This window comes from Phragmites australis, chromosome 7 (assembly GCF_958298935.1).
Source record: "Phragmites australis chromosome 7, lpPhrAust1.1, whole genome shotgun sequence".
Classification (NCBI taxonomy): Eukaryota; Viridiplantae; Streptophyta; class Magnoliopsida; order Poales; family Poaceae; genus Phragmites; species Phragmites australis.
Window position 1 is genome coordinate 29,929,450 of NC_084927.1, and position 143,633 is coordinate 30,073,082.

The 143,633-nt window shown below is 44.6% G+C and overlaps 8 protein-coding genes, 1 long non-coding RNA gene, 1 other non-coding gene and 2 pseudogenes across 15 annotated transcripts in view; 4 read left to right on the plus strand and 8 right to left on the minus strand.

Annotated features, from left to right (window-relative positions):
• Positions 1–3,228, minus strand: part of LOC133925567 (vacuolar-processing enzyme beta-isozyme 1-like) — a 5,219-nt pseudogene extending 1,991 nt beyond the window's left edge.
• A 187-nt stretch (positions 3,229–3,415) lies between these two features.
• LOC133924656 (elongation factor G-2, chloroplastic-like) lies at positions 3,416–7,604 on the minus strand. The gene is made up of 4 exons (XM_062370296.1): positions 7,157–7,604; positions 5,099–6,507; positions 4,175–4,687; positions 3,416–3,755 (listed from the first exon to the last, which is right to left on the minus strand). Exons 1-4 carry the CDS (start codon positions 7,386–7,388, stop codon positions 3,585–3,587), a joined length of 2,325 nt encoding a protein of 774 aa, XP_062226280.1. The 5' UTR covers positions 7,389–7,604; the 3' UTR covers positions 3,416–3,584.
• A 2,536-nt stretch (positions 7,605–10,140) lies between these two features.
• On the minus strand, positions 10,141–11,557 carry LOC133923594 (uncharacterized). 3 transcript variants are annotated; one of them, XM_062368876.1, is made up of 2 exons: positions 11,324–11,457; positions 10,141–10,852 (listed from the first exon to the last, which is right to left on the minus strand). In XM_062368876.1, exon 2 carries the CDS (start codon positions 10,745–10,747, stop codon positions 10,406–10,408), a length of 342 nt encoding a protein of 113 aa, XP_062224860.1. In that variant the 5' UTR covers positions 10,748–10,852; positions 11,324–11,457; the 3' UTR covers positions 10,141–10,405. The 3 variants fall into 3 exon arrangements, with proteins under 3 accessions (XP_062224860.1, XP_062224859.1, XP_062224857.1); XM_062368875.1 differs by having other exon boundaries at positions 10,141–10,978; positions 11,324–11,399; XM_062368873.1 differs by having other exon boundaries at positions 10,179–10,807; positions 11,324–11,557.
• A 21,611-nt stretch (positions 11,558–33,168) lies between these two features.
• On the minus strand, positions 33,169–34,079 carry LOC133923595 (vacuolar iron transporter homolog 2-like). Its single transcript, XM_062368877.1, has one exon. It carries the CDS (start codon positions 34,053–34,055, stop codon positions 33,321–33,323), a length of 735 nt encoding a protein of 244 aa, XP_062224861.1. The 5' UTR covers positions 34,056–34,079; the 3' UTR covers positions 33,169–33,320.
• A 7,295-nt stretch (positions 34,080–41,374) lies between these two features.
• Positions 41,375–43,198, plus strand: LOC133923596 (uncharacterized). The gene is made up of 3 exons (XR_009910649.1): positions 41,375–41,826; positions 42,173–42,384; positions 42,943–43,198. It is a non-coding gene; the product is annotated as an uncharacterized LOC133923596 (long non-coding RNA).
• Positions 43,199–49,722: 6,524 nt separating this feature from the next.
• LOC133924657 (autophagy-related protein 13a-like) lies at positions 49,723–57,227 on the minus strand. Its single transcript, XM_062370297.1, has 3 exons — positions 55,696–57,227; positions 51,708–51,841; positions 49,723–50,358 (listed from the first exon to the last, which is right to left on the minus strand). Exons 1-3 carry the CDS (start codon positions 56,839–56,841, stop codon positions 50,082–50,084), a joined length of 1,557 nt encoding a protein of 518 aa, XP_062226281.1. The 5' UTR covers positions 56,842–57,227; the 3' UTR covers positions 49,723–50,081.
• A 10,013-nt stretch (positions 57,228–67,240) lies between these two features.
• On the minus strand, positions 67,241–70,632 carry LOC133924658 (uncharacterized). The gene is made up of 4 exons (XM_062370298.1): positions 69,791–70,632; positions 69,166–69,409; positions 68,057–68,133; positions 67,241–67,543 (listed from the first exon to the last, which is right to left on the minus strand). The coding sequence occupies exons 1-4, from the start codon at positions 70,493–70,495 to the stop codon at positions 67,466–67,468; spliced, it is 1,104 nt and encodes a 367-aa protein (XP_062226282.1). The 5' UTR covers positions 70,496–70,632; the 3' UTR covers positions 67,241–67,465.
• A 10,133-nt stretch (positions 70,633–80,765) lies between these two features.
• LOC133924660 (GATA transcription factor 5-like) lies at positions 80,766–82,779 on the plus strand. Its single transcript, XM_062370299.1, has 3 exons — positions 80,766–81,089; positions 81,273–81,560; positions 81,678–82,779. The coding sequence occupies exons 1-3, from the start codon at positions 80,781–80,783 to the stop codon at positions 82,497–82,499; spliced, it is 1,419 nt and encodes a 472-aa protein (XP_062226283.1). The 5' UTR covers positions 80,766–80,780; the 3' UTR covers positions 82,500–82,779.
• A 12,011-nt stretch (positions 82,780–94,790) lies between these two features.
• Positions 94,791–94,862, plus strand: TRNAP-CGG (transfer RNA proline (anticodon CGG)). Its single transcript has one exon. It is a non-coding gene; the product is annotated as a tRNA-Pro (tRNA).
• Positions 94,863–95,676: 814 nt separating this feature from the next.
• On the minus strand, positions 95,677–99,596 carry LOC133924661 (SH3 domain-containing protein 2-like; annotated as a pseudogene).
• Positions 99,597–117,794: 18,198 nt separating this feature from the next.
• LOC133924662 (COBRA-like protein 7) lies at positions 117,795–124,612 on the plus strand. Of its 4 annotated transcripts, XM_062370300.1 has the most exons (8): positions 117,795–118,377; positions 118,469–118,837; positions 122,404–122,623; positions 122,719–122,804; positions 123,081–123,549; positions 123,649–123,805; positions 123,911–124,188; positions 124,288–124,612. In XM_062370300.1, exons 1-8 carry the CDS (start codon positions 118,165–118,167, stop codon positions 124,560–124,562), a joined length of 2,067 nt encoding a protein of 688 aa, XP_062226284.1. In that variant the 5' UTR covers positions 117,795–118,164; the 3' UTR covers positions 124,563–124,612. The 4 variants fall into 4 exon arrangements, with proteins under 4 accessions (XP_062226284.1, XP_062226285.1, XP_062226287.1 ...); XM_062370303.1 differs by lacking the exons at positions 117,795–118,377; positions 118,469–118,837 and adding an exon at positions 121,828–122,276; XM_062370301.1 differs by lacking the exons at positions 122,404–122,623; positions 122,719–122,804 and having other exon boundaries at positions 117,796–118,377.
• A 9,843-nt stretch (positions 124,613–134,455) lies between these two features.
• Positions 134,456–143,633, minus strand: part of LOC133923597 (aldehyde dehydrogenase family 3 member F1-like) — a 10,396-nt gene continuing 1,218 nt past the window's right edge. The window contains exons 4-9 of the mRNA XM_062368878.1: positions 136,119–136,325; positions 135,791–136,011; positions 135,501–135,661; positions 135,327–135,417; positions 135,094–135,243; positions 134,456–134,944 (exon numbers count right to left, since the gene is read on the minus strand). Coding sequence (XP_062224862.1) covers positions 134,708–134,944; positions 135,094–135,243; positions 135,327–135,417; positions 135,501–135,661; positions 135,791–136,011; positions 136,119–136,325 — 1,067 coding nt within the window. The 3' untranslated portion in view covers positions 134,456–134,707. The remainder of the gene's footprint in view (positions 134,945–135,093; positions 135,244–135,326; positions 135,418–135,500; positions 135,662–135,790; positions 136,012–136,118; positions 136,326–143,633) is intronic.

The following is a 143,633-nucleotide window of genomic DNA, read 5'->3' on the forward strand; positions in this document are numbered from 1 at the left end:
AAATTTCTGTTCCCGATTAAACATGTCTCCCCACTAAAATTATCCACCTGTCTGTATGGACCTTTCTAACAAAGCAAGCAGCTAACAGTGTGTTTGATTTAGGGGACGAGTGAGATGGGAGATGACAATTTTTGTTTTCGTGGTATTTAGTTAAGAGTAGTAGGGATGAGATTATCCTTCCTAACAAATATTTCCTCAATATGTTGGATGAAACCATCTCTTTAAATTGATAGGATGAATCCATTCATCTTTACTAATCATACTCATTAGTAAAATGATTAGTATATTAGTATGTTGTATTACTAATTAGTATATATTACTATAAGATTAGAGTTTGTAAGAGTTAATATGCTAATTAGTGGTAATTAATGATATAATTAGAGTATGATTAGAGTTAATTAGCATATTTTATTGTTAATTAGTAATGACTATGGCAAGAGTAACATTGCGTTAGTGTATTATTAACAATTATTATTTAAAATTAAAAAATATAATTAGTTGATAATTCTCGTTCTATCCGTCTTCACCGCTCCAACCAAATAAAAAATATACTCATTCTATCCGTCCAAACAAATAAAAAAGAGAATCACCTGATCCTTAAAATCATTCCACTTTGCATTCCAACCACACCCTAAGGATCGGATAGCCCGGTCCTTAATTCCTAAATCGCAAACCGTATCTCCACAATCAATTTCAAACTCAAATAGCGACCTGCAGCAACGATCAGATTATAATCTCCCACATATTCCAAGCAGCGCGACTGTCCCAACACAGCCAAGCTACAAAACATGCGCAGGAAAGGGGAAACCAACCAAATGTTTCGATTTTTTTGTCCCAATCTCCAAATGTAAGTCCCTATACCCGATCGCTCCAACTCCGTAAAGATCACCGCACCTAGTGCCGGTAGTTCCCGTAGCCGGAGGAGCACGGCCCACCTCATTCCCACTTCATCCTCTGTCGGGGCTGGTGCAGAAGCTACAGCAACAGTAGGTGTAGAATTGAAAATGACGATTAATGAGAGTAAATATATATTTTATCATTTTTTTTTCGAAACGGATGTCATTCTCTTTTTATCATCAATATACTTAAAAACCAATAGCAGAAGCAAAACTAGAGAGAATCAAAATTCTAAGAAAATATCCAGAAAAACGTATAGCTCTTGTGGATGTATATGAACTCTATTGAAACTCATCTTACAAGTCATTGCTTAAAAAAATAGCAATTTGAGAAAAGAAACCTTCGAAGCAGAGAAAAAATCACCAGAAGAAGAAATTCTTTGAAGAAATTTGAGAAAATAGCAATTTTTATTTTATCGGGTCGGTTATGCCGACAACCACCCATGTGTTGTTGGGCCGCTCATGGCGCCGTGCCCGTCGTGCCCGTCGTACCTATCGTACCCACCAGACCGCAATCATGCCCGAACCGACTTGGCAACGGGTCGTACTGTAGGCCAAAGGGGAAGCACGCGGGTCAGCACGATACGACTAGTTACAATAGTCAAGTCGTTCAGACCGTACCGTAGCTAGACCATACCGAGTCAGACCCACACTAAACCGACTCGAGTGACCCATTTAACCATCTCTGCTCACATGTACCTCAGCCACTGAGCCGCTCGAGCATAACACCTTCGCAACCACAAACGTAATCCACGTGACATGTACCCGTGAACCACTGCCAGCAACCTCAACACCTCTATTAATCTCTTAAGTCCACATAGCTTTCACCATCATAGTCACTATTCATATATTACATAATATTTTATAGATGTATAATCCTCACATCTACACATAATCTTCCACACACTATCTCTAGATTTAACTCAACGATAACTCTGATACTTAAGAAATTAGTCATCAATCGAAGCAATAGATCGATATACCGAGACGATGCATACGATCATAGACAACACCAGATGCACGAAGCATGTTAACGAGGTTCAATCAAAATCTACATCTTGAGATATGACTATAGGCGTTTCTCCCTAGCTAGTAACACAAGTTGCTTTCTGAAGTTCTAGCAGAACCACTGCTGCTCACTATAAGTCTGTCGCTATGCCATCATAATTATAAATAACGGTCCTCCTCTCATATATTATGAGAAAATCTGATTACAATAGTCATCTAAAATTTCACCTGAAATCCTACTCTAACTCCACTATATACCGCTAATATAACTCTTAAATCTTATACGTAACCAACCTCGTACAATTATTTGACACATATCTAACCATAATAGCATGCACAGTAGCAAGCCGGTAGCGTTCTCCTGCTCACCACCTGAGCCCACGGGACCACACTGGTAGCGTTGCGCCATTGACTCCTCTCCTTGCTCCTTTCCTGGCAAGTCGCGTTGGTGTTAACCCACTCCGCGCGGGCACCCTTCGCACCCGATGATTCCACTCGGCAAGGGCAGGGATGGTGTTGCGCCCATCATGTGCACCACTTGGTGCTCCACCACCCAGTCGCCGACTGAAACACATTCATGTGCGACGATGCGCGGCACATTTGCTGTGGTCGTACTAGCGCGCTTCCTTGTTAGATGAGGTAGCCGGCGTGGAAGCCGTTCTGCCCGGTCAAGGCTCCATCTCGTCTCCACACGCCCATAGAACAAAGAGCACGGAAAATAGGGATGCAAATTAATTAACCTATCCATTAAGTCTCTTTAGTTCAATCAATTATACTAATTTTCTAAAATTTTGTTTAATTTGAGAAAAATAATATTATTAGTTGAACTAAGTAGTGTTATTATGTTCACCAATTCGCACCTCTAGTGGTGAATCCCGCGCTTTCGATCCTTGTCGCGGGAGCAGAAGAGTGAAGATCCTATGCTAGGGTTTGAGGAGGAGGGTTGGATGGATCAGGCCTTGCGCTGGCACTGAGCGGAAAACAGTAGAAATCCTTGCATCAGATTCTGAAAAAAAAAACTCCCTTCTTGAATATTGGTATTCTTAAAAACTCTCTGCTGCTCGCCTCAGACATCCGTGACGCATAGTTTATCCCCATTCTTCAACATCTATGAGGCTGAGTCGATCGAAGCAAGAAAGAGCAGCATCTTTATCAATAGCCTTTCAGGTATCTATGATCTCCAACGGAAATTTGGTAGGTTCAGGTAAGAAACCTGCGAGGCTGCGATAGTGTAAGTTGCCGACCCATCACCGCTAGGGTCCGCCAATGGAGAACTAGGATTTCTGACCATGCCCCAGGGTAACTAACCAGCATTTCTGACCATGTCCGACAACGCTGGTATGCAAGAGTTTTTACAGCGCAGCAGTGAGTCGGTGAAAACAGGCTATGGAAATCTTTACGACAGTCACACAGGGGACTTGTTGAGGATGTAAGTGCTACAAGCAAAAGGATGACCCAACAAGAGGGGAGAATGAGGTGCAAGTGCAAATTCTCAACAGGAGCAAGCAAGCAAAACTTAAAGTTACTGTTTTCTCATTGTGAAAACTTGACAAGGCCATTATCAGGTCCAAAATCAATGGCAAATAATGCCCCCCCCCCGGGGGTTCAACACTACAACGCTACATGTCCTATCCACCTGCTCTGCAGTTGCCGTATAAATATATCTACGGGAACTAAAAATTAAGCAGCAGCTTCCTCTGCTTTCGCTGCGGAGAGCTGGTTTTGAATGTGCTGTGGGACCACGTCGAACTTGGCAAGCTGCATTGTGTAGGATGCACGCCCCTTGGTCATTCCACGGAGAGTGCTGACATACTGGAACATCTCCGCAAGTGGCACAAAAGCATCAACCACCTGTGTCCAATAACATTGTCCAATCCACATTTCAAACAACACATTTTTATAAGGTAGAGTTCGTTCTTGCTTAAAGTCTTGTTGTTGGAGAAAAACTAAGGAAAAAAGGACTACTGAATCTCAGATGCTTGCTACAGCTGAAAATGAATGTGAAGTGAGCAGGCATATTTGGTGGTAACAACCTATCAGCTAGAGGTGGTGGTCTAGGTCTTCTTTGTATAGGTAGCTTCAATTCTTCGCTCAAAATTATATACAATCAACTAGATACCCACTATATTGGCTAAAGGTTGCGGGCCTTATCCTCCTAGGAGGCTTTCTCTATATAGGTAGTTATACGTGATGTTATGTAATTGTTTACTTCAACTAGATACTCATTTTTACAGCAAGGCAATAAAAGGAGATGATGTACTATTTCATACCTTCAGTCCACCAGGCTTATCTCCGAAGCTGTTAACTTGTCCTCTTCTAGAGTTCAAATCACCAATAACATCGCCTAGATGCTCTTCAGGGGTTATCACTTCAACGCTCATTATAGGCTCCAGAAGTCTTGGACCAGCTTTCCTCAATCCTTCACGGAAAGCGCCTCTGGCAGCAATTTGGAATGCTAAGACACTTGAATCAACATCGTGGTATGAGCCATCAACCAGCACTGCTCGTAAGTCAACAACTGGGTAGCCGGCAAGGACACCATTGGGTAAGCTTTCTTCCAATCCCTTCATCACTCCTGGTACATATTCTTTTGGCACTGCCCCTCCCTTTATTTCACTCTTGAATTCATATCCACTTCCAGCCTCCAAAGGTTCGAAACGCACAATAATGTCTGCAAACTGCCCAGATCCACCAGACTGCTTTTTATGGACGTATTGTACTTCTGCAACTTTGGAAATACTTTCACGGTAGTTGACTTGAGGAGCTCCAACATTTGCAGCAACCTGTCCAGATCATTAGCATAGATGAGTTGAAGTTAATGGGAAGGAGTACATTTATTTTTTTGCAGGTTCAGTCAGTTATGAGTTAGGCCTTATGACCCAAAAAGACTAGTGTTACAAAATTGATGAGTTCACTATAATATTTGGAGTGACATTAAGAGTAGAATTCAGATATCATAGTACATCTGGTAAAATACAGGGTAACCAAGTGAGCATTTTACTATCATATCGTGAAGCTTCTTTTAGTCACAGAAAAGGGACAGAGCAAGAGAGAAAAGGATATACTTTTCAGGTCTAGATGTAGTGCAGTGCCTAGATAACAACGGTTCATGATCAGTTTAATAAATTTGCATATAAATATGAATAAATTTCTGGGTCATGCACCACATAAATACAGCTAGAAAGCATACTAACCTTAAACTCTCTCTTTAATCTGTCTACAATGATATCAAGGTGTAATTCTCCCATTCCTTCAATAACAGTCTGGTTGGTTTCCTCATCTCTAGAGAAGTGGAATGACGGGTCTTCTTGAGCAAGCTTGATTAATCCATTTGCCATTTTGTCAGCATCAGCTTTGGTCTTTGGTTCAATAGCAACCTTAATGACAGGATCAGGAAATTCCATTCGTTCAAGCACTACAGGCTTATCTGGGTCACTGAGTGTTTCACCGGTAATTGTATCTTTCAGACCAGCAAGTGCTACTATGTCACCAGTCATAGCAACTGTTATATCTTCCTTACTGTTTGCATGCATCTCTAGAAGCCTTCCAATTCTTTCCTTCTTATCTTTATTTGCATTGAGAACATATGAACCAGCAACCAGCTTCCCGGAGTATATGCGTACAAATGTTAGTGACCCCACAAATGGATCAGTCATGATCTTGAAAGCTAACCCAGAAAATGGTTCGTCATCACTTGGATGCCTTTCAAGGATCAGTTCAGGGTCTTCTGGGTCAGTACCCTTCATTGGAGGAATATCAAGTGGGCATGGCAAGTAATCGACAACAGCATCAAGCAATGGTTGGACACCCTTGTTTTTGAAGGCTGAACCACATAAAACTGGGACAAAACTGGCAGATATTGTTCCCTTTCTGATTAATTTTTTAACAGTTTCCTCGTCTGGTTCAGTTCCTTCGAGATAGTTCTCCATAACTTCATCATCCAACTCAATAATAGTTTCCAGCATCTGAACTCGATAGTCTTGAGCCATCTCTTGGAGATCAACAGGTATGTCTTGATATTCAAATTTTGCACCCAGCTCCTCCCCTGTCCATACAATAGCTTTCATTCTGACTAGATCAATAACTCCTTGGAAATTGTCCTCAGACCCAATCGGCAATTGAATGACTAAAGGTTTTGCACCCAAGTTTGCAACTATCATGTCTCTAGTTCTAAAGAAGTTAGCACCAAGGCGATCCATTTTGTTTACAAAACATATTCTCGGAACCCCATACTTATCTGCTTGGCGCCACACAGTTTCAGATTGTGGTTCTACCCCAGCAACACTGTCAAAGAGACATATAGCGCCATCTAATACCCTGAGAGCACGTTCAACCTCAAGAGTGAAGTCAACATGCCCAGGAGTATCAATAATGTTGATTCTATGTTTGTTCCAGAAAGCTGTTGTTGCTGCAGATGTAATGGTTATTCCTCTCTCCTGTTCTTGTTCCATCCAGTCCATTGTAGCCGTTCCCTCATGAACCTCGCCAATTTTGTAGTTCTTTCCAGTGTAATAGAGAATGCGTTCTGTGGTTGTCGTCTTTCCTGCATCTATATGGGCCATAATACCAATATTGCGGTAATCCTTCAAAGGCACTTGGCGATCTGGATATACAACAAAAGCAAGTCAATATTTAATTCATAAAGCCAACAAGCTGAACAAAGTGATATAATTTATTTCGGAAAAAATGGTGGTGGTGGCAATAAGAAAACGTAATCATTACAATCCAAGTGTCTTGCAATTTTCAGAGCTTAATTTGGTCAGTCTCACAAAAGTATATGGCACGAAAAAGTTTATTATTTACATCCCATCAAAATGGCACGCAGAAATCTCTAGTATCAAATGGTATCAACAGGGCAACAGCACAACACATTTACAGAAACAAATTCCAGCAGAGAGTTACGAAGTCCAGCATTGCTTTCACATCAATTACTGCTTTCTGTAGTTCTATCAGTTTTCAAGAAACTACTTTGTTAATCGGAAAAGCACAGCCAACTAATAAGTATAATAAGCACCAGTGTAAGGATAAGCCCGTTAGCAAGCAGCTCTAACGAGCTTCATTTGGCCAAGCAGCAGAACTACTAATGAACAATCCTAATTTCACCATACTGAACTGCAATTCTACAAAGATAGTCGCTTGGCCATTTCCACAAATACAGTCAATACAAACAAAGCCTACACTAGCAAACTACAGCAACGACGCGCCCAAGAAAAAAACTTAAAAAATTCAAAGGGAAATGAACGCTCGCCCACCGTTGCCGGCCATGGCGACGACCGAGAGGCGTGGCCTGCGCAGGCGCGGGCGGAGACCGGCAGCGGGGCCGGCCACCGCGGCGCGCCCCGCGGCGAAGCGGGAGCGGGAGGCGGACGGCGCGAGGAAGGGGCGGTGGCCGAGGAGGAGACGCGAGGCTGACGCGGCGGAGACGACGGCCGGCCGGCGCACTGACGGCGCGGCGGCGGCTCGCACGGGCGCCTCGGCGGCCATGGAGATTACAGAGGTGGCGTCTCTGCGGTTTTTCTCTTGCTGGCTCTTGCCGCGAGCTCTCTCCTCGCCTGCCTGCGCGCCGCGAGGCGTGGCGTGGGTGGAGGTGGTGGGCTTTATGCGCGCGAGCGGCAGCCGCTAATGCCGAGGAGGGGGTCTGCCGTCGTCTGCAGATAATGTGAGGCGTGAGGCTGCGAGGAGGACGCCTCCCCGTCTCACGTTTTGGATTGTCTAATCATCATTTTTCGTTTTCAGGATATCAAAAATTCAAGCCTGGATATCTAAGATTTTATTAGAGGCGAATGATTTGAAGCTATGAAGCAAAAGCTCTTTCTAGAGAAATCTTACGAACCTGGCGAAAGCTCTGTCACATAACGAAAAAAGAAACAATTTTAGGCTCTGTAATTTCCTATCTTGGGAAAAATCATTAATGTAAAAACTCTGACCAGCAGTAAGCCATACAAAAGCGTAGCAGACCAAGATCAAAATCCACCCAGCCACATCCTTCCATGAAGCAGCCCAAACGCGTCAAGCCCAGGTCCACTTTATAATCCATGGCCCGTTTTGAGGCCGAATTGCCTCCTCTCTTTTTTTTAAAACAAACAAACAAACAAAAAGACTACAACTGTTGGCATGCCGCTGCTAGCCCCAGTACGTTTCGTTGTCATCCAAAGCCTACTTGATGTCCAATGGGCCAACAAAAATCCCACTGCAACAATTCCCGTTGTTTCCTGCAACATTCAGCGATTCCTCTTCGAGCAAGCGCTCACCTACGAACTCACAACATCGATAGAAAAAAAACACAACAAGAATACTTCGTTTCCTCTGAAAATCGGTTTTCGCCCCTCAAAATCATCCATACAACCACCTCTCCCTCTAATCGTTTGCCCAAAATCGATAGATCTTGAGAGCCATCACAAGATCCATCGCAACATCAGTGCATAGCTTGTGCAACTTTTGAAATTAATGTGTGCAACAAAATGAAAGGAAAAGACTGAAATGTCACGAAAGAATCAAGAAATATCTTCTTTTCAATGAAATTTGATGAAATCGCGAGTATAGATCTTATCTGTTGCTTGAAAACAGTTCAGAAATTATCCCAAATACATAATTTGAAGGTGATGCATCACTTGCTATTTTTCAATGTTGCAACTATATTTTAACATGTTGAAACTAACATATTCTCCGCAACAAACAAAAACTCATCTTGCAACACACCATAAAGCCTATTGTAACATACAAATCCAATTATTGCAACATCATTGACTTGTAGCACCATGCTCACCAGGACCCATTCTTCTCCCATGTCTCGTTTGCCTCAAGCAGGGAACTGCGAGGAGGAGCGGAGCGAATCCGGGGAGGGAGTCACTGGGTCATCATCCTTTCTCGTGAGTAGATATTAGTTTTGTATATTTTAGTCGTTAGGTCGATCTAAAAAAATAAATTAAAAATTTAGGTCAACCTAATTAAATTAAAAAATAAACTAAATATCAATTCATAATTATTACTCCCTCCGATGGTAAATGTAGGTCGTTTTAGATTTGTGCATAAGGATTAAGAAAGTAGATCAAATGATCTTGTTGCCCTTCATTTATTCTGCATTAAAAAAGATAACTCATTCATTTGTGAGGGTGGTAGTATTTATTAAACAAGGGCAAGACGAGAACAAAAGAGAAACAAATGCATAGAAGTTCGAGAATGACTTATATTTAGAGAATAGTTAAGGAAACTAAAACGACATATATTTATAACTAGAGGGAGTATTAGGTATCCACTTATATTCCTACTCGAGAGCATTTTCATAGATCATAGATCTGCTTTAGGAGGAGAGGAAGAGATGAAGGGGATCGATTTGCTTAGATCATCTTCAATTATATTCCCTTCGTTTCGTTTCCTTTCTGATTCTTTTCTTTATTTTTATTTTTTTTATTTTCTCTCATCTCTAACAGCTTCTTTTCAAGTGGAATTATGAAGGAAAATAAGAGAGAATCTCATTTTAAAGAGAATGATTTTAGGATTCTTTTCATGACAAGAACTGTAAAAGAAAATTATTAGAGCGTTGAAGGGAACGAAAATCTCATCGTGAAAAGATTTTAATCTTTGAAAGAAAATCGATCTTATAACACGGGAGTGGGAGGGAGATAGTATAACTATAACGTGGGAGTGGGCATGGATGACAAGGGATAGTATCGTCCGACGGAAGTGTTCCTCCGGACGCCCGGAGCACTACCGCAATGGCTTCGTGTGATGCGAGACGGGATACGTCAGGCCTGACATTATCTTCAGACCGCCCACCGGATTAGCCACCCAAAACCGGCCGGCATGGCTGGGCTTCGGCGCTTTCATCGTGATTTCATCATTCCTGCCTTCCCAACCCAAGTGGGTAACAAGTTGCATCATCGCTTCCATTAAACTAAAGTCACCACTGGTTTTTGTTGTCTCCTGCTAGTGTGTGCTGGCAGCTGCGCCTTTTCTAAAAGAGGACGTCCAATCGTCAGCTATGAGGTAATCGCCGCTTCCTGATGAGAGTTTCTCTTGTTCTTCCTTTGCAATTTGGCTGGTCACGTCAAAACTAGTTTTTCACTGCAATATTGCTTGTACGACGAGAACGTACCATGTACCAGTAGGCAGTACAGATGGGCACATCACGTTGTGCATATCCAGTGGAAAGTGGAAACTATGCACCCGTTAAAAAATAAAAAAACTAGGCACTCGTTTAATAAAAAAAACTAGGCACCTGTTTGTCCTTCACTGCAATATTTTTGCTTAGCACATGTCAAGCAACTGAAATAAAGCGTAGGCGAACTGAAGAATAACATATCAGAACATATCGACTACATATGATGTGCATTACATATACCTCGTACCGGCCGGGAAATCTACTAGAAAATCCAAATGAGCTTCCTAAAAGAAGGAAATAAACTCAAATGGAAAAATGCTAAGAAGAATCTGATCTAGCTAGGCAAATACATAAATACCCAGCCAAATATGAAAATATACATCTATCATGGTTTCCCGGATCACTTCTGCTGGGACGACAGCATATCCAGCATGTACTTGTCCGTCCGGTCGAGCTCCTCGAGCATGGCAGCCACCTTCCGGTCGGCCTCCGTCACCGTCTCGCTGAGGTGCTCGCTCAGCAGCCTCGCGTAGCCCATCTCCTCCTTCACCTTCATCCACTCCTTGCGCACCTTGGTCAGGTTCTTCTCCAGGTTGCGCTGGTCCTTGTCCTGGCTTCTGCAGCCGTGCGACCTGCGGCTGCACGACGACGCTCCCTGGCCGGCGTCGTAGAAGCCACCGAAGGGGGACGACGACGTTGGCTGCGAGAAGTTGAGCATCCCGTTGCGAGTCCACCGCTGCATGGTGCCTCTGCCTGAAGACCTTATCGTAGATTCGTAGTCGATGATTGTATCCTTGTGCCACTTGCATTAGGTAATGTAAGATGTCAAAAACTCCTGCTATTTCATCTGGTAGACATTTGGATTTAGGACACACGGGTGGATCATGGTTCCATTGTTTCAGAACATTTGAAAGCTTGTCGAGATGATTAACACATTCTGGTTGTATGCTGGTTGTACAAATACTGATAGTATCTGATAAATGGACACTGATTACTTAAGTTTCTCAAATTCCACCGAAAAATAAATTCCACGGAATCAGAATGAGAACAATGTCATATGATAATCTATGCTTTGAAAAGGAAAAATGTCAGACGATCAAACGTTCGAGAGTGAGGCTCAGAAATTGGTAGCAGATCAGAGTTACTGAACTCGTCACTTGTCAGAAATCAGAATACAGTATAAACACTTGTGACATGGGGGGAAAATGCCACGAACAAGAAGAAAACAAGAACCTCTTTTTTTTGACTTTTGAGATAAGAGGAAAACAGGAACTTGAACAGCTCAAAATTATGTGCCGTATGCATCATTGCAGCTTACCTGGTAAACCCGGCCCGCAAGATATGCGACTCTGACGCTCTCTTCTTGGTCTGAAAGATTTGAGCATATGAAATGGGTATTCATAGGACACATCTAGGGGCCGGGCTCAGCTATTTATAATCACGACACTTGACGAAACCTCCTACCTAATTCATCTTGATTGTCTAGCTCTAGCATTTGCCAATGAGGAGAGAAAATTTTCTTGGTCAAGGATGGATCACTAATAGAGCCACTGGGGTTAAAAGGGGGTGACCAAGATGGATGTATCCAGCTCATGTGATGGCAATGTTAGCACTAAATTAATCCCGGGCGCGTGGCTGACACGGGAAGGCTTGAGTAGTCTTACGCGTAGCGAGAATCTCAGGCTCTAAAATTACTCGCGAGTCATGTGGCCGCCGCGAGAATGTGCTCTAGCTGACCAGACAATGTAGGTGTGAACACAAGGAAGGCCAAGGGAATCAGGTAGCCTCAACTGAAATCCTTCTTACATAATTGGTTCTGGTGGAGTCTTATTGTGATGAAATTAGGATGACTGTCGGAGACATAAGTAGAAGTGTATAGATAGAGTGGATTTTTTCTTTTCTTTTCTTTTTTTGGGATAGAGTTGAAATTCTTGATATAGTACTGTTGCAGGGTATATACAAAGGTAACTGCCATGAACAGAGATATTTGTCTAGTATTAATTTTTAATTTCATTCAGTAAGCCGCGTGTTGCATCTCCAGAATTAATCTTCCCTAAAGAATATAACGAAAGATAGCAAAACACAATCCTAGTTGTTGTGTTACCTGGTTGCTTTTTGATGGAGCACGAAAAATAGCCTCACAAAGAATGTACGAGAGCCTCTCTTAACAAGGGAGGCTAAAGCTTGCAGAAGAATACTGAGCTAATAGGAGAGAGAGTCTACGGAATGAGTGAAAAAAGTCACGTCTCCCGCTTGCCCCTTGGAGGCTCATTTCATAGGGAGATGGGGCATGAAAAATTACCATCATGCTTTTAAGATTATGTTACAATTATATATATATGAGTATATTTTTGACCTTTTAATACTTTTACTTTGCGCTACACTAATTTGAAAATTATGGTCACCATAGTATGCAGTCATACATCGTCAGGGTATCCATGGGCTAGGGCGTTTTCCCTAACAGCACCTCCTCATCCGCTGGCTCAAAGGTCCCAAGCGGCAAGCGGATGCACATGGAACTAGCTCCAGCCCCATCTCAGAGTCAGGATATATCGAACAACTTTTCGTCCTTATAGACCCTCCCAGCAGTGGCCGCAAACGGTCGCAACGAGGCTCAATGGGGGTGATACGGTTCGGAGCCCCGTGGCCGGGGCCAGAGGTGGAGTCGACGGCAAAGCCAATAGGCAACATGGCGACGCGACCCCCTTGGTGGTTGCCACGGGCGGTGGCGGCGAGGCTCGATGGATACGGTGTGGTTTGGAGCCCCGTCGCGGTGGTCGGAGGCGAAGTCGATGACGAAGCTGAAGGGCGACGTGGCACAGTGACCCTACTTGGCAGTTGCCATGAGCGGTGGCCACGAGGCTTGACGGAGACGGTGTGGTTTAGAGCCTTGTGGCGGTGGCCAGAGGTGGAGTCGATGGTAGAGCTGAAGGGCAGCGAGGCTAGACGTAGATGGTGTGGTTCTGAGCCCCACGATGGTGGCCGGAGGCGGAGTCGATGGCTCCACTAGAGGTGAGGTCAATGTCGGAGCCGAGGGGAGGGGTACATGGCGCCATGACCCTCTTGGTGGTTGCCGCGTGTGACGACGGTGAGGCTCAACAGAGACGATGTCGTCCAGAGCCTTGTGGCGGTGATCGGAGGCAGAGTCGATGGCTCCAACAGAGGATGGCGGCGAGGCTCAACAGAGACGATGCCGTCCAAAGCCTCGTGGCGGTGACCTGAGGCAGGGTCACAGCGGTGGCAAGGCTCGATGAAGACGGTGTGGTCCGGAGCCCTATGATAGTGGCCAGAGGCGGAGTCGATGGTGGATCTGAGGGGCGATGTGGCGCCGTGACCCCCTTAGCAGTTGCCGCTAGCAGTGGCAGTGAGGCTCGACGGAGATGGTGTTGACATCTACGTCGTAGCTGAAGTTGACGTTAGAGCCAAAGGGCAGTGTGGCGCCGCAAGCAGGCTCTGTGATAGCAAGTCTTTGAAAATTTGAACCATCACAATGGAGATTTCGTGTGGTGGTGAGATATTCTCATCTTTTCTTGGCACAGGTACATGATGATGTAAGGTAATGACAACATGTCTGATGGGGTAATGAGCATGTTCTCCTGGGGTCCTGCGCCAATGGGGTGTCGCCACGTGTCGCCAAGTAGTAACCGGAAAAGTCACAGAACTAGCATCGTGATGACCCTGTTTCCTTCTTGAGGCATATTCCTACGACTGGTAGAGCTTAATAAATAGAGGTTTACCTTGCGAACCATCTACTATTGAGCGAGAGAGAGAAATTCTAATTTGTTGATCATGGCGTCTTCTCTCACTCCAGGTGCGAGTGATCCAATCGGGTCACCTCTGATGCCAACGTCAATTCTGCTAGCCGTAGTGCTACTAGGGGCGAGCGATGCAAAGGGGCTGCACCCATGGCTGGAGCTGGTTCCAGAGTTGGAGCCTATTCCAACCGTCGTGCTCCCACCATCGCTGAAAGGTCCATCGTTGGCTGCCCTATTCCCTTCTTTGGCCCAAGCGGGCTCCCCAGTCGAAGTCATCGATGTTTCCTCAGATGATGAAGGGGAAATCGATTAGGACCTCCTCGAGAAGGAGATCGAGGAGGAGACAAAAGCGGTGAAAAGAAAGGCCACGAAGTCCCCTAGCTCCTCTTCATCTGATGGCTATGGCGGTTCGGGGGCTGGCTTCTACCTCAGCCCTCGTGGTGGGGACACTTGATGCGTAGGTGCCACCATTAGTGACTTTTAGTGTCATTTTTCTTTGTGCTTCCTTCTTCCGAGTTGCTCGAAAAGCTAGGAACTCGGAGAGGCGACCTATGCATGTAAGTGTATTTTGGATATAAAAACCATCGATTTGATGATTTTTATGAATCCTCGGCCATCTCCTTTCGGTCATCTTTTTCTATGCTTGTGACGCTTTTCCCTTGATTGAAATGTTGGTGAGTCTCCGGGTAGGACTTATGTCCAACTGGGGTCCTGGTAGCCCCTAGGTCACCTAATCGGGGTATCGAGTTTTCTCCAAGTAGCTCCGTTAGCCACCTAAGAAGTACCACCTTCCGAGTAGGAGAATCCGGTTTAACCAGGAAAAATATCATCCCAAAGCCTTAGGATGGGGAAGGTTGGCTCTCCGGAGGTGGAGTCAATGTAGGAACCGAGGGGCGACATGATGACGGTGAGGTCCCGGAGCCAATCACACTTTCATGTGCCATTCAAGTTTATCAGGACCTTGACCCTTGCACTGGTCCTTTTTGCTTCTTGTGACTACTTCATGGTAACATAACACATTTTGATAGTGTTAGCAAAATCCTACAATCGCACAAGACCATCTAAGCCAGCTCTTACTGGTTGTCTTAGCGCATAACCTGATTCATCATTGCATAGTGCCCACCATTTTGATTACTAGACCCCAAGCCACCCTCGCGTCATTCGGCTGTGAGCGTGCGGAGGGCACGTCTTATCTGTGCCATCGTTGTGGGCTTTTGCTGAGGCATAAGGCCGTCGAGGCAATTTGTCACGCGACCGAGGCTTGGAGCCTGCAAGGTGCGGAGTAGTGCCATGGCGATGGGCTTATTAATGCCATGGTCATGAGCTTTTGCTGAAGCATGGGGCCGTCGAGGTACTGCGTCATGCGATCGAGGCCTACGACCTTCAAGGTGCGGAGCTAGTGCTATTGTAATAGGCTTATACCATCGTTGTTGGCTTTTGCCAAGGTACGGGGCCATCAGGGCAGTACATCACATGACCGAGGCTTATAGCCTGCGAGGTGCGAAGTAAGTGCCATAGTGATGGGATTACTCATGACATCATTGTGGCTTTTTGCCGAGGCAAAGGGCCGTCAAGGCAGGGCGTCACGTGACCGATGCCTATGGCCTTCGAGGTGAGAAGCTAGTGCCACTGTGATGGGATTACACACGCCATAATCATGGGTTTTTGCCAAGGCATGGGGCCATCATAGCAGTGCATTACGCGACCGAGGCTTATAGCCTACGAGGTGCGGAGCAAGTCCACTGTGATGGGATTACTCATGCCATCATCGTGGGTTTTTGCTAAGGCATGAGACCATCAGGGCAGTGCGTCATGCGACCAAGGCTTATAGCCCGTGAGGTGTGGAGAAAGTACCACTGTGATGAGATTACCAACGTTATCATCATGGGTTTTTGCCGAGGCATGAGGCCATCGGGGCAACGCATCATGCGACCGAGACTTATAGCCTGCGAGATGTGGAGCAAGCGCCACTATGATGGGATTACTCATGCTATCATCGTGGATTTTTTTCGAGGCACGGGGCTGTCTGGGCAGTGTGTCATGCGACCGAGGCTTATAGCCTACGAGGTGCAAAGCAAGTGCCACTATGATGCAATTACTCATGCCATCATCATGGGCTTTTGCCGAGGCACAGGGCCATCGAGGTAGTGCACGCGACCGAGGCATATGGCATTCGAGATGCGGAGCTAGTGCGGATACCACCGATGTAAGCATGCAAAATTAATATTCACGTGCACGTAGAAGCCACTCCCTGGCATCATGAAAGCATATGCATGTGCAATTGTGAGCTCACCTCCTTGTGGCTGACCTCTGCGGTCCGGAGCTAATTTGGTACGCGGGGCAAATTGGGTTGAAGAGGGTGCGCGTGGGCCAGCCCATGTTTAGTGAGGCTGTTTGGAGCATGCGGCAAACGCCAGGTGCTGGCGCCCGCGAAGTCATCTCTGAGCTAGAGCTCTGCGAGGCCGAAGGGTTGGCCCGCAAAGGGTCAAAGCAACCCATGAAGGTTGACTACAGAGGCTCAGGAAGGTTGAAGCGACCCGTCAGCCCGCAAAGCAAAGACAAATGTGCCGATGCTGAAGCAACTAGTGTACGCGGCCTACGGAGCTAACACGTAGGATCGACCCCGGACCACATGACTTGGGAAGCTGGCCTCGGACGGATCCCTGTAAGACCGAAGGGTTGTTAAGTCACACCTTTGGGACAGGGCTGGCATGCGATCCGGTGAGAAGCTGACGGAGCCAGAGCTCGCAAAGCCAAATTAGGTCAGAACCGATGGAACATCTGAGGTTAGAGCCGGAGCCCAAAGCCGATGGAGCGCATAAGGCCAGAGCCAAAGCCTTGAGCCTATGAAGCGCATGAGGCTAGAGCCAGAGCTTAGAGCCGATGTAGAGCCGACAGAACGCAGGTCTATCACAGAGCCAATGGAGCATGTGAGGCCAAAGCCAAAGCCTAGAGCCAGTGCAGAGCTAGTGGAATGTAGGTCTGTCATGGAACCGATGGAGCATGCGAGGCCGAAGCCAGAGCCTGGAGCCGATGGAGCGCTTGAGGCCAAAGCCGAAGCCTAGAGCTAGTACAAGCTCCAAACTCCATCAGTCGGATGCCATGCATGAAGTTGGAGCTCTTTGAGATGTGTGTCAGCTGCAAACATGATTAGCAGGAAGCATGCATGCACATCTTTTTTTACTATTGTATGTTTATCATAGTTCCTAGCTCTACCCACCGTTCAGTATGAATTAAATGACCAGTTCATGCATGCTAGTAAAAGCCACTCTACCAGCACAGGCTATGACTCATCTATCAATGTACATCGATGGGACTTTACTATGGAGATCAATATCCATGTGATCCTACGACATGCATAGTGTTGTCCACTGCGCACCAATAAGATAAGCCTAGAAAACACGAGCACATTGGATTGCCATAACCTCACATGCCTTCCTCTGACAAAAAGATAAGCTTGCCAGTAGAAAGGACATGTGGGCATCACAAAGGTCAAGAGCTACCCTTTAGTACCATCCACGTGCACTCTCTGATGCAGACTATAGACTATAGAGGCTCCGTATATGTACAACAAGTAAATAAATATAATACTATTTCTTACAACAAGTAAACAAATACCCCCAATGACATGTTCTGGCCACGCGAGGACTTTAGTCTTGCATTGTGGCGCCATGCACTGCTGTGGATAGGAAGGTGACATGGTGCCTTGCCACGGCGTGCATAAAGCTGTGCTGCCGAAGGTATGCAGCTGCCGCGAGTCTAACTCGAAGGCTCGTGAGGCCAAAGAGGGGTCCCGCAAAGCTGTCATGGCGAGAAGGCCCGGCATGCCTTTGCTGTCGGAGTCCGAGGAGCCATATGCATCAGAGTAGATGGCTGCATGCCTGCATGCGCTGTCAACACACAAGTACATCCCTAGCAGGGGGCAAGACCACAACTACGTTAAATTTATTAAAAGTGATCAGCACCAGTGTGAGAAGAGAGAGTAGGCAAAAGTACTTTTACTCCCCCAACACACCTTTTGACCGTGCTCACATGGTCCTAGAACATGCGCAGTATGTCTACCAACACTAGGACTGGGCCTAGTAGTAGCTAGCAGCTGGCGTGGACTGATAAGTCTTGGCCCTCTTTTAGCAGTATCTGTGCAGGATAGTAACAAAGTGCATATCTAAACACTTGCACAATATATGAATTTAATGCGAGCAACTTTTACCGACGAGCATCTTAAGCTGAAGAACTATTTAGCTACGTAGGGGTATCACACTTATTTGTAGCTTCATGAACCCCCGTGGTCCAGGGTTGGTGTGGGATTGAATGTGAACCTCGCAAGCGGCACACGGGCCATGCAGCAGCGGTCTAGGTGTGGAACCAAAGCCCATACACGCAGGCATGCAGCGGGGTGGGCGCTTTGACGAAGATGAAAAACAAAACAACAGTAGCGATCTGAACACCAGAGGATTCAGGCGCGTTGAATGACGCGAATGGCAGCCATGGCAAGCCCACCCGCGCTACGATGATTCGAACACCGATGAATCCGCAGACGCGAGGTTCTCCTTAGGGTCGTCTACCTAGGTTGGCGAGGACGAGCAGCACCCCCCTTGCCGCCGTATGTGCAGCGTAGTGCGGATGCAACGTAGTTGCCTTAGGTGGTTGCACGCCGCATCCCATCAGTCTCCTCCCTACTTTTTGACATAGCAATTTGCTCGAAGATCTCCGCGGACGGCGTCATCTGTTGGAGCACGAAAAATAACCCCACATAGAGTGCGGCGAGAGCCCCTCCCAATAGGGGAGGCTTAAGGTTAGAGAAGAACACTAAGCCAAGAGGAGGGAGAGTCTATGGAATGAGTGAAAAAAGTCCCGTCTCCCCTGCCCCTTAGGGGTAGAGAAAATTAACATCTTTTTCTAAGATTATGATACAATCATGTACATATGAGGCTATTTTGACCCGTTGTTACTTTTATTTGTGCTATACTAATTCGGGAATTATTGTCGCCATAGTATGCCATCGTGCATCGTCGGAGTATCCATGGGTTGGAGCTTTTTCCCCAACACTTTCCTTGGTTGTTCCTTTTGGGGTGTTGGTGCTTCATTTCTCGTCGAAACATTGCGCCCTGCAACATCTCTGTATGAAACATCGAAACATTTGGGATAGCTACAGCCCATAGATAAAGGAGTGTCAAATTCATATTTCTTCAGAAATTGAGCAATCAACTGGCTGTACCAAATGATATGACAAGTACAAAAACCGTTCATCATATCGGTTAGATATGCTGTTGTAACATCTGTTTTTCTGCAGAGAAAATTCATCGTTGGATTTAAAGAAACCACGTACTGACTGAAGTTGTAACTTACACTATGCTACTGCGTTACAATACTTGCGCATGCAGATTCTGAACATACATGCATTACTCATAATCTGTGCAGCGCTATGATAATGTACATAGATTGATACCTCAATTGCATAATCTGTTATTCATCAGCTCATACATATGCCTAGCCTAGGTATCATCTGATGACAGTACTGCAGTAAATCTGGTATACTAATTTTCCGCCAAGATATGATGTTTCTGGAAGTATACTTGTCAGTGCGTTCGAGCTCTTAATTCAGATGCTCGTCCGTGGGCCTTGCATAACCTGTCTCCTCCTCCACCATGTTCCATTCTTTCTCCATATTTCTTTGTGATCCTTTCTGTGTTGCTAGTGGCCTCTCGGCTTTTCTTTAATTTCTGTTTGCCACCTTCCTGTTCCTGACAATATGCTTCATACTCAGAGGAAGGTTTCAGAAGCCTAGCTAGCATTCCTTTCCTCGTCCACCGTTCCATGCCAACTAGCTCAGCTGTGATTGTTGGTGTTTTTATCTCGGTACTATCACGAGTCGATCAGAGACCGAGTCCTAACGGAGATTATTACGTTCCACCTACGTTCCCTTATCGAGGGTACAATCAACTGCGATTTAGTTATGGTCTAATCTCATACAATGCTATAAAAACATATTGGGGGAGGGAGGAGTCCGGCGAAAAGATCCATCAATTCACGTGAGTTTTAGCCGCTGTCTCTCACATCTAAAACCCTAATCTATCCTAAGAACGTTGCTTTAGGGTGAAGGCCACCGCCACCACATCAACTACACGTTTTCACCGAGCATCACTTCGCCGGCGTCCACACCGACACTAGCTGCGCCATCTTCACCAACTCGATCCTATAGCTGCACTGCCCCAAGCCATCATCAATCACTTCATGGTGTCATCCGGCTCCGGACACCATGAAGCTGGCCAAGAGTAAAGTAAACCTTTGTACTAATCACTTAACGCATTCTAGAACCGAGCGTATAATAATTACCTCGATCTCCCCTCACTCCTTAGAAGAAAGTAGGCTACTTTTCATTCTTGTTTCTTCGGTATTCATCTAAATAAAAAGATAATGTAATAAGTAAATTTAAAGATAAAGAGATAAAGTTGATTTTTTTTAGAAAAAATTAGTTCTATGAGGAATCCTAAATAATTATGAGATAATCAACTATTTCATTAGACTTAAGAAACTAGCAAGATATATATATTGAAAGTTTATTTCTTAATATTATTTTTTTACTATCTTATTCTAAACATCACTAAAAACAAACCATTAAAAATAACAGTACATCCTAGTACTACTTAGTGGAGCAGTTCGCGTAAAGCGACAGGTGAGGCGTCCCAACGACCTAACCTGCTCGGATCCAAATCCTCTGCATTAAGTCAGGTTTAGTCAGGAAAACACTGTTTATACAGTAGAATGTGCATGTGCTACAATACTGTATATCAATTAAGTATTTTTGCATGTGCTACAATACGCTCTATCAATTAGGTACTTTTTACTGTAGCTACAGTAGTCAACTACTGCACAGAAACTTTTGTACTGTAACATTTTTATTATAGCGGTCAATCCAAAACGTTCACACAAATTGAACGACTGAGATTTCTTATCATACATATTACTGTAATCCTCCCTCATCACTGCATAAGATCCGGATGAAAGCTGCTCGAACCATTCGCCATGACGGGAATAACTAATCATGGGGCCCGTGGCCACCACGCCACAGGCTAATTTTCTGCGCGGGTCAGTACGAATCTTACGCGCAGACCGGGACTAAACTAACAAGAGGCGTGTAGCGGCCACGGGAACGCTCTGCCGGCAATGGCGTGGCGAATGCGACTCTCGCGAGGCGGTCCAGCCAATGGGAAGTTTTATAATGTTGTTTCTAATAGTGTTAGATCAATAGGATAGTAATAAATTGATGGTTAAAATATTTTTTAACGTATAGTTTTATTTTGTTGTTTTATATGCTCTACATGTAAGATTCATTAGGTGTTAGACTTCCTGTTCAGATAATTTCATTTAGATGAAACTAATTTGATATTTTTTTCTTAATTAGCTTGCTACGTCATCAAAAATAAAACTGCCATGGAGAGTAGTCTAAGGATGCGTTTGGTTTGGTTCGCTGGACGAGTCCATCCGAGAGATGATGATCTAATTTTTGAGGTGTTTGGTTCACGGGATAAGCTGGTTGGGGCGGCCACGCTGAGAGAATATTCTCTTAGATGTCGGATGAAGCGAGCCAGGCAAAAATGGGCGGACGGAGCCATCCATGTTCGGCTAAGACGTGCTCGTGTGTGTTAATAATTTTTTAATTAACTCTCTATTTTATTTGGAGTATATTAATGATCCAAAAAATTATAAATATTTTTATAAGCAAACTAGAGCTCATTATCAATCTATTTTAATTGGTTTGATCTAAAAACCTGAGCCAACATTTAATTAAAAACCTGAGCTCATTTTATAACTTCTACCAATTTTTTAATGCTCAAATAAATTTCCAAAAATCTAGAAAAAATCACTAATATGCCTAACAAGCGGAGGCCTTTCCCAGCATTGAGCTGCCTTAGAGAGAGAGACGGGAGATCAGTTGGACTGTAGTTCTGTTATTCTGTAGTGCGGCGAGTATTTGAAACGTGGGGGGAAAGTGCACTAATCGATCTGTTTTGCCTCTGAAATGGTGCACTAGCTATGAATCTTGCAGATGCAGACATCCAACCCTCTTCAGTCTTAGTTGGTGAGGCAGATAAATTGATACTCCCTCCTGTCTTCTAATTCATGTAGTTGGAGTATTTTGAGAGGTGCATGCAAATACTTGATGTTGAGTGAACTAAGTGAGGATTTGGACTCTTTTATCCCTAGTATTAGTGCAGTAAATCACATCTTTTTTCCAAAGCTGCATGCATGCGGTTAATGCCCTCTTCTTTCTGTTGATGTTAGCGCTTTGATTTAGGAGATTGTAAAGAGTATTTTTGTTCAAATTGTTGCATGCATGTCTGCTGAACGTGAGAAAAAAATGCTGGCTACACTCACTGAGCCAAATTAAAGTGTTCCATAGATAGTACTACTCGCATACCACATCAAATTGTTCTATTAGTATATTTCACAACGTGAAAAACAGAGAAATGAGTAGTATATTTCACTATATGAAAAACAGATAATTGAGACACTGCAAAAGTGATGGACCAAATCATATTGTTCTATGCATACTAATAGTATATTTCACTACATGAAAAACAGATAAATAAGATACTACACAAGTGACGGATCATAATATGATCCGTCATTTATGATAAAAGTGACGGGTTATAGTTATGATCCCTCTCTAATGATGACTCATTAGTAATGAGTTATCCTAAGCGAGTAATTAGTTATGGATGAGAACATGACCCGTCATCAATGATAACTCGTCAGTGACGGAACATCTTAGGCCAATCATTGATGACGGGTCAAGTTTTGACTCATCACAATAACAAACTTATTAGTGACAAGTCTCCTATGCTAGTCATTAGTGATGGATCAAGTTATGATCCATTACTAATAACAGTATTCATAAAAAATTAACTCAGTTTCGGCAGTAAGATAGTTGTGACCTATCACTTATATACTCTACACTCCTATACGACGTAACTTAACACACCACTAGCCTACTACCATACTTCAAATTGAAAGTGTATTAAAAAAAGCAAGTCAAAAGTGTTTGATCTTCAATTTGACATGTGCTCAATTTTAAATTAAAAAGTATTTAATGTGTAGCTTTGAAAGTGCTTCAAATTCCTCTAGAAGAAATAAATCCCAAATTAAAAGTGTTAAACCTCTGTTGGATTTGTTTTTCATATCTTGCTTGAAGTGAAATATCTTGAATTCAAAGTGAAATATTTTTTTATTTTATTTTTGTCTTATTTTTTCTCACATCAGTAGCACTAGAATAGAAACCATTTTATATTTATGCTTAAGTTTGATGTAAGTGGTGACGGCTATAGACACAATCGTGGGTTTAAAAACGGTGTAGAAACTTTCGAGATCGAGAACTCAATCTTCCAAACCCTTTTTAGCCTCAAAATATTCAGTGGATCTGATACGATTAGATGTAAATTTTTCTGTAGATATATGTAGAGTAAAAAAAAATATCAAATTTGGAGTCCGTATGTAAAAGTTATACCCGTTTTACCAAATGCACTCTGAATCAACTGGTTTGTGTGTCTATTGTACAAGGAACATTAGTGACGGGTCACAGTTATAACAAAAAAGGTTAAAATGATATTTATCTAGCTCCCTTTAGAACGCACACGATGGTGAGATGGTAAGACTGCTACATGCGTAAGGATAGGTCGTGAGTTTGATTTGCACAGAACGCAAAGTATGAAAACAGTGTGAAAAATTTCAATGGACACGTGGGGAGTGGTGATGACACTGAGTTGGTTGGCTCAGTTGAAAAAAATAATAATTTTTTTTTATTTTTTTCGTGTCCAAAAAGAGTGAAAACCATTCATCAGTTATAAGTGATGGGTCATAACTGTGATCCGTCACTTATGACTTGTAATAAGTGACGGGTTAGAGTTACAACATGTCACTTATGAGATTTATTAGTAATGGGTCAAGTTTTGACCGTAACCAATGATCTAATTGGTGATAGATCCTTACCCATCACTTTTTTTTTCTCAAACACGCATGAGAGATGTGCGTCATTACATTAAGGAGATAGTTTATAAGGGAAACCGGGCCCAAAACCTTAACATGCGCTGCAATACAATCCCTGAAGCCCAGCCCACGCGTGACACAAAAAAGAAAGAAAGAAACCCTGAAGGTATAGAAAGCAGCTACAACCAGGCAACCACACAACAAACAGAGTCCACACCCAGCAACGCTACACCGCACGCAACTATGCCCTGCTAGCACCTCAACTAGGATACCCTGACAACTCAACATGCGGAGCTCTACTCCCATGCCTTACTACAAGACTCGGTCAACAACCTCCATGCCAAACTGCAAGAAAAGATGGGTCCTGGGATGTCAAAGCATAGATACTATCGTGAAGCGCTGAATGGTGAAGGGAGCCTCACCGACCAGGAGAGGTTTAGAGCAACAAAGGATGGTGTGTCCTGCAAAGAGTGCCGCTAGATGCAACACGAAATAACAAGGGATTCTTTGATACGATGCCTTCAGGAAGGTAGCAGCATAGGAGCTGTTGTCGCTCGTCTAGGAAGCTAGACACAGTTTTTACCCGGAGAGATCCCATGGGAAGCTTTGTCCCGATGCCTCCAGGGAGGTTATGACGTCTGCAGTGGCCCACCACTACCGACATTGGCATAAAGCCTGTCAGGGCTTTCGCCCTTAGCTCCCCCCTACCGCGGCACAACCCAAGAAGCCAAAGGATCGATGGGTTGACCCGACCAACCACATGCAAGAGAACAGGCATCAGCACAAGAACACAAAAACATCCACCAAAAAAGACTACTGGGGACGAAGCCCCAACCCACATCAAAGCACAACTTGGCCACTAGGGTAGCATCTACATCGTCTTGAAGTAATAACCGACCACCATGAGGAGCACCGGGGGCCACTAATGGCCAGATCAGGCTAACGACGCGCCCAGGCCAAGAGCTAGTCGGGAGGGGAGGAGGGTAGATCCACAAATGATGGCACAACCCTAGAACCCCCTGGCCACAGATCCCACCCGCACCCTCCCGAGGCAGCCGTGCTAGCCAACTTGTCCAAAGGAGGCCAGCCGACACCACCGGGCAGCAGAAGACCGACGACAACAGAGGTAGGTGTGGCCCATAATGGATCCGCCTGACCAGACTAGTTAAGAAGCCATATGACACACCAAATAGGCAAGCCGTCGCCGGAATCGCCGCCCAAGAGGGAAGCACGCACGGGTACCGCTACCATGACACCGTCGAACCTTCGAGCATGGATCCAACACCACCGGTAGTAGATCCAGCCCAAGGACACCTGAATCTAGCCGCCCGTAGACATGGATGGTCGAAAATCAGCCTTGGAAGAGCAGCCAATGGGGGGAGGGGTGGGGGTAGAGGAGGAAGGAGAGAACGACAGGGGAGAGAGGAGTCGCAACCGCGACACCCCGACTTCAGGGTCATTGCTGGCCGCCGCTGGCGGTGTCCGCCCACTGGAGGCAGTGGCTAGATCTAGCTGGTTTAGGGTGGGAGTTGGGTTGAAGGTGGAGTCGCCTGCTGAGTCGCCAGAGCGGGCGACATGGGGGGATAGTCTCAGTGACATGCTCAGGGTGGACCCGTCACCCATGGTGATTATCACCCGTCACTTATGGCATTTTTTCACGTAGTGTTTTTGCATCAATAACAAAAAGTGGCGACGTTCTTTCTTGGCAAATTAGTTAGCGAGTTGGGTCATAGTCTCGTCTACCAACGATGACTATCAATTGATCATCAAAGGAAGGGCCCTCCTATCTTTCTAGGGTCCCTTTCTTCAAATGTGGAATCTTGAAATTATTTTCTCATCCTACTTTCATTGCCTCCCTCATAACAAGTTGAAGTGTCAAGAAAATTGTATTGGACTTATGTGCGGAGTGCTCTTGGAAGGCTTATTATAGTATATGTGAACAAGGTTACCTCCTTAGCATAATATTGTAAGTATAAAGAACCAAAAGAAAAAAGACAATACCTCTTGAACAATTGGAACAAGATCTATTACTGCTTTTGTGGTCTTCTTATACTGAATAGATTGGATAGCACGAAAAAAATCCCAAATCTAAGGTTTTGAAATCCAGTGATTTTGTCAGTTGGCAAATGAGCCGAATATCAAATTCATCTTGGTTAGTAGATTCACAAAATAATGGATCAAAAGGTTCAAGATGAGGCTGACCATTGTCTTGTTGAATATAGATGAGTTTGTTGACATCTTCACGCGGCCACTTTGCTCGAATAGTAGGCAAGACCTTATCGATCATGAAAGTTCTAATGACTTCCTTCGCAACAGATGTGATAGGCTTCATTTCTATTGCCCCAACTAGTCGGTTAGCACTACTTCTTTTAGCAGGTTCATAAGTAATTAGAAAAAAGCACCCAATCTTTCCATTATAGTGCAATTTCTATTGGCATCAAACCTTGGATAAGCAACAAGCAACATCACATAAAAACATGATTTTAGGGATGTTGTTCTTGATTTTACATGTACGTGTGGGCTCATCTTCATCTGGAAGTGTATAATATCTCTCGGATTTTCTTGTAAGATTGAACCATTTTTCATCAATATAAACAACATCAAATAGCCCCTTGAACATTGAACTATTCAGCATGCTACCTGGATCAAGCATGGATACACACCACTGTATCCTAGTTTTTTTTTATTTGCATCTGTTAAGTATGGTTTTATATTATTCAAATGACACCTATTGAGACCTTCCAGTTTCAGTTTTAGCAACCTGGATTTACTCATATGTAACCGAGCACATACATCTGCCAGTGTTGCTCGATCCTTAAAAGGAATGTCACATAGTGTGGATAAATCTACTTCAACTTGCTTATGACCGGTGTTCAACCTTCTATTAGAAACATCAACCATAATGCCTTGATCAAGATAACTATTACCTTACTTCCACATACGCTGAGCGAATCAAATGTGAACTCTGAGTAGTTCAACAACATCCTTAGTCACATGACGCTTTAGTTTTCCATTGGTGCTTCTTGCTAATAAAACTTGAAATATTTCTTTTCATATTTCATTTGGCACATCTTTTTTTTCTGAAAAAAAGGAGAGCTTTGTTTCGGATGAGGAACAGTGGCTTCCGGCAATGGCAAGAGAGTAGCACAGAATAGAAAAACAAGAGAGTTAGAAGTACCATTAGCATCTTCTACGGGTGGTTCCAAGTTCAAATCAATCCCACCTTCGAAAGTATTGTCATTATCATCTAGAGTGCCAAAAACATGTGTACTCAGGTTGAAAATAATAGTTGCACAGCAAAAAATAATATTGTACTCATATCAAATTAACAAAGAAAATAAGAGAGTTACCACTAGCATCTTCTACTGGTGGGTCAAAGTTCAAATCAATTCCACCTTATCCAAAGTATTGTCATTACAATCTAGAGTGCCAAAAACATGTGTACTCAGGTTGAAAATAATTGCTGCATGGCAAAAAAAAAATGATTGTACTAATCTCAAATTAACAAAGAAAACAAGAGAATTATCACTAGCATTTTCTACCGGTGGGTCGAAGTTCAAACCAATTCCACCTTCCAAAGCATTATCATCATCATCTAGAGTGCCAAGAACATGTAGGTACACACGCAAAAAATTGGTACACGACAAAAAAATTATTGTAGTAATCTTAACTTAACAAAGAAAACAAGAAACATACCGTATTCTTCGGCTGGCTCCATGTTCATATCTACCCCATCAAAAAGAATCATCTTGTGGCTCCATGTTCAAATCCATCTTAGCATGGCTAGCTTGCTATGATGTGTGGCGTACTCGGTACACATGGTGTACTGGCGTATATATACATGGCACTAGCAGCAAAACTCGCATAATAGCTAGCTTAGTGGGAAGATTAGGCGCGGCGCGGCGTGAGTGCAAATGGTTTGCAATTTTGGCACAGCGGCTAGCGACAACAACCACGCTGGAGTAGGATAAAAAGAAACCATGTCCTTCACATACAATACCAAGACACTCGAACCTGGTTCTCTTCCATTCTAAGTAGCACTCTAACCACCTAGGCTGTATCTTTTTATTGACTATAGGTAGCAGTCCAAGATATTTAATATGGGCACAATAGAAAATAAGCACCTTAATTAACATCTCCTTGTGTACTGAGCACAGAGCGATGGGCAACCCTTCCTCCTCCGTCCAGGCCGCTGATGTCATGCTGGAGAGGTGGCAATACGGCACCACATTCCAGGTGCTTGTTCACCTGGACAAGCTTGAAGACTTCAACAATTCCTCTATCGGCTTCGACTCTCGGGGCAACGAGATCCTACAACACTCGCCCACTTTGCACCCCTTCACCTGGTTTAGAGGCAAGCGTGATGGAGAGCCTGGGCCGCAGAGGGCGTACGAACACCCTGCACCTCCTAGTGACGGGCTCGACGACGCCCAAGCGGCCCGAACTGCACGGGAGGCTCGAGAGGGTAGGCACGACCATGGAAAACACAGCGACCGCGCACGTTTAGGCTGCGGCCTTGGGGATGGCCACAAGCACCATCACCGTCACCAACGCCACTGCGATGCTTCGGACAACGAACATCATGGCGGTGGCGACCGATCTGGGCACCCACACGACAATAGGGACGTTGGTGCCCACGGCAGGCCGATTAGGGAGCCATTTGCTCCCCGTGGAGGTGGGAGCAGAAAGGATCCGGGACTACCTTGACATGTTCAAAGGCCCTCTTCCACATGATACAATTGCTGCTCTAATAGCCCAGTTCCACCTTGACAAAGAGGGCACCAAGGAGGTGGACTGGGCCCTGATTGCCCTCGGCGACCAAGAGGCAGCTGGCATAACTACTGAGATGTTCCCAGATGCTGTCAATGTGTCCTAATGCTGGGTTTAGTTCACCAAGTGCTTCAAATCTATGCTTCCTATTGTTTCCCTCCATGGCTACTAATTCTAGCTATCTTCATGTCAATCTCTTCTGTATTTGGAGTCTTTGATGCCCACTGCGTGGGGCCTTCAGTAGCTTGCAAACCTACCTGTGATGCTATGCCTCCAATGTTATGTAATATTAGGTCTGCAATGTTATGCAATGTGCTACCTCCTTTCGGCTCTGTCTGAGTTGGTGTGCTACGAATTCATGCACCACGCCCCAGGGGTGCAGTTGTTAGAGTAACCACCTTTTCTCCATGGTAAGCCCGCAATTAGACATGGTCTGCGGGAATGTAAGGGGCCTCAACAGCAAGGCGAGAAGAGATGCAGTGCACGAGTGCTTGGCCTCAACGCTTTGTCAAATAGCTTGCCTCCAGGAAACAAAGTTGAGTACCATAGACCATGAGCTTGCTTTCTACGTGGGAGGGTTCTGCCTGAAAAACTTTGCGTTCCTACCAGCTTCCGGGACGCGTGGGGGAATTTTGCTCCTATGGAATGATACCTACATTGACATCTCAGACATCGTCTGCAATGATCACTCCATTTCGGCTAAGGTGACCATAAAAGAAACTGAAACTTCCTTCTTCTTAACCACAGTCTATGGCCCATCATGCGACTACGACAAATCGACCTTCCTAGATGAAATCCGAACATCTATGCCGCCGACAGGGGAAAAGTGGCTCATCCTAGGAGACTTCAACCTCATTTACAGAACACGAGATAAAAACAACACAAATCTTGATCAATGTTGTATGAATCAATTTTGTGATAGTATAAATCACTATAGCCTGAAGGAGATCCACCTCCAAAATATAAAGTTCACTTGGAGCAACGAGAGGGTAAATCCAACTCTGGTGAGGCTAGATAAGTCTTCTGTAATGAGGAATGAGACCTTACTTTTGACTCCCACCTTTTACATGCGCTTACTTCATCGCTCTCTGACCACTGTCCTCTTTTACTTTCTAATCAATGCAACCCGCCGCGACCAAAACAGTTCAAGTTCGAGAACTTCTGGCTTCATATGCCGGGTTTCAAGGATGTGGTCCAAGCGGCATGGAGTGAACCAAATCCCCACACAGAACCAGCTCATAGATTGAATCATAGGCTCATCTTGACAGCTAAGAAACTACGTGAGTGGAGCAAAACCTTGGTGTCTGCTACCAAGATGCAAGTCCACAAGGCCCAAGAAATTATCCTCTAGCTTGATATTGCTCAAGAAAGTAGAGCGTTGATTGTGGATGAAAGGGAGCTTAGAGCGAACTTGAAGAATAGGGTCCTTGGCCTCGCCATCCTAGAACGCGCATGGAAACGACAAACTTCGCGCATAACAAACCATAGAGTGGCAGACGTGAATACAAAATACTTCCATCTAAAAATCAATGCAAGGAGGCGAAAGAATTTTATTGCTAGGCTGCAAAGGCAGAATAGCTGGGCGACCTCTCATGAGGAGAAAATGGATCTTGTTCAAGATCACTTCACGACGGTTCTTGGGGCCCCTCACCGGAGGGATTTAGACTTTGACTGGGATTTTCTTAATATCCCCTCGATGAACCTGGCACACCTCGTTGCCCCCTTCACTCAGCAGGAGATTCTCGCAGCTCTCAAACAGATGCCCAAAGACAAGGCCTCAGGGCCCAACGGATACATGATGGCTTTCTTGTTATCGTGTTGGGACATTATAAAGCAAGATCTTATGGTGGTACTCCATGCTTTCCACGTCTAACGCAACAATAGCCTGCATATGCTCAACTCCGCTAATATCGTCCTTGTCCCCAAAAAAGGAGGAGCCGATAGAGTTTGCGACTACAGACCCATTAGTCTCTTTCACGGTGTGGCGAAGCTCATCACCAAAATCTTTGCCCTGCGTTTGCAACCCCATATTAACTCCCTTGTCTAATAGCCAAAGTGCTTTCATCAAAAAGAGAGCCATCCACAACAATTACATGTACATCCGAAACATGACACGCAGATTCCACAAATCTCGGACACTAGAACTCCTCCTCAAGCTTGATATTGCCAAGGCTTTTGACTCTATTCGCTGGGATTACCTGCTTGAACTCCTTCAGCAGTTGGGCTTCCCACACAAATGACAGAACTGGTTAGCCGCGCTTTTCTCAACCTCCTCTTCGAGAGTTCTGCTCAATGGGGCACAAGCGCAAGCATACATCATGGGAGAGGTCTACATCAAGGAGACCCTTTCTCCCTGCTCCTCATTGATCCGCTAAAATGCTTACTTGATCAAGCTACTAAGGACATGATTCTTACGAAGTTGAAGGGCAACCATGCCAAAATGCGTCTATCGCTATATGCTGATGATGCCCACCCACGACTCATGACATTAATGCCATTGTCGATCTTTTGAACCGTTTTGGTAGAGTAACTGATCTTAGCACCAACCTCCAGAAGAGCATGGTGGCTCCCATCAGATGCTGAGATATTGATCTAGACCCCATCTTGGGCCACCTTCCGGTAGCTCGCGTTTCCTTCCCGTTTAATTACCTGGGACTACCGATCACCCTCACACGCACCAAGAAAGTAGATTTCCAACTAGTCCTTGATAAAGCAAGTGGCCGGCTCGCAAATTGTCAAGGTTGGCATCTGAATCTGTCTGGGCGCAAGGCTTTAGTAATATCAGTGCTCACCTCACAGCCAATCTATTACTTGACTTGTGTTGAAGGCCCTAGCAAGCATCCTTGATGAAATAGACTCCAAGAGATGTAGTATCATGTGGAGTGACACGGATAGGATCATGGGAAGCAAATGTAAAACAAATTGGAGATGGGTTTGTAGACCTAAAAAGCTGGGTGAGCTGGGCATTCTGAAATTTAGGGAATTGGCAAGTGCTCTCCGGCTCCGTTGGTTATGGTATGAGTGGACGATGGAAAATAAACCCTGGGTTGGAATGCCTATGCCTTGCACTAACATGGACATACCACTCTTTGAGGCGGCTACCACGATCATCATCGGAAATGGGGAAACAACCACTTTCTTGCACTCGGTGTGGCTACAAGGGGATTCGCCGAGGAGGTTAGCGCCGAACATCTTCGCGATTTCCAAAAGGAAGCAGCTAAAGGTCAGGGAGGCTTTGCACAAAAACACTTGGGTGCGGCACATCAACTTTAACGCCGTTACTTCCGCCCAACATTTCATCAAATTTGTCCTCCTATGGTCACGCCTCCAGCAGGTCTAGTTAAATGAGAATGTCGATGATGCTATCATCTAGAACCTCACATCCCATGGAGAGTACACAGCGGCCTCCGCCTACCAAGTGCAATTCTTAGGATCGACGTCCTCTGATATGGAGCAGCTGATTTGGAAGGCCTGGGCGCCACCGAAGTGCAAGTTCTTCTCGTAGCTTGCATTCCAGAATCGGATTTGGACAGCGGACAGACTCATTAATAGGGGATGGCCGAATCAGAGGATTTGTCCTTTATGCAGAGCCACGATGAGTCGGCGATCCATATTTTCGCTCACTACAAATTCTCCAAGCAGGTTCGGGAGGCCATCTTCAGTTGGCGCACTGGGACTTCCATCGGCACTTCGGCCTGGGATGCTTTCGATATTGTTAACCATTGTGGAGAGCTATCGGTTCCATGCAGGGGTGCCGCATAGGGCTCTTCGATCCCTCATCATTCTGATAATATGGGGGCTATGGAACGAACGCAATGAGAGAGTTTTCCAACACCATGAGAATTCGACGATCGTCTTGGTGGCGAAAATCAAGGAGGAGGCTAGGGCGTGGTGCATTGCGGGAGCCAAGAGCCTTGCGTCTTTTCTTCTGTTGCCTTAATTATCCTGTTTAGTATTTTGTTATGAATTTTCTCCTCCTCTATTAATATAAAATTGGTAGATCTCCTACCAGTTACCTTTTCAAAAATTAACATCTCCTTGTTATATGAGATCATGTCTAAAATGACAGGAATTAGAAGACCAGAGAGTAGGTGCGGACACACCTCATCCGCCTATCAATCCTTAGCTAGGCTAGGAGACGATATACCATTTCTAAAAATAATTAGTTGTATGACTGTATTTGGCTATATAAGCATCTAAAATTCTCTGCTGATTGCTGATCAATCCGAAATAAACTTAAGCAAATTCGAAAGCAGAGCAAGGAAAGTACTCTATTGACATCGATAGTTGGGTCATTCCTGCTGCAGCATATCTTTACCTTTACCTGACCAAAAATGTCTATTTACTTGGGTAATTGGGTTACTGTAATTTTTTAGCTTCGCATTTATGTGTGTGTTTGTTGAACCAAGAAGAAGTTCATTTTGTAAAGTGCGTGTCAAATCGTGCCTGTATCATGGAACACCTGGATTTTTACAAACCACAGCATCACCTGTAGTTTGTGAACCTTCAAAATCAAAACGAATTAACTTAAACAAAAACAACACTGGCAAACGTAGACGAGTAGTATTATAGTAAAACAACAACAATGTTCTTGATTTTCTCATCAGAAACCATTAGCCTGCTGACCTTACATTACAATCAAGTACAACCACTACACAGACCCCCTTATTCCCCTTTCGCTATCCAAGAGATCGCTAGTTTGCTAGCCAAGACATGCAGGATTTCACGTTCTCAAGGTAGGAGCTGTCATCCTCCTATCAGCCATGGGCAAGCCCCTTGTTTTATTTTAGTCCATTTCTCCGATCACGCCGACGAGAGGTGTATGTGAAACACCGTTCCGAACAGCCGGAGCACGCCGTACGTGACGAGCATGGCGAACCACCCGCCCACGAGGACCCTGAGCCCGGATCTCACCACGTTCGCGCCGCCCAGGTACGCGCCCGCAGCACCGAACCCGGCCAGGCCGGCGCTGCTCGCCGCGCACACCGCGGCGACCCTGGCGGCCCACGACGGGATGAACACGCCGGACATCAGCGGTAGAAGGGCGCCGACCGCGAACGCCAGCGCCGACGCGAGCGCGGCCTGCGTCGGGCTCGGCAGGCTCTCCTTGCCGCCGCTGCCGCCGCCGTCGGCGGCATCGCCCTCGCCATCGCGCTTGATCTGCAACACCTCGATGTCGTACTGCGCGTACACGGACACGAACTCGCCGATGGCCATGCTGCAGGCGCCGGCCACGAGCCCCGCCAGGCCGGACACGAGCATGGCCTTGCGGGTCACGTTCACGGCGCCGACGCCTATCATGAGGGAGGCCACGGAGACGAGGCCGTCATTGGCGCCTAGGACCGCGGCGCGGAGCCACTGCGCACGGGCCATGTAGTCGACGCCGCTGTCGCTCGGGTCGGCCTCGGACGTCGTCTGCGTCGGCGCGGGCGCCTCGACGTCAACGACCGCCGATGGCAGAGCGTCATCTCCCGTCGCCTTGCCATTCGGACTGGCAGCCGCCGCGGCGTGGACGTGGGAGCTGAGGTGAGGGTCCATGGATCCAATCAAGGAAGCCGAGGAGTGTGCAGAGGTGAGGGGATTGGAGTGTGCCTGCCACACGCCTCGGGACGGGGTATTTATAGGAGAATCAGCTAGGGTTCTCAGGAATGGAGGGCTCTGATCGCGTTGCGTGTGGCAGGCACGCGCCGCATGCTGACGTGTGAATGAGGCGCATGGAGTACTACTGTTGCAGGCATCCCACAGGCTCCGTTCATGCATGTTCGATCAGACAAGGAAGTTCGAACTGCTCGACGAACTAAATGCATACTAATCAATCAGTACATGCATCAAAAAATCTCTCAAGAAAAAATCCAAAAATTCGCGAGATATAGTTTTCCCGGCTTAAATAAGCATTGATCTTCTACTAAAAAAAGCATTGATCTAGTCAGAATGCATTACTACCCAGTTTATTAGCTTTGCTGATGTAGTGGGGTTAGCACTGATCTAATGGTGGTACAAGTCCACTTCGTTGAGCACAGAAATGTCCGTTTTGGACTTTGGGCATGGCAATCGTCGGAAATTGTATTTATTCTCGGTGGTGCAAAGTGCGAGTGGGAGACATATAGGCCCTATTTGTTTGTTAGGTTGATTATGGATTCTACAAAAAATAGTTATTATATAAAAATTATTTTTCATAATTCACAAGACAAGTTGTACTATAAAATTCTACAATAATTTAATGAAAAATAATTTTCACAGATTCTATAAACTAAACTTGATTAATTCTTATAATTAAAAAAACAAATAGTCTCGTAAAAAGATTCGAGCCCGGCGAGAGATGCTAATCGAGGAACTTGGTGCGGCCACTGGCGTAAAAAAAAAAGTATAGACGGGGCGCGTGGTTACCACGGGTAGTGTGTTAAACGGAAAAGCCATCGTCGTCATCAGCCACGATCGAGTGCGCGACGTATAATGGGCATTATATTACACATGGTTTTGAAGACTTCAAGTACCTAACATATGTATCCGTTTGATGAACGACTTGCGCGCCCCAACTCAAAGACGTCACCAGGACAACAGTTTTGGTAAAATTACTCGATTGAGCGTATAAACATTCAGCACGGGCGCTTAGAACGAATGTCATCCGGCCCGACTGAGGAATTTAGCTAGGCGTGCCGATCCATTTCCGGATCGGAGGATGTCAGCGATAGGGGCATTTCTTAAACTAAAAATATCTAGATACGTTATTGTATGTCTATAACACGTAGAATCTATTTCAGTTACTGACAGTAATATATCAGGAATTTTAAGTTTTTTCAGTGGCGTACCAAAAATTATCCCTTAGCGATAAACTGTTGCGTGCATGCTCGACCCGCCAATACTTACACCAATCGCAATCTGAACGGAAGTAATAGACAAATCCTATGAGGCCCTGGCTTAGATTTTTCAGGTTTGGTTCGTCATGGTTGTACTTCAATTGCACGTCTCTCTGGCTTCTGTGAGCCCAGTCAGTTGCACAGTTGGTTCGGCTAAGAATTGTAGGCGTCACGTCACCCGACTCCATCGGCGGTTAGTCCCGACTCTGATGAGGTACGTGTTGGTGCTACTTTACGTGTATGCATTTAGCTTTTGTTGCCGTGAAAAGATACCACATTAAATATTGTAATATTCGGTAAGCAACATCTAAGATGCTCTGACTGTAACATTGTGTTGTCAGATCTTTGTTGCTATCTATACTCAGAAGGAACCCTATCAAAACACAGATAGTCAGCGATTTGTCTTTGGACGTCAAGATTAAGAATAAATAGTAATATAGATTGAAAAAGAGAACAAGCTTATAAGAACTAAGTACTACGTCAGAACATGTCATTAGTGACGAGTCTCGTACCCGTCACTCTTATCGTGTCACTAATGATGGTTTTAATGACGAGTCAAAGTTAAGACATGTCACTAAGGTGCATCTTCTATGGGCTAAGCACATCTGATGTTCGTCACTAATGACCGAGACCCATTGATAGGTGAAAATCTACCCATCACTGATAACTCGATCATTAATGATGGATACATTTACCACCCATCACTGGGAATCGGTCATCAATGACACGTGATATTTTCACCCGTCACTAATGATTGAGTCACAGTGATGGGATGAAAATCTACTCATCACTAATGACTCAGTCACTAACCATCAGTCACTAATGACCGAGTCATCAGTAACGGGTGCATTTAACACCCACCACTAATGACTCGTTCACCAGTGACACGTGATATTTTCACCCGTCACTGAGACTCAATCATTAGTGACACGTGATATTTTCATCCGTCACTAATGTGCTCATCCCCCGAAGGGATTTATCTGTTTCCTGGCTATATCCTGAAGCAATATTAGGTGTCAGTTGTCTTCTCCTGCAAACAAGATAGTACATTCAAATATCCATATTGAGATCACTCATAACATTCGTGCCATAATCATAATGCATTTCAAAATATCAACATTGCAGGGACTAAAGTCATAAGATATCCACATATACATAATCAAAATGTATAACAACGTAAGTCTACATTAAGAATGGCATTGCAAATTACATAAGTCGAAAGTGTAACCACAAATTACACAAGTCAGGGTGACGCTTCCTTACAATGGAACTCATCTTTCCACGAGACGACTGTTATCATTATGAATGAGATGATATGTCCTTGAATATTGAAGAGTGTAGACTCCTCGATGTTGCCGTCAAGTATGCTAAATTCCTACTAAATAAAAATAGTAATGGAAAAAGTATGCAATTAGCTTAAGCAAAATTATTTTATTATCAGATATTAAATGAATAAAAGCATTTATAAAAAGATTATACACAATTATCTTACAACTGGGGATTTCATATCATTTGTTGCCATAGCTAGCAGCATGTGAAGTGCAATGTAGAAGCCACAAGCATTGCCAGGTGGTTATTGGTGGCACTGGAGAGAAAAAAATTTGTTAGTTCAAAAGAAAAAGATGTAGGAGTAGATTATTTGCAAATATGTTTGCTGGTACTTACCATGAAGGCGGTCTTATGGGTTAGTGTGCAGGGCTCATTTGAATCGTATTTTGGATCACATCGCATATACATGTCAAAAGCCCTGCATGCAAAGAGGGATCATTTAGTCAATATTTGGAGGAAGTTTGAAAAGTTCAATATGTAACCTATGTCATGAAGAACTTATTCATCGAGATTGTTTGATCAAATATAGTCACGTACTCCCCATTCACCTTTACGTCATACTATTAGTCTTAATGAATCGAGGTACTAGACCAAGTTTCACTTGGGGACAATGATCAGTAAGATCCACTAGCCACCCATGTTATGGGGGGGGCATCAAGTAGTCCTTCTTCGAAAAGTGGCTCATTGCCCTAGCCATATATCCCACGACGAATTTCCTTTCTAGTTCCATAACAGAAATTGTTATAATTTAGGAGTCAAGGAATCCGACGGGCTCGTTCTTCCTCGTTTCTTGCACCAAGTGTCTACAAATAAAAAATTAGTTAGGTTGGAGAATTAGTGATAATAATTAATGAACGTCTAGTTTAAATGACTTACAATGTCCAGCATCGCAATAACCCCATATTCATGCAATCGAGGTTGAAGAGGTCGTATAAGTCGTTGAAGCCCACACTGAAGTAGCCGTCACCATTCAAGAAGTGACAATAGAACTCTTCTTCGCTTTACAACCATGTAGGTACTAATTATGCAACTTGACACAAGATTGTCCTGCCTTTCGCAATGGATCTACCATCAGCAAGGGCTTCCCAAGTTGGAATTTTTGGTTACCCTTAGTCCAAGCTGCACCTATCACACGCTTCTCGGTGCTTCAGTCCTTACCAGAGGACTTGGACTTCTTCGGCAGCTGCTTCTTGGACCGTAGCTTGGAGTTTGTCGGAGGGTTGACTCCTATCGCAGGGATCCTGAGGGACCCCTTTTTGAGATTCGGCCGGGGGGATGATTCTGAATATGTTTGCTGGAGAAATAAATGGATATGAATGCAATGGCAGGTGGTGTGGAATGATCTAATACAGAACGCAGTAAATGCACTGGAGGGATTTTTAGACAGGTTCGGGCCACACTGAGCGTAATAACCTACTCCTGTGTGGATGCTATAAATGCCCTGAGAATGTCTCTCAGGAATGTTGCTGGTTACAAGAATGTCTGTCTATCCTAGAGCCTCGGGCTCCTTGTTCTTCAGCTCTGATGCTTGTACGAAGATGTTCTTCAGTTTCTGAACGAGTGTCTGAGAGTTCGAGCGCCCTCTGCTCTGGGTTCTTCTGTTAGCTTCAACTTGTCTTTGTCCGTACCGGCCGGCTGCCTTAAATACCCGCCGGCGGTAGCGTGCCCCAAAAGGGAGGACACAAGTTCCAAGGCACCATAAATGGAAAGGGAGTCATCATGGCCTCTGCGCGAAGTGACGGGGGGTTGAAAACGTGCCCCCCACCCGGTCTTCGGTCGCCATAATGGCGCTGGCAACGGGCGCCGTGGAGAGGGCCCACCGGGCAGCCGCAGAGCGGCCTGGCGTGCCCGTTCTGTCTCGTACGCCTGCCACAGCAGGGCGGCAGACGGGGCGCCTCGGGCCTTGCGAAGCTATCCCGAGGCGAGCCGGATGACACGGGATGGGACCCGTGCATTAAATGTCCCCACGCCCTTCTGCCAGAATGTGACAGGGACTGACACCGAGCGTGGCGGGAGCAGTTGAAGGTGTCAAGCCACGCGCGCTCTTAAATGCGGCATCGGGCCTTTCACAGGCTGACACCTTATCGCTGGACCTCTGTGGGGGCCACTGACGGGATACTCCTTGGGCCGTCGGGGAACCGAGTGCTCGGGGGTCACTGTTCACCTTCCCGAGCACTCTCTCCCAGAAACACCCTCTCTTGGTCCTCGGGGAACTGAGTGCTCGGGGGCCACTGTTCACGACCCCGAGCACTCTCTCCCGAAATTGACTGTTTGGATCCTCGGGGAACCGAGTGCTCGGGGGCCGCTGCTCGCAGCCCCGAGCACTCTCTCCCGGAACTACCTTCCTTGGGTCCTCGGGGCACTCGGGTGCCCGGGAGGCCACTGTCCGCAGCCCCGGGCACACCCTTCCCGGCACTCAGCTCTTCTGGTCGTCGGGGGACTTGGGTGCTCGGGGATCACTGTTCACCTCCGTGAGCACTCTCTCCCCGGTCACTTAGTCTTCGCAAATCATCGGGGAACCCGGGTACTCGGGGACCACTGTTTGTGGCCCCGAGCTCCCTCTCCCGGGACTTAGTCTTTTCGTACCTCGCGGAGATGAACCCCGCGGGAAGCTGCCACGCGGCGGATTGCTGGCCTGGCCTCGGGATTCGAGGACCCCTGGTTCCTGATTCACCGACAGAGTTCTTCTTATTCTTCTCTGGGCTACCCTCAGGTTCCATAGCTGGAGATGGTAGGGTGGGCAAAGGCGACATAGCTGGCTTAACTCGAGGCTAAGGTTAGAGTAGAGAACTTGGACATCTAGGCGGATCGCTCCTAGATGATTCTATGTGCACCAAGATGTGCCTCTCTTCCATTGGACCCTTTGAAGATGAGCTTAACCCAGTTTTTGGATCTTATCATTAGGGGACTGCAAATCTGTGTCCACAACATTGGCATGTACAAAATCCACGAAGACCACGACATAACTAGGACATATCGGGACCATATGTAACACCTGGACCTTTGAATGCACTTGAACCTTTGCAAGCTGAATTTGGTAGCCACCAGGTCTTATGAGTAGCGAGCATGGTGTGGGCCCATCGAGAAGGTCTATAGTATCCAGTTCCATGGATGGAGAGAAGACAGGTTGTTCGACCTCCCTGGAGGCTTGACTACTCCTGCATCCAGCAATGAGGCTATCGTCTATCAGTGCACTAGGAATTACGACTCCCTGTGACGTAAACCTTTGCATGAGGTCTTGATAAACACTCTCCGTGATTGACTGGGTCAATCCTTGCACATTGATTGTACCTGACATCTTCCTCTTCTTGTACATCCTAACATGTTTGAGGAAGCCTAACTTCCATCATTGGGAACTGGAAAAGCCTCGCATGCGACCTAGGTGCTCAAAGTTTTCCACAAACTCTCACCCTACTACAGTGTTGTTCGATTCTATCGCTATGTATTCATTCATATCATCTCAGTTTATCACTACATTTAAATTGTCAAGAGCATTAATGAAAAATTGGGTGCTAGTTAGTTCTATTGGAGGAGAAATAGAGTTAAGGCATGTATGCCCTAAATAAATATATGTATAAGGGGGGTAGAATTTCTTGCAACATCATTCTGGAGTCCAAGGGGATTGATATCATACTAGAAATAGAGTGGTTAACCAAGTACAATGGAATCATTGGATGTGCAACGAAGACAGTACAGTTGACACACAAGGCAATACCAAGGTGGAGTTCCAAGCCACGACAGAGTCAGCTATCAACACCAGTCTCAACAAGGCTAATGCAGTGGAAGATAGCAGAGTCAATGAATTTCCAGATGTCTTCCTAGATGATTTGCTAGGAATGCCACCCGATCATGAAATTGAGTTCGTCATTGAGTTAGTAACTAGAACTACTCCTATATATAAGAGACCATATAGAATGGATGCAATCAGCTGGCTGAACTCAAGGAGCAAATCCAAGAGCTACTAGACAAAGGGTTTATCCGCCCCAGTTCTTCGCCCTACCAAAGAAGGATGGAACACAAAGGATGTGTATAGATTATCAAGCCCTTAATGAAGTAACTATCAAGAATAAATATCCCCTACCCCGCATTGAAGATCTGTTTGACTAGTTGAAAGTAGCATGTGTGTTCTCCAAGATTGACCTTCGGTCTAGATATCATCAGTTGAAGATCTATTCCTCAGATATTCCAAAGGCCGCATTCATTACTCGGTATGGTCTATATGAGTACATAGTAATGTCATTCAGATTGATAAATGCCCTAGTCTACTTTATGTATCTGATGAACATGGTTTTTATAGAGTATTTGGACAAGTTCATCGTTGTATTTATCGATGATATCCTGGTTTTGTCCAAGAATGAGAAAGAGCACGAGGAACACCTAAGGTTGGTACTGCTGTAATACCAAATTTTTTAGAGAGAAAAAAAGAGAGATTTGACCAAAATTTGATTTTTTTTTGATCCGTTGCTCGTATGGACAATCGGAGACCGTGGTTGCATTCATCTCGTCGAGACGAACATATTTTGCTATTCATATGTCCGTTCCGAGCACTTTATGACCCGTAATAAGTCCAATAAAATTAAACCGTTTGTTGTTTTTTTAAAAAAAAAATAAAAAAAAGAAAGAAGATAAGTACCGGCCGATCCATCCAGACGTCAACACCGTTTTCCTTTCTCTCTCTCTCCTCGTTGCTGAGCACGCTGCTTGCCGAGCTCCTCGCGCCGTACGCTGCCGTCCGCCGCGCCGGCCGCTCGCTGCCACTGGTTGCTGCGCGCCGCCGGCCACCGTCGCCTCCGCCTGACCGGCCTGTGCCTCGTCGCTGCGCCGCGCGCCTGCGCCGCCGTCGCGCCGGGCCACCGCGTCGCGCCGTCATGCGTGCCGTCGCGCTCGCTCTGCGCCAGCCGCCGTGAAGAAGCAAGCAAGCAAGCAGGCCGTCGTTGCCTCTGTGCTAGCAGCTGAGAACAAGCAAGCACAGAGAAGCAAGCAAACCAGCGCAGGAGAGAAGCCAGGAAAGAGAAAAGAAAAGAAGAAAAGAAAACAAAACAAAAAGAAAAAGAGAAAAGGAAAAAAAAAGGAAAAATTGGAAATTTCGGAATTTCGTCGGATTCGTCGTCAATCCTTCGAAGGTGATTTCTCAGTAATTCTTAGATGTTTGTGGTTGAACTAAATTAAATTAATCAATTCCTGTCGTATTATTTCATGTGATTAATAGTCTGTTTCGTTTCGATAATCATTATTGATTCGAAGATACGACATCCGAGTCGAAGTATTCTTTTCGTTCATCGAAGCGACTAATTAGTGAGAATTTTGGTTCGACTCTGAATTGGAAATAATGTATCATTCCATGTGATACGGTTTTCTGTTCGATTTTTCGAAATATAGGCGTATACGCGACATTTTCAGGCGTAGGATGGACGCTTCATATTTTATGTGTTTTAAATATGTTTTAGTTCTAATAGTATGCATGTACAGGTGGTACTATTTCCGGACATTCTTGATCGAATTTCCTTCATCGTCGGTAAAGGCAAGTGAATGTATTGTATGACTATGCTTTAACCTAATATTGGGTTGCCTACATTCTTTAATTACAGTGCATTCATCTAATCTGAATGACTGATTCTGAGCTGGGTACTATGTTGTTTACGTTTCTAGAAGTTTACTCGATGATTGATTTATGAAGTGCAGTAGGCACGATATGCCATTCTGCAGTTGTTCATTAGTGTTGTATGCAATTTTTTTTTTTGAAGTCTCAAGCATATTCCGGAAGTTATGTTGGTTATGCTTGAAGCACGTCATACATATACATCTCATGCATTGGAAGTTTGTCGTCGTCTTCTGGCCGCGACCGTACCGGTACAGTACCGTATGTCACCCGAGGAGGAGTATGGTGCACACCCTTACGTTACCCGAGGAGGGGTAAAGGTGAGGAGAGCATATCATGTGCATGGTTATGTCTTTTTATGAAATTCAATGAATCATTCGCATCAAATCTTATTTCCTTTAGTTAGCTTGTATATAGATATATATGCGGCTCTGAAGGCTTATACCAACCGAATGTTAAAATTTTTAATGTTATCGTTGGACTTGCTTAGTCATAATTGTTTCTCCTAGTGTTGGCGGTCTGTTTCATTACTAGTTTCTATTTAGAATTGTTAGCACATTCAACTGTGGCTAAATAGCTTTTTGTTAAAGTACCTTTCACTTGCTGAGATTTTTGAATCTCACCCGTGCTTTCTTTATAGGTATGTTTAGATGTTGACGTGCATTTTGGGGATGGATCTTGGTAGCTGCACACACTACCTCATCACCATGTTGATAGCTCAACCGGTGTTATAAATGGTGGTTTTGGTGGTCTGTCGTTTGCTTGGTTTATGTCGTGGTACGAGGCTGGTAGCGTCGTGAAGGTTTCTATATATATATGCCGGTTATGTCATATACTGTCTGCCTGTGATCTCTTTTGGTCAGTTATACCGTCCTATAGAGGAAATACCATCAAAATTTTCTATTTTCATATAATTAGGCTTAGTGGTAAAGTAGGGTGTTACAACTGCAGAAGCTCAAGGTGAACCAGCTATATGCCAAGTTGAGCAAGTGTGAGTTCTATTTGAAGAAAGTTCCCTTCCTAGGTCACACTATATCAACAGGAGGTGTATCTGTGGACCCATCCAAAGTGAGGGATATTCTGAATTGAAAACCACCGCAGAATGTTTCAGCGATCCACAGTTTCTTAGGTCTAGCAGGATATTATTGTCAGTTCATAGAAGGTTTCTCCAATATAGCAAAGCCAATGATGGATCTGTTGGAGAAAGGAGCAGAGTTCAAGTGGGCAGCCACTCATGAAGCTAGTTTTAATGAGTTAAAGAAAAGATTAACCTTAGCTCTGGTACTGCATGCCTAACACCCTTAAGTCATTCTCAGTGTATTGTGATGCGTCTCGTCAAGGTTTAGGATGTGTGCTTATGCAAGAGGGTCATGTGGTAGCATATGCATCCAGGCAATTAAGGAAACATGAGGAGAACTACCCGACACATGAGTTGGAGCTAGCCGCAGTAGTGAATGCACTCAAGATCTGAAGACACTACCGGATAGGTCAAAGGTGTGAGATCTATTCAGATCATAAGAGATTGAAATATATCTTCACTCAACCAGATCTAATCTCAGACAACACAGATGGTTAGAACTTATTAAAGATTACAATTTGGGAATCAACTATCACCTAGGAAAGGAAAATATAGTGGCTGATGCCTTGGGTAGGAAATCTCTAGTCAATGCTATAACTCTCCAAGAGATGAGTCCTGATCTATGAAAGGAATTTGAGAAGTTGAATTTTGTGATCTCCGAGCATATCAGATCCCGCAGATTCAGATCTACAATATATGGAGGTGTCCATCAGGTATATAGTATACCATACCCATGTATAGTATACACCTTATGCGTATATACCCTATAGTTAGATATTCGACAAGCGTCAAGTTAAAACATCGGTTCTTTGTATCCCTAAATCTTCTAATATAGTCATCAACGGGTTCATTGTATTTTTTTCTTAACCGATGTTAAGTGTGAAAGTATCAATTCAATATCATCACTATAAAAATACTCATAAAATTTTTCTTCAAGGGACCACACATGCACAAAATTAGGAGCAAGACATGTAAACCATGTAGAAGCAGTTCCAGATAATGATAAAAGAAATAATCTAATTTTCAAGACATCATTGGTCACCTAATTGCGAAACAAACTAACCCACATGCTCCCTAGTTTCTCTATTGTCTTCCTCGGTAAATTTTACAAAATCAGTAACTTTGAAACCACATAGGTATGGGATTGTTTCAAAGTGCTTAAGATATGGCTTTTGATATGCACGAGTTTTCTTCTAACCTCCACACCAAATTGTTCCCTTAGCACAGTAGCTACTTGTTCTCGCATGATTTCACCATAATCAGCGACATGTCGAGCAGGGTTAGCTATTGTCTTAGGCTATGATGTGGGAAAATTCTGTGCATAGGAAGTAATAAGAGGTGGCGTAGAGAAGCACTCTGCAGGTGTCGGCCCATAAGGGATGGCTGACCCTTGCAATTGTATAGGCGGAGCACTGATGCTATGGTCTGGTAATATGGTGTCTGCACATTAGGATAACCTTCGGCTCTATAAGATGGAGCCGGAGTTGAAGCATTGTCCTCAACATATGGTGTTTCATACGGGCTCAATGTTACATCAGTTCTAATAGCTTGAGAAGTGACATAATTAGGTGCAACACTACCCATATAATCTCGACCATCATGCGGGTTATTCAAGTAAGCATAAGAAACGCTAGGTAATGTCTTGACAGCTAAAAGAATTGAAGCATTAGCATTACTGTTAACTAGTTTCTTCAAACTTTGTTCCTCATGTATTTGTAAAACTAAAGGCCAAATCTTACTAACCAACGTGTCCTCAACCATCTTTTGAACACTATTAGCCATAGTTGCACCAACAGATTGATCAATCATATTGGCAACGTCCTATAGATAGAGATATGATTGAGTACTTACATTAGTTAATACTTAGAGTGTTGGTCAGAGCGGTGGAGAATCTTCCTTCTTGAACACACCTTGCCGAGTTTTTATGTAGCGCGAGGGTAGCTACTATCGACATTGCTCCAAGTAAGCCTCGATCGCCAGACGCACTTCTTCCGGCAACTTGTCATATGATGGCATGATGATGTTATCTTTGTTAATCTCTGAAATAGACATGCCTAGGGTTTTAGAATTAGGCTAAAAGGCAGTCGAAAACTTTGAGTCCCCAGCGGGTCACCAAAAAGTGTGTTGACGTGAAAAGATATCATGCCAAACACCGACCACCTCGCATGCAATATCCGGTAAGCAACACCCAGGATGCCATGTTCATGGCTTTGCGTCGCCGGACCTTCGTCATCACCCATGCTCGGGAGGGACCCTGTCAGAGCACAGATGGTTGGCGACTTGTCCTTGGTTGTCGAGATCATGAACAGATAGCAACATAGATTGGAAAAGAGATTGGGACTATAGGAACTAGGCAAAATAAGAGTTAATGTAAATTGTGTTTGATCGATTGGATGATGATTCTTAATCGGCCATGACCCTCTCATGTTTAATGGGCAGCAAGTCTTAGCTGTAAGAGGTCAGGACTCCTAATTCAAATCAAACAAGACTTACATATATGACTCAGCTATACCACATCACCTGACTTCCAAACTTTCTATAACTAATATATCTTTCCTAGTCAACCACGTAAACTACCATATATTTACCCGAGTATTCTTTATTGTAATTCGGTCTTCTTGGATTCGACTACATGCTTGACCCGAACATCTGCTCGCGTACTACCTTCTCGGTCTCACTACCTGCTTAGAGACCAATTGCTCGATGTATCCATATTCTTGAATCCGTCCGGTTCTTCCACATATTCAGAGACCAACTACTGAGATTCACTGTGTTCAGAGATCACCATGGTTGGTGGTCGCTTGGTCATGGTCACCTGGTCATTGGTCGCCTGGTCGGTGGTCACTAGTCAGTGGTCGTGGTTGCTGGTCGCTGGCCATGGTCACTTACTCGAAGATCACCTTCCACGTATTCGATCAGATCCAACAATATCCTGTTGTGCCGATTATCATTACAATGATCACTATAGATATCAAATCTTATCATCGACACCTTGGTCTTGCAAAGTTGCAAGCACCGGACCGGCCAGAAGATCATACTCCGTTCAGCGGTCTAGCGCTCTGCATGCCGCGCACAGCAGAAAGGTGCGGAAATGCACCATGAATGCAAGGCCAAAGGCCACCACGGGTATCTCTTGAACATAAGTAGACGTTCGCATCGAGCAAGTGCCAAAATAAGTAGTGTTCTGGGTGCGCCAGTGTCTTTCCTGTGTGCGTCGTTTCTTGTCTTTGCAGAGTGCGGGCGCACACAGAAGCATTTGGCATCGCAGCGATGTCATGGCCTGATATGGTAGCAGGCTAGCTAGCAGTCGGTCGCGGCTGCAATGTTCTTACGTGCCGGCGAGCGCAGCAGAGCACCGAGGTCGCGTGGGGCATGTTGCAGGTGGTAGAACATATAGGCTTGACCTATTATTGAAAATAATTTCTAATAAATTTTAAAGGCCTAACATATGAAGGGAGGATATAGTCCGTTAGTCCTATATTGCTGGTAGAGTTGGAAGGAGAACAATTTAAAAGGAGTTATGTATATCATCCCATTAGCTCATGTGAATACGAGGACTAGAAGAACACACGTGCGTGTACTTACCTTATCTCGTAGCGCCATAGCAGGGGCGAAGGTGCACGACACTTGCGTAAATGGTCAATATGGTTAGGAGGTATGGAGATCACATCAGTTAAGAGTTCAATCATGGAACATCTCAACTACGTAGATTTCCATATATATATATATATATATATATATATATATATATATATATATATATATATATATATATATATATATATATATATATATATATATATATATATATATATATATATCGTGTCATCGTCCTTGATATCCTACATCAGGAGATGATGAATAAAGTTTTCGGGAAGTGCTTGACGCAACTGCTCACCGATCTGCTTGTTCTACATCTTCTTCATCAGTTTTCAGATGGCTCCATGAAACATTGATAAATGATTATGGCTTGAAATCAACTCTAGAACTTTATAGTGAGTAATCATTAGCAATATTTTTGTGGACATAGGATGCACCTCAATCTAATAGACAAGTAAAGAATCAGTTTTGCCATTCAGCATAAATTATTAGTAGAAAGTTTACTGATGTATTAGATAGTATCGATTGTTTGGTTGTTGACATAGAACATAAAGTTCCTCTGTTTTCGACTATGCACTCTACGCTTCGAGAAGCTAGATTTTGGCCTCATTTTAAGGATTGCATTGGTGCAATCGATGGAACACACATAGATGTAATTGTCCCATTAAGTGAACAACATAAATACTTTAACTAACATGGATATGCTTCACAAAATATCATGGCAGTTTGCGATTTTGATACGAGGTGTACATTTGTTATCACCGGTTGGACTGGATTTGTTCATGACACTTGTATATTATTGGATATTTTAATAACCTACAAAAATCAATTTTCACTACCTAGAAGGTATCTTACTTACATGTGAACATTTCATTACGATTAGTTAGGCATCAACCACTACACTAACACTTATGCTATGTAGGGAAGTATTATCTCGTTGATTCAGGGTATCCTAATCGAAAGAGTTTTTTAGCACCATACAAGGGTCACTATGTGTCTAAATTACAACATGGTCACCATCCAGTGGGTTTGAAGAAGGTGTTCAACCATACACATTCATCCCTCCGGAATGTGATCAAACATTACTTCGGAATTCTAAAGATGTAGTGGTGTATTCTCTTAAATTTGCCTAGCTATGCAATCAAAAATTATAATTGTTGTAATGGCTCTTCATAATTTTACTAGGAATAATGCCATAGACGATGCATATTTTGAAAAATATGTTGATAATGATGCGGACACTCAAGCTACCCAAGATACCATTGATGATGGTAATGCGAGAGATGAAAATAATATGGGTGTATTGCGTTATTTTATTGCTCCGTTTTGGTACCATGATCATTGATACTACACTTGACTAATATTTTGTTAGACTTAATGATATTAATTATTTAATTGGTTTTGATATTTTGGGGAGAGAATGTAATTTTTTTCTTGTTGTACTTTACATTTATATGAAATTACAAATACTAGAATATTTGCATCTTTAAATACGAAATATTAATGAAAATAATAGCATATATGCTTATTCAGAAGCCAAACAAGTTTAGATGATTCAGAACATAATAGCCATTACATTACACATTCAGGACCGTCAATCTCTTGAAGAAAATCAAGGTCACCAAAGAATCAATTTCTCTAACCAGCCGATTCTTTAGGCAACAGCTTTTCAAGACAGCTTCTCATAAAAGATCTTCAGGGGAAAAAAATTGTCGCAAAGGAGACCTAAATCTAAAAGTGCTCCTGCAGCTACCAGAAACAATCAGCTCCTGCGCTAAGCGACATTGAGATCGACATGATGCGCGCACGCGCTAAGCCGCGGGCGCGGCCCAGCGAGCACTGAGCAGCACTGCAGCAGAGCTCGGAAAGCGCGAGGAGTCCAGGATCGTGAACGATGAGTCAGTGAGTGCCCTAGCGCAACGAATGTCGAATGATGGCCACATTTTCAGTAAGATTGACACCATCTGATTTCATGGTTTCATCATTAAGGGTATCTTGAAGACGAGCACCGACCGAACAGCTTCTACTCGACGAATTGCTACGCTCTGATTCGGATCTGACTCCAGCAACACTAAACCTATCCGCTCAAATTGAGATGGGATTGGGCCTGTGCAACCGATCTTCCTAAGACATCCTAGGCACTTGCGGGCCAATCTGTAGAAGTTAAAGGGTTCTTGAGGGCCAAGTTGAGCCCAAACATAGGCCGAGTTCGAGGCGACGAGTGGACACCGCTTTCCCGTGTGTGTTCAACAACATTCTCGAGGCGGCGGTGGCTATTCCACCCAGCTGCGTTGATCTCTATGATTGACCCGGGTGTCTCACCGGGACTTCCCCTAAAAATATACTCGAAAGCCTCACACTTGTGTGGACCCCAAGTCCACAATGGTAGGACAAAGTGTACAAGCATAAATTTGTAGCTCTAAGTGCGCATAGGAGATGTGGGTTGAGTGTGGTGTGTATCTATGTTTGGGTTTAAATACTACAGCTTGTATATCAAAGGAGAGGCTTAAAAAAACGTGAGCTACTCTTGGAGAATTCTTGCCTTGTAAAATAAGAAAAACTGAAGGCATAGAAACTATCTGCCGGTGATCCTGCTGGTACTGCACGACTGCATTTTGGCCTGCAACCCGCAGGACTTCACACCAGTGGCAAAAGCAAATGACAAACGGGAAGCACCTGAATATGTTCCTGCAGAGCGCCAATCCATAACTTTCAGATCATATAGCAAGAGTAGAGAAAATAAGTCCTCTGAAATGCGAGCAGAACTTTAAAAGATTTGTGTTTAATGAAACACTTGGTTCCGAGCAGTTACATAATTTACACACACGCACACACTAGAGCACTGCGTCCATCGCAGGCTCCCCCACCTACGAGTATCGGCTTCACTTTCCAGATACACAAGAGTATGAACAGCGGCGGATCACAGTCGGTCTCTTCAACTAATCGCATCAATTTCATCAGTCATATATACATGAACACCTCAACAAAAGATCACTTAGCTCACCATGTAGCTTGTTAAGATCACTTAGCTCACCATGTAGCTTGTTCTTGGTTGGGGATCTTAAGCGGTGATGTTAAGAGAAACGAAGGAAAGAATGGTGCTATGGTTTTTCCGGTGGCGCTTGATGTTTTGCGCTACTCCGGGACAGCAGTCTCTCCCTTATCTCTTTGAAGGATTGGAGCTCCTCAAGTGCATCAGATGTCCTACGCGACATGACAGAACTTGTTGAGGCTACTTCGGATGTTTGTGATGAATAGCTAGGATCTCGCAGCGGGCGTGCAGTTCTCAGCAGGTTGACTAGAGAACCAACTTGTGCATCTTGAGACTTATGCGACGATGAACCTGCCTGATCTCCCACTTCCTTCCCATCACTGCTCCTGTATAATCCACACAGAAATAAAATTAGATTCCCAGAAACTCAAGTGGTAAGTAAACAGACAAGACGCGGTCAGTCAGTAATGTCGTAATTTAATAAAGGGTAATGTGTATCGCTTAACTAAAAAATTACATAGTGTGTATGATCAGAGAAACAGGTATATCAAGATATGGCATTTATTGCACAACTGAAACTCTTGTTAATATAGGAAGCTGTGCTAAGGGACTGCCTGATGCCATCAGTAACATCTTATTACGAATGAATCACACAGATTATTCACCACTACATAACCACAATCAATAGCTATAATATAAGTGAATAAACTATTAATGTGCATTTTACAGCGCGATACATGGAATGCAGAAAGATAATAGACCACACATTGATGAAGTTAGGTTTCTTACAAGTAGCTCAAAAGGATAAAACAAAGGCCACTTCCCTAACACTTACTGTACGACCTACTAATAAATGAAATCCACCAAAGAGGATGCCTTCCAGTCTTCCACTCAAACATAGCATGACAAACTTGTAAAATGAATAAAGCTAGAGCTTTTGCCATCTTTTTGTATAATGTGTAACTGCTCACAATCGTATTTTCGGAGGTATAGTAATGCATCTTCCTTTTGGCTGCAGACTCAAACTAATTCCATTTAATTTTTCTACCATTTCTGAGTAGTATTTTGCAACACTCTATTTACTGCTATAATGAGAAGATTGGCTTGACAGAATTAGCCTAGCACAGTTGGTGAGAGGTAGCTCAGTTGGTGGGAGGTGGGAGTGTACACCCCCACCACCTAGGTTCGAGTCTTCTTCAACTCGAATTTGGGTGCCTATTTCTTCTTATTTACAATGCCACCTAGTTCCTCCTAGGTTGGTCGAGTTTTAAAACCTATAGCCAGTTTGCTCATGCCAAGGCTTTTAAATCCTCACGGTAAACACTATTCTCATCATATGCAGAATGTGGAAACGACCAACAATGTGTCGGCATAGAAGAACTGCAAGCTCCAGCAATTAACATGCCAAGTAAGAACATAGCTCTAACGTTCTTAAATAGCTAGGTACATGAGTTATTGGCTAATTGGATCCTACTCTATTTTGTAATTTCTACAGACAGAATACTTCATGAAATTTCTCTCTCTTATGCTTGAGTGCGCTACCAAATGACGATAATTGATCCATCTATATAAAGGGATGTTATCCCTGTGTGCTATTGAGCATGCAGCAGACATCAAAAGTTTATTCTGAAATGTATTTGCTTTTATTCAGAACCAGTTAAAGCCACTAGGGTTGAATTTGTGAAAATAACACAAAACAAAATGATCTACAAAAGTAAAGTTACTTTAAACTTACCCAGGTCGGGAGACCGGCATATCAACATCATCCACTGCAAAAGGATAATCTACATCGTCCAGATCATCTTGCCGAGGGGAATCACATGATGACAGTGCAGAGAATCTCCCAGATTCATCTTTACTATCTTTGCCCTGCATATCCACCAAACGATATCAAGGCATAACAGCAGATTAACTCGATCAACATGAAATATTTTGGCTCTCAAAACTATTTGAGAGCCATTTCAATGATGAAATAAGATTTCAGCAGCTCATGCAGACTGCAGAGAGGAAAATTAAGGCAAGACACTAAAGAAAAATACAAGGGCAGACAATTATTGCAGCACATAAAAGTAATCCAAAGTTCAACACTATCAAATCTCAAGAAATTAGTTCCAGACTATCATCCAAAGCTGGTTTTGGATATACTAGGAAAAACACCCAGTCACTAACTGTTTTTTCATACTTCAACAAATCATACAAAATGGTTTTTTTTTTTTTTTTGCATGAGTGTGATCTCAGCCAGAATCAGTGGAACTTGTTCACAACTAAAAAGGAGGCCTAATCTTAATATTTTGACTCTGAACAACTCTTTCTATTATTCTTTTTGTCTAGTATTTTAGGCGAATGCCAGGAGGGTTCACCAATTGTTTGTAGGTTTTCTCCCCTCAATTCTGTTACAAAATTTCTTTTTGTTTCAGTAAATAGAAGTCTGGGGGGTTACTCCAATTTTCTACAAAAATCGAACTGATGCATGAGTAAGCCAAATATGAACATGACCATCACGTTTGGTTGAATTCAGCTTCAGGTCAATTCTCCACCAAGACCTCATACAGATGCTACTTCACTGGTTCAGTCTGCTTTGAGCCATGGAAGTGCTTATGGCGGTTGTGGGCTCCCTTGCGCTGCAAGTTCTTATGGCTGGCTATTCAAAACCGTTGTTGGACTTCCATCCGACTGGCAAGACATGGATTGCCTCATCCAGACCATTGTCCGCTGTGTGATCAGGATAAGGAATCGGCACAACACCTCCTCACCAATTGTGTCTTTGCCACGGAAGTTTGGTTCCAGTTATTCTCACGCGTCATTCAGAACCTCACACCAGAACACCACGATACGGTGTTCGCAGATTGGTGGCGTCGTACTCACCGAGGAGTTCACAAATCTCAGCGTAAGGGATTCAATTCTCTCGTTATTCTAGGAGCATGGTGGATTTGGAGACTTCGTGATGCTTGCGTGTTCAATGGAGCGATACCTAGGGTTCAGGACATGCTGCGAGAGATCTCTGATGAAGTTCATCTTTGGTGTCTAGCAGCGACAGTTAGTTGTTTTGGTCGTGTTTCTCAATCTCCATGGTGCGGATCTTAGCTAAGCTAGGTGTGTGTGTGTGGTGTAGGTGGTATCTCCATTACGGGAGGACACTTGTACTCGGTCCACTCTTCTCTCTTTAATACAAAGATACAGAGCTCTCCTGCGTGTTCGAGAAAAAAAAGTTTATTAGTGTATCAACTATCATGCAAGATTATTTCAGCTCATAGTTATTCCATTCTCTACTCTCTTTCAGACTTCGATCTATTATCTTAGTAAATGACCAACAAAAGAAGCCCCACGTTTACTCTCAAGGAGGAGAAATTATCACATTAATAGAAAAAAAAAGAAAGGGATCTACACCATTGATTATTATGATCATCTAACGGTCTATTAAATTCGGAAGTAAAAATTATAAAAAAAAATAGTAGTTTGATTTCCATACAAATTGGGAAGCAAAATACCTAAATAAAGAGTCCATCTAAAATACAATTAATCAATTGCTAATTATGGAATAAGAAAAATGAAAAATTAGTAGTTCAATAAAGAGTCCATGTAAAATACAATTCATAATAATTGAAATTGGGATTAAAAAAAGAAAAAAGAAGGGTCCATATAAAATACAAGCTTGGAAAAAATTCAAAATAAGAACTAATAATTAAAATTGGGATTAAAAAGGAAAAAGGGTCAATATCAAATACAGGCTTGGAAAAAATTTAAATAAAAAATAAATAAAGTTAGTAACATGATTTCTATAAGAATTCAAAAGCACCGTGCAGCTAAACATCGTACGTCAAATAGGTGGCGGGGCAGAGCACAACACATAGACTGCAGATGATAGAAGCCACGACCTCGAGCAGCGACAAAGGGACATCAACAAATCTAGAAATCGGAAGGACGAGACATAGGATTAGATCGGTAGGGAAAGTTATGGGCATCGTTATATCGGGCTTGGACCGCGCAACTCAAGGTCATGATGCCATGCATGTGATAGGATAAGGCGCAGCTCGCAGCCTGCAGATGATGCAACCACGATCTCCAACAATTACTAAGGGGCATTTACACAGTCGTGGATCGATAGGGCAAGGCACGTAAGCTAGCCACGCATCTCACTGTCGCGGCACACGCATCTCAGTGTCGCGGCAGTAGGCAACCAAGGAGCTGTATTTGACTAAATTTGCTAGGGAATTTAAAAATCACACAATAGATTTGTTGCCGCGAAGCACAAGATCATGATGGCAGGTAGGCAACAAGGCAAGCCATAACCCACAGGCTGCAAATGGTCGAGCAGCGACCTGCAGTGGCAACAAGTGACACCGAGGACACTAGATCCAGGCTTAGATCGCGTACTAGGGATGGCAACAGGTCGGGTTGAGGCCAGGTCGAGCAAGAACGCACCCGACCCAAAACATGAAACCCGAATCGGCCCGAAAATCAAACCGGGTGTAAATCCATCCCCGCCCCCAACGACCCCGGCAATGACCCGAAACCTAACCAACATGCTTTTAATTTTTATTCACCTGCCCCCGATGTACTGGAGGACCCACACTAAGCGTGAGCGGTGACAAACGGACAAAGCGCACATGGTCACCTGCCCCCGCCATACCTCTCGGTCCCACACCGTCGCGATGCACCATCGGTCGCCCTGCCTCCCGCGCGCGTGAGGGCAAGCGACAAAATGCTTGGCGCCACCAACCCCCGTCATTCCCACGCGCGTTATTTGGGTGGTGTTATGGTGCATCGATCAGAGTGCATGTGTGTAGTACGGTACAGTCCACATTACGTGTGTAGTACGAGTGTATGTGCGGTACGCGCGTGTGGAGTGGGTTGTTAATGGGCGGTTTGCGTACGTACGCCGCGCCACTATATTCTCATGTGGTGTGGGCCATTAATGGGCATCAAGATTTCAGGGCCCGTGGGACACCTATGGGTGCAAAATACTACCCAAACCCGATGACTCCACGGGGCCAAGGCGGTTTCTACACCCGAACCCGCCCCCGCCAGGTCTGAACCCGTGAGGACCCAACCCACTGCCACCCTTACAGCATACCTCGTGGTTGCAGCCACAGGGTGGCGAGAAGCTACGTTTGACTTAATTTGTTGGGGGAAAGTTACAAAATCTAATGATCAATTTGTTGTTGCACAGCACGAGCTAATTGTGTCAGGTAAATGGAGGGACAAGGCATAACCACAAACCACATATGGTGAAGCCATGACCTATGACGGTGACAAGAAACACCTACGAAGCCGAGGATCAACAAGGCAGAATGCAACTGGCAAGAGTTGGGCTTAGACCAGGCAGCTTGTAGTCGCGGCACAAGCGGGTGAAGTGCATGGTTCGTGCCTTTGTATGATCAAGACATGCTTATACAACTATGTTTAACTGAAAAGTTGCGGAAATTCAGAAATCAGATAATAGATTTATTGATTGATCCTATAAATGTGAATTTGCCATCGAAGAGAGTATAAAAAAAACCCACAATGCAACGAATCTAGCCACACAAATGTACGGGCCACCTTGCTAGTTCTTATAAATAGGTGAATTTTACTTCAGATATGCTAGATCAATTTAATGTATACTTTCACAGGCCCTACCGGCCAGAAAGATCCAATCTTGAACTCCCACGAATCGAAGCATATACACAAGTATCAATATAGTTGAGAACATGTCAAAATAGAGCCATGAAGGCATGAATCACCTTGTGTCTTGGTGACGGGCTCGCGTAGGGATCTACCGTTCGAAGTCCTTCCATCCGCCCAATCAACCGGCTGCACTCCGATGGAGACTCTTGCGCACCAGTTGCCCCAGTGTCTACTCTCCTCGGAGACGGCGGTGGCAGCATGAAGCCTCTACCGGGTTCCAGCACGTTCTGGCGGTGCACGGGGCTCCTACTTTCGCCCAGCTGCGGTATGCTCATTGGCGCAGACTCCCCCCTCATCAGACGAGATTGCAGGTACCCACTAGGAAAGTTGGGGGGCGAGGGCGTCGGTGACGCATAAATCACTGGTGTCGGCGAGAACTTGCCCTGCTGCGCAGGCGCGTGTGGCCAGAACGCAGGCGGAGCCCAGCTGTGCGGGCGCTGCTGCTGATATGACGGCGGGAAGGCGGAGCCCGTGGCTTCGGTGAGCGAAGCTGGGAAGAAGCGCATGGGCTCAGCGGCTGGGCTGCCCACGTAGTCAGGAATCAGCATGGACGGCGAGAGGGAGGTGATCTCTAGGTTGAAGGCGGCGAGGTTGGGGAGGTATTGGACGGAGACGACGAGGCGGCCGAGCTGGGTCTCGACGGGGACGAAGCGGTGGGAGCGCATGGCGGCCTCCTCGGCGCGGGAGAAGGGCTCGACGAAGAAGCTGACGCGGTGGACCATCTCGTAGTTGTAGGACTGGTTCGCGCAGAGGAGGCGGAAAACGCGGTAAGCCGGGAGGAGGCGGAGCACGGCGTACACCGACCTCAGCAGCGTGAAGCAATGCTTGTACGCCCGGTTGACGGCCAGCCCCTCGCCCGCAGCGTCCGGCCAGGGCTCGCACGCCACCGTCCACCTCTCCACCACCTCCCCTCCCGCTCCTGCGCCGCCGCCGGCGGGGGCCAAGTGGACGTCCACCACGAGCCGCTCCCCCGGAGCCAGCGCCTCCAGGCGCTCGGCCGCCTCGGGCGGCGGCGGCGGGTCGTGGAGCGGGAGGTGGAACCACCTGTCCCTCCGCCGGAACGACGCCGCCGGCGCGGCGGCGGCGGCGAGCAGGCGCGGCGTGCGCACGGCGAGGACAGCGTGGAGCACCTTGAGTTGGAACTGCTCCACCATCAGCTCCACGCCCGCGCGGCCGCCCGCGGAGTCGGACATCCCGGACATTGCCGCCGACGCCGAGCCCGGTCTACCCCAGCGCCGCCCGGCTCCTCCCCGCTCAAGCTCTCCCTCAAGCTGCTGCGCGGCATGGCTGGCAGTAGGACTGCATAAATCCGATCGGCTAGCGATCAAAGGTGGCCTGGGTGGGGTGGGATCGAGTCGATAGATCTGTGTGCCGAGGAGAGGAGAGGTTGGAGTTGGGGATTTGGGCGTGGAGACGACCGAGACGGTGTACGGGGAGGATTAAGGATCGCTGGTTCGGTTCCGGGTTTGGGTTAATGGGTCGCTATTGGTGCCGTCATGATCGGATTATTATGGTGGTGACGACGAACCGAATAGATTTATGTGGTGATAATATAATTCTAAGCTGCCAATCATCGTAAACTAAACTCTTTTTCAAGGGAGATGAATTATGATGACAGTTTTTCCCCTCGCAAAAGAGGGTCACACCAGGCTTGGACTACCGTTTACCAAAAGCATATGTCTCTGTAGAGTCATAAGAACGTGCATAGAGGCTGACGCCTCTTCAGTGTCAAAAGGTCAAGAAAGTTGGTAGAGTGATGATAAGAAAACCAACGGTCGAAACCCGATGTGGTGGTCATAATTATGATGATCCTAAAGATTATAAAAAAAATTATTAGGTAAGTTTCAATCTGCATGAAAAGCGTAACAATTTGAGCACTGTCTGGGAGAAAGGCTTGCTGAGTAGGGTGGGTTCTTTGATTCTGATATGAGTGTGTCAACTATTTTTCGCCTTTTTATGTGTTTTTCTTCTTTTTATTTTTTCTTTTCTTGCTTTGATTTTGATGGATTGGGCGGCGAATCCTTGAAGAAAAACGTCATTTAACACTTGTATGAGCAACAATTAACTAATCTAGGCAATAACAGCAAAAACAGAGGTGTTCATTGAAAAGAGGAAGAAAAGATGCGTTAGCTTGCGATTAGAGAATTGAGCCAATCTCTTCGGTACCGGATGACGGAGGTGCCGTGAATTCTTTTTTTTTGGGGGGGGGGGGGGTCTATGATACTTTGTTGTTTGGTTTTCTGCTTTCCGCGGCAACAAAGAGTTGTTGTAGATAAAATTAGGGTACTTTGTGGGATGCTTCTTAGATTCTTTATGCCCTTAATTTCTCTTTAGCATAACTTTCTGTTTTCTTTTATGAAGGATTAATCATATCTGTTTTTCTATTTTCCCTGTTCATACTGTAAGGAGGAGGTATCTCATAGATTTTTGACAAAGAAACGTCGGAAATGATCATTGCTGCCCAATCATCATAACATCACTGTTGGAGGGTGAACTCCTAAAGCAGAGATCCGGAGAGACCCTCTTTAAGATTCGATCGGGGATGATTCTGAATCTGTTTTGCGGGTGAAATAAATAGGCGTAAATGCGATGGTAGGTGGAATGGAATGATCGGATGCAGAATGCAGTAAATGCACTGGAGGGATTTTTAGACAGGTTCGGGCCACACTGAGCGTAATACCCTACTCTTGTTTGGATGCTATAAATGCACTGAGAATGCTTCTTAGGGATGTTGCTGGTTACAAGAATGTTTGTCTATCCTAGAGCTTCGGGCTCCTTGTTCTTCAGTGATCTTAGCTTCTGTGCTTGTACTGGGGTGTTCTTCTATCTTCGATCTTTGTCCGGGATCGAGAGAGACTTTCCGTGTCCTCCGGCTCCCCTTAAATACTCGCCGGCGGTAGCGTGCCCCGAAAGGGAGGGCACGAGTTCCAAGGCGCCATAAATGGAAAAACAACCATCATGGGCTGCTGCACGAAGTGACGGGGGGTTGAAAACGCGCCCCCGCCCAGTCTCGGTTGTCATGATGTCGTTCTTCAACGGGCGCCGCGAAGAGGGCCCACTGGGCAGCCACTGAACGGCCAGGTGTGCCCGCCCGGTCTTGTACGCCTGACACAGCAAGGCGGCAGGCGGGGCACCTTGGGCCTTGCGACGTTATCCCGAGGTGCACCGGATGACGCGAGATGGGACCCGTGCATTAAATGTTCCCACGCCCTCCTGCCATAATGTGGCAGGGACTGACACCGAGCATGGCAGGAGCAGATGGAAGTGACAGGCCACGTGCCCTCTTAAATGCGGCATCGGACCTTTCACTGGTTGACACCTCACCGCTGGACCTCTGTGGGGGCCACCGGCGAAGGACTTCTTAGGTCGTCGGGGAACCGAGTGCTCGGGGGTCACTGTTCATAGCCCCGAGCACTCTCTCCTGGATATGCCCTTTCCTTGGTCCTCGGGGAATCGAGTGCTCGGGGGTCATTGTTCACGGCCCCGAGCGCTCTCTCCCGGAACTATCTTCCTTGGGTCCTCAGGATACTCGGGTGCTCGGGGGCCACTGTTCGCAGCCCCGAGCACACCCTTCCCGGTACTCGGCTTTTCTGGTCGTCGGGGGACTTGGGTGCTCGAGGGCCACTGTTCATGGCCCCGAGCACTCTCTTCTCGGCACTGGGTCTTCGCAGATCGTCAGGGAACTCGGGTACTCGGGGACCACTGTTCATAACCCCGAGCATCCTCTCCCGGGACTTAATCTTCTCGTACCTCGCGGAGATGATCCCCGCGGGAGGGCGCCACGTGGCAAATTGCTGATCTGGCCTCAGGACTCGAGGACTCCTGGTTCCTGATTCACCGACAATCACCAAGTACCCTGAAACTTCCTAGAAAGCTTCGGATTAATCAGATATATGTCATTACAAATAGCAAAGTTTAAAAATATGTCATTATAAATTGTGTATTTGAAAATATATTATTATAAAAGCTCTGAAATTGGAATTGTGCCATTACTTACATTTTCCTGCTACATTGCCAAGAAATCACTTTTGATCAGACAATTTTGCCCTTGGATTGACTCTAGTCTAGACCGTGCGGCCGTGTCGCTGCTCTCTGGGGCGCTTCAGCTACATGCGCTGGTGGATGCTTTGTGGTGGAGAAAGCTGGCCGGCGACCAGCGAAATTGGCCAGGGAGCTAGCAAGGAGTCCACTAGTGGTGGCCTCATAGCTGGAGGTGGCCTGAGCTAGCTGGACGACGGTGGCAAAGTGGCGGCTGCAACAGCGGTAGTTCATGGTGGATGTGTGCGCTAGGCATGTTCATGCTGAGTTTGAACGCAGGGGCATGCTCAAGGTCATGGTGTGATGTGCGCGGCCTTGACCTGGGGACCAAGGGTCGCCGAAGCCGTGCCGACGGAGCCATGGCCGGAGTTGGCAGATTTTGGCTCCAATCGTGCACGTGCTTAAGCGAGGAGCTGAGAGTGACTAGGAACCTAGGTGAAGCTCACCGTGTGGTCTGCAACAGCATTGGAGCTCCAATGAGGGTGACCAATGGGGAGCAACGGCGGAAGGATGGGGCGCTTGTCGTGGGGCCTCCACGACTAGGGAGCCCTGCAATCGGCAGCTATGGAAGGTTAGAAAGGTGCCCCCTAGGTATCCTCTGCATGAGGAATTGAGGCAGAGCTCATCGGTGGGAGAGTTCCACGACGGAGGGGATCGACAGTCAGTTCCAAGGCGAGACCAGCACCACCACCCAGTAACCGTCATCGTAGGAGGAGAAGTGGGACGAAGCAGAGGAGGCATCTGGCGAGGGTGATGGCGAGCTCGCCGGAATTGGCGAGGCCTAGTCGGAGGAGGAGCAGGAGAAGATGAGTTCGGTGAGAGTGAGTATCGAAGGAAGACGCTGATGGCTTAGGTTGAAGATGAGGGCAAAATGGTCCATACAGAAATATTGAAGCGAAAAAATGTATAAAATGGATCCATAGACGTAGATAATGGCACGGTTCCGATTTCAGAGATTTTGTAATGGTATGTTTCCAAATACACGATTTATAATGGTATTTCTCTAAACTGTACTATTTGTAATGACATATATCTAATTAATTTGAAAGCTAATGCGTACGAACGAACTGGGGACTGGTGTAAGCAACTCTCTCAAAACCCAAACTCAAAGCCAATCTAGCCTTATCAGCACACATCATAGTCTTGGTCAAGATCAAATTTATTTTTTTCTTACCCTCTGAGCATTTCTCCACTAGAGAAAGGAGATACTCATCCTTAGTCAAGAGATTCTGAACTTGCCCTCTAACCCAGCTGAATTTATCCTCAAAGATGGTGCAAGTGGAGCAATTCGGTCGCACATCCTTAGAACTCTCACCACTCTCCAATCTAGATTCTAACTCTCTAATGCACTTATCTTTCAACTCAACATCTTTCGCAAACAAAAGGCAATTCTTGCAAACACCTCAGAGACTAGACCTAGACTCCTCCTCAAGGAGCTTCTTCTTGGCACTCTCAAACCGATTAGTGACTTGAGCGTGCGCATTCTGAAGCTTGGTAAGTTCAGCCATAACCACCAAACAACTCTCACACTCCTCATCATCAGACCTAGACCTAATTAATGCAAGCTCGGTAGAAATAGACCCATACTTAGGCCTAAACTCCTTCAACTTATGCATAACTTTTTTAAGTAACCTATCATAACTAATAAGACCATCATTTAAGGTATCGACATGGATGGAAAGCTGATCGTAGAAAGGAAATACTTTGGAGGAATCAAGCTCAGGGTCGTTATCATTGTTGTCATCTACTATGAAGCAAAGTCCGGTGAAGTCCTTGTTCTTCTCCTTTTTCTTGTCCTTCACCAGAAGCTCCTCCTCCTCCAAGCTCTCCTCGTCGCTAGAAGAGGTGTCGATGACGCTAAGAACTGCCACGAACGTACTGGAAGCCTCCTTGGCCGCCTTCTTGGTCATCTTGTCACGGTTCTTCTTGAATAAGGCCTTTTTGTTCTTCTTCTTATGCTTGTCATAGTCGTGGTCGCAGTCTTCCCTCTTCTTGAGCTTGGGGCAGTCCGTCTCGGAGTGAATGGTGTCACCACACTCAAAACAGGTATAAGAGCCACCCATCCTCTGGTCTCGATGATTGTTATAGAAGCGAGTGAATTTCTTCACAATAAGAGCAAGGTCCTCATCATCCATTGTGTCCACCTGCTCCTCTATGATAGAAACCAAGGAAGACAAAGCAAATTCACTTAATGAGGTGTTAGCATAAGAGAAGTTAGCTCCAGCCTAATTGCTACCATTAGATCCGAAAACCAACATCATATTATGAGACAAAGGTTTTTGAGACCTATCCGAACCGCCTTGGCTATCTCGATAGACTTGAGCTTGCTGAAGAGTTCATCACAAGTCAATATGTCATAACTTAGTAACCCTTCAATGCTCGAGATATTCACTTCTCATATGCTACAATCAAGAGCATAGAGAATTTTGATCGCCCTCTCATGATCAGAGTATAGCAAAACACCAGTTGATCGCCCTCTCATGATCATAGTATAGCAAAACATCAGTTGATCTAAAGTTGCTAACAATTCCATCAAATCTATCAAACATAGCATACAAAAATTCACCGGGTCCTTGCACAAATATTTGATATTTTTGGTTTTATGTACTTTGGCATCTAGCCTTAATCTGATTAGTGTCTTTATAAAAGACATTCAGAGTAGACTAGATCTCTCGGACAGTACGGAGGTGCTGAACCCTGTCAAACTCATTCCAACTCAAGCTTACGAATAAAATATTTCTAGCCTTGTTGTTGATCTCATACTTTATACCTAGGCTAGGCTTTTCCCAAGTTTGAATACTTCCCCTACACGGATGTGGACTCGTTTAGCACAAAAGTTTAGCCAAACTAAGCCTACTATTTACAAGCTTGGATTATGCTAGGGTCTACCAAAGGGGAATCAATGGGCCAGATAGAAATAGGATAGTTTTTAGAGTGGACTTGGCAACTCTAATTCCAATTTAATTTCTTAAACACATTTAATCAGATATTTAAATATCAGTAAATATATAATGCATGTTAAAAAAGATTGTGTATATGTAGGTTCTAAAAGACCAAGGAGTGTGATTTGCCTCCTTGCTTAGAGCTATCAATCAATTTACCATTTCTTTTGGCTCTCGGTTCACTACTACCTAGTCAAATGATTCACAAAAGAGAACATGATCAAGGAGTTATGGAAAAGAGGTCCAGCAGGAACATGATGCAACAATGGCTTGAAACCATGTTAAAACAATGATGCGGTGATATCCGAAAAGGATATGGGGTTAAGTTTAGGCAATCATGGTCATGATATGATGGCCATGAATGTTGATGCTGAAAATGGCTAGAAATTAATATGCTAGGTTGAGCCAAGACTTGACAAAATGTAGATTACATAATTTTCTTGATAACCTTTCTGATAAGTTGGCAAGCAAAATTATCTAGAGTCATCTTGAGTTGTTATTAGCATGATTTCTTATCGACATACTTAAGGATTAAAGTCAAACCTAAGCATAAAAATTGGTTGTTCTGGTAACACTATAATTCTAACGTTTGACAATATTGCGAGCAAGACACAAATCAATCTTGAAAACTGAATTCTAATGCCAGCATGGATGCCTGATTGGTGAACACAATAGAATAATAAAAAATTACAACACTAGCATGGACTGCAACCTTTAAAATAGTGGGTTAAGCTTCTTGTCTAAAGAAAGAAAAATAGTAGGCTATCACTTAGTTGTAAGATTTAAAATCACACTACCACGCATCGAAACCTTAATACTACAAGTCGTCATGTTATGGGGGGGATGTTAAGGTACACACACTCTGTTATGAAACACATTAGTAAATTCTATATTCTTGTTTGATAGATAAGGATGTGTATTATTTGACAGCTAAGGGTGTGCACAATTATAAATTAGAAAAAAATTGCACATTAACCCCCTATTTGGATTAGGGGATTACTCTGGGAATTTATAAATTCTAGGGATCAATGTCCAAGTATCTCTTATTTGAACAAGCACTGAAAGCACATATATATCCTAGGGAGATGGGCCATTCATTCATTTAACCAACATCACGCACTGGTGAAACAAGAGGTATAGGAAATTCTCATCAAAATATATTGCGGCATGACATCATGTCCCTTGCTTGAGCTCGCCTCCCTATTCAAAGGTTGCTCTTCTTCTTCCACCACCTCCTCCTTCACCTTTTAGGCCAAGCACATCGCGGACGTGACAAGAAAAGAAAACAAAAAGATGGATCAGGGGCGTTGGAGGCATGGAAAACAAACATGACAACATTTCACAAAAAGATGGAAATGACATGGTAGTGGTACCTTCTGCGCTGAAACATCAATGTTCTCCTCCTCTTCCTCCATCTTTTAGGCCAGGCAAGAAAAGAATGTATGCAATCAGGGGCACCAGAGGTATGGAAAATAGACGTAATAACGTTTCACAAGGGATAAAAATGGAACGTGGTTACCTTTTGTGCACGTTCCTCAAAATCCAAAACATTAGCATCGTTATCCTTCTCCTCATCCTCCTCCATCCCAAAATCGTCCTCCCCTTTCGCGGGAATGTCCTCCTCGGCCTTGCTCTCATTGTTATCCTTCTTCTCCTTTTCCTTCTCCTCCTCCTCCTCCATCCCAACATTGCCATCACCCTCCTCCTCCTCCTCCTCTTCCTCCTCCTCCTCGCTATCATTCCCAAGAGTCATTGAGACCCCCCCCCCCCTCAATCTTGAACACCATTTTGGCATTTTCATTGTGCAAATGTGCCAGAGGAAGAGGCGGTAGTCCTCAACGATGTTGGGGTCGGAGTTGTACTAGCCTTTCGCCCCGCCTTCAGGGCCGGCAATAGGGGTTCCTCGTACTTGATGACTTAGGGAGGGGAAGAGCCGTCATTGGACAGGATCTCGATCGTGTAGGTTTGGCCGTTGAGGCAGACATGCCTAAGGAAGTAGAGGTAGTCAAGGTCAATCTCGGCGATCTTGTCTGCGGACAAGCCAGTGGTGCCGAAGGAGTAGGGCTTTTGTGGCGACAGTATGATCGGAGCTTTTCATCTATGGGGTGGTTTTGAGAATCGACTGGAGTACAAAAGAAGGCGCCAACGCTTTTTTTGTAGTGACCCCTCCGGGGTCCCAGGTTGCTTTGGCGCACCCCACCGCGAGGAGACGCGGTTTCCCTTTATATGGAGCGAACTGGGGCATTTTATTTTACAAAGTCGGTGTCGAATTCTAAAGCTGCGAAGGATGTCTGGTCAAGATATTAGCGCATTCACACCAACACAGTTTTAACCGGTAGAGCGAAACAAGGGAGAAGATAATTGACTCTTACGCAAAAGCTGCTTCTACATGTGCTTTAACATATTTATCCTTCGTATGTTGGGACCCACTATATTCTCTCTCATATTCCACATAAAATTAATTAAGTGTTATAACCAACCATGGTTGTTAAAATCACGATTCAAATCATAGATTTGTGCGGCTTTATGAACCTATCTTTCCACTCCAAGTCATAGACTTAGCTGAAATCACACTCTAGGTTGCTATTATAATTTGTACAGTGGTGGCAAATCACGCTAGAGCGGTAGTAGCACTAGCAAAAGATTAGAGTAACAACAAGAGAGGCGTCGGTCAAAGAAGGAAGGACATCCGTGTTGTCGGCGTCGCCTTTGCCATCCAGGAGTTGTAGATCCACCTCATCCCACGGCTTCCAATTCGGGCAACGAGGGCGCTATCAAGTTGGTGGATACATTAGAAGAAGTGGAGAGTGGTTGATTATAGCTGCTGACGGTGGAGAACATAATCGGATATGGAGGATTTGGTCTGTGGTTTCTTGTATGTAGTATGTATGGGAGACATAGAGGACAAAGGCAGGGGCAAAGCCAAGAATTGGCCATAGGGGGGCCAACCGGCCAAAGACAGAGCCAAAGCTAAAATGACCGTCAATCGAGGGTGGACAAATATGGTACTTGATACATGATATAGATATGGTATGTTCTAATAAAAGTGTATATATAAAGCTTAAAAAAACAAAAATATCGTAGTATAATACCGGGATTACCTTGACATGAAAAAAGTAGCTTGCCCAACAAAATTTAACCTCATCTTTGAATTCTTGAATACACCATATGTCAATTGCCACTAACCATTCCTTAACCTAGATAAAAAGATCAACACCTAGATAAAAAGGGGAATTAGATTATTCATGGCATCATAATCAAAGCACATACCTAATTTGATTAACCTTACCCAATCAATCTAACTCTAATACTTAGTTCAATACCTAATTCTCAGTTAGAGATTGGGATGGTCGGGCTTGGCAAAAAGACCTACAGCCTTGGTTGGTTGGGCCTATTGGTCTTAGAAGAGCAGAAAACAGCAATGAGGAGGAGGTACATCACCTAACAATAGTAATTAGCAGGAAGATTAGAGGGCTCCTCTGAAACAATGTTTCATTGGGGGGTTTAGCCCTACCCCCCATCCCCGTCCCTGGATGGGGGACGGGTTAGTGAGGGACGGGTGAGAGAAGAAGAACAAGTGGGTTGGGAGAGAGAAAAGCTTTTTTTCTTGATTATTGTATTATTGTGAATCTCATCACTTTGAGTAGAGGGAAGTCCTTTAGGACCCACTCTCGAAATATTTCCTCTTGGGCGGAGTTACGGGTAGAATGCTATTTTACCAAGGTATATTTGCAAGGTGAGTAGAACATATAGTTATGAATTAAATTAGGTTCCAGACTAACAAGCTATCAAATCTTTCTTGGAATAACACAACAAATTGAAAATTGTAATTTTTGATGGAATTAGGTGGAATCTTATATTGTATGTCGATCCTACTACCATATCATGGAGTCTCCGATCCGATTTAGAATTTACTATTCTAATAACTTGCCACCAACAACAAACTAATATGTTGGAGGTTGTCTACTATGTTGTCCGTAGATGACATGAACATGTTATCTAGACGATGCTATTCCCTATAATTGGGCATGCATCTTCCTCAAAAAATTATTGGGCAAGCTCTTACGAAGATATTTGTGAAGAATCGACTCTGCGGATGGAACGGTAGCGCTTCAGTAGCTATCCGACCGCCGCCGGCTGTTTCTGACAAATTTGTAGGGGTGTGTTACGTCCTGACAAAGCAGGCAGTGCCAGTGTGCAACTCTACCGGAGACTGGTTCCGAATTGCTAATCTGCGCTTTTCGGCAATCCACCGGTGTTACTGGCAAAATTGTAAGAGTCGGCTACTTTTTGGTTGGAATTCGGGGATTTTCTCAGTGAAAGTTCTCGAATCCCCAATTGAATGACTAGTCATTTGTCAAGTTGCAGCGGTAAGCGTTGGTGGCTGGGGATGAAGGGTGGCCATCGGTGAGATTAACACATGGTCAGACTGATTTCTGTAATCCTGTTGTCATAAGAGGGGCTCCCCCCAGACTCCACCCATCTTGTCTGGATCCGATTTTCAGCACTACACCATGAACTGCTCAATGATGGGGAGATTCTGCACAACTCAGTAGTTAAGTGACAGTCTAACTTCAGCATGGAGAAACCACTTCTCAGATTCACCGGTAACCAGATCCCAGAAGTAAGATCAGATGTATGAAATTTCAGTAGGGAATCGTTTATTCATCCAATAGCTGAAAGATATATGCATTTATTATCCCAAGAGAAAAAGACTCATGAACATTAGATCTCGAATATACATGCGCATTCTCTGCTGAGGACGATTTGTCACCCTTGCAGAGTTATTATCGCCGTAAAGAGAAATCGAGCAAACTAAGGATATAGCCAGCTAGTAGGTATAAGCTCAGTCCACCAAACGAATAACCTCGTGATCTTTAGAATCATCTACCCATGGCTTGAACTGATCTTCGTGGGCATTGTTCTGCATAAAAATGATGGAAAAAAAAATATAGCAAAATTTGCGAATTCAGTCTGCAAAAAATGATGCTGCTTAGGTACTTATGCTGTACAGCTGTACCCTTGCGAAATGCAACATCTTGCCACTAAGATGATAGTATACACAAATGCTGCAAACAAACTGAATCCATTATGATTCATATCAGCCCTGCGCAGCCTGATCTTCAAATGGGCTATTGGACCAGCTGGGCAGAAAAACTGTTTGTCACCTCTCTCTTTTTTTTAAAAAAAAACATCTAATTCTACCAGAAGAATATGTTTACTCTAACTGCGAGCAATGTGCGAGTAGCCAAGTACACAATAAGCAGTACGCTGTAGGGGACCTTAACTGTTGCAGAGTAAGAGACTTGTGTTTGAACAAGGTGTGGAAAGTGGAAACATATTGATTAGATATATGACAACTGTTGCCAATAAAATGATGCAGACAACAGGCACTGCCTACATGACTATTAAGAAATCCAAGAAATAGTGAGGTTACCTGCAACCAGAAGAAAAACCCTCGCAACAGAGCTAGGCCATGGCGAAGGCCAGTGTTCATAACTTGTTCGGCAAGATCTGAAGTTAAATAAACAAAAAGCGTTAATTAGTACTATAATCATATTTAAATCTGACCAGTTGAAGAAAAACAGTATTCTTTCTCAAACAATAACAAATTACATTACTCAATAGTCAATACTAACTATAGAGTATAGATGTGCTTGGTGGTTAGTTTCTGCACTAACTACTCAGTGATAACAAAAGCAGCTTAGTCACCTAGCGGAGGAAAGAAAACTTTTCATGTGAAATACAACGGTTATTATCCAACAGAATGGATCTACTGTGGGCGTTTAATTCAAGTTGTGACACTGATCTCAGCATATGAGCTTAAAGCTCAGAAGAAACAATTGTTAAATTGAAATAGGACATTGTCAATATATAGCATTCAACAACAGACTGTCTGATATTTGCAATGCTGTATAATACAAATTAAAGTGCTCCAAAAAACATGGATATCTTGCACACAGTCAACTATAGATTTCAATAATTGAAAATTGAAATTTCAAAACTCTAGGACAATTCATGCGATGACAATTGTTGAATAACACATCTTTTTATATGTTAAGCTCCTGTTGTTAAGCCTACAGGCTTGAAAGGAACAACCAAGGATGTCAAGATGTCGCCTCAGAAAGGCTATATCCACAACCATAGACATTAGATTCAACCAAACCATCAATAAGCTGTTTCAGTCAAGTGGCAACTGAACCAGGGAGTAATATATTAAAACATATATAGATATATAAAGCTAATTAAATTGAACAACATAATGCTGGACCATCAATGTTCAACAAACATGGACAGCAACAATGTCTGTCATTCAGGATAGGACAAAACTGTTCATGAATTACGGAAATATTGTTTGACACAATACACAGCATCATACACGAAATTTACTTAAAACACAGCTGATGGCAAATTAATTTACAAAAATGATTAGAATAAATATAAGACATAATTCAGCAATCAGCAAACATAACTAGTGCCTAAAGGACGAACCAATAAACAGGCAGTGTTTATAAACAGGATATATGTAATGATACAAAATTATACCTGGGTAATGATCCAGATATGAACTGCCCATCTCCTCCGTTGCGTAGAATTTCGTTTCATTGCGAAACTGCCGTTGCTTCATTAACGGAGTACGAATAGTAGCCATTTCAAACAGTTTATAATACTCTTTCCGAACAACTGGTTTCATAAGGACCTGGAATAACCTTCGCTTGAAATCTGAATCTGGCCTTCCGGTGATATGCACAGGCCATATGACACCTAGTTCTTTTTCTGCTTTCCCCACCTATATGAGGTGAATAACAAGGAAGGACCAATCAAAAAGGCAAAGGAAGAAAGATGTCAGAACTCAGAACGTCATGGATGCTCCATTCTTGACAAGAATACAACAAGATTGGGTACTATGATCAAAAAGAAAATTTTCAAACAAGTTGTATGAGGTATTAACATCAGCATTTTGAAAATAAGTTCTAAAAGGCATGTTAAAAAAACGTATTGGCATAATTCTACATTCTTATCTGACACAGATGTGGCACAAGAACAAGCATACGTATAAAAATGAGGAAATTATTTGCGCACTGAGAGTTAATATATATTCCACATTCTATTGATAAACAGCAAGCACAAGTGACAACGACTTGTAACTGAAAGTATCTGAATTCCTCACCGAATCAGCACGAAGCCTCGCATCGTGGACATTGCTTGAGCTCGCTTCCCAATACACACCATTTAGCGTACTTGCAGTCGTAGCGTCCAACAGTCCATCATCTTTCACTTGTTGCACTGGTGTCGGATCAGCACGCCAATCGCACGCGTACTGCCCCGGAACAACTGTCGCTGGAGCATCCGAGACAGCCCCCTCCCTCTTCCCTCCAACACCGACCCTTTTCCCCGGCGAAGCAACGGCCGCCTGTTCCCCTCTCCTCTTATCCTCCTCGGGCTCGCTGCAGCCTCCATACCGCGCCGCATCCGCCTGATCGTAGTTAACGACGACGCCCCCGATCTCGAGAACCAATTGTCCATCCACCAATCGCGTGTGCTGCAGGAAGATGCGGTAATCCTCGTCGACGTCGCCGAGGGAATCGTACCACGCGGGTTCCGCCTCCACCGACGCGGACGAGCCCTTCTGTTCCGCGCGTCGGCTGGTGCTCAGGCGGCCTGCGGAGGGGTCGGAGACGCACTCGCCGTCGGAGCTGGTGGCGAGCGGGGCCTCGTACCTGAGGACGGAGGGAGGGGAGGCGCCGTGGCCCGGGAGCTCGAGGGCGTAGGAGTCGCCGTCGAGGCGGATGTGCTGGAGGAAGTAGAGGTAGTCAGGGTCGATCTCGCCAGCGGGGAGGTCGCCGCCGGCGAATGGGGAGCGGAGGGCCGGCATGGTAGGGAAGTAGGGTTTTGGGCTCGACGTTGCTTGGTTTTCTGGCCTCGTGGGAATTTGTAGCGGTTTTCCATTCCAATGGAACGTGAGATTGGAAGATCTTTATGGGCTGGGCTTCGGAAGTCGTTTGTGAAGTTGCCCCGGTTGCAAAACGGCCATATAAATTGCGGCGGAATCGAACACACCAACACACTTCTACGGTTTCGCAAATTCACAGCCCCGCCCATATCACATGATAATCCGGCCCATGATAATGTGGTCTCCACTGTGCGGTCCTTAAATACATTCACTATACTTAAAAAAAATACTAGCTAAGTGTTTGTACGTTGCAACAAAAATATAAATATTAGATGTGTTAATATCAAACACAAAATCAAGGTATGGAGATATTGATGTGTCATAGTAATACCACCGAATGAACAGGGAGTGATGTCATTATTTGATTTCAAATAAGATTCGAAAAAGAAGCAATAGATTATCCGCTAATTTTTCTTTTAATTTTAAAGGATCTCATATGCATAACGGTAACCATTTGGGGAGTTTAGAAGACGAATGTGGATGATAATAATGAGTAAATTATTCGAATTTTAAAGATTTTTGTTGTATGGGAGGAGAGTATGAGAAAATGTGACGCTGGAATCAACTTTTATTTTATATAGTAGATATTTTAGTTGGTGGAGGATGCAGACCCAGTGAACAAGGGCTCTCTCTTCTTTACTCTCTTGCATAATTCAACTCTATGGATCGGTAGTGCTAACCACCCACTCATGATGCGTGATGTTACGAGAACACTGAGGGGAAGACGTCCGCTCAGTGTTTTATCAATTTACAATGATCCTCGAACCTGGATAGACTAGGTGAATTATTTGCTCCCAAACTACTAGATCCATGAGATAATCACGTGATCCTTGACGTTCTTAACGAAGACTACTGAGTTCTGACCGTTCGATTGCTTACAAAGTAGTCAAGCAGTAATACTCGTACGTCTCAATAGCGGCTTGTCGAGCATTTGACAAACTCACACCATCCATTTCAAAAGTAGTACGAGTAATGCTCGTAGCTGGGATGAGACTTTCCCAGGACCTCTTTGCTTGTTGTGAACGGCAAGATTTTGATGGCACCGACCCCCCATCACTTCCCTTGGTGCAAGTGGAACGCACCACCGTTCACGACCATAGCGAAAGAGCCACCATGAACCGTCACTACTCGATGCTGCTACCCGTCATCCACTAAGAAGAAGATAACGTGCCATGTGAGTAGCGAAAATGTTAAAAAAAAAAAAACTAAACGGCCGAGTGGGCAAGCAGTTTTCGGCAATGGGAGGGGAAAGCTCGGTGGCTTTTTAGGTGTGCCTGCCTTCTTTCTGCATGTTGGGCTGGCTGAGTGGACAATCACATGAGCACGCACCATCAAATTGGCTGGCGCTCTTAGCTCCCCCCGCCAGCAAATTGCAGACGAGCAACTGCGCGACACATCAGGAAACGGCGCAGATCGCACACAGATGTGGCGGTTATGAGCCGAAAATGCCTTTTTTGTGTGCTGTGTTCGTTTTTAACCGAACTGACGTCGCCTCATCATCCTGCATAGCATGCAGCGTGGATCTTTGCGTTGCCTCCGTTGGAAATGCGTCTTCTAGTTGTATTTTTCTTAGAGCTTTCCTTGATTCAGACTAGAGTGTTTTCTTTGCTTTACGTCTGTCCGATTCACGTAATCCACCATATCGAGACTGATTTTGTCCTGTTGGGGTTATCAGGCATTCTGATTAGTGAAGAGCAGCTAATCCGAGGCTGTACTATAATGCCTAGGAAAGAACTATCCATTCTGCAGTCTGAAACTTCGCAACCAGTGTGTCCTTTCTGCGTTTTCGGCATTACGAGTTTCAAACTGATTACATCGAACGAGTAGCTAGCGCATCGTTCTAAAAGGAGTTGCAGCAGTCCATGTAGCCAAACCATATTTGCACAGCTGAAACCCGTCAGCTCGGAGTACGCGAACTAGCCGAGGCCATAGCCTGCAAGGCTGCAACAAGATCTTTTGGGCGGCTTGATCAGGACCTAGAGCAGAGTCGTTGCGTGGATACTTGGGATGGTGACCACCAAATAACAAAGTCGAGTGTTCAATGTCCGCAACTTTGACAAGTATCGAAGAGTATCGGGTATGACGACTGAGACCTTGTAGAAAACGACGGGGGCACGCAAGCGTGGATGATCGATCCATTTGGAACCTAAGTTCGCCGGTGCGCCTCTCACAGGGATCGACAGCTGAAATATGCCCTCCTTTTCTGACGGTGAGCATCCTATTACCATCGGCTTCGAAAGGGCATTTCTTGCAATCTTCAAATAGCAGGATGGTGGCAAAAGAGACGAGAAGTGACTGACAAACAACCACTGACAAGCCGGCTCTCTGTGCACCACCATATATATCCAATCCCAACCTCTGCCTCTGTAAAAGACTGACGAAGCTTTCAAGTCGCTTCGAAGAGAGAACGCCCCACGGCCATGTGACTGATGATAGATGGTAGGGCGCTCTCACACGGCGCGCACTCCGCTGCGTGCAGCCACATGTGACGCTGAGGCCGATTGCGTGCATGCGGTACACGTCCGGCCATGTCCCGCCGCACCACCTCTCCTGCTCTCCGTACCTTAGACCATTTTTAATAGTTACCTTAAATTTTTATCCTTAAAAATATTATTATAGTATCCCTTATCACTATTACAGCATCCCTTATTTTTTCATCTCCAGCGGCTACTCTATTTTCTAACTTTTACTCCTCTTTTTCTCTCTCCGGTCCCACTGTCGGCCTCTGTAAACAGTACAGCTAGCTACAGTACTGATACAGTAACCAACGTTGTTTTCATCCTCTGGCCCACTGACAGTCTCCATGAACAGTGTTGCTACAGTGTTACAGTAACTCCGCAGATTTGCGGGCCTATATTCTCTCGTAGTACTGTAGCATTAGATACCAATTCTGTTGGAGATACTATAGTACATCCGTCGAAACCAACTAGAAAATAGCACGCCCCTTTGCGCGGCCTATGGCCGTCGCCGAGGATGACAATTGTAGAAGATAGATATAACTTCAGGAAGTTAAAAAAAACTTTGAATGCAAATACAAATTTCCCTATAGTCCATGCGAGTAAAATATTTTTATTTTTCAACATTTATATATATATATATAAGTATTTAATCATATGAAATTCTTGAATTCATCCTGAAAAAAAAATTACTTCTGTATTATACAACTTTTGTGACTTCAAACAACTATATATGATTAATTTCTTCTCATCAAATTTAACGTCCAAAACAACTTATATTAGTAATCAAAGATGGCATGACCCTTTTGTTTCATCTAATGGCTAACACTGAGCAACTTCTAAAATGATGCAAGCTTGTTGTTCACTTTACAACAGTTAAACTCTGATGCACTTATATCACATTTCTAATTGAAGCTCAAACTCATACTAATTATAGACCATAGCAGCACAAATCATATACTAATAGAGTTGTAACATCAATGGTTCCAATGCAATCCTATATGGTGAACAGATAAAAAAACATACACTACAAAATCTACACCACTAATATCACGTTTCATACCTTAAAATATGAATCTCGTCTTAGGTTCTCTGCAATTTTGCTTGGGGTATCCAATGAAGATGACCGAATAAGATTATTTCTTAGCTTATCTATGGTATGGAGGACTAGTCTAAAATATCAGCTAATTGTTTCACCAGATGTATTGAAATTAGTACTCACCATCATATTTCTTAGATTATGTCCAATTGTATTAAAAAAACATGCCAATTTATTCCTCAATGCAAACATGTATACTATCGTAGAGCAAAGCTCATTCCCTCAAAATTTGACACAAATTAAAGAAAGTACCTCTCTTAAACCTTACTGAATTGATACAAGAAGTATCATTCCTGTAAATTCTGTTATTTAGATAGTCGATTCTAATTTTATCACTCTCCTCCATTGTACCATAGGCAATAGGTTGTCGTCTATTTCGTAATCTAGATCAGAGTAACAAGACCACTATAAGACCCCGATCTCGAGTTTTCTGTGCCTGCTGTATTAGTCCCTAGATCAAATAGCTTATATGCACATAATTCAACAGAATAATATCAAATACATACTTCGAATAAAAATTATTATCTAAAATCAGCGAATGATGATCTCATGGACAAGGATCCACGGTAGACTAGCCAGACAGAAGAGCCTACAACGGAAAGAAGCAGCACAAAGCGAAACAACCCAATGCATAGACAACTTGGATGCGGACGTGACCTTAGACTTCTTCACTTTAACTTCATCTGGATCGAGAGTGATCTTCATCTCAACAATCTGAAAGAAGCAAGACTGAGTACGGAAGATACTCAAAAAGTCATAACACTACTTCAAGATGTTGAGTACATGCATAAAGGATAACTCAAGGACAAGACTTTACAGTTTAGTTTTAAGTTTAAACCAATTTATCTAGGTATCCAGTAATATTATCTACTATTAACTTTGAAATTTAGTAAATAAGGTAACAAGGTATATTTACAGGGTCTTTGGTCCTGGGAGGGGCTACACCTCATTTCACAGTCCCTAACATTATATCTAATGTCGTGTTCCTCGACCAACTCCGAGCAGGTGGTCGTGCTCCTCGACCAACTCCGAGCAAATAGTTGTGCTCCTCGACCAACTCCTCAACTAACTCACATTCGACTCGCCAAGGAGATTAGTGGCTCTGCGGTATCCACACGTACTGGGCAAAAACGCCGAGCGTCGATGTGCTAGCACCGCATGTGCAGCTAGGGTTTTGGGAGATTGTGTGGAAGGTTACGGTTAGGGTTTTGGAGTGGCTTAACCTTAGCACGCTCTACCCACGCCTCTCTTTATATATAGCTCGCCAATGGGCTCCCATGTTAGAAGCCCTTTAGAACTCTAACTTCTCATGGATCACAATCTAATCAAAACCTATATACGAATCTAATTTGCATGTTTTGTTCCAACCTATTAAGTGTGTGACTCGTTAGATTCATGTACAAACGGCTACGACTCGAAAACCCTTTCCAAACCGAAATCAATAGCGGTCCCTAGCAGTACATGTTGACTTCCGAGTATACATAAAAGATCATATCTGATGAACTTTGATATACACATGCACCAATCTCTTCGCCTCACGATACCAGTCAAGATCAAGACGAGTTACGTGCCACCCTTGTGATAGCCTGACCATTCACTCGATCAAATAGTGGATTCATCATAATTAACTCTTTAATCATATTGATATGGCCATGCACTTTCTCAATCCAACTAACTCGAGGGGCCCAAAGATTTCTCTCATATTATCAAGGAGGGGCAAATTCCATCTTGATCACTCATACCCCACGACATGTTTCATGACAAACCCGAAAACTATCTTTATGATAGCACATCATAAATAACAATCTCAACAGTATCTCAAGATGGATCTATCCAACATTATGTTCTCTAACATAAATATCCACGTTATTGACTGATATCTCTATACCTATGATCCATAAAACGTGATCATCAATTAATACATGTGCTGATCTTATGTATCATCATAATGATATACGACTAGAGATCGACTAAAAATAACATCATAAAATAAATAAAGAGTTTTATGAACAAGTAACATACTTGCCAATCAATATAAACGATATTCATTCTTGGAATAACACATTATTCGGTAGTACATGAACATAGACGTGTGATATAATCATCTCTATGATTGCCTCTAGGGCATATCACCTTCAGAGTCAAATGGCGACGGTGAACAGTGTTAAGCTCGCCATTTGGATGCGAGCGGTGCTGGTGGGATAAAGACCAGGAGGAGGAAGGTGCTGACGCATGGTGCCTACTAGCAGTGGGAAAGCATAGCTCCAGCCATGTCATGCTAGGGCGGCACATGAGGTTAGGTTGGGACAGCGCGTGCAAGCGGCCCACACGAAGGAGAGGGAGGAATGGCGCGCTAGGCCGATGCAGAGAGGAGGGAATAGGGAGCCGTGCTGGTTGCTAGGCCAGGGCATGGAAGAGAGAGAGAGGAGTGTTGGGCCTCGCAGAAGAGAAGGAAGGCGACCCAAGGGACAAAGAGAGAGGGTCGGCTGGGCTGATGAGGCTAGGTCGTGCAAAAGGGAAAAGAAGGAAATCAGCCTGGGAAGAAAAGGAGGAAAGAATATATTTGGGATTAAATTCAAATAGGAGTATTTAAATTTGGATTTAGCACCAATTCAAATAAGAGTATCTGAATTAAGATTTGGATTTGAATTTGTCAAAGATCAAATTTGATTCTAGGAAAAAGGGAATTGATCCAGAATAATTCAATTATTTGAATTATTGATCAAAGTTAAATTTAGATACTTGAATTGAATAACTTGAATTATGGTTTTGGGCCAGATTGGAAGATCGATTTTTAAGGATTGAATTGGGTTAAGATTCAGCCGAAAAGAACTAAAACGGATTCGAATTTGAGAGGCATTCAAATTTGAGTCGCCACACAAAGAAACAAGTACACTAAGAAACCAAAATGCAATTGCTCAATTTAATGTAGGGTTTAAAATTAGGAAATTGACTCCGGTGAAATTTTAGAATTCATAGTCCAATAATAATATACATGTATATATATACACACACATAGGAGTATGTACATACGCACATATATAGTTCCTAGATTTTGTGTTGGCTTAATTAAATAAGATTTTTTAAAACAAGAGTGTATTTTGGCTATTTTCTAAATGCTAAAATACAGGTGCTACAACCACCATACTAGTAGCCACATATCCATCAACACTATTGAACAATTTGATTTTTCTCTTTCTAAGTCTCATCTGATCCGTCTACATTACGCACGGGAATGCAAGAACTTATGAGTTTAATATGGAGTACACAATGCATGCATGCGCTACTGGTAAACACTACGAAGGAATGTAATATCACATCAGTTTTGCACCGCATCAAAATGTTCATACTAATCTCATAAGTACGAAGGAACTACTAGTTCAGAGAATGTCAAGTTGAAACCTCAAAATGTGAAACAATGAGACTCTGTAATGACATTCGGCATGTTCATACGGTGGGGGGAAATGTGATAAAATGATCTCATATAAGATATTCTGCGATTAACCAATCTCATTACAAATTTAGTTCATACACAATCAGCTGATGTAAAAAACTTTGTGTATAACTAGCAATATGAAAAACAAGGACATCTCTAATTCTGTTGACAAGATTCTACAAAAGCAAAGGAAAAGAACTGAATTATATATTTTTGTATAATCTTGTAGTCTCTCCTTTTTCATCTTCTTTTTTCACTCCTTCCTGTTTCAGCCGTTTTCTATTCATTGCTTATGGAGAAACAATTTACTCTCCATCTTTAGCCCGGCATATATGCAAGAATTTCAGAGATTTTTTCTCTTTTTTACACTGCAATTTTTCATGATGAAAGTTCATGTTCCAAGGCCTAGCAACTAGAAAATGTAACTATCGATACGTGAACTATGGTAACTCACAAAAATGTGCAACAAATAAACTCATAGCTCTTAGACCCACCAATTTGTACAATAAATTGAGAAAAATATCATCTATGGTAACTCACAAATCTATGTAACAAATGAACTCATAGCTCTTAGATCCACCAATTTATACAATACATTGAGAAATATATCGTGGATCTACCAATATGTGAACAATGTGTTCACAGTTATGTGAGGAGGGGCAAAGATGTTAGAAACCTCATCTCGTGTTGGGTCTCTTGGGATGGTGGTGGCTTTCTCCAATAGGCGGCATCTCCCATGACGCTGATGGTCGGCTTCGGTGATGGGCTTGAGACATGTGACGTCTCTTGGGATGGTGATGGCTTCCTTCAGTGAGGTGGCGTCGATTTCCTTCAGTGAGGCGACGGGCTCAGAGCAAGCGGCATGTGGACTGTGAGGTGGGTGACGACGCAAAGTTGAGTATGGCGACACTAGAAGTGAAGGAGCGAAGCGATAAAGAGTGATGGGAACCGTTCGTCTAAGAGACGATCGATCTTGTATAGTGTGGGTCGATTGATTTTATCGTACCTCTTCGACTCTTCATACAACATCTATTAGATATAATCTTAAAATCTGAACGTCATCCTATCTCAACAAGCTAATGGCTCTTGGTACAACATCTATTAGGTATATCCTCAAAATCTAAACTTCCTCTGCCTGAACGAGCTGGTGCAATTCAAAGAACCAAACAGACGTTGGACCAACCGATCCGGGATACAGCCTAAAACTGCCCTACGTCCGGCGGTGAGCCCGGCCCCTTTCTCGGTCCGTCTTTCAAATCTCAGGCGCGGCTGGAACCCACACCCGATGCCCCCACGCCGCCCAACCCAGTCGGAGAGCGCCACGTCGTGAACGTGACGCGTCCGTCCGCCCGCCAGGTCGGATGACGGCTCGGCATCACTGACCTTCGGAAACCGTGCCTAAAGATTGTCCTTCCACTGGCATGCGGTCCCCCCTTTAGGTGGGTCCCACAGGTCGGTCTCAGTGCGGGTGGAGCCGTGCGGGCGAAGCGACGTGCAAGGAATCGCGCGATGGGCGCTGCCAGGGATGGCCTTGCCCGCCAGGGATGGCCTTGCCAGGAAGCAAACCGATTACCGAAGCTGCCCACGCGTGGCGCGCGGCAACCCCCGCGTTTCGCAACTCGTCCGCGCGGGCGAACGGTGGGTGGGGGCGGGCTCGTGGCGCGGTGCGGAGCCGGGGCCGGCGTGCCGCGCAGATTTTTCCCTGAGGGGCGTTTCGGTAACTTTCCGGACAAAAGAGACGCCAGTCAATTTTGGCGATTCCACGTACGCTCGTCGGGTGGAGCCACGGGAGTGCCGCCACGGCATCGCGTGGAAAGTGAACCGGGAAAGCTGGGGTTCATTGTTTGAACTCGTTTTGGAGCACCGTATTGATATCAAATTTTCTTATGGTTCTAGACTACAAGGATCATGTCTGCAAGCAAGGGACGAAGCTTAAGCCAAGATGATTCAGGTGTTATTTCCCTACACATCTGATAATATATAGAAATTTATATAATCAATATATGTATAGTATTTGTTTTTTACTTTATGTCAGGGCACCACCAAAACTACATATACCTTCGCCCCTCGAGCCACGAACGATCATGGATTTCACGTTTGCTACTTTGAAAAACTGCCAGCCTAAAATCCGATATCGTCACTTTCGTGCGAGTAGAAACGGGTCATTTCCTCGATACTTCCTGGTAAAAACGACAGGGGAAAAGCCAGCGCGAATCAACATGCGAGAGTTGTTTGCTCTTATCGGTATCGAACTTGAGTATGCTTCACTCATGAGAAAATAATAAATTCCAGCTTTCTGCATCTACCCGAAGAACATGCTATTCTTGCGGGCGTACGTACATGAGCAGCTCTACCATGGCACTCTGGCACATATCCGTGCGCCCTTAAAATTCAAAATCAGAAACCAATGGGTACAAACACTTTCCAAGTAAATCTAGACCCGTGGCAGCACGAATGCATCGACATTCTCCAGATAGGATGCATGCAATAGCCGATACAGCATCATTCCGTATCGGCATGGATCAATGGGCGCACCAAGTATGAATTCAGTACATGAATTCCGTATCCACAAAATGCTCCACAGTCCATACCAGCAGCATTGACGCGCAAGGCTACAAACCAAAATGGGTCGAGAAAACAAACGCACGCACGAACAAAACGTAAGCACGTCCACTGCATGCGCGAGTGAACGAGCGAGCAGAGCAGAGCCGAAATGAGTGAAGAAGCCCATCCATCCGTCGTGCGCGAGTCCAATTCGAACCCCTCCCCACCCGGCATTTCAAAAGCGGCAACCCACCCATCATTTACCTCCAAAAAAACGGAGCGGGCGTCGAGCCGCCCCGGGCCTACCACGTGTCGTTGGTCCGGGCGCACGCCACTAATCCGCCGGGCCGAGTGTTATTGGACACCCGTTCCAAAGTGTTACTAAATCTGAGTCGCATTATGTTATTTTGAATTGCAGGTTGTATTTTACGTTTTATTTACTAAATCAAACCTCTGAATTTAAATTGGATTCTGACACCGTATCACCCCCGTCCGCTGCGTAGCGCTAATCACGACGTTCCATTTCACCTTTCTCTTTTGTTCCCTTGGCTCCATTTCTTTTCAAAAGTGGAGTCTATACAAAACTACAAAAGGGTAGGCGAGGCGAACGATATCAGATAACGAAATGGCGGGAATAAAAAATGTATAAAATTGCAGTGGGAAAATAAAGAAATGGTGAAAAAAGCCAAAGGCCAAACGAAAGAAGAGGAAAGTTTTTCAGAGAGTGTGAAATCGGAGAAACGGGAGGGGCTATGGGGAAATAGTGCCTTTGTTGAGCCCACGGACTTCGGCAGCCATTCAATGCTCCACCAAACGCTCATCCTTTCCTCCCCCCCCCCTACCCCCTCCATCTCTACGGTCGGAACATCTCTACCACCTCCTCCTCGCCTTTCCTCCAACGCCGCCACAGCCACAGCCCCGGGTTCTTCCGCCTCCCTGCGCTCCTCGGCCATGTACTACGCGCACCACCGTAGCCCTCTGGTAAGGAAGAGACCTGAGCTGCAGATAATCTGATTGAGGAGAGAAGATTCTTTGGACGATTTTTTATTCATTTTTCTTGAAAATAAAAGAGGGGACGTTTCTTGAACCATGCTGCTTGGCTTCTGGAATTGGGAATTTGTGATTTTGACGTGCGTATGTGTGTGTTTTTTTCGGGCGGAAAAGGATGGGAGGATGGACGCGCTGGAGAGCAATAGCTTCTCGCCGGAGGAGACGGCAGAGGAGTTCGCCGCCGCCACCTCGGCGCTTGTTGAGAGGGACGGGTTCTCGGTCGAGGACCTGCTGGACCTCGAGGAATTCGGCGAGGCTGACAAGGACGGTGCCGACCACGAGGACGCGCCGCCGGCCGCCGCGGTCCAGGAGAGGGAGAAGTCGAACGACGACTCCCAGCCTTCGTCTATCTTGTCCTACGAGCTCCCCCCGCCGCCGCCGCAGGAGATGGTTGACCTGCCGGTGAGGTTTCGGGGACCTTTGACCGCTTCTTGGGAAAGACGGTTGCTTTCGCGAGTGTTCTCTCTCGCCTTGTCTTGGCAAAGTGATTAAATAATGCTCTGCTGTGTGTTCCTGCAGGCGCATGACGTCGAGGAGGAGCTGGAGTGGGTGTCCCGCATCATGGACGACTCGCTCTCCGAGCTGCCGCCCCAGCTGCAGCCTCCTGCGGCGGTGGTGGCGTCGCTAGCAGCGCGGCCCCCGCTGGCGCAGCGGCGGCCTCACGACGGCTCGTACCGGGCGCTGCCGCCGGCACCCGTCCCGCCGCAGACCCCGACCATCTGCGCGCTGTCAATGGAGGCGCTGGTGCCCGTCAAGGCGAAGCGCAGCAAGCGCTCGCGGGCCTCGGGGTGGTCGCTCTCGAGCGCCTCGCTTTTCTCGGACTCGGCCTCCTCGTCGTCGACCACAACCACCTCCTCCTGCTCCTCGTCCGGCTCGTTCTCACCGTTCCTCCTGCTGGACTCGCACCCGTTCAGCGGCCTGGACCTCGGCGAGGGGTATCACCACCACCTTCTGCCGCCACCGCCGAAGAAGTCCATGCACGGTAAGGGCACCAAGCACAAGCCCAAGAAGCGCGGTCGCAAGCCGAAGCACCTCCCTCCCCATCCCTCTGGCGCCGGTACGAGCGCCTCGCTGCCCGCCCCGGGGGACCGGCGCTGCAGCCACTGCGGTGTCCAGAAGACCCCGCAGTGGCGTGCTGGTCCCGAGGGCGCCAAGACGCTGTGCAATGCGTGCGGCGTCCGCTACAAGTCCGGCCGGCTCCTCCCCGAGTACCGCCCGGCGTGCAGCCCCACATTCACGAGCAGCATCCACTCCAACTCGCACCGCAAGGTGCTCGAGATGCGCCGCAAGAAGGAGTCCGGCATCCTCACTACCGCCTCGCCGGCCGTCGCGTCGTTCTAGCTGCCCTGCCTGGCCACCCAGTGGTGGCTGTACATTTTTCCGGCCATGTTAGCCTTGTACCGTACTTGAATTTCCCCCCTTTCTCTTCCAGAATCATTGTCCTAGCCCCGGCTGGATTAATTAGAGTCCAGGAGTTTTAATTAGGTCTCATTAGGTTTAGCTTTGGTTCCGGTGCTTCTCCTTCAGCCTTAGTTTGTTAGGGTTCTACTGCGACATCAGCAGCAGCGCAGCACTAGCGCAGAACTTCATTTCAGCATTTCTAAATGGTGTTTCTTCTTTCTCTGAGCTAGTTGTATAGCTTGTTTGGTCCATCAATGGCGGTATTTAGTTATTTGGCAGGTGAAACGGAGAATTAACCGTGCACTTGCTGGTATTGGAATAGAAGATGAGACTGATGGATAGCCTGAAAGTTTGCTGTGTGTGTGAGAGGCAGGTGCATGTTGCGTGTACCCTTGGCTACATCAACATGGTGTTGTTACCTGTAAACAGCACGATATGTTTGATTTGGAGTGGAGGGTGGAGATAGCGAGGGGTAGAAGTAAGCATTAGGCGGATGGAGATGTTGCAATCGTGCTACTTTGGGTGTGATTGGTTTGTCAACATATAATGTTGTTGGTATAGACTGCATATGTAGGCTAGTAAGAAATAGGTTAAGTGAAGTTACTTTTGTTGAACAAAAAGTGTATATCTGTCCTAACAGGTGGGGTTGGATATAAGAGTTAAGATTTTGATTTATTGCTCGTACAAAGATGATTTTATCATACTGACAAGTGGATTTGTATATATAAGCGAATGCACCAGCATGTATACAAAGGGTCAGCTCTTAGATTATACGTATACATCGAGTCAGGATCTATTGATACAGACAACCAATCATTCCCTCTCTTTCGAATTCGGCTAGATCTGGCCCCTTTTCCTCTCCCTTGCTGGCCTCATCGTTGGCGGCGAGAGAGAGGTAGGCTAGCCCTTGTCTCTTGTAGTCATGTAGCTAGTTTTCTTCTATTGTAGGGCTTAGTTTTTTAGTGTTTAGGTCCAACCTCCGCACAAGGCGTCAACGGCTAGGTGCGGCCACTTCTATGTTAACGGTTGACTGTTGGGCCTATCTGTGGTCTTGGAGACTACTGTGAGGCCCTGAGGAGCACATTGGGCAGCTTTTGCGAGAGCCCAAGGTGTTCTTCGTGTGGTGTGCTGCAGGTGCCTCATTGTGGAGGATGCTGGCCATGGGAGTGCTCGTCATCGCCAGTGTGCTGGAGGTGGTTGTCGTTCACGTCGGCGGTTTTGTTGTCATTGATGTCTTTTGTTCTGTGTTATTTTTTGGTGATAGAGATGGAGCTTTTACGGCTTTTGTTTCCTCCTCGGATTCTCCAGAGTTGGCAGTGGACGTCTTCTCCGCGAAGGTTGAGGGAGGGTGTGTAGTTTGAAGTTGTGTTTGGTGGGGGGGGGGGGGATTACGCAGATCCCCTTGTCGTTGCTTTTGGATCTCTGGGCTGTCGAATTTTTGTTTGACGACGCTGGACAAGGTTACTGGACCCCCAACTCCGGCAAGCCGGTGTCAATGGTGCTAGTCTATGTTTTTCCTACTGGTATTCCACGTCGAGGCTGTCGATTCTCGTTCAATGGTATAGATGCGGTCGGGCGGTGGTTCCCGGTCGTTGGCTTTTGTGGCTTCATAATGTTTGGGTCTCCACGTGGATTCCAATGAGGGGTTGGTTGTCGTCTTGTCGTGCCGAGCTGATGACTGTGGGTTGCCGGCATTTGTGGCGGCGAAAGACGAGGAAGATGGTGAAGATTGCAGAAAGATCCTTTAGATCCTGTTTTGTAATATTCAATTATTGTTGGAGTCTAGATATAATGCGAGATGTAATTCCAAACCACATGAATGAAATCCTCCCCCCCCCCCCCTCATTCAAAAAAAAAAAACAATCACTCCTTTGTGTATGTGAACTTTGAAGCAGAGCAAAGGATGGAACAGGAAGGTGATGTAATTGCCTTACTACACTTGGAACAGAACTGCTGGAGAAATGAACACCCAGCTCTTGGAGTCTCATGACTTTGGAGCGTTGACTACCTTTTATTTTGGGGCAATTGTATTCTTACTCTTATTTTGGAGTTTAATTGTGATTTTACCTCTACTTTTTAGATTTTATGACTTTGTTCCTGCTTTTCCAAATCGAAGATTGTGGTTGCTTCTATTCCGTTAAGAGCATTTAACGATGTCAATTCAGCTGTAAAAAGACATGTATGTCTTTCTAGATTTACCTCTAATTTCTTAGGACTTTGCGATTTTACCCCTGTTTCGACATCAAGCATTTTGACAGATTTTGAAAGTATTTTGGCAGCAAAATTTGATAGAATTTTACTCCCCTAAACTATTAAACTATTTGTTTTACTCCCCAAACTTCAAATACCGAATCATATAACCCCCTGAGACCGGTTTTACAAATGGTTTTGCCACTGTGACTACCATGTTACCCAGGTTTTGCCACTTGGCTGCCATGTCATTTCTCTCTAGCCATGTGAAGGCCACAATAGGTACCTCCTCCTCTCGTGGCAAAAACACTGGAGGCTGACCCAAGCATAGACACAGTTAAAGATGGCCAAATGGGCCAGCACGAGGCACGACCATTTTGGCCCGGCCTAGGCATGGCACGGCACGATGATTTGGACCGTGCCTGGGCCGGAGCCGCGGCACGACGGGTCGGCACGGCACAACCCATTTAACTGTTTATATTTTTTAGTATTTTATATAATTTGTTTAGATCTAATATCATATAGGATATGTGGTGCAATAGTAGTGTGTTTGACTCCAAAGTAGAAAGTCGGGTGTTCGATTCCGAGTGAAAGCAAGTTTTTGTGATTTTTTCCAATTTTCCGCGGGCTGACGGGACAAAAAAAGTCATCGGGCCTACCGTGTCGTGGGCCGGCATGGCATGGCCCGGTCTTAAATGAACCGTGCCTAGGCTGGAGTCACGGCATGTGGGCTGACACGGCACAACCCGTTTAGCTAACGGGCCTAAACAGGTCGTGTCTCAATGGACCCGTGCCGTGCCAGGCCGGGCCGCCCATTTAGCCATCTCTGGACACAGTAGGGTGGGACCTGAGGTCCAGTTGACCGGGCTAGGCTTGACCTCGGTCAACACGGCCATGACAATTTGTTAGTGCATGCCTAGGACGCGACGGAGTCCTCGCCAGCAGTGATCTCGCTGATGGGGCAGCGGAGCCCTGCAATAGCACCAATGCACAATTGTGAGCTCATTTGAGGGCTTAGGGTTTGGCGAGCCGTACTGGACGATGGTTGGCGAGGAGCACCCGTCGCAATGGTGGTCGGTGCACGTGGTTGGCCTAGCCGGCATCATGCTGCGAGGGAAAAAGCACGTGCAAAATGTTCACCGAGGTCGGACGGTGCTCACCACGCAGCAGGTTAGGAGGGAACGACTCGAGTGGTGTTGGTCCATTGATGAGGGGTGGAGCTGGCCACCGAAGTCAAAGAACATGGCCGTGTGCTCGTCGATTCGCTCAGGGAAGGGGTGGATTCACATGAAGAAAGGCCAATGAAGCTTCAGACGACCTCTAGCTGCTGTCCCCTAAGCTTGACGTGCTCGGATCCGGTTGTATTTCGTCGAATTTGGCCGATGCAGTGGGGAAAGACGGGCGATGGCTTGCTGCTCGGCTTTGCTGTGTACGTGTGGCTCTGGAGAGGGAGAATAGGGGAGCAGTGAGGAGAGTTAAAGCGTGCTTGACTCGACCACTTGCTCTGGTAGTGCGACGATGGAATGGCCGTTAGGCATCGTCAGCCATGTGGCCAACCTCCTCTGTGTAGCATCGAATAGGAAGAAAAGAATGAGAGAGGAGCACAGGAGAGGGACGAGGGAGAGAGGGGGCACGGGATGGGTCATAAGATAGAGAAGGGAGGGTGCTATGGTTATTTAGTTATTTTCCAACTATTTTTTTAATATCTTTAATCGTGCTCTTTCGTTTCGAACGTTTTGAAAAGAGAAGCAAAATCACAATCTATAAAGTAGAAATAAAATCATAGTTGCACTTAAAATAGAGGTAAGAGCGCAGTTAACTCTTTTATTTTCGCACAATAACAAACCTTTTGCCGCAGGGAGCACAGTCTGTGAGATGCTTCTCCATCCTGCCTAGCGCTGTCATTCGTGCCATGAATTTTCCACGGTGATTTTGTTTGCGCCCCCCCCCCCCCCTCTCAGCGACCCTGCACCGTTTGTGGCGGCACAGTCATTTGGACCCAGCTCTCAACTTACTTCCAACCTAACCAGGACGGTAATGGCGATTTGGATGGTGGGGCACCGAGCCGGTGACCGCGACCCGGCTTTCCGTTCACCTATTGCGCGCCGTGCTGCTTTGCACCGGCGTGATTGGCTGCACTAGCCAGTAGCCAGCCAGCCGCCCTTCACGCGCCGGCGCTGCGCTGCTCCACTTGGGCCCCGCTGCCGTGGTGCCCCGCCACGCTAATCTCATGTCTTGTCTTAAACAAGTACGCAATTTGCTTTGGCTTTGTTCCTTTCTTTCGTTCTGCTCCGCCTTCTCTTATCCTCTCGGATTCGTTTCTTTTCCTCGAGTTCTCGTGCCTGCTCCCTGGCCTGCTTATAATCTAGCATTTTTTTTTTCAATTGCCCGGCGTCTCCTTGGTTTATGCCTAAACACACAGCAGACAGTGTGGCATCTACGTGCTGTGTGATCCTGTACTCAGTTTGGTCACACGAATACACCGGAAATATTGACATTTGATTAATGCCATATCAATAAAATGTGAAACTATCCATAGTCAATGACTATGGACTAAAGTGATAAATAAACGAAGTCACCTCTTAACGGTGGCAAAAAAACCAATTAGCTCAGTAAACACGAGCCTGAAAATTTTGCAACTGAGTGTGGAGAACTGTAGCCTGCCGGCAGTCCAGCCGAGTGTGTGCTTGGGTAGGGTGGTTTGTTCATAAAGGGTGCTTGGGAATTTCGCAACGAGGAACCGGAGGTGGCGTGGGTTTGGATGGATCATGAGAAGGCAGCCAGACTCAGACGCGGATAAGGCGATGGAAGCATGCAGCAACACGCCGAATCCATCAGCCTGCTGCTCGTAGTCGTAGTTGTTTTTGTTTATTCTCTTGTCGTACGCACAGCGCGCCACGTGAGCCCACTGGGCCCGCGGCGTCGGTGCGTCCGGTTTCCGGCATTCAAAGTCGTTCCCTCCTTGCTACGTACCCAACGAACCGCAGCGGCAGTAACATGGTACGGATTAATACATTGATGCAGTGTACTGCTACTGGAATTCCACGTACAGTTATCTTAGGCTGGGATGAGCAACCGGGAAAGATTCTAATGGCTTGCAGACTTCCTGAGTTTTGTCTGTTATACCAGTCAACTTGTGACGAAAAGGGAGGAAAGGACGTATTGACTGACTGGCTCTCCGTTTATGTAGGAGAATCGACCGGCAGGCTTCGATCGAATTTCTTGCTCTTATCCAAACATTGCGCTGCACATTTTCTTTTTGAACGAAATGCCCTGCACCTCTTGATCGATTCCATGACAGCAGTTTCGTTTAGTTTTGACAGGGAAACAACGATGCAGTTTTTGTTGCTAAGCATGCCTCGACTTGCTTTTCATCTCAACCATCCAAAGTATTACTCTGCAATAAGTGAAATCGACAGTAAGTACAGGGAAGAGAAGCATCGAAGTCGAACCCGCACAAGCGAAGAAAAAGCTCTTTAGCAGTTGGATTATTGAGCCTGCATGCGCTGGCGAGTTTCGACGACTCGTAATGGTTCACTCCACCACTACATGGTCACATGGAGACTCGAGTCAATAATACCCGGCACGAGCACCTCCTGAAACGAGACGACATCATACACATCCAGATCCTCCAACCACTGAATGAGCCAATCACTTTCTGATTTCCGAATATAGCAGCTCGAACCATAGCTCTAGTTCCATGTATGTGACATTAGCAGGAAGGTTCGAGAACAGCATCATGTGCTGCACACCGATGCATTCGGAGAAGTCAAAAGGATGTCACTCCCCTTCGCTCGTTCCAGCGTCCATCCAGCCATCGAAACTGCAGGGGTTAGCAGTGCGCTCTAGCGCTGCTCTCCTGTACCAGCTTCCCTTTCCATTTTGTGCGTTGGGACCATTCATTCCAATTGGTACTGACTGAGTGACTGCTACTAACCCAGAAGCAGCATGCTGACTGAAGCCAGGGCAACTAGGCAAGGGAGAAAGTGAGCTGAGCTAACCCAGGAAATCAACAAGGTTAGGTTAGGAGTAACAGAACAAGAAAGCAGAGAACTGAATTGCGTGCAGTGCACATGGCGCCTCTGTTTGTGTCCATGCGAGCGTTGGAATGCATGGAATGATAGGTGCCATCCGAAAGCGCGGCACCAGCTCATTACTTTCTAGAGGGCTCCCAATGACAGGGCTTCTTAAGTAGATATTTTAAAATTTATTTTTTATAATATTATTATAATATCTTCTAATATTATTATAATATATTTTATTTTTTCAATCTCTATTAATTAATTTATTTTTATATTTCATTACTGTCCTTCTTCTTCAAACCTACCGTCATACTTATAAACAGTATTAAAAAGTAGAGAATACCTCAAATTTGCCATTAGTCTCTCAGGCCGAGTCGATACCACATCATTTGTAGCGACCGAAACGTACTCTGCTGGGCGCCGGATGCAGAGCGAGAGAATCTGCATTTGCACTGTAGCACACTAGAGTCAGCCTTAGCCCTCGCACGGTAACTAGGTGAGAAGAGCCGCGCCCACGCGCGGTGGCAATGGCGGAGCTAGTCCTTTTTATCGAGGTCAGCCGATCCCGATAGAATTATGTGATTCCTTAATAAAATACTATTCATCGCTAAGCTGGACCTCATCGTTCAATGAAGCTGACACCGACAGCGTTCTTGGCCGACTTCGCCCTGCACAGCGGCGAGGTATTTTTGGAGCTGCGTGCGTGCTCTGGCCTCTCTCTGTTTTCTTTCGTTTGTTGCTGGCGAATCAAACAATGTACCAGCGCAGGCGTGACGGATTCATGGCGGAAAGACGACGGGTACGGAGTGCCTCGGCCTCCTTGCTATCTCACTCACCCCATCCTCAGCCCTCACCAGCCACCACACTGGCTGGTTCGCACTGAACGAGGGAGACGCCCTGCTGCGACGGCCGGCCTGCACTTTCCCTTTTGGTCCCGTGCTCATTGTCTGATTGCCGTCGTCACCGCACCCTGCTTTTGACCCAACTTTTTACTCAGGAACGCACAATGACACAACACTTTCTCTCTTGCTAACTGGGCCTCACATAGCTAATCGTCTTTCACTAGTTTTTTTTTTATCAAAACATCAAATCTTTGGAGCAGATTCATGATGGATTGTTGATGGCCCCTTCTTCGCCTTATCGCCAACTCCGAGCACCTTGATTGCATGTGCCTGCCAGCGACTTGTTTCCTGCCAGGCCCTAACATGCGGGGCCCGCGTGACATGCTCAATCGAAGTGCCACTACCCAGCCACTCATGCTAATGTTCATCCATAAGGTGTTGTCTCGGTCGGACTGTGCAGTCGCTAGTGTCGCACTAGCGGCCGCCGGATGCAAATCCAGAGACCAAGATAAGGGAAAACGCTGTACTGATCTACTGTAGCATATTCTTTATAGCAAAATTCTTGTAGTCGACCTTATTGTAGCTGTCGATCTGAATCGTCTGCAGTTGGAACGGACAGGTGAGATCACATGCAGTCCTCAACTTGCAGTCGGCGAAGGGACTATACTGCATCTCGGTCAGTCAGGTTATGCCAACAGCAATCAGAACTCACTGACAGAGCCTTGCACAGTCATGAACTCCACAAGGATGAGTGCTAGCAATATCCATTACACATCAGCTAAAAAAAATCCATTACACAGCAGCTCACAAAAAAAAAAATCCATTACACAGACATGACGGGCAGTGGGCCGACTCTTCTGTCAACGACGTCCGGCTAGCTGACAAGTTGCACCGACGAGAGGCGGCTCCCTGTTGACTAGTACGTATTAGAGTTATAAAATAATTTCTAATAAATCTCAAATGTTTATATTACGAAGAGGCAATTCATATTGAGGCTCATCCTATATTAATATTATATTATTAATATTATATATATATATGTAAGGAATATAAACTGCTAATTGAGAGTAGCCATAAAATTAAGAAGTGAATTGTATATACACTGAATGTTAAATTTAGTGTACCAGATGTAGAAAATGAACTGTATATTATGGAGTAGTATCGTGACTATAAGATGGTTGAAAATCGTTCTATAGTCGAGCAAGCTCATGAGGTTCAGTGCATCGTGAAGGAACTCGAACTCCTCAAGATAAATGTACGCGACAAGTTTGTAGCTAGAGGTATCGTTGCCAAGTTACCTCATTCGTAGAGAAACTTTATCACTATTCTAAAATACAAGAGACAAGAGATTACTGTTGAGAGTTTGATCGCGTTTCTTACTGTTAAGGAGAAAGCTCGGGCTAAGGATGTGAGTCTAAAAGGAGGTGAGAGACAGATTAGCATCAATATGGTGCAAAAGCCCTTCCACATTAAGAACAAAGGAAAATATAATGAGCCAAACAAAACTACCACCTTCAAGAAGAAGATGATAAATACAAAAAAACTACCTTACTTTATGTATGGTGAGATTGGGTATTTCACCGAGGATTGTCTAGGCCGCATGGGAAGAAAGGCTCCACAAAAGTATAATTCAAAGACTACTAATGTGGTGATCATTGGCAAAGTTGAAAACGGAGGTGCAGCGTATGAAAATTTACCTTCAATATTTTCAGTATACTAATTGGTTGATTGATACATGAGCCAATATTTATGTGTGTGTTGATATCTCAATGTTCTCTTCTTATTAGATCACATATGATTCTTCCGTCCTAATGAGTAATGAGTCATATGTTTCTGTTCATAGTGTTGGCACGGTATATCAGAAGTTTATTAAACAAACACATGAGTAAGATCTTGAGGAGGATGATAGTGGTGCTCTTAGGAGGAGTAAGAGACAAAGAACTGCAAAGTCTTTTGGAGATGACTTCACTGTATACATTGTGGATGACACTTTCAAGTCTATTTCAGAAGCGTTTGTATCTCTAGATGCAGACTACTGGAAGGAGGCTGTTCGGACCGAAATGGATTCCATCTTCGCAAATGGGACTTGGGAGGTTACAGAATGACCATATGGTTGCAAACCTGTGGGTTGCAAGTAGGTGTTCAAAAAGAAGCTTAGAGCCGATGGTACTATTAAAAAGTACAAGACTCAGTTTGTGGTCAAGGGTTATATCCAAAAGGAAGGTGAAGACTTCTTTGACACTTATTCACCTATTGCGAGATTGACTACTATCCGAGTGCTACTTTTCTTAGCTGCCTTACATGGTCTTATCATTCATTAGATGGATGTTAAGATAACTTTCCTTAATGAAGAGTTGAACAAGAAATTTATATGGAACATCCTGATAGGTTTATAGTAAAAGGTTAAGAAGGCATGGTGTGTAAGTTGTTGAAATTCTTGTATGGTCTTAAACAAGCTCCTAAGCAATGACATAAGAAGTTCGATAGAACTTTAACATCTGCAGGCTTTTCGGTTAATGAAGTAGATAAATGTGTGTATTATCTCTATGGTGGGTGAGGGAGTTATATTGTGTTTATATGTTGATGATATATTGATATTTGGAATAAACCTTGACGTGGTTAATGAGGTCAAGTCTTTCTTATCTCAAAGTTTGTTATGAAAGATCTAAGTGAGGCTAATGTAATATTTAACATCAAGTTAATCAAAGGAGAGAATGAAATTACTCTTATACAATCTCATTATGTTGAGAAGGTCTTGAGCTGCTTTGGTTACCAGGACAGCAAGCCTTCTTTAACACCTTATGATCTTAATGTGATATTTCGAAAGAATAAGAAAAGTGGTAGGACCAACTTAGATACTCTCAGATTATTGGATCCCTCATGTACTTAGTTGGTGCTACAAGGCCTGACATCTTATTTGCTATGAGCAAATTGAGCTGGTTTACTTCTAACCCAGACGATGAACATTGGTGTGCGCTTGAGCGAGTTATGCACTATTTGCTTGGTACTATGAGTTATGACCTTCACTATTATGGGTACCCATAAGTACTAAAGGGTTATAGTGATTCAAACTGGATATCTGATGTTGATGAGATTTACGTCACAAATGGATATGCATTCACTCTAGGTGGTGCTGCTATCTCATGGAGGTTTTGCAAATAGATTATCTTGACGAGATCAACTATGGAAGCAGAACTCACTACATTAGATATAGTCACTATTGAGTTAGAATGACTGCGTGAGTTGTTGATGGACTTACTTGTGGTTAAAAAACTAGTACTGGCTATCTTTATAAACTGTGATAATCAGTTGGTTATTATCAAAGTAAATAGCTCTAAAGATAATGATAAGTCCTCAAGGCATGTAAAGAGACTATTGAAGTCTGTCAGGAAATTGAGAAACTCTGGAGTGATAACCTTGAATTATATCCAAACAGCTAAGAACCTGGTAAATCCCTTTACAAAGAGATTATCACGAAATTTGATAGATAATGTATCAAAAGAGATGGATATGAGACCTATGTGAGTTATATCATAGTGGTAACCCAACCTATGTGATTGGAGATCCTGTGATTAGGACCTATGAAGAACAAGCTATTGGTCTAACTGGAGGAGAGTAACTTTGTGTTTGAACCATTAGAGTGAAGATGCAATACTCTTGGAGATCTGTAAGGCGGGTTGTCTATCGTCTTACTGTGTTCTGTTGGCTTTAAGCAGCGAAGATGCTGATCTACAGGGCATTCTTGAAAGAACACACCTATATAAGTTTGACTGTTGGTCGCAATCTATGAGATTTGGGTGGTCTCTAGTAAACTTATGAAGAAATCATGGAGTAGGACTTATATGTTTCACCCACGGGGTAGCCAACTGGTAGCCAAATATCTGTTATGACTTTAAGTTAAACTTGTTTACATAAAATTTGTAATTTAAGGCATAGTCTATTGTTCAAGTTGTGAATGAGTGTAGCTTGATGTTCTAGGTGGATGTTTAACTTAACGATCTTTACTGAAATACTGGTATATCGAACAATAATGAGAAACTAGCAATTCTTTATGGGACTTTAGGATCTGATGAGGAATCGTTAGAATTATTAGGACTGACCTATGAAATAATTCCTAATAAATCTCAAAGACCCATATTATGGAGAGGTGATCCATGTTGAGACATATCCTCTATTAATATCATAATGCTAATGATGTAGAGATGGAGAGTTTTCTCCATATATATATGCAAGGACCCCACCTATTGGATACACAAACAATATAGACTGTTAATTGAGAGTAGCACTAAAATTGAGAACGCTCTTATTACGTGGGTCTATATAAGAGTTAGGATTTTATCTCTTTCTCTTTCTGTTGTGGTGCCATTGTAGTCTACTCCATCCTGTGGTCGACGTACACTGGCAACTGGGAGAGCAGATCTAAACCCTTATTGTGAGATCTTGTACCGGAAGATGACGAATAAGTTTTTTGGGAAGCGCTCTACGACTGCTCAAATTCTTCACCACGGCTCATCTTTATGGTCGCTTGGGCGTCGCCTGTTGTTATAGTCAACAAATCCAGTGCGTCGTCAGCAGGACCAATCGTGCCATCAACACGATGTAACTAACATCTTTAGCAACCTACACAACATAAAAGCAGTACGTAAAAACTATGCTACTTGTATTTTCTTTCATGTGGTTCTTAATTTTAGTATAGTAGATCTAGTCATATATGATTATATCAGTTAATTAGTTTTTACTCATTAATTATTTATAGATTAAATTAAATATAAGAGTGTCTGGTATTCTAACAGTAGGACCTAACTGATTTCAGTTTACCCACCACGATAAGCGACCGGATCTGGGTAGCTCACCTACACTGAGGTCACGCAGCCCTGGACGTATGCGTGCTGCAGCGCCACCGCGGCACGGGGTGATTGCTCAATTGCTTGCGTAATGTAATTCCTGCTGTTTTTATTTTTTGCTTGAGGAGCGAGCATTTTCTGGAGGATAGCCATGCGGGCAGCGACCTTGCTCTTCGTTCTCATCATTCAGAATAGGGATCCCGGCGCATTCTGAGACTTTGCCATCACTTACACATGATTTGCAGCAGGACAGCGTGAGGTCAGTGGTGATCCCCGACTGCAGCTTCAGTTCCACCCTTTCAAATTGAACATACTATCGTCGTGAAACAAGCCGGGTGTTTGGTCTAGTGGTATGATTCTCGCTTCGGGTGCGAGAGGTCGCGAGTTCGATTCTCGCAACACCCCTTAGTTTTATTTTTGTTCTTGCGTTGCTGTTTTTTCTCATTACCTTTTTTTTTTATAAGAGGTTTTGCCCTTACCTCGTCTGATCCATTAATTGGCACACACAAGAGGCAAGCCCAACTTCTTCATGTCTTTTTGATAAGGCTCTGCGGAGTGCCCAAAGGCCCAAGCGAACCATCTCCAATCCTCCGACGCACGGCTCAAGCAACTCTTCCGCATGAACAAAGCTATCGGAAACCATGATGCCCTGGGTTGTTTCTTCCGGTGCCATACAACTTGAGCGGGCTCTTGACCTTTCCTTTACAGACGTTACTCATTACTGCAGAGGGGCTCCTATTTTTCCGTGTATCGCTCGACGAATCCCAGAGACCCAGAGTTTGTTTGGAACCCAACAAGAATCGTTCGATCCAGGGCATCGTTGATTTCCCTTTCCCATGACCAAACCTTGATTTCCACGCAAAACTCTCCTGGCGATTGGCTGATTCTTCTTCCGGTTATGAACAACACCTGTAAGGATATACTTCCTCCAATTGCAATTACAAATATAGATCGTTTTAGACTTATACATCAGGATTAAGAAAATAATTAAATAATCTTATTGCTCTTTATTTATTTTGTATTAAAAAAAATAACTTATTTATTTATGAAAGTGATAGCATTTATTAAACAAGAGCAAGACGGAAACAAAAGACGGAAACAAAAGAGAAAAAAATATACAGAAATTCGAGAATAACTTATATTTAGAGAATAGTTAAAGAGACTAAAATAATTTACATTTATAATCAGAGTGAGTATTTCACTATTTCAAACAACAATATCAGGACAGCTAATGCCGAATCGGTCTCTCAGAAGTCAGAATGTCTCACATCCAACATTTTCTCAAATACAACAAAAGATTAATCTATGCACATGACTTGCAATAAACACATCGCGGAAGCTAAGAGGCGAAAAAGGATGACGTAGACACTGTTCCAACTATAGAAATAAAAAACACAAAATGGGACAGCTCAAAACCCCTAGAAAATATGCGGAACTTTGCTTGCTACAACACGTTCTCGCCTTTCGATATAAGCATGTGGAACCATCCTGCTTTGCCCTTGCATTCACCTTCTGCGCAACCACTGCTTGAGATCTGTATTTGGAAAAAAAAAAAAAACAGCATCAGATTAATGGCAGCTTAAATGATGGTATGTGCTTAGCTAGCAGCAGGCCAAAACATTTAAGCCTTCAACAGAACCAAAAACTGAGGAAGCACAAAAAAAATGCAAACATTGGTTCAGATCAGGTTAATGGCAGCTAAATGATGGAATGATTACTTGCTAGGAGCAAGCATTCAGGAGCCTTGAAATAGTATCAACAACTCAGAGGTACATTAGAAAAATAATTGCTAGAAAAAATACTACCTTTCGGACAATTACAATATCCCCAGCTGACAAGGTAAGCTCAAACTCACTTTCAGCTTTGAAAGAATCGAGGGCCTGCATCACAAAGAATAAATAGTCATATTCAAGAAACATCCTAGGTATTGACAACACCATATATACGTGAGGCAGATATTAAAACGAGAGCAAATTTAGCGTGATAACTCTTCATCGAAAATATGTCACACCTCTCCTAGGAAGAAATCAACAGATCTGACCGATTCGTCAATAGAAGTGGATGCAAACACCCCATTAACTTCATCATAAGCTGGTGGGGGTGGTGTATAACTTTCTGCTGCTGGGGTCGGGGGCGCTTCAATTTTTTGGCGCTCGGACACCAACTATCAATCAGAATATAATCGTCAAGTCAGTACATACAATATTCTGCATGCTTCTCGTTGCACAAGGGATGTCCCATGAGGTCAAGATACAAATTTGGTCAAATAACAAGTACTATCGTATACATACTTCTTCCAACTGGTCAAGGATCTCAAGAACTTTCTGATGATAAGCTCGTTCAGCCTCAACATTTAGGCCAAAACAAGAATGATCAGTGACCATGAAATGCAACTACCTGGTGTATAAGCAAATGCTGCATTAAAATGGCACAATCGATGATTACCAGTGCAATGAGACGCTGTAAGGTCAACCTTTGCTGTTGAGTCTCAATGGCAGACATCGCTGCAATAGCTTCCTTCCCCAATCCCACCATGTTTGACTTCAGTTCTTCAAGCTTGTACTCAGCGGCTTCCAATTTCGATATCATATCACCATTCCCAGCTGATTCCTTCACTCTGTTTTGCCATCTTGATACTTCAACAGCCTAGAAGGGGCAAAAAAAGGGAACTAACTTAGTTCAAATTATAGAATGGCTCAGGTAATTCGCAGTCTGAATGTAATAGGATCCTATGTAGAGAATAGAGAGACATTAAGTGCAACATAAGCTTATCAGAACTGTTGGCAGTCAAGTACTTAATTTTGCCATTGTGCGGTGGAAACTGGCATAATGATACTGATATCATTGCTCTACAAATGATTATATTTTAAAGTTTTGGACTAAAGAGGTTACAGTAACACTGTGGACCATATAGCCCACGTTGCTCCTGAATGACTGTTGCCATCAACTTTTGAGAATAACTCTAGTCGGAGGTGTCTTCTTGGATGAACACTAACCTTGAAGAATGCAATTTCATCATTGTAAAAACTAAGCTTATAAGGAAGCTAAGACTTTCACCTGTGCTTTGGCTTCTTGCCTCATTCTGTCATACCTCTGGGCTAGATGTCTAGCATGTAGCATCCTCTAAAGGTGCACCCATTACCATTGCCCGGCTCTGCCACCTAGCATTCAAAAAATTTATTACCCAGCTTGTCAGATATCTATTTATCCTGGCTACATAATTAAATGTAAAGATGCAAAAACGAAAAACAGTTCAATCATAATAATACAAATACCAAAGATATTTACATAAGTTCTGAATTATTCCAAAATATATAATGCATATAACAAAATAATTGAAATCCCAACTATTTTGTTACGATTCAAAGCACAGGAAATCGCTAGTAACACACATCATAAGAGGTAAGGCAAATCCAGCATTAGGAAGACAAACCTGTGTGCCAAATGCTTTGAACATGTTCCCACGTTCTTTTTCAATCTGAGAACAAGCCTTTCCAAAGTATGTAGCAGCTTTGGATAAAGTATCACCACTTGTACATGTGTTTTCAAAGCCATATTTCTGGCTATCATCAGACAATGTATTCCCTACACTAATGAGAAAAATCAATTATATAGGATGCGCGGCTAATGAGTAAAAATTAATTTTATTCAGATGACAATATAACTCGGAAGTACTGTTCAGTGCAAAATAACTCCATCAACTGATAGATAGTAGGACAAAAAAGGCACCTATTTCAACTTGTTTGGACCCTGCAACTATATAGCCCTCCACAACCTGAACAATGTCCCTTTGAAAATGCTTGCAAAGGATGCCAATTTTTTTTTATTAGAGAGAAGCAAGGTAGACAGAAGAAGAGACAAGAAATTTGCGTTCTTCATACTTTAGCAGCACAAGTCGATAAGTGAAGTTTTTCCAATCTCTGGTGCAGTTTAACTTCTGATTCATCTGTAAACGCATTATCTGAATTTCCATAGCTGAACTGCTTAAACACACCCTGCAACGGTACAGATAGATATAATGTTATGTCACTTGTATTGAGTTCAAAAGGTTAAGACTTTCGGGTACACTCAAACAATGGGGCATTTTTACGCTTACATGATATGATAAAAACCGCACGAGAAATACTGAAGCAAATGTCATATGTAGTATAGGTCAGCTACTGATATTATGGGCTAAATAACAAACAGTTTCCAGGTATGTATTTCCAATTGTAGCATTGCATGAGCATTTTAAGGCAGACTTGGAAATGATGTTTGATGGTGATGGATTAATAGCAAGATTTGAAAATTGCAAACAAGAATCAAGATTTGAAAATTTGCAGTTGCAGTATTGCATTTATAAATTCAGCCAAGGATGCGATCATCAGCTTATACATCTAGTTCTTATCATACTCTCAGGTAAAAACAACATTTGCATACACTTTAATAGTTAGGCTTTTCTACAGACTAAATCAAAACAACACGCCACCATCTACAACTCCAAACAACACAGACATCTCCAAGACAAACACTACCCAAGCAGGTCACCTGAATGTTGCCTACTGATGTTCCCTGTCGGCCTTTTGATTTTATCTGTCCTCATACGCTTGTAGCCCTCTAACACCGTTTTCTTGGATGTTCCTAAGCCGGTGCAACCCCCTAATTTTGGTCAAACATTTTAAGTTGTCAAAATAGATGCAAAACAACCCAGTATGGAAATTTGGGACTGATCATATTTATGCGACTCTTTTTTGGACGTGGGAATAACGGACAATACTTCAAATCAGAAGCCTGCAACTCAACCAATCTGGTCAATGCTATCGATCGCAGCTTTATTCTTTATGAGAATTGCAATCAAGCCTCCACCGCCCAGGGTCAACAAATCCTGCGCGGCAGCGCAGGTAACCTCGCGCGCAGAAACCAGAAATCCAAACGCATCTGGCTATGAATACCACCAAATCCCCGTAATCCAGACGAGCCTTACGGGTGCTCAGATGGATCGAGATTCGCGAGAGCGGTCAGGAGGGCGCCACTCACCTGGCGGGCGACCTGCTCCTTGAGCCTGGAGGCCTGTTTCCACTGCGCCTCTATGGGGCCAGACGCGCGAGCAGAGGCGGGGACGAGACGAACGGGTCCCTGAGGCGACGAGGACCTGGGTCCAGCCCCCCCCCCCCCCCCCCTCTCTCTCTCTCTCTCTCTCTCTCTCTCTCTCTCGTCCTGCTGTGTTTTTCTCCCGATTCGTTCGCCGGGACAGGCCTTCCTCCGACTCTTCGGTGCTTTCGCGGTGGTCGGCTTCCCGCACGGCCCTTTCAGGCAGGCAGGCCGTTCGAGATTTTTTTTTATATTTTAGTTTTTTTTTATAGATGTTAGCTATTATTTGATGTACTATTTTTAGTTTGTTTATCGTATATATTTTCGATGTGTTTCGAGAGTAGATTAGGAGGATTTTAATAATCTCTAGGATCAAGTTTTTAAAGAGTCAGAGCAGTAAATTGTAAGAGACAAGTATTATTAGACATTCTAATCCTAGCTTTTTAAAATATATTCTTTATTTCAAATCTGCATGCTATTAATTCTTCATCCTATTTACTTATAGTACCATATTCTCTATATTTTTTATCGTATAGTTATCAATAGTGATTATGTTGGCTGCTTATTTCTAGCTTTGCACAAAAGTATGGATGGATAGTCAATTAAATACGACTAATAAACTATGCAACTATGAGTTAAAAATTTTGGTAATGGTATAGCAAAATGAAACCTTAGGTCTTGAGCAAAGAGGTGCTAGTGATGGTGGTTACAATTATGTTGTTGGTTTAGTAATTGCTTAAGTAACCTAAGTAAGAACTGGTTTATGGAGCGATAACCCAAGAAGTATTGTACCAACTACGACACCTAGTATGTGACATGCTTGGCCTATTAATTAGTAGATTCCAGTGTTACGCGTGCCAAATTGTAAGAGTGGATGCGTAGGGATGGCTAATGACAGAACCATTTGGTTAGTGGTATAGGATGTGCAGTGAAAGGGAAGCGTGAAATATTGCTAGAGTTACAAGGCGCAAAAGGGGCTTCTGGGTGGCGTGAAAACTATTTTGAAAATGGTGAAACCTAGCGAGTATGCACATACTGGATGAAACTTTGTAACGATCTTGTAGTGATTTTCCAGGCGATACACTATGAGCGTGTGTTAAGTGTTTCACGGACACGGCAACACAGAAAACACGATTCATGGGGAAAGCTAGACAACCTCTGCAGAGTGTAAAATCTGATATATCAGTTGTGCTCACGGTTATAAGAGACTTAGATTCTCACATGATTAGTTGATTTGGATTAGTTGGTTTGGTTTAGTTGGTTTGATTGGATGGTTCTTTGTTACCTATGATGTGTATCGAGTCAGATGGTTTGAAAACCTGAAGTGGTTTTCAAGTAGTTAGAAAATATGTGAAGATATTTCTAGGAGATGGAAGTCTAGTGATGAATCAATCACATAAATAAATAGGATGCTTTTATAACTATATGATAGCATATTGGTATTTATGCAAATTTAACCTATTACAGGTTGTTTCTTTATTTAATCTTGCATGTCATTTACTTTTCACACTTGCGGAGTACGATATGTACGCACACTTGCTATTTATATCTAAATATACATCAAACGTTTCTCAGACAATGAAGGAGAACCAGACTACTACATCGATGAAGATGAAGAATGCTAGACTGGTGGACCCCCGGTCAATTGTCTGTGAAAGATGGGAGCTTCATTGTATTTTTCTTGTGGGTTTTAGTTAAGACTTTGATGTCTTTCTATCTTGTTTAAGTTAAATATTGTAATAATGGTATTGTGCGCGATATATTGATGAAGTCACTGCATGTCTGAAACTTGATCATGGCATACATGTGGTTTACATCTGATTTTATCCCTTTATAAAACTGGGTGTGACACATGTGTCGAAGCTTTCAAGCATTATCGACCTATCCTATGCATCGATGACACTTTTCTTACCGGATATGAGATAGATCCTGATTATTATTGGGGTTAATGGGAACAACCAAGTTCTATCGTTAGCCTTCACATTTGTGGAGGGTCAGAACACCAGTAGTGGTATTGGTTCTTATACCGTGTGAGTATGATAATTATTGGTACTCGGTCGAACGTGTGCCTTATACATGACTGATAAGCTGGGATTCTCGCGATAATTAAGGATCCAAAAAATGGAACAGACAATGGTTTGATTGGACCTGTGTGACCAGATTTGCAGAGTAGGTGGTCTATGAGGCATTTTGGTGCAAACATCTTCTGCTAATTCAAGAACAAGAACCTCATGAACATGTTCAAGAGGCTGTGTGGTCAGAACCAACATCGGAAGTTTGATGCTCTTTGGAAGATACTAGATGAGCTAACAAAGAAGTAAACACATGAGCGTGCAGGGAGGCTCGTGAGCGAACCAAAGGATAAACCAATACCTCTTGACTCCCCGCCAACAGACAATCCAAATTCAAATTCCTTATCTACTCATTCTTGTTTAACATCATCTTTGCTTTATCATAAATCCACTTCAAGCTCAATTCAAATTTAAACCCTATTTAAATTTCTTTGCAAAAGTTTCTATTCTAAAACCCTAGATATGCCTAAAGTGCCCTTGATCCCAATCCTCCTCAAACCCAAGCTCTTGGCTGACACACAAGTCTTCTAGAAGCCCCAACAAAACGATCCACGGAATTAAATATTCGCGGAGTCCTGGACAACCTCATCTTCCCACGCAGTTTCAGAGTTCAAAACGGCCTCAAATACAAATCTTGACAATACCAAAGTTATACGTCTCGTCGAGAGCTTCGATTTGCACCTACGGAAGTCCCTATTTGAACATTAGAGCTAGGAGTTATGACCCCTCAAATTAGTGCTGCACAGATAAGTCCGAGATCAAATAATTTATCTTGTGACACATTTTTGGAAATCAAGATGACGTTTTTAGAAGTTTCAATGCATACCAAAGTTGTAGATTTTTTCTAGTACTACACGATAAAGTCCAAGAATATCCAATTTGGTGTTCGAAGTATTCGAACGGTAGAGATATTGTCCTCGGAATAGAGGACTGCGAAAAAAAAATCCTGACCGACTCGAACCCTAGCCCCATAAATAGGAGTTGCACACCTTCCCCTACCCCTTTGCATGCCCCCAAACCCTAGCCGCTGCTATTGCCCTGCCCGTGCGCCACCGCGTTGCCACGCCACGCCATCGCGTCGTCTCCCGATGTGTTGCCCCATGGAGGAGTCGTGCCTCGTCGCCCCTGCCGCCGTCGACGACATCCTGCCTTGCAGCACGCCATCAACACCGCCCTTACCCTTCACCATATCCCTGCACGCTGGCCTCCTCCCCGATTCTCGCAGCAAGGTAAAGACCAACCCCTCCTTCTCCTCCCTTCCCCTATATCGTTATCATGTGCAAGCCCCAATCAAGTACTAGTCCCCACGGAGCTCTCGCTGTGCTGCAACAGCTGTCATCGTCACAGACAGCCACGCGGCGGCCGATTGGCATCGGCGTTCTCGGCTGACTAATGCACCGATCGCCACACCCTTTCACCAGTGTGTGCCCCTGGTAGCCCTTAACCACCCCCACAAAATAGGTCGCCCGGTATAACACTTGCGCCGTTGGGATCAAGGTCGACATGCATGCTGTCCAGTGCAGGGAGGCTCAATAGAGAGAATCTATTGTAACACGGTCTATTTTCAATTCCCTAAGGTATTTTAGATTTAGCAGTAACACATTATTAGGTTAGCCTTTAGGCGTACCATACATGCCAGTGTTTGCTGTCGTCATCTTTTTATGGTTAGGGCTCATACGCACGGCGACGATAAACCCTATGTCCCATATAATGTTTATCAGCATATATAACCTCTGTGTCGGGTTATATGATAATTGTGCTTCACAACTACTATTGTTCGAAAAATTAGATTTTGTATCCTCCTAATGCTACTTCACTAAACAAATAACCCACACACTTTTACATTAACTAAATACAGAAATGTTGACAAAGTGACATCGAACCAAAATTAACGATAGAATGAACCACTCTGTGATGTCGATTGGAAAACTATTTGCACAACTAGTATTTTTCGCCGAATGAATGTGCAATATTTTTCAATTTACCGTATACAAAAGTTATATTAAAAAACAATTATACATATACATATTTTGTTATATATTATTGAAAATATCACCGGACGAGACGAAGTCTCAACCGTTCAGCGAGAGAGTCTAAGTTCTTACCCACAGAACGAGTGATATATTCCTCTCTCTAGTTATTAAATACAATGAGCATCAGGGCCTATAAGTTATCACATATTCAACAGACGAGATCTTATTAAACGGATGTTCATGCAATTTTTTCAAACAGATATGTATTCTTTTATATATATAATTCCCTCCGCAATCTCCGTGCCATAGCCTCCAACAGAGAAAGGCGGGCAGGTCCAAAAGTGGGCTTCTCAGCCTCGAAAACGAGCTAGCCCAGCACTTCTTTGTGTGTGCCCTTGACCAACGCTGTGCTATGCAAATAGGAAAAATTATAAAACTACTATCGCAAAAGACCTCTTGTTACTAAATGCCATCGTAAAGTTACTGAGTTACTTAAATATCATCGCAAATACGAAGAACTCCAAAAAATACTAAAATACCATGAATAGTACTGTACAGCTCCAATTTCCCTCTATTCAAAATTATGGTCTTCTGTTACTTCAAAAATCTTAGACCTTTTTTACATATTCTATAATCTATATGCAACTAATTTTAATTAGATTCATCAAAAAGCCTATGTCTAATTTAAACTAAAATTCTTAAAAAATATACTTTTATAACTTCTGATAATTATTAAAGCCTCAAATAAATTCCTAAAATTTTAGAATTTATAAAAGTAGTCTTTTTGGAGAATTTTAGTTTAATTTACATAGGTGTTTTGGGTGAATCTAATTAAAATAGGTTACACATGGATTATTGAACATGTAAAAAAAAAGTATAAGATTTTTTAGCATAAATTGGAATTATCGAGTACTGTTCATGACATTTTAACGTCGCAAATGCAAAACGATGATATTTTTTAGAGTTCTCCGCATTTGTGATGGTATTTAGCAACTTAACAACTTTGCGATGGTATTTAGCAACAAGAGCTCTTTTGCGATGGTATTTTCATAATTTTTTCCTGCAAATATGTGTAGCCGGGAGCAGCAGCTGTGCACAAATACAATGGAGGCGGCAGGATGTTGTATGCCTGTACACTGCCTAGTTAGTATGCACATCATGGACCGTGATTTACACCTAACGCGTGTAAACAAACATCTTATCCATGACCATGGCGTAATTTGCACATACAGCATCACATGTTTCGCTGTACTACTTCTTTTGAACAACCTTCTGCCTGCTCATTTCAGATTCAAAAACTACCACCATTCAATCATACGAATAGAAACAAATGTTTTTCCGCGAGAGGTGTACAACCTGCCATCATCCACAGTTGTTGTTTTTTTGAAATTGGAATAAGTTGATCATACCTACGTGGGAATGATAGATTTAGGTTCATACTCTGTCAGATTGGAGCTTGAGACAACATCGATTTCTTAAAAGAGGAATTGAAATGACGTCACCCGTGACATCAATGGAAAGGTGTTTTGGCGTGGCGGTTGGATTATTAGATTACCCGATGTATAAGCAACAATGGGGGACCAAAGTATGGTTCTAGAAACATATGCGTACTTTGCACTAGTAAACTGATCATAATTTAGCCCACTGCACTTGCAGTGGTCCTCTCTCTCTTTTTATATATATATATATCCGCAAATAAAATGCACGATCTACGGACGCTGAACCGCGTCTACCAGCGTAGCAGAGTTTTTATTCATGGGAAGTGGCCAGGTGATCAAAGAATTGTACTGTGTACTGCTTTTTTTGGAAGGAGAAGGGGTTCATTCATGTAACGTGCAAATACATCTCTATTTTACATTCTTCCCTTAACAACTGAAAATTGCACCCAAAGACAACTGCAAACTTCATCCTCTTCCTAATCTTCCACAGGAACATTCTCCGACAAGCCGGAGCCTGTGACACCGAACACTGTCCTCCCTTCACCGGAGATGACGTCAGGACCCAAACTTTGAAAAGCCGCATCAGCCAGTGACACGGACACATCTCCGGCCACATCTGGGATGTTGAACGATCATCGATAGCCACTCCACGAACACCATAAGGGACTTCAGGCCGACGCCACCAACCACCACCTTGTCGGAGACGGAGACCCGACAATCATTCCCAGCACCGATGAACATAGCTCAAATGGCCTGGCCACCCAAGGGGGACAGGGAAAGCCCTCCCCAACACAACTTCAAACCTGTAACAGCAACCACATACCACCCAGCCTCATCCCCAGGAAGATCAACGCAGGCGCCAACCTCACCGGAGACAAGCAAGGGGAACAAAATCCACACCGGCATCACATCACCCCAACCACAGCGAAAAGGAGGAGCCGAGGCCGCTAAAGACCTAGCCGCCGCAACGGACTCGAGGAACGCAAACAACACCAACACGCAAGCTGTCCAAACGCCACCCTCTTGGACCTACATCGCCCTAGCGGGCTTGCCATCCACGGCAGCAACCGAAACGACGCAGCCAGCCACCGACCCAAGTGGGATGCCTGCAATGGAGAGGCCCGAGAAAAGGAGCACGCAGACAATGGCCCCACGCACCCCATAGAAGATCATTCGCCGTATCTGGACCCCGAAGAGCTCAATGTCGCCGCCGAATCCGTCGGAGAAGAAGTGAGGGAACAACACTCAGAGGAACCACAGGACCCAAACCTAGCAAATATACAACCCTACGAGCTAGAACCTACCCTACCCACTCTATCAGACGCCAATCTACTCGAACCCCCCCCCCTCTATGGTCAGAGAAGCCACCAGAGGCCAAGAGACAGCGAGATCGACACCCGGATCCGAAGATCCCTCTCAATCGCCACTCTCTACTGTAGACGAAGGAGAAAACTTAAGAATTGTATTGCTTCTGAAGCTGACTGAAAGACTTTTCTTTAGGGGCAAGAAGGAAATTGCAGGAAAGGAGTACTCGGCAAAGGAGGTGGCATCAAGTTGCAGGACGACATCCTTATTGTGAGCCTGACCTGAGAGCGCCCGTGCATCCATGACTGCCAATCGCCTGCCCATTCGCGCCCATCATGTATCCAGGAATGCCTAATCATTGGAGTATTGCACAACATAGGCTTGAATTTCCTTCAATCTGGTTGGCTTCCGAACCTTGCTGAGGACACACAAGCTATGCTCAATCACTCCTGAGTGTAGCAAAAATGGCTCTATTAAATTATTATTGTGATTTTGGTGATTAATGACAATGGAACTAACATGTTTGTCAAGAATATATGTTAGTATGTCTCATAGATGCAATACATGAATAAGTCACCACAGCCGGGACAAAGTTGAACTGAATCGGAGAAGTCTCAAGAAAATTTGCCTCACCGTATGGTCCAGTGCTCTAGGTGTTTAAACTCACCGGAGTATATTTGTCAAATAGGAGAGAGGGCTGAAGATCTCACCAGAAGGTCCAGTGTTTGACTAGAATGCTCACCGGAGCAATTCTTCCAGAGAAGGTGTTGTGCTGAAGAATGAAGGTTAAGCCTCACAAGATAGTTCGGTGATCAGTGAGAGTTGCACCAGAGCATTTTTAGAAAAAAGAAGAGAAGGATCAACCCACCAGGTGGTTCGGTGTTGAGAAGGATGAATGCACCGAAACATTATTACCAGAGAAGGATGTAGCCGCTGAAGATCAAAGGTTCAACTTATCGGATGGTCCGGTGTGAATGGAATGAACACTGGACAATAAACAGTGCAAAAAAGCAGAATGAAGTTCAAGACATAGGATGGTTCGGTGATGAAGGTTGTGTAACACCGGAGCATTATTTACAGAGAGCGTTGCATTGGCTCGGTTGGCTGAAGTCAACTCACTGGATAGTTCGGTGATGAAGTGATGCACATCAGATGTATACACCAGAGCAATTTACACAGAGAAGGAGGAAAGGCTCGGGATAACTCACCGGATAGTACGGTGATAGAGATGAAGTATACACCGGAGTGTCCGGTGTTCACAGAGACTTGAGTGGGATTCCAACGGTTAGTTTATGAGGGTGTACTCATCGAATGATTCGTTGTTAGTACTAACGTTCTTACCGGATCATCCGGTGTTAACTGATTTTCAAAGTCGTTGGGTTTATGGCTAGTGTGCGGGTTTGAGGCTATAAATACCCCTTCACTTAGTCATTTAAAAGAGTGGCGTGCTACTGGAGTTCAGAGAAGTTCATGTACACCTGAGAAGATATTCAAGCCACCAAAGTGCTTAATGTGATTATCCAAGGCGATTAAGCGCAAGACTAGAGAATGATTAGTGCTTATAGACATAGAGAGAGTGTTGCTTGGTGATTGCTGTCTAGAGAGTGGATCAAGGAGTGATCCAACCTTGTACCAAGTAGTATGCCAACACCTTAGAGTCTTGGTGAATCGCCAGTAAGCTTGTTGACCCTCTGACTTGGTCTGGAGCGGCGACAAGGCAATTATGCAGGGACACGGAGACCCTTATCTTGGTGGTTCAAGCTCTGAAGTGATCACAGTGGTAAGAAACTGGAAGAGAGGCTAGTGGTGAGATCTTGCCTTGGTGTCTTAATGGCTCATTCGGGTGGAGGCTTTGTCTTTGTGACTTGGTGTCTCAAGAGTTGTGACCGGGTGCCGACCGGGAGCGTATCCTTTGTGGAGCTCCAACGTGGACTAGAGGTGGCATAATGCTATCGATACCACGGGGAAAATCATTGTGCTGAGTTGTTCTCTCTACCTTATTTATGGTTTCGTATTTACATTCTTGCAATTTACCTTCTTAGATAAGTTCTAAGTTTGTTGATCGCTAGAGTAGACATACTAGATAAACCTAGAACACATTTAAATAGAAATTGATATACGATTATTCTGTGTTATTTTTGGAGTCGAAATAGTTCTAAGTGTCCTAATTCATCCTCCTCCCCCCTCTTAGTACGTCACCGATCCCTTCAATTGGTATCGGAGCTAGGGCTCACATCTAGCTCTACAATTTATGTTAGAGCTTTGCACATTTCACAAGATTTCGTCAATTCAAGTTACATTTGAGCCTTAGTCTCATTGTGATCGGTTACGCTTCACCGCCTAGTGAGTAGTGACGTTCGGGGTTGGGATGTATTCTAACAATCACCCCCTAATCTTGTTGGTTTTATTTTGAGCACCCATCACTGGCTTCAAAGTAACGCGGCTTGTCACCAGCATCCACCAAGGCGAGGTGTGCCACACCATTCTTCACCTCTTCACACTTGTCGGCGAATGGCCGTACTCACCAAAGTTGCGACAATCGATCTTCAACTTGTCGAACTTGCCACGGTACTTCTTCTTGTCAACGTACTTCTTGATACCGCTGCTAGAGCCCTCATCGCTCTTCATTTCTTTAGCAAACTTGGCCTCCCATTTAGCACGCGTGAGCAGCAGTTGTGGCTCCCCGTCCTTATCACAACACCACTGCTTGGAGGACTCCTCGAACGCCCTCAAGCATCCAATAGTGTTGTTTGACACTGACATCTCTATCACACACCCCCCTTATTGTTCGATGGTACTGACGATGGACAAGAACTTAACGGGGACTGAGTGCAGGAGCTTTTTGACAATGGTGCTCTCCTCCACTTTCGTACCGAGAGGGCGTATCTCATTTACGATCGTGGTAAACTGCAAGATAAACATATTAACTTTCTCAGAATCACCCATATACATACCGTCAAGCTCCCTCTTGAGAGTTTGTACTTGGGCCTTCTTCACACGATCTTTACTGACATGCAACTTCTTGAGAGCGTCCCAAGCCTCCTTTGTCATCTCCTCCTCGGATATGGCCATCACCATAGCCTCTGGCACAGCTTGGACAATGGAAACAAGAGCCATTTGATCCTTCTTCTCATCGACCACTCCATCGTCTGCCACGGCCACCTACACGCCTTGTGCACGTATGAATATCTTCATATTTACAGCCCACATCCCATAATTGCTCTCCGTGGGCATGGGGTACTTGAGGGTCATAGCTCCCTCCCTCACAGGCATTCTCAGCGTAGCGCTGCTGTCGGTGACACCGCTTTCCAGCAACTTCGGTGACCCGTCACCTAGCATGATCTTCGGTATTCACTCAATCCGACTCTGATACCAATTGTTGGCTTTCGAACCTCATTGAGGACACACAATCTATGCTCGACCACTCTCGAACGGTGCTCGAGCACTTGAAAACACACACGACCACTCACACAAGTGCACACGACCACACATGTGAGCTGCTCGACCACTTCCGAGCAGTGTGCGAGCACTTGAAAATACACACGACCAGTCATGCAAGTGCACACGACCATACACGCGGGCTACTCGACCACAAAGAAAACTAGCCAATAAAACACGAAAGATTTTTTTCTACTAGCTTCTCTCTTCACTCTAAACAAGCTCACGGTGTTTTGCTCACGGGAGAGAAACACACACGAGAATGGTTTTGCGGCTCTACACACCAGAGTCATTTTCTCAATTCTATTTCTCTTCACTATTCTTTATACCACGCCGCTGATTACAGATACTTATATAGGCACGCACACGCTAGTCACCAAAACCACGTTTGGCTGCACGACTCGACCAACCACTCACTTAGCTTGCCCACTAGCACAACTAACCAGTCTTGGATGCACTCCACTAATCCAAAGCTCATGCACAGCTCTAGAACGTGTGCTATGTACTAACTACGTCCACACACTTGACTACGTTTACATAATACTTGCTCGGATATTTAGCTCTGCTGATCTACCCGCCATGCTCATACTTTTGTACATCACCAATGACTAATCAACTCCCTAAATCATATAACAGTATATTAATTTAGACTCAGTTCGTAACTAAAACTCAACGTACGTAAAGAACACATAAACAAGCAGATTAGTTCTAACAAATCTCATCATCCAAAAGGTCAGATGATGCTGGGATAAACGGCACTCGTACGTAATAACAGCTTCGGCATACCTTTACACATTCATGCTCTCGCAGATGCAGGCAAGTAGATTATTTATGTGCACTGGCTGTAGTCAAACTTTGCATTGGCCTTGACTAACATGTACGAAAGAAAAATACTGGTGATTGTGAATGACTACTGATCGATGGATGTGATGCGTAAAGGTATGGAGTATAGCCTAGAAACATCTACCAAGCCTTTAAAAGAAGTACCACTGCATTGTTACCTTCAAGTTTTCGACTTTTCTTGCATGTGGAGACGAGCTTTGCCAGCTTTAGGTTGGTAGAAAGAACTAGATCGGGTCTAGATTGCAACAAGCAGGTGGTCCCGAAAGCGAATGACCTTCTCTTTTTCCACAATTTTTTGGTTGATACGGAAGCGTGAAAGCAATAACAATGATAAAGATAAGTTGTGACGTTTTTATACTGGACTCCTAATATTGTTCTCTCGATTCGATGTCCTTGTTCTTCTCTGTTTGGAAATTGGATACGAGAGTCATGAATTTAGGTGAAAAATTCTCTAATGCGGAGGTGAAAAATCAAGATGAACAAATCTTTATTATGATGGTCTAAAATTACAAGCATACTAAGTGTCCTATATTTATAGGCTTTTATGAAGTCATATTCAATTAGGATACTTCTAAAGTTTAAGTCATTATCCAACAAATATCTTATTAACTCAAAATATGAGTAAATATGTTTATGAAGAAATTGTCTTTAAAACCCCCCAAGGGTGATAAGTACCATAAATATCAACTAAGTTCAATCGATGCTTGCACTGAGTATTAAAGTGTGTCTTTTCATTTAATTACTCTCATTTGCCGTTTGACATATCCATCGATTTAGTAAGCAATGTTTTTAGTAGTTTTCTTTTGTAAGAACAATTTTAATCTAAACTTATCATATAAAAAACCTAATCTTGTTATCGATCTTCTTAATATCAAATTTACCGGATGACATGGTGGAGAAAAATACAAATAAAAGTATGGTAGGTTCGAGGACAAAAATCTAAAATTAGACAATATACGCGACTATATTTACCGAAGTATACAATATATCGTCGTATTTACAATTTTAGCATTCGTATTCGGCACTTCATTTACCGAAAATTGACTTTCGATACATCGTACCCCGAAAATGCCATATTCGGTACACGGTGTGCTGAATATGGCCGGCCATAAACAGTGTCGCGCATGAACAGTAACATCAGTGCGTTTGAATTTCGCTTTCCCTCTTCTACAAAACGGTGGTCTTCTGTTACTCCAAAAATTTTAATTTTTTTTTACGTGTTCCATATTCCATATGCAACCCATTTTAATTGAATTCACTGAAAAATCCTTTGTATATTTTAAACTAAAATTCTCCAAAAAAACTACTTTTATAACTTGTAACAATTGTTAGTGTCTCAAATAAATTCCCAAAAACCTAGAAAAATTCACTAATTATTCCATCACATAAGAAGAATATTAGTAAATTTTCCTAGATTTTTGGAATTTATTTGAGACACTAACAATTGTTATAAGTTATAAAAGTAGCTTTTTTTTGAAGAATTTTAGTTTAAAATATACGAAGGATTTTTCGGTGAATCCAATTAAAATAAGTTGCACATGGATTATGAAACACGTAAAAAAAGTTTTAAAATTTTTGGAGTAACAGAAGACCACCGTTTTGAAGAACAGAGAAAGCGAAATTCAAACACACTATTGTACTGTTCATGCGCTGACAGTGGGTCCGGAGGAAAGAAAAGAGTAGTAGAAGGTAAGAAATAGGTAGTTGCGGAGAGAGAACACGGTGCACTAAATTTGCCGGGTACTATAGCATCCGCAATACTGTAGCAGTACTGTTCACAGAGGCGGCCAGTGGGTTCAGAGGGAGTAAAACACTGTAGTAATACTGTTCACAGAGGCTGACAGTGAGTCCAGAGGTAAGAAAAGAGTAGTAGAAGGTAAGAAATAGGATAGTTATTGGGGATGAAAAAATAAGAGATGCTGTAATAGTATTTTTGAGAATGAAAATTTGAGGTAGCTGCTGAAAGTGGCCTAACAACGCCGTAGCTTTCGTAGATGTGAGCGCAGGCTAGCCTCTCTTCTTCGATGTGAAGCATGGAATTTCAATTCCACCAATAACACCGCCACACACGATGGAATATACGGAGAACAATGTGTGGTGTACGGAACTTTAAGCATCTTAACCTTATCTTAAAGTTAGTTTATTCAGCAACAGCAAATATTAGCTATTATAGGGATTTTGACAAAACTAGTTGCTAAATCGGGTGTGTCTTTTAATCTGTCGAATGACAGCTTTAATTTCTGCCAGGATGGAATCACTGACACCGACAATGACGATCCACCCGTAGTGAAAGCCTTGGTTAATCACCGCGACCCTAATCTTGCACAAATAGGTGTTGGAATGCAAGTGATGGCGGTATGAGCACGATAGCGTGAGGAAATGATGGCAGTGACGGAAACTTGAGCGACGACGCAAGAAATCGGCACAAAGTCGGGTGGATGCCATGGAAACTCAAAGGCGGTGCATGAATGCAGCGTGAAATTAGGCGATAAGACCTAGACGACGACGTGTGAAAAAGAATCCTAGGGCGGCATGACGGTGAAGAATCCTGAGGGTGGGCGACGACAAAGATCCCGGGGTGCGTGACGGTTTAGAATCCCGAGGGCACGCGATAGTGAGAGCGACGATGTCGGAGGATGAACTCCTCAAGCGGGGATCCTGGGGGACCCCTTTGAGATTCGGTTGGGGATGATTCTGAATCTACCTCGTACGTGAATTTAATGCGAGTATATGACATGTAGGCGGGACGGATGATCGGATGCTAGTGGGAGTAAATGCTCGAGGGATTTTAGACAGGTTCGGGCCGCACGGAGCGTAATACCTTACTCCTGTGTGTATGCTATTATTGCTTTGGGAATGCCTCTCTGTGGATCTCTTGTGTTACAAGATTCTCTGTCTAAATGTAGAGCTTCTTCTTCTTCGATCCGTCAAAGCTTGTACTTCAGCTCGCCCGGACTTGTGTGCTTTGAATTGTTGCCTTCTCAACTTCTAAAACATGTCTGAGCCTCTCCACTTCCGGGGTGCACCTCCCCCTTTTATCCCGCCGGGGAGGCTTGGCGTGCACAGAAAAGAGGGCACGAGTCCCCAGGAGCCATAAATAGAAAGCAACCATCATGGGACTGCGATATGATGTTATGGGATGTTGAAAATGCGCCCTTGACCGGACCTGTCGCCCATTACGCCACCTTTTAGCGGGCGCAGCAGGGGGGCCCACCGGGCAATCGCCGAGCAACCCCGTGTGCCCGCCCGGTCAGGGCAGGTCTGACACAGCAGGGTGGCAGGTGATATTCCTCGAGCCTAGCGACGATATCTCTAAGCCGCGCAGGATGACGTGCGATGGGACCCATCGTATTAAATGTCCCCACGCCTCCCTACCAAGCGGTGGCAGGGACTGACAACAGGCATGGGGGGAGTGGTTGGAAGTGATAGGCCATGCACCTTCTTAAATGCGGTATCGGGCCTCTCACCAATTACCACCTCACTGTTGAGCCCTTGTGGCGTCCACTAGCAAGGGGCTTCTCAGGTCCTTAGGGAACTCTGGGTGCTCGGAGGACTACTGTTCATAGCCCCGAGCGCCCTCTCCCAAATACGTCTCCTCGGGTCCTCGGGGAACTCTGGGTGCTTGGGGGCTATTGTTTATGGCACCGAGCGCCCTCTCTCGGAACTGTGTCTTCTTGGGTCCTTGGGGAACTCGGGTACTCAGAGACCACTGTTCATGGCCCCGAGCACCCTCTCCCGCAACTGCCTTCTCGGGTCCTCGGGGAACTTGGATACTCGGGGATCACTGTTCATGGCCCCGAGCGCCCCTCCTGGAATTGGGTCTTCTTGTGCCTCAGGGAGATAGTCCCCGAGGAAAGGCGCCACGTGGCATTCTGTTGTCTTGGCCTCGGGAGTCGGGGACCCATGGTTGCCATGTCACTGATAGCAGCCCCTGGGCCCATCGGCAGACGATGGCCCAGAGACTACGGATGGGGCCCTATTTCTTCGAGGCAGATCACAGCATCGGTGCCACATGACTTGTCGTCAGGCGCCAAAATCTTGTGGTCTTTGCAGACTTTTTGGCCCAGGCTTTTGGTACGGCCCAGGCGGGAAACTAAAAAGGACGCGTGCCCTTTCGACTTCTAAGGAGAGTGATAACGAGACGGGAGGCGCGCGTGGCAACCGCGCGGAACGAGGGAGATGCGCCTCGCAAATTGCGCCGAGGAATGTGCCGTTTGAAATCCCCACGATATAAAAAGGAGAGGGGCGACGAACCATTGCTCCCCACGCCATTCTTGCGGTTGCCATCTTCTGCCTTCTTCTTCCTTGCGCACCGGGAGCTCTCTCTCTTCAGCCCGCGGCGCACTTTCCTTCTAGCTTCTTCCAGCACACTCCCCACCCCCAAAAAATGCCGAGGGCAGGAAGCGGCCGCTGGGACGCGTCGAGCTCCAACAGCGTTCTGCCGAAGTCCCACCTCATGAATGAGGAGGGGGCAGAGAAGGTCCACAAGTTGATGGTCCCCGCCGGCCAGCGGGAGGCGTCGGTGGTGACACCGGCGAACTTTTCGCCCTACACACGCAGGCCCGGGCGGATCATAATCTTCGTGTCTTTTGTCGCCGCCGGGCTGGTGCCGCCGTTCTAGACGTTCTTCCTGCAAGTGCTGGACACGTTCAGCGTCCAGTTGGCCCACCTCCACCTCGTCGGATCCTTTACTCTTCCTGAACTCCTCAAGCGGGGATCCTGGGGGACCCCCTTTGAGATTCGGCTGGGGGGATAATTCTGAATCCACCTCGTACGTGAATTTAATGCGAGTATATGAGATGTAGGCGGGATGGATGATCAGATGTGTACTTCAGCTCACCTGAACTTGTGTGCTTTGAATTGTTGCCTTTTCAACCTCTAAAACTTGTCTGAGCCTCTCCACTTCCGGGGTGCACCTCTCCCTTTTATCCCGCCGGGGAGGTTTGGCGTGCCCAGAAAGGAGGGCACGAGTTCCCAAGAGCCATAAATGGAAAGTAACCATCATGGTGTTGTGGTCTGATGTTACGGGAGGTTGAAAATGCGCCCTTGGCCAGTCCTGTCACCCATTACGCCACCTTTTAGCGGGCGCAGCAGGGGGGCCCACCGGGCAGTCGCCGAGCAACCCTGCGTGCCCGCCCGGTCAGGTCAGGTCTGACACAGCAGGGCGGCAGGCGATATTTCTCGAGCCCAGCGACGATATATCTAAGCCGCTCAGGATGACGTGCGATGGGACCCGTCGCATTAAATGTTTCCACGCCTCCCTGCCAGGCGGTGGCAGGGACTGACAACAGTTGTGGGGGGGAGTGGTTGGAAGTGACAGGCCACGCACCTTCTTAAATGCGGCATCGGGCCTCTCACCAATTGACACCTCACCGCTGAGCCCTTGTAGGGTCCACTGGCAAGGGGCTTCTCAGGTCCTCGGAGAACTCTGGGTGCTCGGGGACTACTGTTCATAGCCCCGAGTGCCCTCTCCCGAATACGTCTCCTCGGGTCCTCGAGGATCTCCGGGTGCTCGGGGGCCACTGTTCATGGCCCCGAGCTCCCTCTCCCGAAACTGTGTCTTCTCGGGTCCTCGGGGAACACGGGTACTCGGAGACCATTGTTCATGGCCCCGAACGCCCTCTCCCGGAACTGCCTTCTCGGGTCCTCGGGGAACTTGGGTACTCGGGGACCACTGTTCATGGCCTGGAGCGCCTCTCCCGGAACTGGGTCTTCTCGGGTCTTAGGGAGATAGTCCCAGAGGAAAGGCGTCACGTAGTATTCTGCTGTTCTGGCCTCGGGACTCGGGGACCCCTAGTTCCCATGCCACCGACAGACGAGGAGGCACGTGTTGCAGCGATAGCGCGGAGAAAGCCTCGAGAGAGCGGCATGAGGACAGATCGCGTGAAATCCAATTAATCAGACAATGTGAACGGCGAAGACCGGTACTACAGCGTGTGAAAGCGACATGAATCCGAACGACCGATGAATCAAGCTCTGATACCATTTGTTAAGAAATTAGACATGCAAGACACGAATTTACATAGAAAAACTCTCCAATGCGGAGATAAAAATCACGAGATTTTTTTTTATTATGATGATCTAAGATTACAAGTACAAGAGGTGTCCTATATTTATACGCTCTTTATAGAGTTGTATTCGACTAGGATAAGAATGTGTGGTGCATACCGAGAACAATGTGTAGCGCACGGAACTTGCTGCCAAATCACACATGTTTATCATTCTGTCGAAACGATGGCTTTAATTTATGTCGAGATGGAATCGCCGATGTCAACGATGCATGATCCACCCACAACAAAAACCTTGGTCAATCGCCATAGCCCTAATCTTGCATAAACCGTGGTTAGAACGCTGCGCGACGTCATAGTAGTGGTGGCGGTGTGAGTGTGATAGCTCGAATGAAGCAACGACATCAGTGGAAACTTGAGCGACGGTGCGAGAACGTGGCACAAAGTCAGGCGGATGGCATGGAAACTCGAGAGGTGGCGCATGAATACAACGCAAAGTCAGGCGACGAGACCTAGGCAGTGGCGTGTGAACACGAATCCGAGGGCGGCACGACGGCGAAGAATCCCAAGGTCACGCGACAATGAAGAATCCCGGGGCACGTGACGGTTTAGAATCCTGAGGGCACATGACAGTGAGAGCAACGAGGCGCACGTATCGGAGCGATAGCACGGAGAAAGCCTCTAGTGAGCAGCATGAGGACAGATCGTGTGAAATCCAACGAATCGGACAACGCGAATGGCGAAGACCGGTGTGCAATGCGTGAACGCAACACGAATCTGAGCAACAGACAAACTGGGTTCAGATACCACTTGTTAGAAAATTAGACATAAGAGATACAGATTTACATAGAAAACCTCTCCAATGTGAAGTTAAAACTACATGAATGAAACAAATTTTTATTATGATGGTACGAGATTACAAGTGTAAGAGGTGCCTTGTATTTATACATTTTTTATAAAGTCGTATTCCACTATGATCTTATAAAGTCTGAGTCATTATCCAACATCTCCTATATCCAGTTTGTAGCATATCACCTCTCGCTTGGTACCATCATGTGGCATCAAAGTTATCGGAAATCAGGATAAGTCACCGGGACGATTGTAGCACCGGCTTCCATATCCTTCATGGATATTTGCGTCACCTAGCTATAGACCTTCACCCCCCTCCTATAGAACTTCACAATTCCCCACTTTTCACCAAACTCTTTTTTTTAGTACAGGGACTCCATGTTGTCGTAGAAATGCGGCAATATCACACGTCTGGAAATCGTAAAGTGTGAGCACAGTGTTTCCACTAATCGCACTCGTGTGTGGAAAAAGATTGGCATCCAGTGATATTTCTCAACGCCTACTTTCCCAATATATAAGCACATCTTCTGTGCCGCTATTCTAGTTCCTTCGGTTGCAACATCGATCTCTAGCTAGCCGAGACATTGACGACTTAGGCTATCTTATCTACGTCTCCCACTCCCACACCACCTTCTGCGCTTGATCAGCTTCCTGGCCACCTCGCTAGCCTCCTGCGCGGATCGATCCATCGAGGCGTTGTAGGCAGCGGCATGAAGGTGCAGTGCGACGTGTGCGCGGCAGAGGCGGCCTCCGTCTTCTGCTGCGCCGACGAGGCCGCGCTGTGCGACGCGTGCGACCGCCGCGTCCACCGCGCCAACAAGCTCGCGGGGAAGCACTGGCGGTTCTCCCTCCTCCACCCCTCGCCCTCCTCCTCATCGTCCTCGTCCTCCGCCCAGAAGCCGCCGCTCTGCGACATCTGCCAGGTCAGTGGCACACCAAACGTAGTATAGAAGAAGCTGTTGATCTTTGCGTTGTTGCTACCGAAACTGGAGTCTGATCGAGCTTGGACTGCAGGAGAGGAGGGGGTTCTTGTTCTGCAAGGAGGACAGGGCGATCCTGTGCTGGGAGTGCGACGTGCCGGTGCACACCGCCAGCGAGATGACGAGGCGGCACAGCCGGTTCCTTCTCACCGGCGTGCACCTCTCGTCGGCGCCGGTGGACTCCCCCGTGTCATCAGAGGAAAATCAGGAGGAGAACAGCAGCGGCAGCCCCCGCAACGCCGATCCTTGCAGCGGCGGTGCCGGGGCGACCACGGCGAGCGCGAGCGACGGGAGCAGCATCTCCGAGTACCTGACCAAGACGCTGCCCGGGTGGCACGTCGAGGACTTCCTCGTGGACAGCGCGTCCGCTGGCATCGCCGACTGCTCTGGCGGCCTCTATCAGGTCAGTAAGTCAGTTATTCCATCCCGCCCGACCGCGCCGCTTCAGTACCATGCAGATACCATTGCGAGTTACTAGTACGGTGCATGGACAACTCCTGTACCTCACCGGTCCTGCGCCGTCATGTGCACAGCACAGAAGCCCAATGCGCCATACGCATCGCCGGTGGCCGGTCATCTACACCCTAACCAGTAACCACTACGACCTTTGGCAATATTTTGAGCTGACAATTATGGAGGCAGTTTGTTGTCATGCTCACACTTGCATTAAGAAAAAAACGAGTTGCTGGATCAGCCTGTTAGGATAATATCTCGTGGTTCGTGGAGACCACCCTAGATACGATTTTTTTTTTGTACACTAGTACAACCACCTAGATACGATATGATCTGATATAAACGATCAGCTTGCGTATCTTTTTTCTCGGTTTGCTCCGTATTAATTTTTGCATTTTAAACTTGAACCATTCACTACGGGTGTGTTTGGTTGCCCGAACGTCCTCAGCCTGGCTCGTATGGCTCATGCAGGCTGAGTTGAGACAGGCTGAGGAGATGCAGTAGGGTCTGTTTGGTTGGCTGCATGTGTTCAGTCTGGTTGAGAAGAGATTGTGTTTGGTTGCCCGCATGAGTATATGTTACATTAGATTGAAATAAAAAACAAGTATTGATATGATGTTTATTTAACATAAATACACTCTATAATAATTAATTTATCATATTAAACTTTAATCTAATTTAAAAAAATATTAATATGAGTTAATATTCACTAATTATTCGTCATTAGTGCTAATCTGCTGCATCCCGCCGGTCAGGCCCTGGAGAAACGGCCGAATCCGGCGTTTCCCGCCGGCCTGGCTGGGCGGATGCATTTGCACCGGCGGGTGCAGCTTTTCCCACCGATGCAGCCATCCAAACGTCAGTCTCTCTCCGTCTGGCTGCACGCGCGCGTCCTGCATGAGTAAAGCAGCCGAACCAAACACGTCCTACATGTACAAACACAACAAAATAGAGCAACAAATTCAATTCATGCTTGGACTCACTTGGCATGTGGCAACTTGCGTTTGAGCAGGACGGGCAAGCCCAGATCGGCGGGCTGCTGCAAGACGCCGTTGTTACTGCCGATGAGCGGACCAGACGGGAGTGCTGGGTGCCGCAGATGCACGCGGACTGGACCGGCACTAAGCGACCCAGAGCGTCGCCTCCCTGTTCTTACTGGTGAAAAACTCGCCGTCTTCAGTACTATCTGTACTCGAATACTACTAGAACCCAGAAGATACTCATTACTCCTGGGAACGATGGGGGAAAAAAGGCGAAACGAAACGGACCAATGCTTCTCTGTTGGATCGATTGGTATATGTGTTGAATTCGAGCTCGTTGCAAAATTGTTTCGCTTCCTGAAGCCAGACTTTCTGGATTTATGCTTGGGTATGGCGGAGTTGTTTGGTATATGAGCGTCTCCTTGCTGGCAGCGCCGCACTGCATGTCGACAACGCCCACGCTCTTTCGAAGGTTGTCGAGGCAGCCGAGGGCCGGGCGGCCCGCGGCCGTCGACGAGGCAGAGAATGTTGCCGCGAGCGAGAAGGCGAGGAAGCGAGCAGGAATTCCACCATGTCGTTGCCAGCCTCGGTGAGCGTGACGACTCTGTGCTGCTGGCGCCTGGCGGCCTGGCACGTGTTCAGATTCTAGGATGGTCGTTTGAACGTGAGCCTTATTTTTTTAAGAAACTAGGTAACTTTATTCGATCATTATCAGTATAATTAAAAACTTAAAGATGCTATAACAATACGTACATAGGTTCTAATTCGTAACATCATGTAGCTTCTTCGATTGTCGCTGTCAAGTTGAATCGGAGGAGCCTACGTCGACGAGGTAGGACTAGAAAAGGTCAATCAAGTTTTTTTAGTCACCATCAGCAGCGCGAAGCGCTATTAGACCTTAAATGAATTGAGCGACCTATCAGATAGAGTAGGATACATCTTCTCTTTTTGAAAGAAAAAAACGTGAGCCTTATAAGCGAGCACACACCAGCCTTTGGGCCTGTTGCCTGCTGTCTCATTTAGGCCTGGTTTCTCTACCAGTGGCGGACCCAATCCAAAATTTTAGCTTGGGCCGAGAGTAGGGGTTGCAAATACGGTGTACCGATACAGCGATACTGCAGTACACGATTTTCCAAAAACAAGGATACGAACGACTGTATACTACATCCTTACACTAATGTAGCCAATTTACTGTCAGAACTTTGCAATTGAAATTTTTGTCAGCTAACAAGATTAAACCACGGCCATTGAAATCGGTCTAACAAAGTAAACACCAGGTCTAGGGTATACAGCGCAAGTATATTTGGATCCCACGACAACAAACTAGAGATTGATCTTGAGTTATGAACTATTTCGTTTTAGAATCTTCCTTTTACAAAGACCACATCGATTTGGACAAAAAGGCCGCTCATGTTCTACTCAAGAAACACTCATTGGCATTTGATGGAACACACCAGGGGCAGCACAACAAACAGATGTGAATTTTGGCACAACTAGATGCAGAGCAAGCGAAATCTTACATAAGAGCGTGGCAGATCAAGACGGAAAGCCCATGCTCCGCGCCGCCGACTCCCCCGCTAAACCTCGGCCACTGCGGTGCCCGTGCCTAGCTTCGGCTTCTTCTCCCTCCATCTCCAACTCCATGGCGGGTAGCGCAGCACGCAGGCTGGCATGGAAGCAGAGGGAAAGTAGGGAATGGAAATGAATTGGAGACGGTTTGTCGCTCCTCACCGCCGGCCGCCGCAACACACGTCGTAGTCGCTGGTCGCTCCATCCCTAGTCGCCCGGCCGTCGGAGCGAGTCAGCGAGAGCGAGCACGAACAAAAAACAGCAGCGAGGCACACATCAGTCGGCCTTTTGGACAGTTAGTGCCTTGGGCCTGTTTATTCTCTCCCTCTCCCTTAGCATTTCACATCAGGCCCATAACCTTCCTAAAAAATAAGGCCCATAATCTTCTCCAATGAGCACGTTTTGTTCGAATTAGGCATCCGTATTTTTTATCGTTTTCTAAGTTTTTACTACACTTTTTCCACCACCACCAAGTACTATCTCTGTATCTGCCACCATGAGGTGAGAACGAGAGATTGCGATGTGGTATTAAGCCGTTGCTAAAGGCCACTGACATTTGGCACCAATTGAAATACTCAGGACTCGGGTCCTCTTCATATGCCACTTATAGACAGGAGTAGCTTTACATGGGAGACTGCCGGGCATGATGAATGTTTCTTTTCTTGGGACCACATGCCAGTGAACGTGACCCTCCGATTCAAAACTTCCCTCCAAATGTGGCAACAATGGGGTGAGTGCGTGACAAATGTGTACAAGGTAAAGGAGGCCTGCATGACCAATCTCCGGTTAGGCTTTCCAAATACGCAGCCGACGATGACCGGACGCCAACTGGATTACCAAGTAAGTAAAGGGAGAGTATTCAATGTTTTTTCTTGGAGTAAGTAGTGGAGCATCTGTGTGCGTAGCCCCCTCTCTGGCGATTAATTCGAGGCGGATGCTGCAACTGATGAGGTGCATGTCACATCAGCGTTCAGATTGCCTACGGGCTTCATCGTGTCTTCTTCCTCGTACCCCCTTTCGTCTTCCCCTTGCCTCCTGCGAATCCAAGCGTCGAGTGTGTTCACAAGGAAGGGGTCTCGGTACCGCGATGCTTTGGCGTGTGAACAATCCACTCGGCTTCAGACCGATGGAGATGCAGTGCTTCGTCCTGTTCATCTTGCTGTGCTATCTAACCGCTCGATTTGCTGGTAACCCTCTGATCCTCGCCGTCATATTCTTGTTGCCTCGAGCGTTTCTGTTGTCTAAGATTGCTCTTGTTTTATTTTATTTGCTGTTCTATCAGCCGCATATGATCCGATGGATCCGAACGGGAACATCACAATCAGCTGGGATTTTCAGAGCATCGACAGCACCGGCAGCACGTACACGGTGCGCATACGTACCTGTGAGTTTTAGTATCGCGATTTAACTATCCATGAATTTTCTTATTCTTTTTTGCGGGCAGCAAGTTTTCTAGTTGATTCACCAAAGAAAGATTTCGACTTCTCTACCTCCCTTACTGCTAGCAATTATTCGTGTTTCCCAGTTGCCATATCCCCCTTTCCAAGCTGTACATTTGATTATGCAGCAGATCTCTTCAAAAAAGAAGAAAAAATTGGGCAATTATCACTGGATACAGAATCAAACGTTTTGGTATGTTCGCAGGTCATGGTGAGCATCCACAATAACCAGCTGTACCGCCACATCGAGCAGCCGGGGTGGCGGCTGAGCTGGAACTGGGCCGGCAAGGAGGTCATCTGGGCCACGACGGGCGCGGAGGCGACGGAGCAGGGCGACTGCTCCCGCATCGGCGCCGCTAAACCCCCGCATTGCTGCGAGCCGCGGCCCGTCATAGTCGACCTGCCGCCCGGCACGCCGTACAACCAGCAGGTCGCCAACTGCTGCCGCGGCGGCGTGCTGTCGTCCCTCACCCAGAACAACATGACATCCACCGCCGCGTTCCAGATGACCGTCGGCGAGTTTGCGTATGCCAAAGACCACAATGGCAGCAGCAAGGGTCCCGAGAAGCCGTGGGACTTCAACATTGGCGTGCCGGGGTACACCTGCAGCAACGCGACCGAGGTGCCCGCGACCCGGTTCAAGGTCGACAAGCAGCGGCACGTCCAAGTGCTCCGTAAGGCATTCTCTTCTTGGTTAAGATCATGCTCTTCTTGTTTCTGCGTACGCACCGTACACCGGAGCTGACCTCTGGGTGATTTATGCTGCTGTGCAGTGACATGGCAGGTGACCTGCTCGTACTCGCAGTACAGGGAGTCGGCGTCGCCGTCGTGCTGCGTCTCCCTCTCGGCGTTCTACAACAGCACGATCGTGGCGTGCCCGCAATGCAGCTGCGGCTGCCAATGGTCCCCACCGGCGCCGCAATGCGTCAGGTAAAGCTAGCCAGTCTCACACCGCGTTCCTGTCACGCTTGCTCGCTCGACATTATTGTGGCGCCAGCTTTCTGATCTGTGCACGTTTTCGTTTGGTTCTTTCAGCGGGAGCGACCGCTCGACGGCGCTGGCGCTGCCGCACGGGGACGACGAGCCGGCCGCGCCAATCGTTCGGTGCACCGATCACATGTGCCCGGTCCGGGTGCACTGGCACGTGAAGGTGAACTACCGGGAGTACTGGAGGGTGAAGGTGACGATCTCGAACTACAACCTGGTGAGGAACTACACCGACTGGAACCTGGTGATGCAGCACCCGAACCTGCGGAGCCTGACGCAGCTGTTCAGCTTCAACTACCAGCCTCTCATCGAGTACGGCACCTACAGTAAGTGGCCGCCACCATTAAAGATGCAGCAGAATCTGCCACAAAATCGCGAATCCGAAAGGAAAAATAACGCGAGGCTTGTGGGCTTGGTTTTTGCAGATGACACGGCGATGTTCTGGGGGGTAAAGCACTACAACGAGATGCTCCTGCAGGACGGGAACGTGCAGACGGAGATGATACTGAAGAAGAACGAGAGCGACTTCACCTTCTCGGGGGGCTGGGCGTTCCCGAGGAGGGTCTACTTCGACGGCCACGAGTGCGTCATGCCACCGCCGGACCAGTACCCCTTGCTGCCCAACCGAGCCTCGGCTACGCGGCGGTCGCTGATCTCCGGCCCTTGCTTGCTGTTGCTAATTGTCTTCGTTCTGGTGTAGACTTACTCTTTCCCCCAACAAAAGGGGGGCATAAGCACATATTTTCTCCAGGTTAAAATTAATCACCGGAGATAATAATACGAGTGCGAAATCAAGCGCATCAATCATACCGTATATGGAAAGGATATTGCTGATAGCTATGTAATGTTCATCTTCAACAACCCGATGACCGCACTACCGAGAGTAGAAGGGAGAGAGGGGGGAGATGGATGGGTTCATACCTGAGACTCCAGTGGTTGGAGTAGGGTTACTAGAACCCGCCATCTCTGGTTCGTCGGTGGAGCTCTGCGCTAGGGCAGCGACGGTCGGGGCAGAAGGGCTCGCCGGCGTCCGACGATGGTGACGTAGGCGCACGTAGTCCAGGGCGTGACGCAGAGGGCCAGGTGGAGCTTCCCGTCGGCACAGCGCCCCCTCCTCTAGATCGGTTAGGGTTTAGGTGTCGGTGGGGTGACTAGCGGCGCGGTGAACCTCGTGCCGAGCGCCCCGGCCCCCCACCTCTTTTTATAGCGCTGGCGACGGGGGCCCACCAGCCAAATTGGGCTGGACGCCCCCGATCAGGGCGCGGGTCAAGGTTCTAATTAAGCCGTTGGGCTTAATTAGTGAGAGATCAGTCTAACATTCTCCCCCTTGATCTCACTCTACACTTTTACTTTTAAACTTTTACTTTTATCCCATTCCATCACAGATAGTTGCATAGAGCATACTTCATCGTCACGGTCAATCGCCGATAGATTTGGTAGCTACAAGCACGTCTCTGTTTTGAAACAGATTCTTTGACTTTTGGGCCCTAGTAGTCCAGGAATCACAGGCTATCCCTTAACCCCATGCCGGCTACATGTTCCTTGAACACGTTGGGTGGTAAGCCTTTCGTTAGCGGATCCGCGAGCATCCTTGCTGTACTTATATGCTCGAGACTTATGATTTGATCCCGGACTTTATCCTTCACAACGTAATACTTTATGTCAATGTGTTTGGCAGCACCACTTGACTTATTGTTGTGAGCGTACTGTACTGCCGGATAATTATCGCAGTATAACTTTAGTGGTCTATAGATGTCGTCAACCACCTTTAAACCGGGTACGAACTTCTTTAGCCAGTTCACCTGCCCCGTTGCCTCGTAACATGCTACAAACTCGGCATACATTGTGGACGATGTAGTGACGGTTTGTTTGGAGCTTTTCCATGATATTGCTCCTCCTGCGAGAGTAAACACGTACCCTGACGTGGACTTTCTATCATCTCCCGCATAATCAGAATCCGAGTACGCTACTATGTGCAAGGAATCTGATTTTCTGTACGTTAGCATGAGGCCTTTTGTGCCTTGCAAATAACGCAAGACCTTCTTTACCAATTTTCAGTGTTCTGGTCCTGGATTACTTTGAAATCTGCCAAGTAACCCGGTGACAAAAGCTATGTCAGGGCGTGTACAAACTTGCGCATACTGTAAGCTCCCGACAGCTGAAGCATATGGTACCACTTTCATTTGATCGATCTCGTATTGATTCTTTGGGCATTGAAAATCCCCATATCTATCGCCCTTGACTATGGGTGCAGGTGAGGCACTACACTTATGCATACTGAACTTTTTCAAGACCTTTTCTATGTATGCCTTTTGTGACAGTCCTAATACCCCTTTGCTTCTATCTCGGTGTATCTCAATTCCCAGAACATATGCAGCTTCACCGAGATCTTTCATATCAAAGTTCGAGGACAAGAACTTCTTTGTTTCTTTCATTAGGCTGACATCACTACTCGCAAGCAAGATGTCATCCACATATAAGATCAGAAAGATATACTTTCCACTTTTAAACTTTGAATATACACAATTGTCCTCTACATTTTCTTTGAACCCAAACTGTCTTATTGTCTTATCAAACTTCAAGTACCACTGCCTTGAAGCCTGTTTCAACCCATAAATGGATTTCTTTAAGCGGCATCCCAGACGTTCTTTTCCTTTTACGACAAAGCCTTTCGGTTGTGCCATATAGACACTCTCGTCTAAATCCCCGTTAAGGAATGCTGTCTTTACATCCATTTGATGCAAGTCTAAATCATAGTGGGCTACCAGCGCCATTATGATTCTGAAGGAATCTTTACATGAGACTGGAGAAAAGGTCTCATTGTAATCAATCCCTTCTCTTTGCGTAAAGCCTTTTGCCACAAGTCGCGCTTTATACTTTTCTATATTCCCTTGGGAGTCATATTTTATTTTGTAGACCCATTTGCAGCCCACTGTTTTGGCTCCTTTAGGAATTTCCTCTAAGTCCCAAACCTCGTTGGCACTCATTGATCTTATCTCATCTTCCATGGCCTCAAGCCACTTGGATGAGTGTTCGCTTCTCATGGCTTCTTCAAACGAGGTAGGATCACCTTCCATTTGAAACTCTTCGATGTTATACACTTTATAATCGTCAGGGATAGCTGATCTTCTCACTCTTTGAGACCTTCTAGGAGCCTCTACATTTGGAACATTTTCAAGTTGAGGCTGTTGTTGCTCCCCTTGATCTGTGGCAATAGCTTCCATGGGTTCCTGAAGCACAGGTTCCACATCTTCATTCGTTGTTGCCACAGGAGGGACAACCACAGGTGCTTGCATCACAGTGTCTTCCACTGTTGGTGCAGCTACAACGGGTAGTGAGAAGAATGGCTCATGAGTCAACGGAGTGGGCACATATTCCCGCTTCTCCTCAAGGTCAAACTCTCGAGCTACCACGCTCCCCCTCATCATCTCATCTTCTAGGAAGATTGCGTGTCTCGTTTCCACAAACTTTGTATATCTATCAGGGCAGTAGAAACGATAACCTTTCGATCTTTCAGGATAGCCAATGAAATGGCAACTAACTGTTTTGGGATCTAGCTTCCCAATGTTTGGGTTAAACACCTTGGCCTCAGCTGGGCTCCCCCACACACGTAAATGCTTTAGTGAGGGTACTCTCCCTGTCCACAACTCATACGGTGTCTTGGGCACCGATTTACTTGGTACTCTATTGAGAATATGGATTGCTGTCTTTAATGCTTCTATCCATAGACCCAATGGTAGGGATGAGTAACTCATCATACTACGCACCATATCCATCAGGGTACGGTTACGCCTTTCAGCTACTCCATTTTGCTGAGGCTCGCCCGGTGTCGAATACTGGGCTACTATTCCATTTTCTTGTAAGAACCTTGCAAAAGGTCCAGGAATCTGTCCATACGGGGTATGACGACCGTAGTACTCCCCTCCACGGTCAGATCTGACTATCTTAATCTTTAAACTGTGTTGGTTCTCAACTTCTGCTTTGAATATCTTAAATTTATCCAATGCTTCTGTTCTTTCTTTAATTGGATAAATATAGCCAAAACGGGAGTAATCATCTGTGAATGTTATGAATGAGTCAAAACCATCCACACTTTTCACAGGAAATGGACCACATATGTCTGTGTGGATTATTTCTAATATTCCTGTGCTTCGTTTGGCATTTTTCTTAATTTTCTTTACATATTTTCCTTTTATGCAATCTCTACATTGCTCTAAGTCTGCGAACTCTAATGGAGGAAGAATATCATTCTTTACTAGTCTCTCTATTCTCCCCCTCGAAATATGGCCTAAACGACAGTGCCATAATTTCGACGACGCATCTTGAGTTCGCTTTCGTTTTCTGTTTACATCCGCAGACGAGGATACGTTTTCACTATCACATATAACATTTACTTCATCACGTAGTGATAACAAATATAACTCATTTTGTAAGATAGCAATCCCAACACATGCATTATTGAATGTTATCTTACATTTGCCATTTCCAAAATGGCAATCATATCCATCATTGTCCAAACATGAAACACTAATCAAATTCCTCTGTAAAGAGGGAACATAAAGCACATCTCTAAGAATTAATGTGAATCCATCAGCAAGCTCCAGAGGAAGGTCGCCAATGGCTTCAACATCTGCTTGGACTCCATTTGCGACTTTAACGTGTCTTTCGCTTCTTTGCGTAGTCCTCGTCGAACGGAATCCCTGTAATGAGTTTGCAACATGAACAGTTGCTCCTGAGTCAATCCACCATGTAGATTTCGAATAGCTCACATACAGGATTTCATTTATGAACGTAATAATGTTCTCACCTTTCTTTGCCATTATCATTTTCAAGAATTCGGGACAGTCTTTCTTGTAATGCCCCGTCTTCTTGCAATGAAGACACTGATCTTTCTCCACTGTGAATTTCTTTTGTTGATGCTGCATGGGGCCTTTGCCCTTGCCCTTTGGAGAGTTGGCATCGAAATTCTTTTTCTTGTTATTCTCTTTCACATAGTTGATGAAACCACCATGTGAAGCTTTTATCCTTTCCTCTTCTTGCACACACATAGCAATGAGCTTCTCTAAATCCCACTTCTCGGGCTGTATGTTGTAGTTCACAACAAATGTATCAAACTCTTTTGGCAAAGAAGCAAAAATCAAATGGATAAGGAACTCATCCTTTAGAGCCAGATCCATTGGTTTGAGCTTGGATGCCAAGTTGCTCATCCTCAGTATGTGCTCTCTTATGCCACTGCCTCCACCTGAGTATCTTTCTGTTACCAGCTGCTTTATCAGCTGGGTAGCATAAGTCTTTGAAGAGCCAGTAAACTGACTCTTTATTCTGTTCAGGTACTCAGTGACAGTGTCACACTCTGAGATCGAACCCACAATAGCAGGCTCAATCGTGTTCTTTATCACTGCCAAACATTTCTTGTTGGCAGTGACCCACTTCCTATGCTCAAGGTCATAGGCCATCTTTTGGGATTGATAATCCCTATCTCTGGTTGCCCAAGCGGCATCAGCCTCGTTTGTCTCCCTCACCGGTGCCACAGGATCTGTAGGACACGGTGTGGTGACTACCCAATCAACCTCAGCCAAGATGAAGGCTAGGTCGATCTTCTTTTTCCACTCCGAATAGTTGTCACCTTTCAGAGTTGGAATCTCATTGATACAACCCATCAAGTTGTACCCTCCTGAAAATACAATTCAAATAATGTGAGAACATGAAATGACACCATAATTGCATGCCTTGATTGCAACGTTGGTTAAAATCAAAACATACAACTGTTCCCTGCACTAATTCTATATCACCGTTGGGCAAAATAGAATTAATACATGAGATTATACATTAATATTATAATATTGCTATTAATCAACGTTGGTCAGAATAATAACAAAATTATAATAATAATCATCATTTTCATTTCCAGAATTAAATTCTCCCGTTGGTTTGAATTTAATAATGAAAATACGCAGCGGAAAACAATTTTAAATACTTTATACTATTTTTCCAGAATTATTTCTAGACTTTATAATTTTCTGGGCAAAATTATCGTTGGATAAATTTTTTTGCATAAAAATCACACCAATAATTCAATTTAAATACTTTCTGGAAAATGCTAAACAGTATAGATACTTTTATACTGTTGAAAACGCCATTTCGGCCTTGACAGCCCATCCATTTCACTTTCGGCCCGTTACTGTTGGGCCCAGCCGGAGATTTGGCCCGCTAGCGGCCCGCGGCGGACGCGCCCGCGACGACCGACGCGCGCCCAGGCCGCAACCTGGGCCTGGGTCGCCAATTCGGCCCCTCAGCGCGCCCCCCCGCCCGCCCGCGTCGATCTCAGCCATTCATTTGGATCGGACGGCGCAGCGGCGATCTCGGCCGAACAAAACCCGACGTCGCCGCGCCCCTCGCCCTAACCCTAACCCATTCGATCTCCTCTCTCTCGCGAGACCGAGCGGCGACACGGTGGCGACCGGCGCCGGAGAGGAGAGACGGTGCCGCCGCGAGGCTCCTCGCCGGCGTGCGCGCTCCCCTAGGGGTGAGCGCGCCGCCGTCGAGTGGCTTCACGGTGGTGCCTGACCCCTTGAGCCCGCGGAGGAGGCGCTCGGGGCTCGGCTCTGTGCCGCACGCCGTCGAGCGGCGGTGCGAGTACTCTGCCGCCCACGGCGGTGATCTACGGCCAGAAGAGGTGAGAGATCCCCCCCCCCTTCTAGTCGAAGATGAACTGTTAGGGTTAGGGTTTGGTTGTGGGCTCTGATACCATTGATAGCTATGTAATGTTCATCTTCAACAACCCGATAACCGCACTACCGAGAGTAGAAGGGAGAGAGGGGGGAGATGGATGGGTTCATACCTGAGACTCCAGTGGTTGGAGTAGGGTTGCTAGAACCCGCCATCTCTGGTTCGTCGGTGGAGCTCTGCGCTAGGGCAGCGACGGTCGGGGCAGAAGGGCTCGTCGGCGTCCGACGATGGTGACGTAGGCGCACGTAGTCCAGGGCGTGACGCAGAGGGCCAGGTGGAGCTTCCCGTCGGCACAGCGCCCCCTCCTCTAGATCGGTTAGGGTTTAGGTGTCGGTGGGGTGACTAGCGGCGCGGTGAACCTCGTGCCGAGCGCCCCGGCCCCCCACCTCTTTTTATAGCGCTGGCGACGGGGGCCCACCAGCCAAATTGGGCTGGACGCCCCCGATCAGGGCGCGGGTCAAGGTTCTAATTAAGCCGTTGGGCTTAATTAGTGAGAGATCAGTCTAACAATTGCAAGTAGCTAACACGCTGAGGAAGGGGGGGGGGGATTCTGAACCTGACGGGCTGCGAATGAAAAGTGCACACAAAGCAAGCTTCAGAACAGGTTCCGAATGACGGAGAGCTTTTCTACTTTTATAATTCGAAAATAAAAAATGTAAGACTAGACATCAAAATTGCAAAAATAGGCTACTGAAGCCTTCAAACTGACGGCATTTTTTTAAAAAAAATAAAGATATTGGTTTTTCAACGGCGATACATTAAAAAATAAAAAAATATTGTGTTTCCTTGCTCAAAATTTAAAACACTATCCAAATAGACATAAAAAGTTCTAAAAAAGTATATTTTAGAGGATGCTATAATCTATCTCTTCAAAAATTTCATTTCAAACAATTACTTTTACAATGAGAAAAAAAGATAAACTGTATTGTACTCAGTCTAACAGAATGTGTACAATAAAATTTTTCTTTTTTGTTTCTCATTATACATATGTTATTTTTGTTGAAATTTTTTAGAGTTAGATCATAGTATCCTTTATAATATATATATATATATATATATATATATAATTTTTTATGACTAATTCGATAGTGTTTTGAATTTTGAGAGCAATAGAGTGCGATAATTTTTTTTAAAACATGTCGTCTGTTGGAAGGGTGACATCTTTATTTTTTAAAGACTTTGCCTATTATAAGAGTGACAGGTTTTGCCGTTTTAATAAAGGAACATAGACTATTACTATAAATTTTTCAAACAGACGTCTAATTTTGCAATTTATAATTTTCGAAATAAAAAAAATCAAGTGACGGGATGCACTGTAAAGCCCGAATTCCTTGTCCATGTGACAGAAGCCCAACTAAGGCTAAGTCCAGGCCCAAGCCTGGCCTGTTTCGGTGTTTCGGCTCAGTTTAGTAACTAGGTAGTGTGGCGGAAGTAAACCGGGTCTGGCTCGAACCTGCCTGAATTTTAATAATTTATTTTTTTATGTACAAAGTTAAGAAGTTTGGAGGAGGCTTAGGTTCTGTTTGTCACAGTTTCCAGATCAGTTTCTCGAGTAGAATTAGGAAAGATTTTGTTAAACAGTAGTTTTATTTTTACTTCTCGAATGGAATCCGTGGGAGTGATTCACTAAAATGAATTAGATACTAAGAGCTGAAAAAAGTAACTTCCCTAATTCATTTCTCACATAGAATTACATACACTATAAAGTTTACTCTAAAAAATCACTAGAGAATCACTTTCAGCTACAAAATTATTTTCTCCAAAAAAAAAATTGAATCAGGAGGAGTTATACCAAATAGGCCTTTAGATGTTCAAGTTATGCTTAAAGTGCTCGTCGCAGTTGGACAAGAGGGGCGAGCTCAGTGGTGGAGGTTTGGTGGGCCTTGCCGACGGAGGTGCTAGTCGGAGTTGTGGAGATTGCTGGATAACATACGGCATCCAAGTTGAATGCACACCGTGACGTTGGATGTAAGACCTAGAATTCGGAATCTCCTATGTCTCATGTATTAGTCCCTAGATCAAGTAGCTGATACACATAGTATAACAGTTGAAGTATTATAGTCAAACTTCGAATATAAGTATTAAGGTTCAAAGCACAAAAGGTTACAAACCATATGGTAAATTACAAATATGGTCTAATGGTCAATAAAAGCACATCGAAAGACAAAGACCCAAAGCCATAAACAGCTAGGGTGAGAACTCAACTTCTAAGTCTACTCTTCATCCCTGTCTTCTCCTCTAGCGAATTCGGCTTTAGTTTCTTCATCTAAATGACATTAAGAGTGAGTACGGAAGGTACTTAGCAAACCCTATACTACTTTAAATGGTTGATAGATGCATAAAAGGTATTTCTAGGATAAGGTTTTATGGCTTAGTTTTAAACGCAAAACAGTTTATGCTGGGATTCAGTTGTATACTTTATTGTTAACTTTAAAAAAGTTTGCAATAGTTTAAAATCAGGTAACAAGTCGTATCTAGGTGTTTTCAGACCTGGAAGGGACTATACCTCACTCCACAGTCCCTATCATCATATCTGGTATACCTCTAGTACCACACAGATCCTAATAAATTGGGCCAGCAACCTCATCACACGGACATCTAGTCCACACACTCACTCATCAACACACGCATTCGAAGTCTAATCAAGACGGTTACTGCTTTTGCATGTCTATGACCGTGGATACGGCCACTCGAATAGTTTTACACTCTACAGAGGTTATACATTGTACCCACACTATATGCTCATCCTCCATCTGTTGCGAGTGGAGGAGCGAATCATACCGAAACACTTCAATCACCTTTTATACTGGTCTTTTCTATGAGATACCCCAAGCACCATAGACCTTGTACTTAATGATAGCCCCCTTTTTAAGCAGTTGGCCAGTTCTCGAAACATTCAAATAGGGGGACAGATGGTCGCTTCAACCCTCGTTGCTCCCTAGCCTCATAGTATGATGCCTAATCTAGTTCGATGAAAGAAAAGTCAAGTCATACCCATACAGGACGCATGGTTGCAGTGAGGTGGCTAAGCATGACGACGCAATGAATCAGTCGTTAAACGGTCAGGGCAAACATCTTCTGGCAATAAATACCACAAATATAACTCAAGCCCCCAAGATAATCATCGTCTAGAGTACTACTCTACCTGCCCCCGTCAAAATAGTTTTTACCTATTTTTACACATCACCCAACATATCCCACATAACATCAAAGATTTCACAACCATCACGGAATTCATAACTATCAAGGATTCATGGTATATGAGTTTATTTGATAAATAATGAAGCGATATCTCCGAAGAGATGCATTTCAAGGCGACATCTCTGAGAAGATGTATTCAATCCTAAGCATGGTACATATTATAGCGTCGTCCGACGTTAATATAGATAACGATAGCTAAATCCTAGGGTGATATGTATTCTAAATGATAATATTTAAGAAGTGGCAGTTGTTTAATAGGATTAACTACTACAAGCAGTTTGAAAGAAAATGCAATACATAGCATATACGATAATAAGTCTAGTTTTAGCTGATCACGTAAATTATTTGAAAACATAGGTTTAATATGATCAGGAAGATAGGACTTTCCTTCTTTGAAGTTCTCCTCTAAGCCTAGATCATAATTAAGATCTTTCGGGCTCCTGATACTTTCTATGCAGCACTCACAAAACTTCAGTGGTTCTGTAAACACGACTACGATCAATAACGAACTACACTAGAGAAGAATCAAATAACACTAAATATTATTTGAACTCTTTATTTTGATATTTTGCTTCACAAATCACATGAAAATCGAACTGCTAATTTTTGTATAATTTTTTATTTCGAATTTAGCTATGTATTAATTGTATTTGATAAGTACTCTTTCGATTAATCTAGACTAATATTTATAACAATGATTAGTCTAGATCTTTTTTTTCCTGATTAATATGGTAATTCGTGACCTTGAGGGTGAATCTGATAGTTTTTTTAACACTCAAATAATAATATAATTATAGATAGTTACTGCATATTGTTTTATTTACTTATTGTTCGTTCATTCACCAACACTTCATTCGGTCAAATCCGTTGACTTGGATCCGAGAGGCCATGGGGAGTTTCTTACGTAGATCGAGCTTATCTCCTCAGCCCGAGGAAGCTGAGAACGAAGCCGAAGTAGTTGAAGCGGTAGAGGTGCCGCATGAGGGCGACCTTGCTTTCGTCCCAGGGCGGGTACCTGAGCTTCAGCTCGATGAGGTAGCCTCGTTTCATAACCGCCTTCTTGTGGCTGAACATCTCGAAGGAGTACTTGCCGTGGTACTGCCCGAACCCGCTCTGCCCGACGCCGCCGAACGGGAGCGCGTCGATCGCGTACTGCAAACGAAACATCAACCACCAGAAGAAAAAAAAACCTTGGCTATGAATCTCTTCGTACGCATGGCAATGCTCTAGGCTCTAGGCTCTAGCCATGGTTGCACTTGCAGTGCTCCAGGCGCAAGGAAAGGTGGATCTGATAAGAATACCTGTACCACTGCGTCGTTGAACGTGACGCTTCCGGACGACGTCTCCTCCACGATCCGGCGTCGAAGCACCGCGTTCCCGGTGAACGCGTAGATGGCGAGCGGCTTCGGCCTGGCTTTCACAAAGGCGATGCTGTCCTCGATCTTTTTGACCTGTAACCAGAAGAAGCATTTGATCAGCCTGTTCGGTCCGCCGAAGAAAAAGATGTGACGTGCGACAACGTTTATGCATGTACCGTGATGATCGGGAGCAGGGGACCGAATATCTCTTCGGTCATGATTGCGGAGTCGAGCGGTGGGTTGAGCAGTATCGTGGGCTCAATGTGCCTGGGACAGTTTCGTCAGATCAGGTCACCTTGCCCACACACAGGAAGCTAGCTCAGTTGAAAAATTAAATTTTCGGAACTCACAAGTTCTTGGCGTCCATGGAGCCGCCGTGGATGACGGATGCCGCCACCGACGTGTCTTTGAGAAGGTTGCTCAGCCTCTCGAAGTGGCGCGCGTTCACGATCCGTGCCATGTGATCCGCGTCGGAAAAGAACCTCTTCAGCGTCGACTTGAGCACCTTGATCTTCAGGGAAAGCAAACACACGCATGCAGAACAAGATATCGCACGTCAGAATGTCAGATACAATACGACTTATTTCTCGCATGATGCAATGTGGCAATGCAGAAGCTGGAATCGATAAAACAGCTGCACCAGGATGGGCACGAAGCGCTCCTCGACCAGCACGTAGTCGATGGCGATGCAGGCCTGACCGGCGCAGGACGACCACTTGGCCCCGATGATGCGGTTCACGGCGATCTGCAGGTCCCGCGCGCTGTCGAAGATGCACGGGCACTTGCCGCCGAGCTCCAGCGCCACGGGCGTCAGGTGCCTGGACGCCGCGGACATCACGACGCGCGCGACTCGCGGGCTCCCTGTGCGCAGCGGAAAGAGAGCGTTTACTACGTGACCGCGCCGAACGTGCTTTTGGTAAACAAACGTGCACTCTATCCCTATTGGCGCGCCAGGTGAAACAATTTACCGGTGAAGAGGACCTTGTCCCATCGGTGCTCCATGAGCAGCTCCCCGACGTCCGAGCCGCCCTGGACGACCTTCACGGCCGTGGCGTCCATGTACCTCCCGATGTTGTCGCCGAGGAACTTGGCGGTGCACGGCGACAGCTCCGACGGCTTCAGTGCCACGGCGTTCCCGGCCGCGATGGCCCCGATCAGCGGCTCCAACGACAGGCCTGCGTGTAGAATCAACGCACATGACTGAGCACGTACAGATCGACGTGCAGTGCCTGAACAATTTACGACTAGGTACGGAGCAGCAAAGTAAGGAGGGGTAACTCCGAGAAGGACAGACGCAGCAGCGCATGACATGCCGCGTGCGCGTGGGCCGCCACGCTCGGGCACACACAGTTGTGCCCATGCAGCCATGCCTCGCTAGTACGGGCAAGCGCGTTGTCGCGCAGCAAGTGGCTGAAGCTGAGCCAATGTTTTTATGTATTCGCATTGAACTAGACAGCCGATCGGCAGGAATCAGCACCACACAGAGGCACAAGGAGCCTCTGACGTTTTGTTGTTCCTGCCCCAAATCGGGTAGAAACAAGACCGGTGACAACTCTGCTGGCCCGGACTGTGATAGATGGGAGTTGTTTCTTGCTGTCTCGGACTCTTGGCTGTGCTAATGTCTCCAATATGTCATCAGAAAAAGGAAAAAAAAACTGTTAGCTTGTTCTTTGCTCGGTTTATTTTGCACCAGAGTTATCATCAAGGATCATGTAACAGTTGCGGGTTTTAGTTGCTTTAACCCATATGCAACCATGCTGCACTAGAAACGTCGCTCTCTTGCTTGGTTCAGTTATTTTTACGGGCCGCTACTAACGATATAATCGCACCAAAATTTTTGATAGCTCAGGTAAGTAATATGAGAAATCAATTTAAAATATATCTTAATTTATATGTGATGAGTAGTTGATAAAGTTATCAATTTATTTTGTCAAATTTTGGATTGCTTGAGCTTGGTTTGAGCATTTTGATTATAGATTAACTGGAGTTGAGTTAGATAAATATGTTTTCTCGTCTTATCGTGTGCAGTTGACGGATACAACTTGGTGCTCGACGGTATGTAATAGGGGCTAAATAGATGCTTGGTGCTGGACAATCGAGTAAACCGAATGAAGTCAATAATGATCCTAACTGTATACGTAGAGGTCAAACAAAGCATTAAATGAAGAATGAAGACAGCATGTGAACAAAGTCAAATGAGAGAAATGTTGGTGTAAGTAATAAGGTGATTTGAGGAATCGAGAGCGGGAGAGACTTGTCGGTGGTCAGGATCGTAAGATAAAGTACACGTGTCGACATCAAAACGCTTGCTTAAGGTGTAAGCAAGTAGCAAGTCACGCTTTGACAAACATGCAGAGGGTTTCACGGTTAGACCTCAAAATTGTAGGAGGACTGGAGAAGTATGTGGCACCATCACAAAGCTTGCGCCGAAGCGAAGCTAAGTCGTGAAGGCATCGCAATCGTTTTATGGACAGAGCAAGAAATGAGCCAAAATACATTCAATGATAGGTAATAATGTACTACAAGAGAGATATTTTGATAACAAGCTAGTAAACTTAGAAGTTAAGTTTTTTAATCTATAAATAGAGGGGTGGGATTATGAGAGAGTTTGAATCAGTCATTTGAACCTCTAGTTCTAGAGTTTTATAGCAGAGGATTATGAGAGAGTTTGAATCAGTCATTTGAACCTCTAGTTTCTCTGTTGCTAGAGGCATAAACGTTCATATACTCATGTATTTGAGAGGATCTTGAATCCTTTGTCTCTAAACAATTAACTTGGAGAATTGCTTCTTTCGGTGACTGTCTTTTTGTTTTGTTTTTCGTTCAAGTTTCAAGTTTTTGTGCTCAAAGACACATAAAATGATCTTGAATAGAACATATGTTTCATATTTTATCCGTGGAGTCATGTTACCTTTAGAACTTTCTTTCTCATTTTATCTCTACAGAGTTTATGCGTCTGTTTATGCGTTTTTGATGAGCATTAGGTAAACAAGGAGTTAGTCATCTATTTCGCAAAAAAGCTTTAGTCGTCGTTTTCGGTCCTATAATTGGTATCAAAGCCGGTGTGATCACTTATTGACCTTAACCGGCTTTATGATTCGTATACAACATAGAGAGAAATGGGAAGATTACGTTGTTTGATGCAAGAGGCTTTTCATAATAGAAGGTGCGCATGTAGACTTATTTTCAAAGCCAAGAAAATGCAATAAGGGAAGTAGTTGATTCAAACTACGAGATCACTACTGCTCGCATGACTTAGGTTCACTAGACTAAGTCGGAATAAGTTTGGTGGGGTTCAGTACCTCTGTACTGTTCGAGAGATGTTGACTACTCTGAGTGTCTTCTATGAAGGCACTAATCAGATTAAGGTTAGACGCTCAAACACTTACAACCAAGAATACCAAATATTTGTGTAAGGACCTGGTGAATTTTTGAATGTTATGTTTGCTTGTTTTGATGGAATTATGAGCAACATTAGATCTACTGTTGGTATGCCCTTTCTGATCATGAGAGGGTGATCAAACTTCTCTATGCTCTTGACCGTAGCATATGGGAAGTGAAGATCTCGCGTATTGAAAAATCACCAAGTTACGACACGCTAACTTGTGATAAACTCTTCAGTAAGCTCAAGTCCACCGAGATAGCCAAGATGGCTTGAATTGGCCTAAAAAACCCTCTGTCTTAGAACATGATGTTGGTTTATGGATCAAATGGTGGCAATCAAGGTTGAGCTAGCTTTTTTGGTGCTAACAGCTTACCGAGTGATTTTTCTTTGTCTTTGTTGGTTTCTATCACATAGGAGTAGGTGCATGCACTGGATGATGATGACCTTGCTCTCATTGTGAACAAGTTCACCCGCTTCAACAACAATAGGAAAGCCCGGAGGAGAGGGGGCTCACGTGCTTGTTTTGAGTGTGGTTATACTACTCACTTTAAGATGGACTACCTCAAGCTCAAGAAGAGGAAGGACAACGACCACAACTACAACAAGTATAAGAAGAAGAATAAGAAGCTCTTCTTCAAGAAGAACCATAATTAGATGATCAAGAAGTCACCCAAGGCGGCTTCTAGGACGTTCGTGGCAGTTTTCAACGATATCGACACATCATCAAGCAAGGAGAAGAGCTCAGATGAGAAACCACAAATGAAGAATAAGAAAAAGACTATAAAATGTTACATTCTTGACCATCATGTTTATAATTTCTTTAAATTAGTTAATACTTGTGTTAAGGCTAGTTTGATGAATATCTTGCTCTAAGCTTCTTAGTTCAAGTCAGTGGATACAGAAAATATTGCACTATATTTTCTGTCTTTGTCAAATGTTTAGCTCATGATAGAACTTTAGGGGAACATATGTTTCTTGTATTGCAAAGACACTACTTGATTTGATCTTGTGAAAACTTGATAACTTGCGAAATTTGAATAATCTTGTGAAAATCAAGTTTCTTGCGCCAAAATATGATCCAATGTGGTTGTCTCGAAGCCTCGAGGTGCTTGTCGTACCCAATCACGTGACACTTCTCTTGGATAAGAGGCAACTTTACGATAAAAATAAAAGCAATATGCCTAAAAGATTAATTTTGTTTTAACTACTTGATCTAACTAAGTTTTGATTTCATATGTGAGTGTTTGCAAATTTTACTGTCAAGAATACTTATTTGCCTAGTTTGAGATTGAAGTTGGCCAGTTCTTGATGTTTTTATTCCCTCGGCACGAGTGATGATTATGTGGTGATCGATTTGAACATGATTCAGCTATGTGAAATTAAATACGCCAACTAATTCTTCAGATTTAGCCTGTGAAGTTTAATGTTCTTGTGTCACTGTCTCTTTTTGAGCCTTTATACAATTGTGAGCTCCATCCTCTACTTTTCGTAGCCTTTTGACGCTTCCAGCATTTGCAAATACTTTATGGTATACTTATGAAAGCCCATTAGATTTACATATTAATATATTATACAATGTTTTGTCCTTGATATTTGCATTGAAAAAGGAGGAGAAATGAATGGAAAATAGAGAAATGAAAAATATGCACCAAACCACAAAGAAGAATCTTGCATAAATGAAACAAGGGGGATCATTTGAATTTGCGGTTTCAATCTTTTATTGCTCTTTTGAGGTTTTCCGATTGTCTTTGCCTCTCTTAGACCTTATACAATCTTTCTTGTACCAAGTGATATATCTTTGCTTTCTTAAGTTTTTATCACTTGGATGAACCTATCTTCTTCAAACTAAAATCTTTATACTTTGAGGTGTTGTCAATACACTCATCAAGAGGGAGATCGAGAAAGCAAGTTGAAATGTGTTTTAATTTATATATGATGTGTAATTGATAAGTTTTGAACTGCTTGAGCTTGATTTGAGCATTTTGATTATGGACTAATTAAAGTTGGAGTTAGAGAAATATGTTTGCTTGTCTCATAGTGTGCAAGTGACAGATGCAACTTGACGATCGATGGCGGGTGATTGGGGTTAAACGGATGCTTAGTGCAAGATGATTAAGGAGACCGGACAGAGTTAAGAATGATACTAGCTGTACACGTAGAGGTCAGGCAAAGCATAAAATAGAAGATGAAAACAGTGTGTTGATAAAGTCAAGCGAAAGAGATATCGGTGAAAGTGACAATGCGGCCTGAGAGATCAGGAGCGGGAGAGACTTGTCGGCAGTCAGGATCGTAAGACTGAGTACATATGTCGACATCAGAGTGCTTGCTTAAGTTGTAAGCAAGTGACGAGTCATGTTTTGAGCATGCATAAGGTTTCACGATTGGGTCTCAAAACCGTGGGAGGACTAGAGGAGTATGTGGTACCATCACGAAGCTTACGCCGAGACGAAGCTAAGTCGTTAAGACATCACGGCTGTTATATGGACGGAGCAAAAAATAGACCAAAATTCTATCGACGGTAGGTAGGAGTGTACTACAAGAAATGGGTATTTTAGTAACAAGCTAGTTAAGTTTTCTAGACCTATAAATAGAGGGATAGGACTATGAGAGAGTTTGAACTAGTCACTTGAGCCCATTGTGCCACACATTTAAGGGCCTAGTGCTAGGGTTTTAGAGGAGAGTCAGATTAGTGCTTAGCTTATGTAATATGTGAGAGTTTTTGAGAGAAAAATTCTTGTAATCTGCCTAAAATAAGGTTGACCTCTTTGATTTTCCTCCTTCTAGTCTCTCTCTATGGGTTCTGTTGCAAGTTTGCAAGTTTTCCTTTTTCGGTTGTGATTTTCTTGTTTTTCGTTTTAGCCTTTGAGCTGTGATTGTTCAACCTTGTAAAGTTGTTCTTCTTGATGCTAGAGGAATAAACGTTTATATACTCATGTATTTGAGAGGTTCTTGAATCTCCTTATCTTTAGACCATCAACTTGGAGAGTTGCTTCTTTCAGTGACTGCTTTTCTCTTTATTTTTTGTTTAAGTTTAAAACTTTTGTGCTTAAAGACACATGAATGGTCTTGAATAGAGCCTATGATTCACATTCTATCCATGGAGTCATGTTACGTTAGAACTTTCTTTCCCGCTTTGTTTCTCCAAAGTTTATGTTTCTGTTTGTGTGTTTTTTAGAAACGTTGAGTGAACAAAGAGTGGATCATCTATTTTATAAAAAATTTGTAAGACGCATATTCATCCTCCCTCTAGTCATCGTTCTCAGTCCTATATACCATTAGTAGCATCGCGTTTAAGAAGGACCGGAAACATTGCCATGAAAGAAAAAAAAAGCACGGAAAAGCTTTAGACGTAAATTGCTTGTTACACAGACCTTCCTCTTTTCTTTCCAGGGTTGTGTCAGAGCAATTAGGCGGATTAGCGTGCCTAGGTCGTACCTGTTTTTTATTGCACAGGGTATGATAAAAGAAGACTAAACAAAATTGGATTCACCATTTTTAGACATCTCAATTTATTTATGAATTTATCAATATATAAAATATTCATTTAATTATCGAAAAAACAATGACACTTTCATGCATACACATAATTTTATCATGTAGACGACAATAATATGAACCTAACAAAATTTGTTTTATATTTTTTTAGTTTTAGATATTTTCCTATGCATTTTAGATTATTTTAGCCAATTTATCAATATAACTATTATTCCTTTCGCTATTTTTTGGAATTTTAGAAAAAAATGTATATGTATATGTATATATATATATACGTATATATATATATACACATACATATATACGTCTATATACACATATGCAAATACATATATATACATGTATATGTGAAAATACCACATACATGGACCAATATAAATAATAGCTACAGTACTTGACCTCTAAAATTAATTTGATTCTGGTCCTTTAATATATATAATAGATTAGTGCACGTCCGCTCACCTCACTGCACCAGCCTGTGACAGACTAATTACTCCGTGGACAGTTCGATCAACTGGTGTGCATGTCGGATGGAGGTCCACCCGCTGGGAAAAACAGGTGGCCGTAGGACACGTAGTGTGCAAAATGCGATCTATTATATTATTATTTAAATGCTAAAGCTGTTATAATATTAGCATATTAATTAAAAAATAATTTAGATTATTTATTATTATGAGCGTCTAGTGGTCTAGAGGAAGCTAACTAATTCATACAAATACAAATAATAAATAGCTAAATTCGAAATTAAAAATTATAAAAAATAGTAGTTCGATTTTCTTACCGTTTGGGAAGCAAAATATCTAAATAAAATAAAATTAATAATAATTAAAATTTAGGTTAGAATAGAAAAAAAAAGGATCTATGTCAAATAATATTAGAAAAAAATCATTTCTTATAAAAAAATAAATATCTAAATAAAGAGTCTAGGTAAAATATATTAATTAATTGCTAAAATTCATAATAAAAATAGTTTTAAAATTCTTGCTAAGATAATATATAAAGAAGAAATGTCTAACTCAAGATCATCATATCAAGGATGCAACAGACAATACATAACCCACAAGTAAGATAAATATATTCTGATTTTAGTTAGGTTGTCTATATCTATTGCACAATATATATTTATACGATCGGAGTATAAATTTGAAACATAAATAATTTTTTCATCAATATAATTTTTCTTTCTTCTTCTAATTTTATGTATTTTGTAACTAAATAACACTAGCCTTATAAAAACTAAATTAATTAATTTTTAATTAAATATTATTGTAACAAAATATTATAACAACCCTAGCTTCGACTTGCTAGTTCGTAGAAAACGATGGAGTAGCATCGCGATTGATGCGGTGATATGTTAGACCATCTCCAGCAGTGCTGCAAATTTGCACAACCCAGTCAAAGTACTGTAGCACTGGGATCAGCTACAGTGCTACGCCGCTGTAACCTGGGGGGTACTGTTTACAGAGGTTGCGGTGGGTCGGAGTAGAAAACACCGTCGGGTACTGTAGCAATACTGTTCGCAGCGGGACCGAAGAGAGAAACATAGTAGAAGGGAGGAAATAGGTAACTGTTGAAGATAAAAAAATAAAGGATATTGTAATAG

Coding starts and splice junctions, on each gene's coding strand:
- LOC133924656 (XM_062370296.1), bottom strand. CDS start 7,388: ATGGCCGCCGAGGCGCCCGTGCGAGCCGCCGCCGCGCCGTCAGTGCGC. Junction 6,508..7,156: donor CGTCGCCATGGCCGGCAACG/GTGGGCGAGCGT, acceptor TTGTATATCCAG/ATCGCCAAGTGCCTTTGAAG. Junction 4,688..5,098: donor GATTAAAGAGAGAGTTTAAG/GTTAGTATGCTT, acceptor TGATCTGGACAG/GTTGCTGCAAATGTTGGAGC.
- LOC133923594 (XM_062368873.1), bottom strand. CDS start 11,416: ATGTGTCCTATGAATACCCATTTCATATGCTCAAATCTTTCAGACCAA. Junction 10,808..11,323: donor TTGCGGGCCGGGTTTACCAG/GTAAGCTGCAAT, acceptor ACCTAATGCAAG/TGGCACAAGGATACAATCAT.
- LOC133923595 (XM_062368877.1), bottom strand. CDS start 34,055: ATGGACCCTCACCTCAGCTCCCACGTCCACGCCGCGGCGGCTGCCAGT.
- LOC133924657 (XM_062370297.1), bottom strand. CDS start 56,841: ATGTCCGGGATGTCCGACTCCGCGGGCGGCCGCGCGGGCGTGGAGCTG. Junction 51,842..55,695: donor GCCCGTCACCAAGACACAAG/GTGATTCATGCC, acceptor GTGGATATGCAG/GGCAAAGATAGTAAAGATGA. Junction 50,359..51,707: donor ATGCCGGTCTCCCGACCTGG/GTAAGTTTAAAG, acceptor TGGATTATACAG/GAGCAGTGATGGGAAGGAAG.
- LOC133924658 (XM_062370298.1), bottom strand. CDS start 70,495: ATGCCGGCCCTCCGCTCCCCATTCGCCGGCGGCGACCTCCCCGCTGGC. Junction 68,134..69,165: donor ATATCTGGATCATTACCCAG/GTATAATTTTGT, acceptor ATTTAACTTCAG/ATCTTGCCGAACAAGTTATG. Junction 67,544..68,056: donor GGTTTTTCTTCTGGTTGCAG/GTAACCTCACTA, acceptor ATTTTTATGCAG/AACAATGCCCACGAAGATCA.
- LOC133924660 (XM_062370299.1), top strand. CDS start 80,781: ATGGTGAAAAAAGCCAAAGGCCAAACGAAAGAAGAGGAAAGTTTTTCA. Junction 81,090..81,272: donor CGCACCACCGTAGCCCTCTG/GTAAGGAAGAGA, acceptor CGGGCGGAAAAG/GATGGGAGGATGGACGCGCT. Junction 81,561..81,677: donor AGGAGATGGTTGACCTGCCG/GTGAGGTTTCGG, acceptor GTGTTCCTGCAG/GCGCATGACGTCGAGGAGGA.
- LOC133924662 (XM_062370300.1), top strand. CDS start 118,165: ATGAAGGTGCAGTGCGACGTGTGCGCGGCAGAGGCGGCCTCCGTCTTC. Junction 122,624..122,718: donor TCTAACCGCTCGATTTGCTG/GTAACCCTCTGA, acceptor CTGTTCTATCAG/CCGCATATGATCCGATGGAT. Junction 123,550..123,648: donor GCGGCACGTCCAAGTGCTCC/GTAAGGCATTCT, acceptor GCTGCTGTGCAG/TGACATGGCAGGTGACCTGC.